Raw genomic sequence first — 144,179 nt, forward strand, 5'->3', positions numbered from 1 at the left:
CCAATAAAATTTTGCTTTACAAGAGTTCTGTGTCAGGGACTGTATGCTCTATGTTTAATTGCAGTTAAATGTTAATTTGTTCTCTGAAAGCCACCATCTGATGTTACTGACTACCCTAATAGCTACATCAAAAGGAATGAACTCAGAACAGAATCCCGTGGCACTTTCCCACTCTATACGACACCAGACACATTCAAACTTCAGCTCTGTTTTTGATACTGCAGGGCAACTTTCTGCTTCTTACTTTCCACATACAGAGTGAACTATTGTTCCGCTTCTTCCCTAATCCCTTAATGTACAATTGATGCAGGGCCACAGAGTCAGATGCTTTTGTTAAATCACAGAAAATATCTACTGTAATCAACGTACTGTTTAGCCCTGCTTTCAACTCACACATAAAAGAGAAACTGCATTTCTGTGAGTATTCCTTTCCTGCATGTGTGACATCAACTTATGTGTACTGTGTTGTTCTACTATTCTCTTATAAACTGTTTTAAAAACCTTTTGAAGACTGTGGTAGCAGTGAAACTTGATGGTAATTCCAAAATACTTTTAATTGTCTACATTATCTCTTTCCTTCTTTTCACAAAGTGTTTTCAATATGTATTTCAGTGTACCAGGAACCTCATCACACCTGAAATATCCATTGCACAGGTGACTAAATATGTAATGCATGGTGCAATGATCAAAATCCTACTTCACATTTCATCACACCCACGGGAGGCCTAACTCTTTAGTGGTTTACTAACATATTCAGTTCCAGCTTTACTTGTTTGCTATAGATGCACTGGCTATACCCGGTGAACTTTGTTCCATCTCTGAAAATCTTTATATGTTATACTGACCCGGCAAATGTTGTTTTGCCATATAAATTATCTCTAGTCTATAAGAATAATGTATATGTGTAACACAATGTATACGTGTAACACAATAGCTGTTGTTGGTGGGAGCTCGTGACACAAACAATAATAACGGCCGAAAACTATGTAGGGAGTGAGAAAAGGCTTAGGGGGAAGTCTGGCAGTATTGGCCACTATTAGTTCTAGCGTTTATATGATGGATCACGCGGATTTAACAATTGCAGCTGATACACGGCTCGTCCATGAGCATACAAATATAGCGGCAATTTTGTGTCGAAACGTGTTTGCCAGCATTATGAATAAGGCCAAGTGCAAACGCGTCGATTTTTATCATATGTAAAAATATTGTATGATTAAATTCTTTTAGAGGAACAAAGGAGAGCATAGGAACTTCTTTGTTCCACTAAAAGAATTTTATCGTACGATATATTTCCATACAATAAAAATCGACGCGTGTGTGCTAGGCCTAAATGTCAGTGTGGAGAATGATGTGTGCTACCTAGTTAAACTTCTCAGTCTAGTTACGTTGATTCAAAGAGGGATATTCGAGTCGTTGCTTTTGGTACGTTTTCTTCAATTACCTATCTATCGAATAGTGAAAGACTATCTCCGGTATCCTGGCGGGGATAACTGATCAAGTGATAATTGATCAGTTCTGGATCGGGGTTGAAAATTATTAAATTACTAAAATTGCTATTAAAAATAGGGGTTGGTGGTAGAAGGGTGAAAATTTAGGGTTGTGCGTATTTTTTAATGCCACATCATTAAAAAATAAAAATAAAAAGTTCTGTCCAAAAAATAAGAAAAATGTTTTGGGGTGGACCACCCTTATCACTTAGGGGTATGAAAAACAGCTTACGACTGATTCTCAGACCTACCAAAAATACATGTAAAATTTCATCAGAATTGATCAAGCCATTTCAGAGGAGTATGGCAACTAACACTGTGACACGAGAATTTTATATATAAAAGGATATGATATAATTATCTCAGAGCATCAGCTTTTAAGAGTTCTGCATATTTACCCACACCAATATAATATCAATTTAATTTGCTGTCTATTGAAAGGAAGTGATCATTAAATATTTTTCAAAATTCTGGTGGACCACTAACTGCTTAATCTTGCAAAGAGAAGTATAATATATTGAGCCCTCACATTCTGCACTGATACCATTTTCACAATTAGTCATATAGTTTTAATTTTGTTCTGAGTGCTTTCTATTCTCCTGGTGTAATGCATTGATTCAGCCCTTCTGATGACACTCTTCAGGACTGCAGCATTGTCTGTAGTGAAATTCTGTAACCAGGCTCTGACTGTCCACCATTTTATGATACAGTTCCCATTTCCTCCTACATTATATTCTAATGCCAATTTCAGTGGCGTTAACATTGGTACATGTATGGGTCATTGGCTGTGGAGGCCCATTGTTAGGAGTGTTTAATGCACTGTGTGTTCAGACACACTTTTACTCTTCCCAGCATTAACGTCTAATGTTAATTCCACCACAGTCTGCTGCCTGCCCTGTTTTACCATTCTGCTCAATCTACGATGTCCGACATCTGTAATGAAGTTTGGCTGCCCATCCTCATGACATCTTGACGTGGTTTCAACTTGGTTTCTCCCTTTGTTAAAGACAATCACCATGGCACTCTCAAACACCCAGCAAGTCATGCAGTGTATGAAATGCTGATTCTGAGTTTCCGGACCATCACAGTCTGCCTCGTTAAAAACTCAAATAGAGCACACACCTTCCCCATTCTACACATGGACATCACACTCATTGATACTATGTGTATTGTGTGTGTGACTGACTACCACTCATTCCTCACCAGGTGATACTACTATCACCTAGATGGGTTTGTATTGATAGTAGGTCAGTGGTCATAATGTTCTGGCTGATGACTGTACTACCAACAGTGGGTGGGAAGGGGGGAAGTTACTTCATGACCACCACAAAAAATAAAATAATATAAATGTCATTAATTGTTGTTGAGTGTTATTAACAATATATTTTTATGCTATTATTTGTTGAATAAGATATTCATTGTTAAAAAATCACATCTACTACTAGTAGGGGAGACTTATGTCTACACCAATTAGCTTTAACTATACGAGAGAAGGAAAGTTGCTACTCACCATATAGTGGAGATGCACAGTGATTGCAGCATTCTATGTTGGCATGACAACCAACAAGCTGTCTGTCCGCATGAATGGCCACCGACAAACTGTGGCCAAAAAACAAGTGAACCACGCTGTAGCTGAATATGCTGCCAAACATGATACCCCTCATCTCACTGACTGCTTCACAGCCTTTGACGTATGGATCCTTCCCACCAACACCAATTTTTCTGAATTGCGCAGGTGGGAACTTTCCCTGCAATACATCCTACATTCCCGTAACCGTCCTGGTCTCAACCTTCATTAGTCACTGTCCTCACCCATCCAGTCCCCTCCATGTTCCCGTTCCAGCACTACACAGCCGTCATTTCACTGCCACACCCAGTCTTTTAATTTCTTTCTTTTTATTTTTATTTCTCTCCTTTCCACTACTTACCCCCTCCCCCCTTTGCACCTTCTCTCCTGCCCTCCGTCTGAACTGCAACACTTCACTGTCCGCCACTACAACCATACTATACCTCCCCCTCATCACCCCAGCCTCCTCCTTACCCCCACCCAGTCGCCACTCCCATCATGCACTGGTGCTGCTGCTCGCAGTGTAGTGTCAGCTCTCTGAGACTGCAGACGTGTGCAAGTTGCACTCGCATGAGTGTGTGTGTGTGTGTGTGTGTGTGTGTGTGTGTGTGTGTATGTGTGTGTGTGTGTGTGTGTGTGTGTGTGTATCTACTGCTGACAAAGGCCTTAATGGCCGAAAGCTATGATTGTGTGAATTTTTTTATTGTGCCTATTGTGACTCAGCATCTCTGCTATATAGTGAGTAGCAACTTTCCTTCTCTCATATTGTTACATTCTGTCCTGGATTTTCCATCATCATCATCATTTAAGACTGATTATGCCTTTCAGCGTTCAGTCTGGAGCATAGCCCCCTTATAAAATTCCTCCATGATCCCCTATTCAGTGCTAACATTGGTGCCTCTTCTGATGTTAAACCTATTACTTCAAAATCATTCTTAACCGAATTCAGGTACCCTCTCCTTGGTCTGCCCCGACTCCTCCTACCCTCGACTGCTGAACCCATGAGTCTCTTGGGTAACCTTGCTTCTCCCATGTGTGTAACATGACCCCACCATCTAAGCCTGTTCGCCCTGCCTGCTACATCAATAGAGTTCATTCCCAGTTTTTCTTTGATTTCCTCATTGTGGACACCCTTCTGCCATTGTTCCCATCTACTAGTACCTGAAATCATCGAGTTACTTTCATATCTGTAACCTCAACCTTGTTGATAAGGTAACCAGAATCCACCCAGCTTTCGCTCCCATACAACAAAGTTGGTCGAAAGATTGAATGGTGCACAGATAACTTAGTCTTGGTACTGACTTCCTTCTTGCAGAAGAGAGTAGATCATAGCTGAGCGCTCACTGCATTAGCTTTGCTACACCTCGCTTTCAGTTCTTTCACTATGTTGCCAACCTGTGAGAATATGCATCCTAAGTACCTGAAACCGTCCACCTGTTTTAACTTTGTTCCTCCTATTTGGCACTCAATCCGTTTATATTTCTTTCCCACTGACATTACTTTCATTTTGGAGATGCTAATCTTCATCCCATAGTCATTACATTTCTGATCTAGCTCTGAAATATTACTTTGCAAACTTTCAATCGAATCTGCCATCACAACTAAGTCATCCGCATATGCAAGACCGCTTATTTTGTGTTCACATATCTTAATCTCACCCAGCCAGTCTATTGTTTTCAACATATGATCCATAAATAATATGAACAACAGTGGAGACAGGTTGCAGCCTTGTCTTACCCCTTAAACTACTCTGAACCATGAACTCAATTTACCGTCAACTCTAACTGCTGCCTGACTATCCACGTAAAGACCTTTAATTGCTTGCAAAAGTTTGCCTCCTATTCCATAATCTCATAGAACAGACAATAACTTCTTCCTAGGAACCCAGTCATATGCCTTTTCTAGATCTATAAAGCATAGACACAATTCCCTGTTCCACTCATAACACTTCTCCATTATTTGCCGTAAGCTAAAAATCTGGTCCTGACAACCTCTAAGAGGCCTAAACCCACACTGATTTTCGTCCAATTGGTCCTCAACTGATACTCGCACTTTCCTTTCAACAATACCTAAGAAGATTTTAGCCACAACGGTGATTAAAAAGATACCTCTGTAGTTGTTAAAATCTTTTCTGTTTCCATGTTTAAAGATTGGTGTGATTACTGCTTTTGTCCAGTCTGATGGAACCTGTCCCGACTCCCTGGCCATTTCAATTATCCTGTGCAGCCATTTAAGACCTGACATTCCACTGTATTTGATGAGTTACGACTTAATTTCATCCATCCCAGCTGCTTTATTGCATTGCAATCTATTGACCATTTTCTCCACTTCCTCAAATGTGATCCTATTTCCATCATCATTCCTATCCCATTCTACCTCGAAATCTGAAACATTACTGATCGTATTTTCACCTACATTGAGCAACTCTTCAAAATATTCCCTCCATCTGCCCAAGGCATCCAGAGGATTCACCAGCAGTTTTCCTGACCTGTCCAAAATACTTGTCATTTCCTTCCTACCTCCCTTTCGAAGACTGCTAATTACACTCCAGAATGGTTTTCCAGCAGCTTGACCCATAGTCTCCAACCTGTTTAAGTCTTCCCAAGATTTCTTCTTGAATGCTGCAATTATCTGTTTGGCTTTGTTTCTTTCTTCAACATAACTTTCTCTGTCTACCTGAGTTCCAGTATGTAGCCATTTTTGATACGCCTTCTTTTTCCTTTTACAGGCTGCCTTAACTGTGTCATTCCACCAAGCTGTTTGCTTCATCCTACTTTTACACACCACTGTTCCAAGACATTCTTTAGCCACTTCTAGTACTGTGTCCCTGTACCTTGTCCATTCCTTTTCCAATGACTGTAATTGACTACATTCAACTAACTGGTACCTTTCTGAGATCGCTGTTATGTACTTGTGCCTGATTTCCTTATCCTGAAGTTTCTCCACTCTTATCCTCCTACATGTGGACCTGACCTCCTGCACTTTCGGCCTCACAATCCCAATTTCACTGCAGATTAAATAATGATCAGTGTCATCAAAGAATCCCCTGAATACACGTGTGTCCCTCACAGCCTTCCTGAATTCCTGATCTGTTATTATATAGTCAATGACAGATCTGGTTCCCCTGCCTTCCCAAGTATACCGATGAATGTTCTTATGTTTAAAAAAGGAGTTTGTGATTACTAAGCCCATACTGGCACAGAAATCCAAGAGTTGTTTCCCGTTCCTGTTGGCCTCCATATCCTCTCCAAATTTACCCATAACCTTTTCATACCCTTCTGTTCGATTTCCAATCCTGGCGTTAGAATCACCCATGAGCAGAACACTGTCCTTGTCCTTTACTCTAACAAATACATCACTGTGTGCCTCATAAAAACTATCCATCTTATCTTGATCTGTCCCTTCACAATGCGAATATACTGACACAATCCTAATTTTCTTGCTAGACACTGTAAAATCTATCCATATCACTCATTCGTTTACATACCTTATTGCAACTACGCTGGGTTCCATTTCTATCCTGATGTAAAGCCCTACACCCCATTGTGCTATTCCTTCTTTGACTACTGACAAGTAGACCTTGTATTCTCCCACTTCCTCTTCTTTCTCACCCCTTACCCGAATGTCAATAACAGCTAAAATGTCCAGCCCCATCTTACTTGCAGCCTCTGCTAGCTCTACCTTCTTCCCAGAGTAGCCCCCATTGATATGAAAAGCTCCCCATGTCATTACCATTTGTTTGCCAAGTCGTATCTTAGGAGTCCCTGGTTTGTCAGTTAGAGGTGGGACTCCGTCACCTCCAAAGGTCCGAGGCATTTTGCTCTGATTGTTTTTCCAATTAGATTTAAATTGTTTGATTAAGTTTAACTAAAAAATTTAAAACAATTTAGAATTTGGGAGAATAATTCTTGAAAACAATAAATAGTTTTCCAAAATTTTATAATATAAAGTGTATAAAGTATAAAACTAGATTACAGTAGTTCCAACTTATGCAAGGTTCATGCAATAAAATGCTTTTATAAAGAAAATACCATTACTTCTCATCCTACTGTTTAGCTATACTAAAAATTCACACACAAGGGAATAATTACATATCTGTGGGTATTACTGTCCCAAAGCCAAACCATGAATCTGACACCAAATTATGTGTACTATGTTGTGCCACTAACCTCTTATACATTGCTTTCTCAAAAACTTTTGAAGATGCTGTTAGTAATGAAACTTGATGGTAATTCGGAAATAGTTTTAATTGTATGCCCCCTGTTGGTACTGCTAGGGTTGAATATCTCTGTTGCAAATGGACTCATACCTCCACTTCTTTTGGTTACTGCTTAGGGCAGGGTTTCCAGACTGTGTTGTGTGGAGCACTAGTGTTCCATGGGAAGTGAATAAGTGCTCCATGAAAAACTATTTTCGACATTTTGATAGAACCAATAATTTTTTAAAAAATTTATTATGATCTCTCTGTTATTAGTTATGATTTAAAATTGAAGTAATCTCTGGGCTATATGAGTTTTTCTGAGTTTTTAAACATTTTATTGACCTTCGAAATAAACAAAGTATTCTACCGAAGTATCCCGATTCTCATTGTCCCATCAGAGGAAATGTTTGGGAATCCTTGGCTTAGGGCTATGACTCTGCCTTCATTCCCTTCAGTATTATTAACAGCTGTTATTTAATGTAACTGAGGAAGCAGAAGAGTTTTCAAAGTAACTCTTCTTTGAAATTTACTAAGTTTCTTAACTGTGATATAGTTTGATGAGTGGTGCTGTGCTCAGTTATTACTGTATTATCACATATAAGCAAATCTGTTCAGCAGTGGTGTATAGTTTGTGGCTTAAAATTTTTATCAAGTATCATAAGGTGAAGTTTTGTTTTAAAAATTTTAAGTTTGTCCAATATCCTTGCATATCTTGTACATGTAGAATCTGATGGACTAATAAATAAATAAATTTCAATGGCATAAGCACAAACAGTACTAAGCAGTATAACCATATTTTATTGTTAATTGAGTGCACATATTAAGTTCCTATGACATCTGTGTTTAATTAATAAACTCTTGACAACTTGCATATCCCTGAAGATGTTCCTTCTTGACAGCATCTATTAGAGCACAATGAATGAATGAATGTTAGCAACATATGGTAGTCTTGATGAACAACTACATCTAAAACTAAACTCTGTGACCAGACCCAGAAATCTGTGCTATGCCAACTGATTGCCATTTCATTCTATATCAGATGGTATCATTTGGATGCAGTATGGGGAAGTATGAGGTCAGCGCATCCCTCTCGCAGCCATTGCTGGCTTTACAGACTTTTGAGCTGCTAGTTCTCATTCAAGTAGCTCCTCAATTGGCATCACAAAGTTGAGTGGACTCTATTCTAATTCTCCCACTAAGGAAAAATCCCTGACTGTATCAGGAATTGAACCTGCATCTGGGTGTTGTGTGATGTCCTTAGGTTAGTTAGGTTTAAGTAGTTCTAAGTTCTAGGGGATTGATGACCATAGAAGTTAAGTCCCATAGTGCTCAGAGCCATTTGAACCTGCATCCCCCACATGGCAGTCAGACATGCTGCCCACTTCCAGATGAATCACAAGATCAGAAATAGTAAAAAAAGTTTTCCTGTATGAATGCTAATTTGTGTTTTTTTTTTTTTTTTTTTTTTTTTTGTTTTCCAATTTGTTCTGTGTGCTAAGCTTTCTTTCAGTGTCACAGTACTCATTTATTCCCTATTTAATGGTCACAGGTTGATATCAATTCTTTAAGGCATAATTTCTGCGGTAGTGTCATTCGTGAATAAAATTGAGTAAAAAAATTACCTCTAATTACAGATCCATTTCAGCCCTCATATCTCTTGTTTTATTGAATATAACTTGCTCACTGCATCTCAATTTTCCTTTTATGAATTACACTCTACAGTAAAACTCATATATAATCTTACCAATGAAATTATGAAGCAGCTAAACAAAAAATAAAAATTCTGGTGCTTTATTCTGTGACCTGTAGAAGTCAACACAAAGTCAACACATATCGATTAGTTAATTCAACACTACCCTAAGCTGAACAGGACAGATGAACATACATGAAGAAAGAGGCTGCATTGGACCTTACTAAAAAATTAGTCATTCAAATGCAGTCCCTCTAACTGATGTGAAAAATCCACAAAGTTATTAATGTGATGTACGAACCATTCTACAAGTGGGCTCAACACAGACGTGCAGTGTTTCTCTACATGGCCTTGTGCATTTCTTATGTTGCTGACAGTAGGCCTAAGAGGAAACCCTTCCTTGTAGATCTTTGGAAGGCCATATAACCTAGGAGTGACAGGACAGTAAGAGTTCAGACTCTCGACAGTTTCTTTTGGCAAGGAGGCTGTCTCAACCCTATTTACCAGGTCAGCAGTCTGTGATATGCTGAATTAGATAATAAACACTGTATCTTTTGAATATAATCCTTCTTGTCCAGTACAACTGTAGCATACCCCTTGTCTGTGTGTAAGTTAGCAATGTCAGAATCCAGCCTGACTGAATGCAAAGCACCTCCTTCAGCTGTTGTAACATTACTCTTGGGTAAACATGCCCCAGTCAACGTACAATATGCGTCTCTCATAACCTTCTCAGTAGCACCTGGAGGTAGTTTAAAAACAATCTGTTTGACAGAACTTAGGAAATCAACAACCAGACAATGCTTGGGCATCAATGCAAAGTTCAAAGAGAAAAGAAATATGAAGTGTGTGAGACAAGTAATGAGATTGATAACATTGCAAGCAGTCTGGCACTATTGTGTTGTCCTATTTATGTAGACCAGTGTGTTCATCCAATCCAGATGCTCAGTCCAAGTTTCAGATCCAAACAGTGATGACGTGATTTTTGAGAGTGCTGTCAGTGAAGTTGTGTTTTTGTTGTGTGTTATGAAAATGGGTCATTGGAATTTAGAGCAACTTTGTGCCATGAAGTTTTGTGTTAAACTTGGGGAATCTGCAAGTGTGACCTTTGAAAAGTTGAAACAGGCCTATGGGGAACATACCTCATCAAGAGCACAAGTTTTTCACGGCTGCTAATCATTTTTGGAAGGCCAAGAACATGTTGAAGATGAAATTTGCTCAGGGAGACCTTCAACTTAAAAAACCATTGAAAATGTTGAACATGTGCTTGCTATTGTGATATCAGACCAACATTTAACTATAAGGATGATGAGAGACCTGTTAAACTTAACACTTTCATCGTACATCAAATTTTTACCAAAGTTTTGCACATGCGAAAGGTTTGTGCCAAAATGGTGCCAAAAACCTCACAGCTGAGCAGGAGGGCAATTGAAGAAACATGTTCATTGATCTCCTTCAGAGGATTGACAATGACCATGAATGGTTCAATCATATCATGCTGGCAAAGAGAGGTGTGACACACTGAGACATCTCAGCTGTAAAAAGCTTGGATGAGTAAACCAAAGATCAAGACAATGCTGATTTGCTTTTTTGTCAGCAGGGGTATTGTGCATAAAGAATCTGTCCCTCTACGACAAACTGTCAACCAAGTGTCTTACAAAGATGTCCCTGAAAGGCTTAGGAAAAGGGTGAATTGTGTAAGACTGGATGTTGCAAACAAGCGGATGCTACATTGTGACAATGGCCCATGACACATAGCCATTTCCATCATGCAATTTTTAACCTCAAGATGCATTTCTGTTATCCCACAGCCTCCAACCCCTGTTCATCTGATCTGAGTCCTTGTTACTTTTTTCTTTTCCTGAAATTGAAATATGTCTTAAAAGGATGTCATTTTTGGACTCCAGAGAACCTTCAGAAGAGTCTGACGAACATTTTAAAGGCTCTACCAGTTGAAGCCTTTCAGTGCTGTTACCAAGACTGGGAACAACAACACTGCCAGTGTGTAGCTGCTGAAGGGAACTACTTTGAAGGGGACACTGTTGTTGTTTGAAAAAAAATAAAAACTTACGGTGGATACAAAAAATCTGTCTCATTACTTTTCTCACACACTTTCTATATGGCAAAACTTAACTGAAAGAATGATACATTTATAAAATGTATACTGAGGCAGCAAGGAATTATCAATCTGCTTTTAGAAGGAAGTGTGTGTCTGTATGGAGGGGAGAGCTAAATATTATAGAGAGAGACTAAGGCTGGAATACAGTAGCAAGTTGAAGAGGATGTCAGTTGCAATAGTTATCCAGAACTGAAGAGACTTATACAGAATAGAATGGCATAGAAAGTTGCATCAAGATAGTCCTCAGGCTGAAGACCACAACAATAACAACAACAACGACAACAACAATCAGTTGGTTTTTATCTAGCATTTTCTATATTAACACATATTGATGATTAACTGTGCTTTATGTACTGTAAGAATGTGATTGTATTTTACCATTTACAATGGCTATCCAGGTATTAACCTCCTTTTTATGTGGTGTAGGAATTAAGTGGCAGAAGAGAACAGTTGTGATACTGGCTTATGCAGCAGATCAGTTCATTTAGAGCTGAGATAGTAAGAAAGCTACATTGCTTCTTGTTTGCATACAGCAGCTGTCAAAATGGATGTTGGAAGAAAAAAAATCTTGCCAAATGTAAGATCCATTCTGGAATGCAGTGTTCAGTGGCAAAAAATCTGAAAGCAGTTGGCATTCATCATGAAATTTACATTGTATAAGGAGCATTGGTTTAAGAACAGAAGCATGAATGTAGACGTGACTGTCCATCAATAATCAGAAACAAATTGATACAGAAAACAGATAAAAAAACTGAAAATGGTGTTTCAAGACATCTCAAGTGTCAGATTTCTTGGTGTGGTTTGCATGAGATTGTGACTAAACACTCAGGAAAGCATATGTTCTGTGCTTGTTATGTTCCAAAACTCTTGGACAGCAGGATTCTATGCAGAGGGAGTTTGTCATCTTGTTAAGAGAGATGATGAATGCCTAAATCTCAATAGTAATTATTTGGAGAAGTAATACAAAGGTGTGGTTTTAAGATTTTTCTGATAAATTTGCTTTAACTATTCAGATATTTTGTTTGTAATCTGCTAGAGGTTATTTTCTAGATATTTCTTGCACAGTATCCTTTAGAGTGTCATAGCATGTAGAATGCAAAAGCTTTAACCCTGAAAGGTTGCACAGCCCAGGATCAGTCCATGCACTGGATTAACAATTGTTCATCCAATACGACAGCCAAACTGAGTGATTTACAAAGCTGTTTATGTGAATTCAATCTAATATATCAAAATAAAATAAAATACGTTAAAATGAAGGTTCACAGATTTTATAAAGAGCAGATGGGTTGTATACATGACATTACACCACTTACATGAAGATGGAGCCAATAAAGACATTAAGCTACAACGTGCTAATGGAGACCTGTGGTCTGAGATTCTCATGCTCCAGTAATTTACAGGATTGCCTGCTAAATTAATATTTATGGCACTTGGGACACACACAGTTAAAAGTTTTCTGGTGAATGACTGGAGAAAATCTATTTATGTATAAAAGACAAGAAATGTTGCTACACTAATACAAAATTGATAGGAGAAAAGTAAGCTGTATCAGTTTGGGCAGCAGGAAAGTGGACAGATTTTTATTTTCCTGAAAATACTTTGCACAGTAGAACTATGAGATAGTGAAAAATACACTCCTGGAAATGGAAAAAAGAACACATTGACACCGGTGTGTCAGACCCACCATACTTGCTCCGGACACTGCGAGAGGGCTGTACAAGCAATGATCACACGCACGGCCCAGCGGACACACCAGGAACCGCGGTGTTGGCCGTCGAATGGCGCTAGCTGCACAGCATTTGTGCACCGCCTCCGTCAGTGTCAGCCAGTTTGCCGTGGCATACGGAGCTCCATCGCAGTCTTTAACACTGGTAGCATGCCGCGACAATGTGGACGTGAACCGTATGTGCAGTTGACGGACTTTGAGCGAGGGCGTATAGTGGGCATGCAGGAGGCCGGGTGGACGTACCGTCGAATTGCTCAACACGTGGGGCGTGAGGTCTCCACAGTACATCGATGTTGTCGCCAGTGGTCGGCGGAAGGTGCACGTGCCCGTCGACCTGGGACCGGACCGCAGCGACGCACGGATGCACGCCAAGACCGTAGGATCCTACGCAGTGCCGTAGGGGACCGCACCACCACTTCCCAGCAAATTAGGGACACTGTTGCTCCTGGGGTATCGGCGAGGACCATTCGCAACCGTCTCCATGAAGCTGGGCTACGGTCCCGCACACCGTTAGGCCGTCTTCCGCTGACGCCCCAACATCGTGCAGCCCGCCTCCAGTGGTGTCGCGACAGGTGTGAATGGAGGGACGAATGGAGACGTGTCGTCTTCAGCGATGAGAGTCGCTTCTGCCTTGGTGCCAATGATGGTCGTATGCGTGTTTGGCGCCGTGCAGGTGAGCGCCACAATCAGGACTGCATGTGACCGAGGCACACAGGGCCAACACCCGGCGTCATGGTGTGGGGAGCGATCTCCTACAATGGCCGCACACCACTGGTGATCGTCGAGGGGACACTGAATAGTGCACGGTACATCCAAACCGTCATCGAACCCATCGTTCTACCATTCCTAGACCGGCAAGGGAACTTGCTGTTCTAACAGGACAATGCACGTCCGCATGTATCCCGTGCCACCCAATGTGCTCTAGAAGGTCTAAGTCAACTACCCTGGCCAGCAAGATCTCCGGATCTGTCCCCCATTGAGCATGTTTGGAACTGGATGAAGCGTCGTCTCACGCGGTCTGCACGTCCAGCACGAACGCTGGTCCAGCTGAGGCGCCAGGTGGAAATGGCATGGGAAGCCGTTCCACAGGACTACATCCAGCATCTCTATGATCGTCTCCATGGGAGAATAGCAGCCTGCATTGCTGCGAAAGGTGGATATACACTGTACTAGTGCCGACATTGTGCATGCTCTGTTGCCTGTGTCTATGTGCCTGTGGTTCTGTCAGTGTGATCATGTGATGTATCTGACCCCAGGAATGTGTCAATAAAGTTTCCCCTTCCTGGGACAATGAATTCACGGTGTTCTTATTTCAATTTCCAGGAGTGTATTTAACTTCATTTGACAAATGCAGTTCAGACAGAAATTGACAGAGTGATGAGTACATATGAGAGGAGCAACTGGTAAATATTATACTGTGATAAAACATCAGCTGCAGTTTCATATGGACCTAATTCCATATGCCTATTTGAAAAGCACTTACAGTCACATCACAAAATAAATTTCTATGAATGGCAAGAGGTTCCTATGTAAAATCACAGCTGCCCCCTACTGGAACCAACATAGAATTTCATTTCATGTGATTTAATTGATGACAAAAGGAAGAAAAAAACTTTGTAACACTTTATTTTCACAAAGCAAAATGTGCTTGAAATTTATTGCTGTCACATTACTGCAATATCAGTCACTGGCAAAGACATGTAAATTATGAACTTATTAAATAATTTAATTGCTGTTTAGTATTGTAAATATTAACTCTACAGTGTAATGTAGTCCCTTTTAGTGTGGAAGAGCCAATTGAGTAAATAACTAATGAATTTGTTATTATAGTTTTAATGTAAATAAATGACAATGTATTCTAAAAATGAATTTATGAAGTGCGAGAAGTTATCACTGAATGTAAAGCTCTACATAACTGATAATATTACTGAGTTTTCTCCATAAAAACTTTTCACTTTTAAGAGCTGTTGTAAAGTCCAGTCAATGAGTCTGTCTACTACCACAATTTGTATCTGTAATGTGGATTGTTTAACCCTCTTCATAAACAACAAATCTGGGATGAATCCAGTAGAAAAATTTTACTAGTTGACTTACAGAGCTTATTTGTTACTGAAAAGCCTTATTCAGAATTCCATTATTTATCTATGTATTTCAAGTATAACAGTTTATAAAGTAAAGCTCCATCAATCCTAGGCCATAGTTCTAGTGGAGGTGTGATCTAGCTCTCCTCTAGGCTGAGAGAGTATGGCCACTCACACAGTTACAGAGTGAACTGTATTTCAATAAAAAATCCAACTTTATTTTTTTCACACTCTTAAAAGAATGACACACATAAAATCATGTTACATACCATAAAAAATATGCTAAACTCAGAATCACACTGTGTAAATTTGTTTTCTTGTTTAACACTTAACTGCACAGCCAGCATGGTTATCCCTTTCACAATTTAATATTTTGTGTATTTTGCATTATTAGGAGTAATGTATGCTGAAATATTGGGTGCACTATCCTGCCAAATTTATGACTCATGTAAATGTATGGTGAAATAAGATTATTCTCCTTTCTCCCACATTAGCTCTCTAGACAGTTTTATTTTATCTCCCATTCTCATTCCCTTATCTTTATATTTTTGTTCACTTCATTTGCCTCATTTTAGATGATATTGTATGTATGTACATCTTTCATGTTTATACTGTTAGTATTTTATTCTTCTCTCTCTCTCTCTCTCTCTCTCTCTCTCTCTCTCTCTCTCTCTCTCTCTTTCCACCCCCCCCCCCTGCCTTCTCCCCCCCCCACCCCACCCCTCAAATCTCTTGTGTTTTTACACGACTGTTCATTTTTTAAATTATCATTTGCATACTAATATTTCTTAGTTCTTCACTTGACTTGTTGACTGTTCATGTTTGATTTGTCCTACTTCTGAATTTTGTGTCAAATGTTCTTTTACCTGAATCTTCCCTACATTATTTTCCTTCTTTTCTTGTATTGACTTTTCTTTTGAAAGCTAGAATTATATCTGATTGCTTTTTGAATGTCTATTATAACTCTTCTAACAGTACCAGTAACAGTTAAGTGCACACCCAAATTGTGTTTAGAAAATGAGGTATGTGGCATCTGTCAATCAGCAGAATGTGAATGATTGCTTTCTTCAGTTTTGCTCCTTGTGTTCGTACTGGAATTCCAGTAATATTGTAGGTATTAAAATACTGCAGTAATGAAGATGTGTCTACAGAAAAAGCCCTGAGGACTAGTATTATATAAATGGATATGTCAATTAATGCTGTTAATTCTGTCCAAATGGACATTCTATCATAACACTGTCACCAGATTGTTAGAGTGTCATATTGCTTGTAGTGGAGTTTTTAGATCACATGACTGCTTTCACAGGTAGCGCTGCATTTGATGGGATAGGAGATGCTTGTGACCAGACTAAGTAGGTGGTGGTGGGGAGATGCATGAGACAGCTAATGACTAACAAGCCAACTTTCCATTGTTTGATTAGTTAATATCACATTTTAAATATAATTATTGATACATCCCCACTATTACTTTCATCATAGTTACTGTGATGAGATAAAGCTCTGTGCACAGCAGGATTCTGACTGAGGAGCTACTGTAGTAAATTGCTTGTTACTTTGCCAAGAAAACAACTGCCACTAATAAAAATGTGCTGCAAAGTTTTTGATAACAAGTTCATTAAATAATGAGATGTTGTGTTTTTGTTATATTGGTTATGTCAGTATTGTTCTCTCTTTATCTTACACAATAGCAGTCTTATTTCTGGGAAAAGTGGTTAATTAACGGCAATCCATTATGCCTTTCCACAACACTAATTCAGTGATTGAATGGTATCATATTCTAATGCTGAAATAACATTGTGAACCCATGTAAGCACTTCATAATTTTATCTGCAGTTGAACTTGCATTATAATTGAATGTATAATTTTATATTGTATGGATGAAGAGAAGTTTTGCATTTAGAACTAAATCTCATTAATTAGAGATGTTTTAGTATTGGTGAAGGCAATGGATAAACAACAATTTTTTTCCTTTATTCTACTTACTTACTTAATGAACTATTACTAGTTTTGAGACATTTAATGGACTATTGGATAGTTCTATTTATCCACTAGATCAATCAAGTATCTCTTTCACCAATCATATTCCATTTTCAGCCACCACCATTCCAAGAAATCAGTCTGTCATCAGACCATCATTTTTTGCATAAACAGGAAAATGCAGGCTATGGTTCATTAAATTAGCAGTAAATTAATTTAAAACTACAAAAGAGGTAACAGGTTGTTTTTTTTTATATTCTGGCTATATTTTTGCAATGTTTACTGTACCAGGTACATTCATGACAGTGCCAGGCAGTTACAAAGACTTAAGCAGAGCATTACATTGTATAGAATACTGCAATTGAGTAGGTACTAAATATTTACATCTTATCTAAAACATGTGCGACAAAGTCACAGCCAGTGCCCTGACAGTAATTTTAGAAATTATCATAGTAATACACTACCAGCTTATGGATTGAAAATACTGCTTTCAGAATTTTCTGAGCACAGTTGTGGATTCATCAGAGTGATAACACAAAAATAGCTGTCCCATTCTTCACTCCTACAAAGTTATCAGATTTAAATGATGTCCCACGTAGGCTTCAGCAAAATATGAGTGTATCAACTGAACACTTCCTAATAAAAATATACCTACCACTATTTTATTGCCTCCTAGATGTATTCCATTTCCACAGTTTTAAAAATTCTATTGAGAGCACCATTTCCTGTGGCCACTTACAATGGTACTTCATCATACAGCTATCACTGCTATTTGCCAACATTACACTAAATTCAAATTGTCCATTGTATGAGCCTTGAATCCAAAAAGAAAGTACTGTGCACCACCTATGAGTCCACTCAGATCCACTTATATTGGGTCCTATCCACTGACGGCTGGTCTAGGAGCAGGTGAGCCTGATGAGGTAGAGACGGCAGCTGCAGCAGCGGCAGCTGCTGCTGCTTGCCTCTGCAGTTTGTTGTCAGTGGGTGTTGTAGGGAATCCAGGAGGCAGCTCATACAGGCTCCCAGCCTGAGCCTGAAGCCATGCCACCAGCCGTCGAAGCTCATCAAGGGCATTTGCCTAAACACAAGAGGAGACACTTGATTACTCTACACTTTAGCTACTCTGAGTACTGTCCTTTCACTCTGTGTGTGTGTGTGTGTGTGTGTGTGTGTGTGTGAGAGAGAGAGAGAGAGAGAGAGAGAGAGAGGGAGGAATGGATGCAGATGTAAATGTTGTTATCATGTGCAGATGTAGAATGTATGCACTTGTGTAGCTTCAGACTGTACTGTGTATCTTCAGAACAACTATTTACATTTTTTGGTGCCAGTTCAGTAGTGAGACATTTGCAAGTAATATGTGCCGAATTTATGATTTCACATCCAACAATAATGTATGCAAAAAGCTATGACATCAAAAGTAAGCAGTAACTAATAGCTTAGGATTGTGAAAGTCTTACTCTTCTCTTGAAACTTCATTCACTCATTCATTCATTCAAGGAGAGGTATGCATTAACAAAAGACAAGGAAATCATAGAAACATAATCTTTCACCTTTGTTAACAATAAACTATCACTGAATTGCTCAATGTTATTTGTGGTTACACCAGCTAAATGTAAGTAAACGTTATAAATAAATCTGCTACTTTGGGGAAAAAACTGGTGCTTCCCCAGTTACATTACACAGCTGCTGTTTATCCCCAATTGGTACCTTTTGTATGTGCTTGATTACATTGATATTTTTCAAAGAAATACTTACATTCATAAATCCAGTGTCCAGTGTCCAGTGGCCTGTTCATAATATGTTACTTTACAATGAGTACTGCTACTTCCCATTTGGCTAACAGAACATTTCAGTCCTTGGATCAAGATAAACAAATAATTTGCAGAAGGGATGACTAATAAGGTATGTTTCTAGTTTTTAACTACGTGGGATTTCCAGTTTTTTGCTTTATGTTAGATGGAAGCCTGTTGAGTACCTTGCATCAGAGTACACAACACTACTCTGAACCCTCCACAAGGAAGCAAAGTCTACATTAAAATTACTTATGGTGTCTTTTACTGTGTTTGTGCTGATCCAGTTGAGCTGAAACTGATTTTCACTGACAATAACAAAAATTAGTAGCACATTTATCTACTTTACTGCTCACTTCTGCTGGATAAAATACTTTATTTACTTTAGATACACTGCCCCAGACTTCCTTGAGATAAGAGGATCTGAAAGTATTATTAATGAGTCAAGACTTTTGTGTTTAGGTCAGTACAATGAGAGATATTTCTACAGGCAATACTTCAGCAAATGAGATTAGTTTATCTATGTATTGGTTCCATTTTAATGTGTTGGCAATTACACCCCAAAAATTTTACTCATAGTATTCCATTTTATATGTGATCTTAAATGTCTACTTCTGCTATTAACAGCTCATTATTGCTTATATGAGTCCTTTGGAGATTAAGGCTTAAACTATTATCCTTGAACCACTTGTAGGCCCAGCCAACTACCATATGAGCAATGCCTTCTAAGTTTCAGTTTGGGACTATAATTAATATGTTTGTGTCACCAGCAAGAAAACAAATGTAGTTTTTTAATTGCTCTTTTAAGTTGTTGGAAAACATTTTTGTAAGTCAGGAATAAGAGTGGGTTCAGTACTGACCCTTTTGGCATCCCACACATTATGTTCCCCTTCCTGAGGTTAGTTTCGCACCTATGACATACGCTGTTCACATGATCCTTTACTTTCTTTTATGAAGGTAAGACTCCACCCATACAAGATACTATAAAACATTTTTTTTCTAAGCAGAATTTTGTGATTCACACACTCAAAGGCTTTAGAAAGGTCACAAAAAAAAAAAAAAAAAAAAAAAAAAAAAAAAAAAAAAAAAAAAAAAAAAAAAACACCCTGAGAGGCAATCAACAAAGTCTTCTCAGATTAATTAATCCATATGTAGCATGCTATATAGGTCACTTCTCAAAATCTTTTGAATAGACTGAGAGACTTGAAGGAATGCAAAGGTTTGTAATTAGAGGTGTACTATTTATAGGTAATTATTGCTATGGTATGCTGAAATCTTTTGGGATATATTCTTTGACCCATTGATTACACAAAGAGCAAGTGTGGTCTTATCAAGCCAGCACAATATTTTAATACTGTACTACAAACACAGTCATATGTAGCAGAATTACTACATTTTAGTGACCTTATGAATACTGTAATCTCCTTGAAGGTTATGTTTTTTGAAAATAATATATGTTGATAGTTCATGTAGTATCTGTGTAAATAAATTTAGTGCAGTTGTATTCTATTTATTAATGGGTTTAATGTTTGCTGCCACTGAATTTGTTTGACAGTGTTTTAAATGTATCAATACATAAAGTAAGGGAAAGGCCTTTTGCCTTTCTCCTATTTTATTTATTCTTCCATTCAGGAATCTCTATTATTGTTGCACATCGTCAATTTGTCTCTCTTCCATCCCATACTCTTTAACTTTTCTTTACCCATCTACAATCAATTTTTGCCTTTCCATTATTTTACATATTCTTCCACCCAGGAATTTCCATTATTTTTAAATGTGTCACCATTTCTGCAAGAGCTATACTGTGAGTGCTCAATTTCATTTGTACTGCTATTATAGGTTGTTTCTTTTTCAATAGTCTTCTGGTAGGTTTCTGTCTTACTTGTAGTGTTTTAATTTTTGACCGTATTACATGTATTTCACCTTTCTTCAATAACAGATTGGAGGATTTTAGAACAATAAGGTTCTCTGAATTGAACAAAACATGCTCATCCTAGGATTAGATACTATAATACTAGAAGTTGCGCATCCCTTATAATTGCTTCTATTCAATTTTACCCTTGTTTGTTTTAGGGGAACACAAGACAGTTCTCTAGAAACATGTCTAAGAAAGAGATAATTTTTCCATATACACTATCTGCTTTGTAAATCTCTTGCCAGCATTATTCTTGTTATTTCTCTCTAAATTCTGTGGTGGCATTATTATTTACACTTTTGGGATACAACACTTTTCTACTATGACCTGGGGTTAAAAGGTCATTAATTTTTATTGTTAACTTTTGACCATCATTGACTACGATTTGACATTTGAATTACTGAAAATTGTCAGGGGAGAAACAAATTGTCAAAGACTGTTGTACTATGTCTTTCAGTCCTTGTGGTGAATTTTATTGTGGTAAATAATACAAAACTAAATTTAACCAACTTGAAGTGCCCTCAATGAGTACTATCTGATAGAAAATTGACATTAAAGATTCAACAAACAATGATTTCTCAGTTTGATCTGCTTATGTCATTAAAATTACTTCTAATTCCTTTATGAAGGTTAAGATATTTCATGCTGGTGGCCTTCCAACTGTCTGATCTACAAGCATGTGTGTTTCATGAGCCAGTATTGTGTCACAGCATTCAAAGAGTTTTCAACACAATATTCATCGACCAGAAGGGTGTGAGACTTCACACAATTTTTTTTTGCATGTACAACCACTCATCTTTTCTTTTACTGGTACTATAGTAGTCCAATATTAGCTCATGGCCATTAAGTTGGATATGTTCAGTTTCAGTAATTTCTTCATCAAGCTCTGATATTCACTATGTATATACTGACTTTACATTTGTCCTTTCATTCTTCTGTGAAGATTATGAGAGTCGAACTTTTATATCAATGAACCTTCAAAAGTTGTAACTGAAGGCACCAAATATGTTTTCTTTAATATCTATGGTTTTGTCCAGGCAACAATAGTTTGTTTTGCAAGTATCTGTTTCAAGTGTACTGTATTTGTCGTGCAATTCTGTCTTAGAGGTAAATTTACCCACTGCTTTGGTTAGCCTGTTTCCTGCACCCCTACAATTGTTGCATGATCTTTTTTTTGAAGGGCCTTCCCCAAAGACCTAAATCACGGGTGACACTACTAAGCCCTCCACTTGGTTTAAAAATATTAGTTACCTGGTAATCATTTCCTAGAGAGTTTTGTAACAGTTCTGTCATTCCCCTCCAGTGATTCTGGCTACACAATAAGACAACCTTAAGACTTTGGTTTCTAGCCTTAACTTACACTTCGAGTCCTGTACTTGTCAGACTGCTTCTAAATTTTTGAGTGTCTGGATGTTTTTGTCCACAGTATCCAAATCATGGAAGCTATTAGTAATAGTAACCTATAACTATCAGACTTCTCAGTCCCCTGGAACACTTCACTGATTTAAAAGATTTTACTGTTATCCACACTTACGGTCTATCATTGACATTACTACTGCAACTTGCAGCTCACAGTCATGCTAATTCAACTTGTGCTACTGCCAAAGCAGTTCAAAGTTGCAAGATAAAGTGCTATTTTTCCTGTATTGCATAGCAGTAGTGATGGTCTCTGGGTCTCTATACGTTGCTAGCGTCATTACTCATATTGATTGTAATACAATACCCCATACAAATACTATGCTGCCATTCATCACACTGAATGTCATTTCTAATGATTCTGTGGTGGTTCCTTAAAGCACAACTATATCCTGCCTGTCAAATGTCTACTCTCAGATGTGTAAATTTGCAAGCTCTCTTTACCCTTACCTTTGCACTCCTAATCCCATGATGACCTCGTGCTATTAACGTCAAAAGTTTTAAGAGCACATTCTTTTCTTGCTTGGCTATGATTGGAACATATATCTTCTTCTCAGATATATAAATTGAAGTCACTTGCTCATGTTCATCCTTATATGATGCAGGCTAATTGGAGGAACTGTCATAGGGATTCCAATCCAGTTTTGACTAATAGATATGTTGACTCATGAGAAACATTTGTGTGTATAATGTATAAATATTTCACACAATTTGTCTGAATTATGATGGATTAAAGTGAAGTTGTTAAAATGACACCATTGCTACCATGTCGACAACCACCATAACTTGAGAGAGAAGCACTGCATTGAGAGAGCAGCAGGCATGGCCAAATTTTCATCTGGTGTTGTGGTCTAGTGGTGACTGGATCAAATCCCAGCTGGCTCCATTTTTTTACTCTGTCTTTTAACCTAGCATTTACCTCTCAGTGATATGGAGATATGCATTTCAAAATAAGATGACAATTTCAGACTGCCAATTTCTACTTCTGTCAAATTAGCAATAACAACTTGCACTCTCTTAATGCACTGCAAATTCTTTGTAACAGTGGGCAGTAAGTTACTCAACTTTGAAGTATCATAATAAAAATAACCAATAACAAAAAGGTAATCACCTCATCATCAGGCTATGATACGAGATTTACAGTTTGAAAGAACAAAATATTTTTAACTAATAGTTTTCCTGCAATCATTTTAGAGCAGTTGCATAGTGAAAAAAACATGTGAATCCAAAATATGTGATGTTTCGTTTTTTATGCTATAAACAAAAACATTTCAGCAACTTTACAAACTTTGCTTCATTTACATACAGTACATTCTTCTGGCAACAGCAGATGACTCAACATTCAGCTTTCTGCCTTCCTTGAATCAAACTTAGGTGTAGATATGGTTTTTTTGCATGGCACAGTGAAAACGTCTGCCATAAAGAGTCCTTGACAAAGAATTGTGACAATGAGTTTCAACAGTGCATCACAGTGTGTACTAAGCTTCATAAGTGGAATGGTGTAACATGAGCTAAACAAGTAATCATGCTTATTTTTTTCTTTTATCTCTGCCAGCTCTTCCAGCCTCTGATACATATCTCCTTCTCTATCTATATAAATTGAAGTCACTTGCTCACATCTATCTGTATATGGAGGCTAATCTCAGAAACAGCTGTAGGGATTTTGATCTTGTTTTTACTAAAAGGTAGACTGATTTACAAGGAAGGTTTTGTATGCTGATACCCATTCTCTGTATATATACATTGAAATTGCCTGCTCACTTCTGGCTGTAGATCTGGGCTAATCTCAGAAACGAATGAAGGAATTCTAATTTAGTTTTTACTGCTGGATTGATTCATGAGGAAAGTTCATGTATATGATTTACAAATACTTCGTGGAAATTTGATGAACTCTGATGAATAAAGCTCACCACTGCTGTGAAACTTTTGCTATGGCCATCTAGCGGTGAATGGTCAAACTTGGAAGTACAGCTCCATGTGCCTTGATGTAGCCACAGCCAAACAGCACCCATGAATGCTGCAGCTGCTTTGATGTACTGACAATAGGTGGTTCATGTTTGGCATGGTGCAGTACAGTCAGTGTGGATGTGACTTAATTGTTCACATAGTATATCTTTGGATACTTTGAAACTGTACATAAAACTGGTAAATGAATCTTCACAACTACAGGCTTATAAACATTGAGGGATTTGTGAGCTTCTTGAAGAAGGAAATAGACATTGGCCCGATCTTGACACCTTAAATTCATAGGATGAAATGGGATTCAGAAATCCTTGTAGATGAAAGCAGATGATTTTGAAAGACTTCTATGGATAGTTGGGGATGCATTTTGGAAAAAGATGACTATTTCATAATGTCAGTGTCAATTTACATTGTTGTTGTTGTTGTTGTTGTCTTCAGTCCTGAGACTGGTTTGATGCAGCTCTCCATGCTACTCTATCCTGTACAAGCTTCTTCATCTCCCAGTACTTACTGCAATCTACATCCTTCTGAATCTGCTTAGTGTATTCTGCATGCCCTCGGGAAAAATTACGGCTGTAGTTTCCCCTTGCTTTCAGCCGTTCACAGTACCAGCACATCAAGGCCGTTTTGGTTAGTGTTACAAGGCCAAATCAGTCAATCATCCAGACTGTTGCCCCTGCAACTACTGAAAAGGCTGCTGCTCCTCTTCAGGAACCACACGTTCGTCTGGCCTCTCAACAGATACCCCTCCGTTGTGGTTGCACCTACGGTACGGCCATCTGTATCGCTGAGGCACGCAAGCCTCCCCACCAACGGCAAGGTCCATGGTTCATGGGGGTAGGCAATTAGCAATCACAATTCACTCTCATAATTCACTGCACATCCTTCAAACAACAGGCAGTACCGTAACTTCGAAATGCTGCAAGCAATTCATTGTGAACAATTGCACAGCGAAAAAACTTGACATTTAGCAGCAGGGCATGGTGAAAAAGTCAGCCACTAAGAAGTAATTGTGACAATGAGTCTCAGAAATGAATCATTGTGCACTAAAGTTTACAAGAAGAGTGCTGTCATGGGCTATGTACCTAGATCAAGTGTGGTTTTTTTCTTTTCATTTTCATTTTTTTCCTTTGTGGCCTTCAGACATGATCACTCAGCCAGCCTCAGATATATGATACACTACAAATTAAAAGATGTATGCAATAACACATACACACACATACAGCCATGAGTCACACAGAAAACTTACGTTGCTTGTAATGTATTAATTTCATCACATTATGTGTAAACGGACTGAACTACGATGAACTGAAGTCCCCTGCCATGTATATGAAGTCTGGTCCCTACTGTAGGGATTTTGACATGGTTTCCATTAGTAGATAGACTGAGACGTGAGGAATGCTTCTGTACATCATTATTACCTCTACAATGGACAAGTCATCTGGCCATAGATACATAGTGTTACATGTGCAAAGCTGAGGTGGGTTGCTAGTATTCCATAAATTGGTGACCTAAATTGAAGCTTCACAGTTTCATATGCCACCACTTGACTTCATTGTAATTAGCACTGGTGAACCAGAACGAGCAGGAAATTGGTTGTGGTCTTTCCGAAGACACCACTTCTGTATTACCATAACATGACTTCAGAGGACCATGATAATCTTGATCAAGATAGTCACATGAAAATTGGAGCTCAACTCCTCTGAATACCAGTTGGTAAGGAAGATAAAGCAGGGATAGAAATTTGGAGAGGTCAAAGTTTTGGAGTAGGGTAGGGTTGGGCTGATATACTGTGAAGGAGTCAATGTGCTTTATGGACTAGTGAAGAAAAGTGAAGTGGAGTACTCCAGATTTTCGAAACAGAATTTTAAAAATACAGCATTTTTGAAACAGTTTAAGGAGATTGATTTTAAGCCATCATCATCATAATGTGACCCCCCCTCTCCCCCATCTGCCTGTGCTATTCCCTTTTGGCTGTGGCTCTGTTTCCATTTTCCCACTGGCTTATGAGTATACAAGCATACTCCACTAGAAAAAGTGTGATATATACCACAGTCTACCTGATAAAACTGGCATTTATTATTCTTCTTGCTTCTGATTCTTCAGATGTACTAAGAGAAAAAAGGTTGCTTTTAAAATTATTAATTTGCCTCAATCTCTCAAATCTTAGTGTTTTGATACCTAAATAACAGATAAAACAATGGGGAATAACATACGTTTTGAATATTCTGTGATACAGAATCGTCCGCAGCTCGTGGTCGTGTGATAGCGTTCTCGCTTCCCGCACCCGGGTTCCTGGGTTCAATTCCTGGCGGGGTCAGGGATTTTCTCTGCCTCGTGATGACTGGGTGTTGTGTGCTGTCCTTAGGTTAGTTAGGTTTAAGTAGTTCTAAGTTCTAGGGGACTGATGACCATAGATGTTAAGTCCCATAGTGCTCAGAGCCATTTGAACCATTTTTGATACAGAATCTGACTTTTAGTGCAGTCATTCACATAATCCAAAACACTTTAGTTGCATCAACTGCCAGTACCTTTTGATAAGCATTTCAACAGATTTTTCACCTTGAACAAATGATCATATGAACAGCCATTTCATTTCTTTGAACCTGATTTTGAAGCATCTTTCCAGCCTGTTTTGAATAATAGACCGAAAGCAATGGGTTACACATATTTTTTGCAGGCAAACTTTTTAATAGATTTATCTCATATTCTATTAACTCCATCAATGAATCAAATAAATGAATGAACTCTGGCATTTGGCTCATTTATTAAACTCTTTAGAAAATTTTGGTCTGTACTCCAACATATACACTGAATGGGCAAAATGAGCTTAATAGTGCATTGGTCGACAAAGAATGCAATACAGCAGCAGTTCTGCATGGTGTGGATTCAAAAAAACTTCGGAAAGTTTCTGGAGGTATATGCCACCACACATCTACGTGCAAAATCAGGAAATCAGTTTAAATTACAGACAAACAGTTTTTGTGTACAGAGGTGGTGCCTACTAACACCATACTAGATGTGTCATGTTGGGTTCAGATCAAGCGAATTTCATGGCCATGACAACCTCATAAGTTCACTATCAAGCTCCTCAAACTGGCCTTGTGACATGGATAGTTAGTGTTCTGAAATATGCCACTGCCATCAGGAAAGACATCAATTGTCAAGGGATGTAAGTGGTCTGCAATAATGTTTATGCAGTTCACAACTGTCAGTGTGCCTTCGGTACCTGTCACGGGTCCCATGAAAGCCTAGGTGAATTGGGCAGTCGTTTGCCTTGACAATAGTGTCTCTAGACACAACCACTGATCTTATGTAACAAGAAATGTGATACATTTGTGCATTCAACACATTTGCATTGATTCACCATCCTGTACCCATTGCAATAATTACTGATAATGTCATTAGGAGAACATAGGGATTTTATGCTGTGGACTACCATATTTAACAAGTGCACTGAATGATGTGCTCTGAAGCACTTATACTGGCAGCAGCACTATACTCTCTAGTCAGATCTGCCACAGATTATGGAACGGGAAGCCTCTGACCTCAATGTTCTTTGATAAGGCATGGACATCTACCACTACATCACCTACCTGGCCTTAACCACTTTCCCTTGATCCTCAAGACAACATAAAGTGAAAAGAAACTAGTTTCACCTTTTCTCAGACCCCTGTTCCAAGGTGCTGGGCCATAACAATCTGCTCTTTGTCAATGTCACTTATGTCAGTGTATTTCCCCATTTGCTAGAATGATTTCCCATTTGTCTCTGCTCTGTTTGTATACTTTCATTACTAAATCGCACGCCTGCAATGCCGCCAAACAACATTCAAACTCTTGGTGGGCTGTGGTCCTAACATTTTGACTCATTGATATGTGTTGCCTTGATTAGGCAAGTAAAGATACATGGCTAACGAGCAGCCTCAAGTAGTTTTTGATTTATGCTGTACTCAGTTAATATTAAGGCTTTTTCCTATTTATGTACATTATGTTGTATTGCACCAGTTTTTGTACTATTTTAGTTACAATGTTTTATTTATGTATGCTTCCTGGATGCATTTTTTATTACTAATATTTTGTTGTTTATACAACTCATCTTGCATTGAATTTCACATTTTTAATTATGTTTATCATATCCAAAAATGAGTCAGACAAATCAGTAACTAAAAACTATTCTCATGGAAAGAAAAAACAGTGTAAAGCAGTATGTGAAAATTTGTAAAAGGCTACTAAATATTTCAGTGCACAGTGCATTTGAAAAGGCAGAAGAAGATGCACATGTAAAATTGAGGCTGTGTATCATAACAGAAATCCTGGCAACTCATGGACAGAGCAGGACTTTGTTTCAAGATTTTCTCAAGGTATATTACACTGAAAGATAATTTTTACTGATCATTTATGTTTTAAACGTAATAAAGGTCTGTCATGAACAATTTCTAAAAATTCCCTAATTGTTGGCAAATAATTCCTGAACCAGTGCTAATTGAATAAAATGTTGCATTCACAAGTACCAGCAGTAGACTAAGCATGAACATGGAAACTACCAGTTTGAAGGGTTAAAACAGTGTACCAGACAGAGACACAAATTCTGAACCTTAGTTTTTGCAGACAAGTTTCTTACCAACTTAGCAGTCCAGTCACAGCTTAACACACACTCTCTTATTTTAAATTGTCCCATTCCCTCTCTCCAAACTTCACACAGGCTTTCCTGCATACACTGCTGTACAAGCAATGTCTTCTAGTCAACACACTGATAGGTACTTCAGTCTTTGTGGGACTCTATATTTTATATTCTCCTGTTTCCCTTTTATGAGTGGTTGCATCAACAAGGCATAGCCTTTTGAAGAAATGAATGTGTTTAGTTTTCTCCCATGGTGCAGTTTGTTAATATTGACCATGCTTTATTTTCAGCAGGTAATACTCCATCTATATAATGGAATATGGTTAATACTATTAACATTTTCTTTTTATGAGCAAAATTTTATAGTCCGCATAATCAAAGGCAATAGTGCATACAAACAAATATTTTTTGTGGCTTATCTCTGCCAGAACTTCACATGTGAGGCATTTAATGATTTTCTATATGAGATATCAGACTAGGAGATACAGTAGTCCTGCTCTGAAAAGTAAGACAGCATCATACTGAACCCAAAATTCTCAAGAATTTTTTATATAGCTGGATGGAGTCAGATGAGCCTGTAAGCGAAGATGAATTGCTGTATCTCAATTCTGATATATAATACCATGATAGCATATTCTCTCTCTCAGAAAGTGTGTTCTTAGACACTGACTGGTTACAAAGATTACTTTGTGATTGCCCTTTCAAGCAAGCACAAAGATTTTAAGGTCCTGATACAAACACTGACATAACCAGAAGTATTATCACTAGATAATCTCCTTATCTACAACTTCTGTCCCCTTGCATTCATCAGTAGCAGTGTCAGAAACTTCATCTGCTGATGACATTCCATCAGTGGCTCAAGACTTTTCATCAGTATTAGACCCTCCACAATCTTCAGCACTGCAAGCACCACCTGATGTGTCTTCACCATAATCAGTAGTAACAGAGGTATGCAGAAGAAGCACAAGAACCAGGAGACGCATAGCACTACAGGATTATTGGTACCCAGCCTCAATTACAGGACTAACTTAAGTCAGAAACCTGCAGGAAGACGTCCTATAATCTCTAATTGCAATTTACAACAATACAGTGGCATCAGAACAAAGAGTTTAGGACACGGAAAACTTTGTATTTTTCACCAAAACGTAATGGGCCTAAGAAACAAACTGAACCAGTTGTCTGTCTGCTTTAATTACCATGATACAATAGACAATGCCCATATATTATGTTTTGCTGAACACCATTTGAAGGAAGGGACTGAAATTATGTAACTATACAAGTACAGATTAGCAGCTTATTACACTAGGAATACAATCAATAAAGGTAGAGTAATAACGTGTGTTAAAAATAATATTGAAAAAAGTATTGTGTTGGTCAACCCTTTGAGGCTTGCTGCATTTAATTCTATGTTAATACCCTGGCTATTTATGTGATTACTGTTTACAGAGCTCCTTCAGAAAAACTTAGTATATTCATCAAGCAAGTAGAATCACTTATAACTCACGTGTTCTCAAAAACCAAGGAAATAATCATGCTTCATGACTTCAATGTAAATTTTTGTACTTTTAATAATGATAGAGCAGATTTTGAGAATGTAATGAGCTCTTTTAACATGAGGATTGTTGTTGACTTTTCCAAAAGAGTGACAAAGGACTGCACAGGTCTGATTGACAAGATTTTTGTAGCCAGTAACAAAACTGATAACATATGTGTTACAAAAATCTGAAATGGCCTTTCTGGCCATGGTGGGCAGCTGTTGAAAATTCAACATGTATGTCCTGCTAACAACAATAGTTTTTATTAATAAATCTTTTAGACTAATCAACAATGAGAATCTGGAAACCTTCAGCAGACATTTGCATCTGCTACAATGGGGCACAGCATATAAGGCTAAAAATGTCAACAACAAATTTAACCTATTCCTGAATGAATTTATTATCCTTTTTGAAGCTGTATTTCCTAAAAGAATGTCAAAAAATCCCAGCCTAAGTGATTACAGGAGACAATGGTTTACTAAGGGAATCAAAACAGACTGTAAAACAAAGAGAATGCTTTGTTTTTCACTCAGAAATTCTAACAAGCCTCAGGATACGGAGCACCGCAAATTATAGTGTCGTATCCTAAAGAATGTAATTTAAAAAAATCAAAGAGCATGTTTGTTAAATCTGAAACCGACAGTTCAAATGATAAATTAAAAACAGTATGGAAGGTGGTCGAAAGGGAGACAGGAAAAATGTCAGAAGATTCAGTGTTGAAATGTGTCATAATGGAAGTATGGTAGATGATGATGATATAACTGCCAATATCTTCAACAACCATTTTTTGATAGAGTGGATCAAACTGATTGTAAAGGGTCTATGCTTGAAGCCACTAACCTCCTACAAAAAGCAGTGCAGAATGAAATTAGTCAGATGTGTATACTCTATTTTACAATTAATGAGACTGAGAAGGTTGAAAGCCAAATGAAAAAAATTCCATTGGTGTGGATAATATGTCTATGAAATTACTGTAGCACTGCTGCAAATTTATTCTTAATGTTCTCTGTCACATAGATAATGAGTCTATAAATCAAAGTACTGATTCAAATATGCAATTGTTAAACCATTGTTCAAACAAGGTGATAAAGCTGAGGTTTCCAACTAACGGCCAATTTAAATGCTAACAAGTCTTTCCAAAATTCTAAAGAAATTTGTGTTCAAGAGAATCATAGATGATCTTAATAAACATAAAAACCTCAGTACAAATCAATTTGGATTCCAAAAGGGCATTTCACCCAAACTTGCCATTTTCTCACTTGTCAAACAACTCCTCAAATCCATAAAGGATGAAATTTCAGCAGATGGAATTTTTTGTGATCTGTCTAAAGTATTTGACATCATAGATCACAAAATTCTACTTACAAGGCTGAGCATTATGGCTTAAATGGTAAAGTAAGGATGTGGCTCAAGTCAAATCTAGAGGTCACAAGGCAGAAGGTAATATTGAATAGTTCTGCAGTGCCACCTGTCTGCTCTGATTCAGATACAGTGACATGTGGAGTACCACAGGGCTCAGTGCTTGGTCCTGTATTTTGCTAATCTTCATCAATGATTTGCGATAGTATTTGACACAAAAAGCACACTGCTCCTTATTTGCAGATGACACACCCAGTGTGATTGACAAAGCACCCAACTGCACAAGATAACTCTGTGACCACTACATTCAAAGAAGTTCTTCATTGGTTCATTTCAAATGATCTGTACCTCAATGTTAACAAGACTCAAACATTCAGATTCAAACAGCAAACAAAAAGTTAGAAAATACTGAAACAAAATGTGGTGACAAAGAAATGTTATGAGCTGATTCTTCCAAATTCCTGGGATACACACTAATATCAATCTAAACTGGTCAGTTCATATCACTGGCCTATGTAAAAGACGGAATTCAGCAGCATTTGCCATTTGCTCAGTTTAATCTGTTTGTGACTTGGAAAAAATCAAAGTTGCATACTTTGGATATTTCCATTCACTTATTGTGTTCTGGGGAAACCAATCATGAGCAAATAAAGTCTTTATTGCACAAAAGAGAGTCATCAGAGTACGGATAGAGTGCACTCTAGATGCTCTTGCAGAAAAACAGTTAGGGATCCTCCCCATGCCATGCTAGTACATTTTTTCACTAATGTGCTTTGTGAACAATAATCATACAATTTACAGAGCAAACACTGAATACTATGATCATGATACGAGAAGTAAACATGATCTTCACAAAGATATAAAAAAATCTCAGCATGTTAAAGAAAGCAGTACATTATTCATGTATAAAAGTATACAATAAATTTTGAGTTTGGTCTAACAGTCACTGGGGATAAGACTAAATACAAAAACAGCTAAAATGTTATCTTTTGAATAGTTCTTTCTATTCTTTACAGGAATTTTTGATAGTGTGTAATAACTAGTGGAATGTGTTTAATTTTAAGCATTCCTATAAGAAATGACTATTAGAAATTCCTATAAGAAATGTCACACTGGAATATCAATTGTTGAAAGAATGCTTTTTATATGAATACAGTGTAAGCCTATAATTTTTTTGTGTAACCATCTGTGTTCTTATTTGAACACTTGAACCTGATGTATCAATTTACATTTGATTTAGATTGTAAGCCTCATGACCATTTACATATGGTTATTACTGTAATAATGTGACAAAGTCTACATCCCAGTGATACAATCACATCAAGGATCCATGGAACTCATAAATAAATAATGAAATAAAAATAAATCCTTATTCCTCATATTTTTGTAAGTAATGTCTGCCTGTGGTGTAAACTGAATTTGTCAAAGTATGTTTGATACACTCCTACTTGGTTATTTATTAGCAAGGGCAATGTTTGCTGCTGCTCCTTTTCATGACTAATAACGTCCCCCTCCCCCTCCCCGTCCTTCTCTCTCAATACCTTTATCTTTCTTGTAACATCCTTTTCCTTTTTTATTTATCACTTATTTCCTCTTTGTGCCAGCAATAAGGAATAAAACTATGAGCGGGTGCAACACAAGAGAAGTTCTGGCCAAAACTTGTAGTGGTCTGGTTTGGCTGATGATTATAAACCAGCTGACACCAAATCTACAGAACAAGAGCTTCTTCTTCAATATTTTAAATGATAATGGTGAAAAGAAGACATAAAGCAGAAATTAAAACAGAAAGAGTATTGACACTGGGACAACAGAGCCTCAAAGTAGAGGAATCAAATAAAAATCATGCAATGAAGCAGAAAGAAAGAGAATGTAACAACGTAAACTCTTAAGTAGGAGGCTACCACTCATTAAAAAAATTAAGCATATAACAGTGGGCTAGATAAACATAATTTGGAACTAGTGACATGAAATGCAAGAATAATTATTAAAACAACAAATATAAGGAATGACAAAAAAATAAATCCATGATGAATGCATAAATAAGACGTTAGTAGCTGAAATAGTATTAGTACTCTATGATTTCCATGGACCTGAATGAATTCATCAAAGATGAGTGTTCATTAAGGATTTGAGGATATTCACCAAAATATACAAATTTAGGAGGCACTTTAAGAAAATACTGAACAGCATTTCTGGAAGAGCAGGAATTTTTCAGAACATTTACAGTTACTACCTCAAGCACATTGTCTTTGTTATTATTTGTATATCATTGACCATTTTTACCCTTTACAAACTTAATTATGTCCACAATGCATGAACTGTATACAATAACTGTGAATATCAGTTCAAGCTGATTTACAACTTTATCAGAACATGTAAGGTTTCTTGTTTCTTGTTTCAAACTAAAGACAATTTTGCAAAACTTTTTTATATTTAATCAGTTTCATTATTGTACATTGGATCCATAATTTTTAATGGTTACAAGTAAATAACAGGCATCAATATTTTTTGTTTTTCTGTGTAGTGATTCAGTAAAACTAAGAACATAAATCACCAAAAAAAAGACTAATTCTTCTTCGGAAAATAAGGCAACTCTCATGAATAACTGGTGTGAAAATGGGTTCTCAACTGCAAGAAGAGAACCTAAGTGTGTGAACAATAACCAGTTTATGGCCAAAAACCAATTTGAGATTCTTTCCCTGAGTGAAGCAAATGGAGTGGAAAGTAAAAACAAACCTTTAAAACAATTATAATGTAAGATCTCTAATAAACAAAGATTAAAACAACACTGGTTAGAAATTATGATGGGCAAGTACTTCATATGTCAAATGATAGAAACAGCATCAAAAACACAAGCGCCCCCCCCTCCCCCCCCCCTCCCCCCCCCCCCCAACAGCAAAAGCAGTAGTTTCATCAGAGGCAATACCATCAACAACAAACAATACAGACATGGAAGCTTCATTGGCAAATTCAGTATCAACACTAGCAGCAGCTTCATAGTCATCAATAGCAGCACAGCGTCACAAATTAATGGAGTAGCACACATGGGAAAAGAGTGCCCCTTCCCATCTGCTGAATTCCTTAAATGCAGGTGTGAGGAAAAAGAAGCCACCAAGATAAGTAGCAGTGACTAAAGGTCAAGACGGCAGGACACAAAGTAATACCAAAAATGTACAATCAATCGGGAAAGGGGGGGGGGGGGCGGGGGGGGGATGGAGGAAGAAATAAAGAAAATGAAATAGAATCAGAACTGAAACTAAATTTGATTTTTGGATATTTGATCAAAATGTTCAATATGCTAAAAAAGCAGAGGATGAAGAAGTCATATGTGCTGCTGAGGTAGAAAATATTTTCATAATGACAAAGCATGGACCGATTGAAAATGAAGTTGTTGTTGTTGTGGTCTTCAGTCCTGAGACTGGTTTGATGCAGCTCTCCATGCTACTCTATCCTGTGCAAGCTTCTTCATCTCCAAGTACCTACTGCAACCTACATCCTTCTGTATCTACACTCCTGGAAATGGAAAAAAGAACACATTGACACCGGTGTGTCAGACCCACCATACTTGCTCCGGACACTGCGAGAGGGCTGTACAAGCAATGATCACACGCACGGCACAGCGGACACACCAGGAACCGCGGTGTTGGCCGTCGAATGGCGCTAGCTGCGCAGCATTTGTGCACCGCCGCCGTCAGTGTCAGCCAGTTTGCCGTGGCATACGGAGCTCCATCGCAGTCTTTAACACTGGTAGCATGCCGCGACAGCTTGGACGTGAACCGTATGTGCAGTTGACGGACTTTGAGCGAGGGCGTATAGTGGACATGCGGGAGGCCGGGTGGACGTACCGCCGAATTGCTCAACACGTGGGGCGTGAGGTCTCCACAGTACATCGATGTTGTCGCCAGTGGTCGGCGGAAGGTGCACGTGCCCGTCGACCTGGGACCGGACCGCAGCGACGCACGGATGCACGCCAAGACCGTAGGATCCTACGCAGTGCCGTAGGGGACCGCACCGCCACTTCCCAGCAAATTAGGGACACTGTTGCTCCTGGGGTATCGGCGAGGACCATTCGCAACCGTCTCCATGTAGCTGGGCTACGGTCTCTCACACCGTTAGGCCGTCTTCCGCTCATGCCCCAACATCGTTCAGCCCGCCTCCAGTGGTGTCGCGACAGGCGTGAATGGAGGGACGAATGGAGACGTGTCGTCTTCAGCGATGAGAGTCGCTTCTGCCTTGGTGCCAATGATGGTCGTATGCGTGTTTGGCGCCGTGCAGGTGAGCACCACAATCAGGACTGCATACAACCGAGGCACACAGGGCCAACACCCGGCATCATGGTGTGGGGAGCGATCTCCTACACTGGCCGTACACCACTGGTGATCGTCGAGGGGACACTGAATAGTGCACGGTACATCCAAACCGTCATCGAACCCATCGTTCTACCATTCCTAGACCGGCAAGGGAACTTGCTGCTCCAACAGGACAATGCACGTCCGCATGTATCTCGTGCCACCCAACGTGCTCTAGAAGGTGTAAGTCAACTACCCTGGCCAGCAAGATCTCCGGATCTGTCCCCCCATTGAGCGTGTTTGGGACTGGATGAAGCGTCGTCTCACGCGGTCTGCACGTCCAGTACGAACGCTGGTCCAACTGAGGCGCCAGGTGGAAATGGCATGGCAAGCCGTCCCACAGGACTACATTCAGCATCTCTACGATCGTCTCCATGGGAGAATAGCAGCCTGCATTGCTGCGAAAGGTGGATATACACTGTACTAGTGCCGACATTGTGCATGCTCTGTTGCCTGTGTCTATGTGCCTGTGGTTCTGTCAGTGTGATCATGTGATGTATCTGACCCCAGGAATGTGTCAATAAAGTTTCCCCTTCCTGGGACAATGAATTCACGGTGTTCTTATTTCAATTTCCAGGAGTGTATTTGGTGTGTTCATCTCTTGGTCTCCCTCTATGATTTTTACCCTCCACGCTGCCCTCCAATACCAAATTGGTGATCCCTTGACGCCTCAGAAAATGTCCTACCAACCGATCCCTTCTTCTAGTCAAGTTGTGCCACAAACTTCTCTTCTCCCCAATCCTATTCAGTACTTCCTCATACTTCCTCATTAGTTATGTGATCTACCCATCTAATCTTCAGCATTCTTCTGTAGCACCACATTTCGAAAGCTTCTATTCTCTTCTTGTCCAAACTATTTATCGTCCATGTTTCACTTCCATACATGGCTACACTCCATACAAATACTTTCAGAAACGACTTCCTGACACTTAAATCTATACTCGATGTTAACAAATTTCTCTTCTTCAGAAATGCTTTCCTTGCCATTTCCAGTCTACATTTTATATCCTCTCTACTTCGACCATCATCAGTTATTTTGCTCCCCAAATAGCAAAACTCCTTTACTACTTTAAGTGTCTCATTTCCTAATCTAATTCCCTCAGCATCACCTGACTTAGTTCGACTACATTCCATTATCCTCATTTTGCTTTTGTTGATGTTCATCTTATACCCTCCTTTCAAGACACTGTCCATTCCGTTCAGCTGCTCTTCCAAGTTCTTTGCTGTCTCTGACAGAATTACAATGTCATCGGTGAACCTCAAAGTTTTTATTTCTTCTCCATGAATTTTAATACCTACTCCAAATTTTTCTTTTGATGCCTTCACTGTTTGCTCAATATAGAGATTGAATAACATCGGGGAGAAACTACAACCCTGTCTCACTCCCTTCCCAACCACTGCTTCCCTTTGATGTCCCTTGATTCTTATAACTGCCATCTGGTTTCTGTACAAATTCTAAATAGCTTTTCACTCCCTGTATTTTACCCCTGCCACCTTCAGAATTTGAAAGAGAGTATTCCAGTCACTATCGTCAAAAGATTTCTCTAAGTCTACAAATGCTAGAAACGTAGGTTTGCCTTTCCTTAATCTAGCTTCTAAGATAAATTGTAGGGTCAGTATTGCCTCACGTGTTATGATATTTCTATGGAATCCATACTGATCTTCCCCGAGGTCGGCTTCTGCTACTTTTTCCATTCGTCTGTAAAGAATTCGCGTTAGTATTTTGCAACTGTGACTTATTAAACTGATAGTACATTAATTTTCACATCTGTCAACATCTGCTTTCTTTGGGGTTGGAATTATTATACTCTTCTTGAAGTCTGAGGGTATTTCGCCTGTTTCATACATCTTGCTCACCAGATGGTAGAGTTTTGTCAGGGCTGGCTCTCCCAAGGCTGTCAGTAGTTCTAATGGAATGTTGTCTACTCCCGGGGCCTTGTTTCGACTCAGGTCTTTCAGTGCTCTGTCAAACTCTTCACGCAGTATCATATCTCCCATTTCATCTTCATCTACATGCTCTTCCATTTCCATAATATTGTCCTGAAGTACATCACCCTTGTATAGACCCTTTATATACTCCTTCCACCTTTCTGCTTTCCCTTCTTTGCTTAGAACTGGTTTTCCATCTGAGCTCTTGATATTCATACAAGTGGTTCTCTTTCCTCCAAAGGTCTCTTTAATTTTCCTGTAGGCAGTATCTATCTTACCTCTAGTGAGATAAGCCTCAACATCCTTACATTTGTCCTCTAGCCATCCCTGCTTAGCCATTTTACACTTCCTGTCGATCTCATTTTTGAGACGTTTGTATTCCTTTTTGCCTACTCCATTTACTGCATTTTTATATTTTCTACTTTCATAAATTGAATTCAATATTTCATCTGTTACCCAAGGATTTCTACTAGCCCCATTTCTTTTTACCTACTTGATCCTCTGCTGCCTTCATTACTTCATCCCTCAAAGCTACCCATTCTTCTACTGTATTTCTTTCCACCATTCTTGTCAATTGTTCCCTTATGCTCTCCCTGAAACTCTGTACAACCTCTGGTTTAGTCAGTTTATCCATGTCCCATCTCTTTAAATTACCACCTTTTTGTAGTTTTTTCAGTTTTAATCTACAGTTCATAACCAACAGATTGTGGTCAGAGCCCACATCTGCCTCTGGAAATGTCTTACAATTTAAAACCTGGTTCCTAAATCTATGTCTTACCATTATATAATCTGTCTGAAACCTGTCAGTATCTCCAGGCTTCTTCCATGTATACAACCTTCTTTCATGATTCTTGAACCAATCTATGATTAAGTTATGCTCTGTGCAAAATTCTACCAGGCGGCTTCCTCTTTCATTTCTTAGCCCCAATCCATATTCACCTACTACGTTTCCTTCTCTCCCTTTTCCTACTGACGAATTTCAGTCCCCCATGAGTATTAAATTTTCGTCTCCCTTCACTATCTGACTAATTTCTTTTATTTCATCATACATTTCTTCAATTTCTTCGTCATCTGCAGAGCTAGTTGGCATATAAACTTGTACTACTGTCATAGGCATGGGCTTTGTATCTATCTTGGCCACAATAATGTATTCACTATGCTGTTTGTAGTAGCTTACCCGCATTCCTATTTTCCTATTCATTATTAAACCTACTCCTTCTTTACCCCTATTTGATTTTGTGTTTATAACTCTGTAGTCACCTGACCAGAAGTCTTGTTCCTCCTGCCACCGAACTTCACTAATTTCCACTATATCTAATTTTAACCTATCCATTTCCCTTTTTAAATTTTCTAACCTACCTGCCCGATTAAGGGATCTGACATTCCACGCTCCGATCTGTAGAACGCCAGTTTTCTTTCATCTGATAATGACATCCTTTTGAGTAGTCCCCGCCCGGAGATCCGAACGGGGGACTATTTTACCTCTGGAATATTTTACTCAAGAGGATGCCATCATCATTTAACCATACAGTAAAGCTGCATGCCCTCGGAAAAAATTACGGCTGTAGTTTCCCCTTGCTTTCAGCCATTCGCAGTACCAGCACAGCAAGGCCGTTTTGGTTAGTGTTACAAGGCCAGATCAGTCAATCATCCAGACTGTTGCCCCTGCAACTACTTAAAAGGCTGCTGCCCCTCTTCAGGAACCACACGTTTGTCTGGCCTCTCAACAGATACCCCTCCGTTGTGGTTGCACCTACGGTACGGCTATCTGTATCACTGAGACATGCAAGCCTCCCCACCAATGGCAAGGTCCATGGTTCATGGGGGGGGGGGGGGGGGGAGGGAATGAAGTAAAGATGTACAATTTACTGGGTTAGAAAAGTGTCATACTTTTGCAGAACTGAACACAAAAGTGGTCCACCACTGTAACTGAGGGATTAGGTTGTCTGACTGTCATGTCGAGGACCTATGCTCAATTCTTGGTACTGCCATGGATTTTTCCATGATGGGAGGACTGGAACGATGGGCCCTCAGCATCATAATGCCAATTGATGAACTATGTGATTCAGAGGTTGTAGTTCCTGTGCCTGAAAGTTGACAACGGCTGAGAGAGCAGTGTGCTGACCCGTGTTCCTCCATACCACATCCATGTGATTCCACATGGCAGAGGGCAACAAGGTGGCCACCTAACATTATGTGGCCTTCAGGATTCGATCGTGGAGTTTAGTCTTTTTAGAACATAAAAGTGGTGAGTTAACATTTCATGGAGGTAGCGGCATTAAGTCAGTGTGTTCAATGGCTAATAAAAATTTGTAAAGAAATGTGTTGTTAGGTAGCAGTAATTCAAACAAATTTTCAGAAGGGAAGAGTCTAGTGTTTGGTATATTTTGCACTTGAAGATCTAGGATAAAAGATTTTGTTACAGAACTTGAGAGTATTACTTGATAAAACTATTATAGAATGTCCATACTTAATAGTAGCTGATAATGTAAACAAAAATACCTGTACATTGAAAAGGAGCAGTGGTACAATATGTTTTCATCATATTGTAAATACACATAGTATGAAGCTGCATATAAACAGCTCACAAGGTGCACTGAATCATCAGACACATTAATAGAGTGTGTTTTTTACAAAACTTATTCTTAAATAAATCAAAATGTAATTAACACACTCATTTCAGATCACTATGATCAGTTAATTGAGCTTCAGGGTAAGAACATAGAAATTGGTGAAGTAGTTGTAGAGTGTAGGCTCACCTATGCTAGAAGTCTCAACATACTGAATATGTTATTCACATCAGAACACTGGAAGATTGTCTACAAAAATAATATAGAAGAAATCAGAAAAACTTTCATTTCACCTTTAAATAACCTTATAATTATAACTTGTACAAAGGTCTAAAGAAACATAAATGTACGACTTAGTAAGATTTGGACAGAGAACATAGATTGGAACGGTAGAGAGACAGCTTGAAGGTGGTTCATTGAACCCTCTGTCAAGCACTTTATTGTGAATAACAGAGTAATCATTTAGATGTAGATGTAGAACATTTAAAAGATTTCTATGGAAGATATCTGGAATTTAACAGTCAAGCAAACTGTGTGATGTACAAATGTAGGAAGGAAGAAAGTATCAGGATAAGGCAAGTAAAATCCAGACATTATAAACATCAAATTGGAATCTCTTCAAATTTGTTTATAAGACAGTTGGGTCATAGATAAATACAAACAATAATTAGTCTCTTGTAATGCCTCCTGACATATCAGTGGATCAATCAATAAAAGTATGCATACGTCCAGTGGGGTCACCAATTGTGGCATGAAGTGATATATCAACTGGTGCCAGGTCTTGTTGGTAAAAAACAGAGACAGATTTAAGGACTTGTCAAGGATCATCTTGGCTTCACTTGTCTTAATTGCTGATGTGCACTACATGCTTTCTGGTGGCTTTATTTATGATGATCTTGTGATAATTGGTTATTTTCTGGAGACTGATTTTTCAGTGTCCAAGAGCGATTCCTATTCTCTACCAAGCCCTTCTATATACCATGGCTTGATACTTGCCACTCAATTTCTTGCTAGTCTTTGAGGATGACTTTAGTAACTTGCCATTGAACAGTAGAGCTTTGACCTTGTCTGACTTACTTTTGTGATTTGAATTGCTCCCTGGACTGCTGTACTCTAATATGCTTAAGATGACCCTATCAAGCTTCCCATTTTTAGAAAAATGGAAACAAGTACTTTCTCACACTGCATCTATTCCAGTAAAGCATGAATCATGAGTTTCTAAAATTGTGGTAACAGCAACAACAACTGCAGCCACAGCAACAGTTACAGAAACAGTGGGAACTCCAGCAACAGCAGCTGTATGAATAGTAGTGGGATTTCCACCAACAAAAGCAGGAATTCCTGTTACAACTGTAAGAAAACCAACAACAGGCTGCAGCTGCAGTTTCCTCACCCATTCATTTGCTTTGACACAGAAAAGGAGAGATAAAAGATATATTTATGTCATTTTGTTCTTCACTGCAAGGCAAGTCAAGTAACTGACTGGAATGCTTGTGTGCACTCTTACTGTTGTGTGGAAATGAACTGTATGAAGTGGTGCAAAAACTAGACTGACCCTTGAACCCCAGAGATTTGTGCTTTTCTGATGTTTATGGTTTCCTGTTTCTGATGTTTATGGTTTCCTGGCTGACTATTACGGTCACCAAATCCATGTAGTTATAACTAGGCTTAAGTTAATCAATGTGCTAAGCAATGTTTAAGTCATACACAGCATGAGCTGCTTACTTGCAAGGTTTAGCATGCAAGTGTTGTTTTCTCTGTAAACAGTGTGGCACATCATATGTGGAATCCTTAATGCCTGATATAATTATACATCTTGCTCCTGATAAAGAAGTTAGTGTGAAGGCTTTAGCATCATCTGATCCAATCATGAGTGATGTGCCAAAAATTTCCGGAGCTCATGAAGTAACTGCATCAGCACAAGCTATGTCTCATGGTTCCTCTGTGTCAGCATTTTTTGTAGTATTAGTTGCTGTTGTGCTCTATGATCCAGTCAACATCATCATCCAATTTCCTGAGCACATGTTTGTTGGGTAGTCTGATTTAACAGTCATTGCAGTAGTTAACTATCTAACATCCTTGTCATTGGTAAATGCACAAAAAACAGAAGTGTTATGTGCACTGTCAGTGTTCCCCAAAATGAGCAGAAGGTAATACACCAATTTTCTCCCTGTCATTGTTAGCGTGTCCCAGGAAAGTTCATGCTGTCAAATTGTGTCCAGATAGTGTTTCACAATATCAGTGGCATCACTGCCTTTCTGTGACACCATCTGTTTTGCTTGTCTCAGACCAGTCCATCTAGCAAGTGTCACCATCGGCTGGCATGTGTCAATAACATCAGTCACCAGTAGGCTGCACACTGTCTTCCTGGTGCCTGTAGCAACAGGAGATGGGATGAAGAAGCCCATGTTGCAACTAGGGTAACAACAGGTTTTTATTTGGACACAGGTGTTGCTGTGTCTCTGTTTTATGAGGACACATATGAGAACATTGGCTTACCACAGCTGAGGTTCCCTCAGTACAGAGTGATAACATACAATGACCAGTTGATTCTGCTGTGGGGTCAGATCATAGTCCGTGCTAAGTATAAAAAGGCAGCTTGGCAATTGACTCTGCTAGTAGTCAACTCTTGGATGACAACTAACATATTTGGCTAGACACTTGTGTGCTTTTTGGTTTTCAAACTAAGGGCCAAGTGAATACAGTTTCAATTGCAGTACCTTTCACAGAATTGATGTGTTATGTATGTGTGTTATGTATGCAATATAACCAACTGTTTGAACCTACATTAGGTTGTACAATAGGGTTCCAGGCCCATGTATCCTTAAAGCGACAGGCAGTCCCTGTGTTTTGTAGGGCTTTTCCAGTGTCTTTCACCATGCATGAGCAAGATAAAACAGAACCAGGTAAGTTGTGAAGTGTGGGAGTTATATTTCTAGTATTATCTAGCCAGTAGGCTATGCAGATAGTCATAGTTAAGAAACAAAGTGGGTCATTTAGAATTTGTGGTGATTTTAAGTCTACTGTTAATGCTAAAGCAAATGTTGATCTATGTCCAGTATCTTGGCTGGAGGAATTGTTGGCAAAATCGGCTGGGGGTCGTTATTTTTCAGAGAGAGTTCTCATTGATAGCTCCTTTCAATCAATATGTCAATTGGGATATATTGTTCGAGAAGGTTGGGGTTGCAAGAGCTCCCTTGATATTTCTGAGATATCTTGAGCAACTGATTCAAAGTATCCTAAACTGTGTTAGTTATTTAGATGACTTGCTAATTACTGGGACCTTACGAGAACAGCAACAGTGCAACATTCAGATGATGTTTGTATGGCTCCAGGCCCATGGTCTACATCGTCACCTCAATAATTTAGTTTCTTTGAGCTAAGTGTCAAGTATCTCGGAAACATATTAAGAAAAGATGGCTCATGTCCACATAGGATTAAGTGGACGCAATCACTAACTTACCAGCTCCTAAGAACCTCAAAGGACTAGTCGTTCCTTGACAAAGTAAATTTTTATGTAAAGTTCATTCCCAACATGGTCCAGATTTCCCAGCCACTTAATCAACTGTGTAAAAAAAGGTTTTAAATTTGCTTGATCAGAGGCATGCCAAAGGCTTTTGTTACATGTAAAATACATGTTTCGAGCTGATAAATAAATAAATTTAAAAAATGCCTTAGTTTGGCCCCTTGCTTAGCAACATTCCATCCTGGCAAATGTTTAATGCTTGCCACTGATGTGTCATATTATGATATCAGAGCCATGCTGTCCCACAAATACTCTGGCAGCACATAACTGCCCAATATATTTGCAACTAAAACATTAAATTTGGCACAGAGGAATTATTTGTAAATTGAGAAAAAGGTGATGCCTATCAATATGGTGTCAGGAAGTTTCAGAGGAATTATTTGTAAATTGAGAAAGAGGCAATGCCTATCAATATGTTGTAAGGAAGTTTTGTATGTATCTCTATGGTACCAAGTTCCACCTGATCATTGATCTCGAGCCCCTTATTTTACTGTTCAGTCCCCATTTGAAACTTCCCAATAAGAAAGTGCAGCAGCTGCAACACTGGGCATTATTCCTAAGTAACTATATCTAAAACATCCATTATCAGCCCACCATACAGCACGCAAATGTTGATGCACTTTCTGGTATGGTCCGGATGCAGAGTTTGACATCCATGAAGTGCTATGTTTTGCCTTAGATGCAAACCAGTGACACACTGTTGAAGAATTCCTGACTATGGCATGCAAAGTAGCAGCAGCAACATGCTGTGATCTGTTACTCTGCTGTATGGTGGGGTTGGTCAGAACACCAGCATAAGAGCAATAACCGGAAATGGTGTACCTATTTTTCCTTACTGCACAGGCTTAAGGCCACTGAGTGTATTATTTATTTAGCTAGATATGATTCTGAATGCTGGGTGGTAGTTTCTCCTGCCCTTTGGCTGCACATGCTGAAACTTCCCCACACTGACATTGGGGAACGTGCAGAATGAAGGCAATGGTGCGGCATCAAGTTTATTGGCATAGCCTTGATGCTGCCATGGAACCCAAAATCCAGAACTACCAGGCCTGCAGCCATAATCAGTCAGCCCCAATACAATGTTTTGACTCTAAGCAGTGCCTTGATTACTGCTGCCAAAAGGCGCATGTTGATTTCACTGGGCCATTCCAGGGAGCAATTTGGATGATGTGGCATGGATGGCTATCATTACCACAGAAGCTACCATCTGTGCCCTATCCATCATGTTTGCAATAGAGGGTGCACCTTCCAACATGATTTCTGACAATGGCTTTCAATTCACAACATCAGCATTTCAGGATTTTTGTAAATGCAACAACATTGAACATCTGAGCACCATTCATTTTCATCCTGCAACCAATTTAGAATCCTTGCCTATGGTCAGGCCTTCAAGACACAGACGCACAACATAAAGATGGCACCCAACCATGGGAAAGCATTCACCAGCTTCCTCTTCACCTACTGATCCACCCCTGTAAATCGATGTAGTCCAGTTGAAATGACACATGGATGCAGATCCTGCACATTCTTTGACCTGTTGTACCCAGCTCCATGACCCCACCACTTAAACACACAGCAGTATCATAGCATGGACCTCCATATCTGGCCTTGCACGTTCAGTGAGGATCCTGGATGGACCAAAGGCTTTTTCATCAACACTAGGGGGTGGCCAGTCAGGAGCTCTATCAGTCATCAAAATCTGCAACAAGGCATCCCCCTTCCCCTCAGCCAGTATCTGGGCATGACTTAAATGCAACCACGCCAAGGATAAGCCTGCCACCTACCACTATAATGTCTGCCCTCATGTTCAGTGTCAACAGGGTGTCAATAATGAGCAACAATGAAAGCCAACAGACATGGAGCCATGTCCACTCCCTAGGCCACTTTCAGCTCCCACCAATACCACTGACACACTCAGCACATAACCAACAGAGGTGGGTCCTTTTTACCTCAGGTGCCCATGGAGGCTGAATTGTTGTCTCCATCACCTCTGCAGTTGGAACCCATTCCCCTGCAGGCAATCCCAAGCTGCACTCTTGAACCCATTGATCAGTGATCCCACTGATTGCGCCAGCATCTGACGCAGTGAATCATGTCGACCTTTCATGAGAGCCTTTGCCAGGCTTCCAGCACCTCTCTCTCTCATCCTTCCTTGATGAAGGACTTTAATCTGGTTTAGTGCCCAGCAGAGATTTGGATTTCCTGCCCAGTATAAGTATGGATATGGAGAACAGGTCAGAGATACTCGGGCTATGTACTTGAGTCGCAGGTTGCTCCTATGTGAGGTACTGCCATGGCAAGCATGTCATGTGGGATCATCCACTGACATGAAATTGCCTGTAAATACCCTGGCCCAACACTTGTCAATTAGTCTCTTGCTAGTCTTTGAAGTCATTATTTATATACCATTGAACAGTACAGTTTTGACCTTACCAGATTTATTTTTGTGATTTGTATTGCTCCCTGGACTTTTGTATATGCTTAAAATGGCCTTGCTATGCTTTTGAAATGTTTAGAAATGTGGAAATGAGCACTTTCTCACTGCCCAACTATCCCTGTGAAGCATGGATCCTGAGTTTCTAAAATTGTGGCAACAGCAGTTGCAGATGCGACAGCAACAACGACTGCAGCAGCAGTAACAGCTATAAAAACAAAGGGAGCTCCAGCAGCAGCAACAGCAACAGCAGCTGTACGAACACCAGTGGGACTTCCACCAGTAACCTTTCAAAAATTTCTGGAACAAACTATTGCAAATATTCCACAGCACATCAATTACCTATATGATGTAGTGGTGACAAGAAGAACTTAGGGCAAGGATATACTGAATATCTGGCAAGTATTTTCAGTTCTTTTGAAAACCACTTACTGTTGAACTTGTCAAAAAGCTCCTATTTCATCCTACTATTAAGCATATACAACAGCCAGGATTGTGTTAAACTGGTGTCATAGAATGTGGCAGTCATTTCCCATATTCCAGTTCCAAAGAACATAAATGATTTGCAAATTTTTAAGGGAAAGGTTGCATATTATGACTGATATGCCTCAATTTGTGACAATAACCCATCCACTGAATTAACTGTGGAGAAAAGGAATCCCTTTCCATTGAGAAAAGGAATCCCTTTCCAGTGGTCTGAGGATTGTCACCATACATTTCTTATGATGAAACAATGCCTGCTCCATGCCTAGCCTTGTATCGGTCTTATTTACCACTTGTGTTAGCCACAGATATGTCACCGAGATGTCTAGGAATGGCCTATCATGTTTTCCTTTAAGATGCTGACTACAGTACAAGAAAATTATTCACAGTTAGAGAAGGAGGCACTGGAAATTATATTTGGTATCCAGATGTTCTGCAGTTTCCTCTATGACAACAAATTTCAGTGGGTTACATATCATAAGCTGTTGTTGTCCATATTTGGCTTAAGTCAAAGTTGACAGGACAGACATTTCTGAGGTTACGATACTGGGCTCTTTTCTTATCAAATTTTCCGATATTCTCTCTTGATTCCTCATCATATTTATAAGTTTGTTGGTCTCCTTGCGGAGAGTGGTTTCGATTCCTAGCACTTTGTAATTTTATTGACACTTGACTAGCTTCAATACTCCCAGTTACTTGGGTTCTTCCATCTTTCGTCCAGCAGTATAAAAGGGTGGTGTCTCATTCCCAGTGGGATTACGTTCCAAAATTTCATTAAAATATTCTTGCCATCCAGCCAGACTACCTTGTTTAACTGTCAGCAAATTTCTCTCTTTAGTCTTACACACTGTTATTTTAGGTCCATATTCATGAGTTTCTGCTTTAATTTTCTTATAAAATTTCCTGTTTCATTCCTACAGTAATGTTCTTCCATCTCTACCTTTCTCTCCTTATTATTCTCCTTTCATTGTGTATTAGTCTGCCTCCATAACTGAGTGGCCAGTGCACTGACTGCCATGCACCGGGCCCACATTTAACTCCCAGCCACGTCAGAGATTTTATATGCTCATGGATTGGGTGTTGTGGCATCTTCAAATATTATATAATCCTGACACAAGCCCTTTGATTGTGCAGGCAGTAAAATTCTCCTATGGAAACTAAAATTATATGATTTTAATGCTTTCTCCTCAAATGGATGGAGTCTTCTTTTCACAATAGAAAATAGAGAGTCGCACTAGCACATGATATGGCATGAACAAGATTAAGTTCAGAATGGGGAGACATTAAATACTGGATTCTGCAAGCCTACATAAATGATTTATCTGGGACATTAGAGGACTTTTAAAATATGAGACAAGTATGTTGATAAAGTGCTCAAACACACCCATACCAGACACAGCTATGACAATAATAAAACAAGCTTATGACTGGTTAACATCTACCAAACTAACTCACAATCTTATAAAAATCTTACCATGCAATTCCAAACAAATCAAAATGACCTACAGCTACCAGAAGTAGAGATCAGTGAGCATAGAACACTGGTGGTGCAGAAAAAAAGAGGAGAGGCGAAAATGGCCCAGAATTCTTCTGGTAAAGTAGGTTAAGTTTTCAAAATGAAGATTCAATTTATATGAAATGGAAAGTTTACAGCAATGTGTGTTTTCATTTGTGACAATGAGACATTCACTTCACGTGGAATTCATTCAAAACTTGTGGTTTTCTCAGAGGATAAAAGAACCTTTTTAGGAACCTTGGCATTATCACTTGAGTGTGCTGCAGTCAGGTGCAGTAATGACAGGTCTAGAACAGAAGCCTGTATTAAAGTGATGCTTTACAAGTCAGTGAAGAGATCCAGCAGATGTTACAAGTTCAATCACTTCAGTCTTGCTGACTCCTGTATTTTCACTCCTTTGGAGACTGAGTGATAGAGTATTCAGACAACCCAAGAAGTTCCAACTCAGTCTGACAGTACAGGGAATAAGGTGCAAGCTAAGTGTTTGGAAGAAAAATTTTAAAAACCAAAGAAGTAGCAGTGATAGGAAGAGTATGTCAGCATTGATTCAGAGCTCTTTGCGAACTGATCACCAGGTAAATATTATTTTTAAGCCAGGTTCAGGACTCAATGACATCATCTTTGACTTAGCCTCCTCGGCCAAGGATCTTGGAAAAAAAGATGATGTAATAATAGTAGGGGGGTGCAAGTAATGGTGTAACAGTTTAGACTAATTTATTACCCCACACATCACTCTTTTGTTTACAGTTCCGTTCTTATCGCAACATTGCCACTTTGGTTTTCTGTATTATTGGTACCGACTGTGCTTCTGCATTGTGCAAGCACATGCTAAGCAGCAACCATTATTTCCATAGGTACAATCCAGTTGAGGTTGAAATCTACCCTATGAAAATATAAATGATACTTTTCTTATTTGTCATCACAAAGTGGTTTTCTTTGTTTTAGACAGAATGGAGCAACATTTGAAGGATGATCAGATTTTGGAGTTATTGTTAGCTAGTGAAGATTCTGATTCATTGGATACACCAGATTCTTTTCAAGTTGTGGCCAAATCTAGTGACTACAAAACAGAAATATCTGATCACGAAACTGATGATGAAATACAGGACAATGAAGAGGCAGAGGAAGAGAATGTTCATTGAGAAAACCAAGAAATAGTAAGACAGTCTGGGTATCTTTATGGAAAAACCATTACAAATAAGAATAGCAAGATAGTGCATCAAGATGTATAAAAATTTTTGGCATAGCATTGACCAAAGCAAATATCAAAGAGAGGAAAATGAATTCCAAGATTTTTTCTAGGGACACACAGATGAAAAAGAATAATGGCCTTTGCAAAAAATTTGAAAATGACAGCAGAGTTGACATATCTGTGGTGCAAGTTGAGGCTGGACCGTGTCAGCTAAAAAGTCATAAATGTCATATGTATGTGCACACATTAAAGACACAACTGCTACCAGAACATGTTCTAAATGTCAAAAATATGTTTTCCATTGACAAAAATGTATGTCTTAAGGATACAGGGTACTTTTCCGGCTCAATATTATGTAAAAATCAACACTTATTTCTTTCAGGCACTGTTTATAATGTATGTGTTTTACAGGTTTTTTGTTGATATCAGGTACTGCAGCACACTTTTTAAACAAATTAGAAGTATTTTGAATATTTTGGAACCTGCTTAGGGTTATTACAAAAATTACAAAGAAATTGATGCAATTTTTTTCCCAAAATGCTTCCTCAAATTGAGGTACCATTTAAACAAATGTTATACATTTGAAGGAGACCAAATTTTTATCAGATATGCATGACATGATGGCTGAGGTACTAGACCTATTTAATTCCACATATTATGTGTATTACAAGAATAAAAAATATTGCATCTTACATGTTAATTTTTATAATTTATTTCCTAATAAAAACGTTATTTTTTCTATAATTTACTTGATTCTGCAGTAAAGATTAGGTCTACTACATAAGTATGGACTATTGCAAGTTACAGAAAAAAATAAGAGCAATGCTTTATAAACTTTAGGAAATATTTGTACCCTGAGGTTAGGTTACGTTGGGTTAGGTTTCGGAAAAATACAACTAGCAGGAAATTGCGAATGAAGATATGAGTCCAATTAAGCTGTGCCTCAGAACATTCCTAAAGCTTAGTCTTCATCTTGAAGCATTTCATCATCTTCAAGCTTCCTCTTGACATTCCTTTTAGCACATCTTGCTTCTTTTGTAACTTGAAGAGCGAATCTTTCAGCTTCATGCACCCGTTACTGAAACATATCACTGCACCTAGTACACAAACTTTAATTGCATTTAGTCCTACAAAAATGTTCTTGGGTAATCTTTCCCATATGCAATGGTTGAAACTTTCATTTGTATTCTGAGAGCCCCCATGAAGACACTTACTAAGAAAATTCATTCATAACAGGCTCAGGAAGAGAATGCTTATAATGGTATATTTGACCACTTTCTTTTGCTTTTTGGTAAACACACCAAAAATCTCCTCCTTTAGGGCCAAGTCCGTGAACAGGGTGGTCATCTGTGGACAACACATGAAAGTAGGTGGCCCATACAGATTTTCTCATTGCTGTAACATCATTCAGAGCTGCAGTTCATCTAATGGCCAGTCTGTAATAATGCTGAAGGAGGTCTATTTCAGTTTCTGTCAATCTGCCTCAGCCAGACAGAGATTTTCTATCAGATAGACCAATGTCCTTGGTGCCTCTAATATTTACAGTTTCTTCTACTGCACGTTTCATAGATGCTTTATACACAACCGTCAAGGCACCTAAAAGTATTTTTATGTTCTTACTGAACTACTGGGAGGAGGAGGAAGGTCCATCAAACAACAAAACCTTTGAGCAGCCCCTTTTCCTTTTCCTATTGCATGCACTGCATAGACTAACTTCAAATTCACATCATATGAATTATGCACAATGTTCAAAGTCATTTTTGAGGTAGATTTATTGCAGGATCTACACAGAACAAATCCACTACAAACAGTGTCACTGTTAGCACAAAAATTGAATAACCAGGTGGCGTGCCATGTGGGAGTTTCTTCCCAGAAGAACTGATACATAGGTTACTTTCAACAGTGTGGCTTGCTTGATTTGTGAACTGGTGACCATGGAATTTACTTTTATTGAATTTCTTGGTGAGTGGCATACTTCATATTTATTGCACACTAAAGGATGCGTACTTCCACAAATATATGTAACACTTGGGCAACAAACATTCAGTAACATGTGAACAAACTGCTTCAGTGAAACAAAAGTAAATACAAGCAAAGATAAACATTTACAGACTCTAAAAACCTGCACTGTTACCAACATATACAATGTATCATATGTATAATTGCTGGAAACACAAAGTTCACAGTTCTTTTCGAAATAATACTGGTTTTTGTAACAGAAATAAAGGGGACATGGCGGCATACATGACCGTAACTTTAAAATCTGGCATATATAGGTCATTTTTCATTTGAAACCCTATAATATATATATCAATGTAATCAGGAAAGACTATAGAATTTAATAAAGTCATAAAAAATTTTCGATTTTTCAACCATTTATAAGTACCCTGTATCCTTAACTGTGATGAATGAAAATAAGTGCTTGGATGATTTGTCATTTTTACTGAAAGTCATTGTTTAGTTTTTCTTTATAGTTTACTTAACTGATCACTATCTGATCTCAAAACATGCTTCTGAACATTGTTGAAGAAGATTTTCATACTTCAGTTAGTTCCAAAAACCCCGTTTAAGAAGCCAATATTAATGTAAGAGCCTTAATTGTTGGTAAGATCATATCTCCTTTTCTTCATAAAGAGTGATTCTTCATAAATAGAAGCTTTTCTTTTATTGATCCCTTAACCAGCAGTTTATGGAAAAGCAGAAGTTAATAAGTTGGTTGGTGACTTTAATTTTTTTTTTTTGGTCAGGAACTTCACCATGACCTTAATAACGTCAGTCTAAATAGTGAGAGTAGTTAAGGGTTAATTATATAGTTGAGGATTGCATGAGGCACATGAGGCAGATGAAAATACTCCTCACATTAAAATGAACATTGTCAGTTTTGAATGGAATGATAAGATTTGGGTGGTGCATGGGATGTGTTAATTCAGAACTTGGATTAAGCTTTATTTTTAATTTACTCAATCAAATTTAGACAGCATAAGTGTGAATAGCACCAAGCAATATAGGGATAATGCATTGCTAATACAGTATATAGATTAGGTTTCTAAGATTTCTTTGTCTTTTGCTAATGTATACCTTGACTTATTCCACGCCCCCTAAAGTTCTCATGGTTGATGTGATCTACAGAGCATGATGAATGAATGAATTGGGATTATTACACTTATTACACATTTACTCTCTAGTGATATTTTTAGTTAACAATAAGAGTGAATTTAGGATGAACTGTGAAACTCAAAATCACAGCAATAGAAGTAAAAATAGTTCCCATCTAGATTGCATATGGTTCTGAATGGATTTTTATATTCTGCTACAGAAGTTGATTGCCAGTTGCCGACAGGCATCTGATAGCAAGTTGTTAACCCCCAGATATTCAAAAACAAAGCACAAGAGTACTCTATCGCTCAGTCATTCTATAATTTATCACAGTATTTAGGTGTTACACCCATGCGTGGGTCTTAGCCTCTTCAACAAGTTTCCTCCATTCTGCCCCCTCCAGCACAGTTCTCTATCGTTCTCAAACTCTGAGAGATTTTATATCTTCTTCCACATTGTCTATCCCCTTCTTTCGTGGCCTTTCACTCTGTCTTCTTCCAGTTGGCTTCTATTCAAAAACCTATTTAGTTGTTTATCCAGCACCCACCCTAAGGACTTATTCAAGCCAAGCTGTTCTCTTATTTCTTATCATTCTTACAATGTCAGCTCCTTGTATGAGGTGATCCACCTCAGTGTTCATTCTCGATCTCCAGAAACCATTGTTATCCAGAACTGTACCATAGATCTTGTGCAGAACCCTGCATTCAGGTATCTTGAGGTGCTGCTGATCAGCATGTTTCATATCTGTAGGTTACAACTGGCCTGACCATGAGCTCATAAATTTGAAGTTTCTGCTAGCTATTAATATTAGATCCCATGTAGTCAAAGTTCCGCACACGTTCAAGACTGAAACCAGCTGCTTATAGTTTATCCAAGTTATTATTTTCCTTCCTGGTGATATTCACACTTTTAGTCCTCTTCTCATTGATAGCAAGGCCTCTAGGTAGGATGGCTTCTTTCAACTCACCTATTTTCTCTCTAGGGAAACTTTTCTTCTACTACAAGTTACTGCATCATCAGCATATGCACATATCTGGGCTGATTTTGCATGTATGTAACCAGATATTTGAAGCTTTTGATGGCTGCTTCAAGAGTTAGACTAAAAAACATTGTAAAGAGGGCTGTCTTGACTTCTTTACTAATGCTAATTTACTGAGTTCTCCATCCATTTGCACTGCAGCCTTGCAGCCAGCCGATGTTGCTCAGTTAAGTGAAACATACTTGGATGGTATACCAAGCAGTAGCAAATCATCCAGCATTTCTTCCAAATCAAGACTATCTATAGCCTGGTTGAAGTCTACATAGAGGTTATGAAGCTTAATATTATGCTCAAATGCCTTTTCATGTATTTGCCTCAGCACAAATATCTGATCTGTTGTTGACCTATTAGGCCTTTCAGAAGCATGTTTGATAAGGCTACGTGATGAAACAAACGTAATAAAAGTATGAGGGTTGCACAGTTTGCTTCTGTGAATAAGTTAAAAGACAGTAAGCACCTGTTTCCCAAGGAAAATATCTACAAAGGAACTGGAAAAAAGCAGGAACAAATGAAGCAAACCAAACAGACCATATTCTGTTAATGAAGACGTGGGCATCTGGTATGTAAAATGTCCACATTTTTGGTTTGCTCCTTAGAAAAGGAGCTTGCTGCAATTCTGACCATTATCTAGTAGGAGCCAAAATGAGGCAGAAACTTGCTATGGCTGCCAAAGGGAGTACTACCAGAATAAAGACATGGAATTGTAGAACAACTGAAAGATAGGTCTACTGTTCAAAGACTGTTAGAACTGATCGTGACTGGAGTTACAAATGAAAGACGGTGAACTATTAAAATTACCATTCTGACAATAGCATATGAAATACTGGGGAAAACAAGCAGATTAAGATACAAAGGCTAGTATGATGATTAATGCAGACAGGCAGTGGAAGAGAAAAAATGGAAGCAAGACTGGAATGCTTAAACTGAAAGACTAGATCAAATCAGGCATTATACAGGGTGAGTCACTAACTATTGCCACCAAGAATAAATCCAAAAGTATGATAGGAGCTGAAAAGTTTGTGGGACAAAAGGTGCATGGGACAATGGGGGCCATAGTATGATGTTGGTTTTTTGTTGCTAGGTGGGGTCGCTTCAGACATATGAAGGTCAACTTTTTTTTTAATGAGATGCTATAGTTTGGTATTTATTTTTTGATAGCAGCTATCGAGACAAATCCAATGATGTGTACCAGTAAGGTCTTTGGAGGTCAACAAAGGTCAAAAAGGTGGCATGAATGTCCATTTACAGAAGGTGTTCGAAGTGATGACCATTGGTATCAACGCAGTGCTGCAATCTTTTTATAATGGATTGAGTTGTATTCCTTATCACATTGACACTTATCGAAGCACATGCTCTGACAATTTTCTCTTCATATCTTCAGGTGTAGTTGCAACGTCTTTATAAACAATGTCTTTTACGAATCCCCACAAGAAAAAAATCCAGAAGCATCAAGTGTGGTGAACAAGCCGGCCATGACACATCTCCTCTGTGTCCAATCCAATGATTTGGGAATTGTCTCTACAACTAATTTCTAGCCATCACGAAAAATGTGCTGGATACCCATCGTGTTGATACCACATTCTGTTCCTTGTTCATACAGGTATTTCTTCCAATAACAGACCTAATGCTTCTTGCAGGAATGTGGTGTACTTCTTACCATTAAGATTTCCTTCAATGAAATAGGGGTCTATTATTCTGTCCTCCAGAATCCCACACCATACATTCACCGACCATGGTTTTTGGTGTGCAACTTGCCACAGCCAACATGGATTTTCAGTTGCCCAATAATGCATGCTATGCAAATTAACATTTCCCTGGTTCATGAATGTAGCCTCGTCAGTAAATAAAATCAAATTAACAAATGTGTCATTCCTCTGAATCTTAAGTTGAGCCCATCAGCAGAATTCAATGTGATGCATACAATCTGTACCAATTAATTCTTGGTGGAGACTGATATGGTAAGGATGATATCTATGGTGATGCAGAACATAAACAACACTGCTCTGGTTCATGCCAGATTCCCTTGCGATTTGACGTGAACGAACACAAGGAGCTCGAACCACAGTGGCAAGAGTACCAACTTCTATTTCCTCATTAGTAACTTTCCTTTGCCGGATATGTTAAAGCTCCAATTGTTCTCAATTTATCATACACATATTTAAATGTATGACATGTAGAGTGAGTACATTGAGGATATCTTTCAGCGTATATGAGAAGGATATTGACTTGTTCTTTGAAAGAATACTTCGTGCACATTTTCTTGATTCAATGATACTAGTCTTACCATTCCTATTAGTGTTGTATTGCAAAACCATTGAATGACGTTTACATGTCAATGGCATGTGAGATGGATATGCTGTATTCAGCGAATATTTACTATTTGCACAATATATTTACTATATTTACTATTTGCACTATATACGAGAGAGAGCTGTCAGAGCATGTGCTTCGATAAGTGCTGAAGTGATAAGATTGCCACTCAATCCATGAAAGAAGATTGCAGCACTGCATTGATAACAATGGTCATCACTTTGAACACTTTCTGTAAATGGATGTTCATCCCACCTTTTTGACCTTTGTTGACTTTCAAAGACCTTACACATAATTGGATTTGTCTCGATATCCGCTATCAGAAAATAAGTACCAAACTATAGCATCCCATTTAAAAAACAAAGCCGACCTTCATATCTCTGACATGACCTCACCTAGCAACAAAAAAACCAATGTCATATTGTGGCCCCCCATTGTCCCACACAACATTTGTCCCACAAACTTTTCAACAACTATCATACTTCCAGTGTTATTCTAGATAGCAATAGGTAGTGACTCACCTTGTATAATGAAAAGAGTACAGAGGCAGCAAGGATATGCAGGAGAAAAAAAGGGAAGCATACGGATAAAGATAGAGGAGCTGAAAGATCACTATCAAAGGAATGAGAGCAGAATGTTTTATAAGAAAGTTAAAGAAGGAACTCAAGAATACAGACTGAAAATAAAAGCATATAAGGACAAAGAGTAGAATTTTCTGACAATAAGCAAGATGTTCTGGATAGGTGGAGAGCATAATTCAAGGGGATTCTGGAAGGGAATTCTACCAGGTGTGTGCAGCCACTCTGCTGCACTGCAGATCCAAAGATAGAAGAGTCCATATTAGAGGAGATACAGAAAGTAGTGCGCTGTCTAAAAAACTATAAAGCACCAGAAATGATGGACTAACAGCAGAATTGTTGAAAAATGAGTGAATTGGTCTCCATAAGTGAATACACAAATTTATCAAATTAATATGGGATCAGAGATGAATCCCAGACCTTAGGGGTAATCCAACTGATCCATAAGAAATGAGACAACACTTCTTGCTGAATTACCAAGGAATTAACCTGTTGAATCTAACTTATAAGATTTTCTCTAGTATTATCAATAATAGGCTAGTTCCACGTGCAGGAGAGATTCTGGGGGAATATCAGCATGGATTTTGGCCTAGTAGATCAACATTATTCAAAACTCATCAGTGGAAATTCTGGTTACAACTAATGTTCTAATTAAACAGGTTTCTAGCTTTTCCATTATTAGCTATAGTTGTCTTTGCAGTCAGTGGTTTCATGAATGCTTTACATGAATGTGACACATGAAGTAATAGATAAAAATGGCAGCTGTGTAGTTTTGGAGGAGGAACAGTGTCTCTTGTCTGAAGTAACTGATTTACAGAAGTAGACTACAGTGGCAGCTTCTCCCTGTTCTGCAGACTTGACTCATTGTACAGCCTTGAATAATCTCTTTCATAATGGAATTAATACAATGTGATGTGAATAAATGAATGACTGAGATGTAGGTATGGAATTACTAGGCAAGTCAGGAAAACAAACAAGAGAGCAAGAGATAATTGCAATGAAAATGAAGTACAAGCAGGCAGGATAACTAAACAGGAAAGTAGATGGAAGATGGACCTAGAACGTTTGAGAAGGTGACCTAGTGGAAAGATGAAGATGACATTAAGCAGCATGCAGCAGCAGCATGAATGCATACTGATGAAAACCTTTATCTAGGGAAAAACCTAGAGGAAGCCTTTACACAGAAGTGGATGTCAAATGGCATATAACCAACATAGAGACAGATTGAGAGGCCAGCACTTACCTCCAGGAGACGAAAATTCTGCTACTGGTGATAAAAATTTTCAAAATAGAAAATAGTAATTCTATATGCATGTCTTTTCAGCTATAGTAAGATTTTATCCTCCTAAAAGTAAGTACCATACAACTCAGCCCCCTTATTATTTTAGCTATACAGCATCACAACCAAGCACATAGATCACACAAAACATATCACTGAAAGCATGAGAAATTTCTCTAAGATGTGAATAAAAAACAAATAAGAATAATGTTGTAGAAAGTTGTCAGAAGGGCAATGGAGACTTTTAATCACATTTTGTCTGCTATGTACTGGTTACTTAAGCAAACACGGAATATGAAAATTACATTATGAGATGAAGAATGAAATACATAACACATGTTGTGCATGAGAATATCCTAGGATTAGCAGGAAGAACAAAATAAAATATCACAGATAAGCAATTCTCGTGACTTAAATACATTATCATGTGAGTGGATTCTTTCAAATTTCAAATAAAATCAGGGTGTTTCTAAAAATATATTGGATTAAAATTAGACAAAATGTTTCATAGGGCATATGTCCTGCAGTGTGTCAGTAATTGTGAGGTATGGGTGCCGTAAAAATGTGGCACAGATATCCCTATTGCAACATACTGCAGTGACAGATTTTCTGTAACAACACCTGTACAACCTCATATGAAGTACAAAAAATGTGCCCCTGCAGTGTACCTCATCATTTGGTTCACAGCTGATGAGATCTTAGTCAACTTCAGTTTGAGTGTAATTTGCTTTTTTTAACTACACCTATCAAAGACAATACTGGTTCCCATGAGCTCACTGAAGTTAAGCACTGGCAGGCTTGGCTAGCACTCGGATGGGTCACCATCTGGGTCTGCTGAGTGCTGTTGGCAAGCAGTGTGTACTCAGCCCTTGTGAAACCTACTGAGGGGCTACTTGATTGAGAACTACTGGTGCCAGTCACGAAAACTGACAACGGCTGGGAGAGTGGTGTGCTGACCACATTCCCCTCTGTATCTGCATCTGGTGATGCCTAAGGGTTGAGGGTGACATGGTGGCCATTCAGTATCATTGGGCGTGCAAGGCCTTTTCAGACAGTGCTTGTTTGTTTTTATACAAGACAATGGGACCAAGAACTGAAATCTCATGCATTTATGTGTTTAGTCTCCTTATATTAACCTACAGGGTGTCTGGTTATGGAGTCACACAAAAAAATTAATGACATGAATGATCTGAAAAAGTTATGTTAATACCTGTAGAGCTGTTCAAGTGGATATGGGTATCATCAACCTGCACCAATTATAAAAGCATGTTTTAATGCAGAGTGAAGATTTTGTGATTTTGTTTATTAATATGGAATTAAAGCAAAGATCAATATTGAGGTTAACTTTGTAGCTATTATGCGTCATAGTTCCGGTCAAAGAAAACCATCATAATGACCAGGAGAGCGGTGTGCTGACCACACGTCCCTCCTATCTGCATCCTCATCTGAGGATGATACGGAGGTCGGATGGTCCCGTTGGACCACTTGTGGCCTGAAGACGGAGTGAGTGCTATTAGTCATAGTTTCATTGAAGTTGCTTTTGCCCTCCATTATTAAAATAAGCCAGTTCCAAAAGGACTAGTCTGATAAAGAATCTGCACAGTGGTGATTCTTGGCAATACTTCGCATACATGAAACATTGCCAACACTCACATCAAGCATAAAAATGTTAGGACTGACTGTGACTTTGAGCAGAGCCCTTTGACTCTGTATGCCACATATGAAAATACCAAACAGGTAATTATATTGAAGAGAAAAAACTTCCATGAACACATACAAGAGTTGTGTAAATATTTTTCCCAGAAACTAAGGTGTGGGGTTTTGTGTATGTGCTTGTGGGAACACTGTATACCAACACAGATGAAAGTTTCAGATTTACAAATTGCACCAGCCATCCAAAAAATTATGAGACAGATTTTATTCCTTGTGTATAAATGATGTCACCATAGTAACTGTGGTGGCAGCTCTAACTAACTGTAAATAACAGATGTGCATTTGACTATTCAGTTTTTAAGTACATGTTGTGTGTTCATATTATGTCAACATTGCTGTATCACAAATCACAATGGAATAACACATCTAAATCAAGTGTTCAAGGCATTCTCCAGAATGTTTTGAAATAGAAGAAAGTGTGTGTACAAAGTTTGTCCTGCACTCCTTGACTCCTGAACAAAAACAGTGATGCATTGACACCTGCTGTGACTGACTGCAATGCAAAAAGCAGACAATTTTTTCTATAAAAATCATCATGGGTGATGAGATGTGGTGCTATAAACACGAACTTACCATAAAAACATGAAGTGCAGAAATTCACATGGAGGATCAACACTTTGACAGCTTAAGAGACATTCAAGCCAGTGAGATGTGTAAGTTGAGCAATATGCCAAAGAAAGACTTTTCTCACATTTTCACATTGTACAAATTTCCTACACATTATAGTCACGTAGAGGGAGACTATGTTGAACACTTGAAGCATTAAAGTTACCATCTTAACTTTTCTCTATTTTTTATTAATCCAATCTGAAAACTTTTTAGACTTACAGGGTAGATCATAAATTATCGTATTATAAGCACAGTGCTGCCAGCAACATAGAATAACTAGGTACAGATCTTAGGCTATTAGGACTGAGGGCTTTTTTTAATTATAAATCTGAGAAGAACTTTTTTTTTTATATTTCTGGTCTCATCACAACCACTCATTTTATCATGGGAACAAGGGTTTTTAATTTATGGGGTAGGGTGCTTAATGAGACAGAACAAATTCTACTATCAAGAACAAAAAGAAATAACAAAAGTTATCTTGTTAATTTGTGCACACTAAAGCTATTGTTAGCATTGCTTATTGTTCTTCTACATGTGGAATGAATTCAAATCTGTGTGTAAACTGAATTGCTACATGTCTAATTGTTTGCAAGACATCATTTGACCATTCATAAAAATGTTTTTGGTTGACTATGAAAACAGTTTTATTATGTCTGCAAGTCATGAATTATGGCTATGTACCACTAGGTATCTAAAGGCCTTATTTACAAGTCAATTAAACTTCTAATCACAGACCTGCATTAGTATATAGTTTTTAGCCAATAGTAGAGTGGCTATCTTGGACAGCTTCCGGACTGATGGTGAATGTGCATAGGGGATGACACTACGAAGTTCATCCAAGGCATCATTAAGATCATGCATCCGCCGTCGCTCACGTGCATTGATGTTCAGCCGCACCAGCTTTCCCTGGCGGGCTTTGGCTTTGTTGGCAGCCCCAGAGGAGACACCTACACCATTATTGGGGATCCCTGGAATGTTCCCACGTTGTTGCTGTTGATTTTGGTGTTGCTGATGGTGATGTGACCTACAAACATACAAATTTTAATGAAATAGTATATTATTGAATTATCTTTGTGTTTCTAAACAGTGAACACTAAAATAGCTTAAAACTATGGAAGTGAAGTTTTCATTCTAAAGGAAGTCTATACTTCATGGAAACTTTTATTTCATTTATGAGCTCTTTATAACAAGTTCACATGTTTCAAAGATAAAAATTAGTATGATATCCCACAGCTCACATTTATATGTAAGATAAAATCACCAGATGTCAGTTCAGAGAAAATCAGCAGATGTCTCCTCAGGTTTAAATATTCACTGAAAACAGTATGATGCAAGAATATATGGCACTTATGCTGATTATATTCTAAGAACTTCTTTAAATAGTATAACAATGGAAATATTGGGGGTAATCACTCATTGTATAGTTCTGGGACTGAATGGCAGACATGCCCATGAATGAGACTGAGCTCACTGCAAAGTTTTCAGGCCAAGTCCTCCATCATAGTTAAAAGACCAATAGTCACAAATACTCAGACACACACACAGACACTGAAGGGAGAAGAGAGTGATTTCTTAATATAGGATACTAGGATACTAGGTATCTTCTAGATGGAGATGTCATAACTCCTGCATTGATTTTTTAAAAAAGCAACAGTACACTTTTTTAACAAAATTTGAAAGGTCTTGAAACAAAGAGTATAGTGATACAAGCCTTCAAACTTTTTCAAAATATCAGGGAAATTGTAAGGCAAGGTGGCTGGAAGGAACTATTATGGTACAAACATCAACAAGTGGGGCACTGATGCTATAATCTGTCATTTTACCAAGCTTTTTGACTGCTATTTCCTTCCACAAAAGCTGCTCCCTAAAACATAAGGATGTACATACATTTGAAAGAGTTTTCCTAAACCCCTTCTAATCCTCAAGAAATTAGTTATAACTCCATTTACAATAATCTTAGCTGAATCTGTATTTAAATTGTATGAAGTAAGGCCAAGAGGAAATATGTGTTACCTTAGTAGTGTAACTCTATCTTGTTGCTGGCAGTAGCTGATGCTAGCTGCTGTGACTTTTAGTTGTAGAACACCATCTGAGTCTTTTTGTGAAAGGATTAAATCCCAGATATAACAAGCACTGTAATGCTGTACCCATATTTTAAACAGCGTTTGAATGCCATTAAAAAGTATACCATTACATTTTAAAAAAACCCTACTTATATAAATATTTCTGTTGCTAAGAAAATTACATAACCTGTGTGTACTATCATTTCTGAAAAACCTCATTTTGTTATCTGGCAATGGTAATGAAATAAAGGGTTGCTGCACCTGTTGCAACAACATGTGTTATTTCATATGTTGCACTGCCTTTCATGTTGCAGAATTTACCACCAGAGGAGCTGGAGTGGGTGGCAAAAAGACAAAAACCAAGAACAATGGAGGAAAAAAATCAAAATTTCATGAACAAAGCAAGGATTATTTGGAAAATTATTAGGTATTGAAGCAATAAGCTCAATAATGATATTCATTTCCATGATGACAATAGCTGCAAGAGAGATTGTGTGTAATAAAAATCATTGGCTGCTAAATTCAGTGAATTATTCCTAACAGTACTTGAAAACCCAGGAACAAGAAAGCACCTATCAAAGGCACATCTGCTAAACTTGCTTTGTCAAGCATGCATACTCCACCACAGCAGATGCCAAATCCTCTGTCAGAGAGATGACAAAAATCAAGTCACTACAAAATAGTAGCTCTCTGGCAGACAAGATATTAAGATCATCCGATGACTTGGTAGTGCCATTAGCAAGTTATCTATGAAAAACGGCGAGTGAAGACTGTAAGTCTGAAATATGAAGTAGTAACACCAATTTATAAATGTGGAGCTAAGCAACTGATCTCTGATTATAAACCCATCTCCTTCCTCCCGTGTTCTCAAAAAGTGTCAATAAGGAAATTTACAGAAGAATACTGAACCATCTTTCTGAAAATAGTTTTCAACAATAACTCAGGTTGGCTACCATAAAGATTTCTCTACTGAGAAAAACAATATACAGGGTGAATCATCTAAAACCTGCACCACAAATATTGTGGAAATTGGAAGTGCTATTGATGTACGGTTTTCACAGAATGAATTGGTAGCCAGGGGCTCATATTGTCAGCCAATAAACAGATAGCAATTATACTTAGACAGTATTTTTTGTCCAGACATATACTTTTTTAAATGGAACTATGCCTATTGATTTAAAAAACTAAAAATTAGGCAAATTAAAATGTCAGTGGTGTTTGTCACAGGATTCTAGTACAATTCATTTTTGAGATATCATAGTTTGAAAAGTTTCCACAATGATACTTGTTTGTGCCATTCAACTGGCATAGCTGCTAAGTATGATGTTGTTATGTTTGCTTACAGCGTTCTTATGTGTTCCTTGAGAGCACTGCAACTTGCCAGTCAGTTACGGTGTGGTAGTCCAACCAGTACTTCATGAGTGGACGATGGGATTTACCAATGCAGAGAAAGCTGACATGCTCATGGTGTATGGGGAATGTAGGAAGAATGCAGTTCATTTTTGTACAGTGTATGTGGCAAGATATCCCAGTACATGTCAGCCATCTTGGCAATTATTTATCAGCCTCTTAAACAAGTTATGTGAAAGCGATAGTGTAACACCTAGACAATAAAACAGAAGGGGGGAAAAAAAATGTCGTGTGACTAGGGCCTCCCGTCGGGTAGACCGTTTGCCGGGTGCAAGTCTTTCGATTTGATGCCACTTCAGTGACTTGCGTGTTGATGGGGATGAAATGAATAACAGAAGGAAACAAGTGACAACAGAAGAAGGAGGCAATGAATGTTCTTGCTGCTGTAGCAGTTGATCCAGATGTTATCTCCTGTGCAATCGCACAAGGAAGTGGCATGAGTCAGGCAAGTGTTCTGTGCATTCTCCATTGACAAAGGTTGCATCTCTCTCACATCTCTCTCTATCAAGAGCTGCATGCAAATGACTGTGAGAATCATGGAAACTTCTGTGTATTGGCTTTAAGACAGGATACTTGAGATATATCATGTATCTAGTTTAGCGATGAAGCCACATTTGTCAATCATGAACAGGTAAACCATAGAAACATGCATTATTGGCCCATTAAACTTCATCAAGTGGAAAGTCAGTGTCCATGGAATGTAAATGTGTGGTGTGGGATAGTGAACCATCAACTCATAGGCCCATTTTTCATACACACAACACTGAACACACGTAAGTATCGCAGCCTCCTAACAGATCATCTTCTACAGTTACTAGAAGACATTTCTCTGCAGACTAGGAGGAACCTCTGGTACAAACATGATGGCTGTGCACCCCATAGTGCACAAAGTACTGCAGAATGTCTTCACAGATTGTTTCCAAATTGTTAGATTGGATGCAGAGGACCTGTAACTTGACTGGTACGTTCCCCAAATTTGACACCTGTAGACTTTTTTCTGTGAAGAAAGCTGAAAGACATTGTTTAGAAGGACATATATACTACACCTTATGATATACAATGACATATTACTGCAGCCTGCTTGGACATGACCGCTGAAATGCTAGCACGTGTGCAACAATGTTCCATACCAGAATGTTCAAATGTGTGTGAATTCCTAAGGGACCAAACTGCTCAGGTCATCGGGCCCTAGACTTACACACTACTTAAACTAACATATACTAAGAACAACACACACACACCCATGCCTGAGGGAGGACTCGAACCTCCAGCGGGAGGGGCCGCATACCAGAATGGAAGCGTGTATTGCTGCTGCTGGTGGTCAGTTTGAAAACAACCTGTAATGGTCAATTGACTCATTATTGGTCAGAATCCACATAACATTCTATGCACTTGTGGTTTTCTTTAGTGTGAGCTACCATGGGTATTGTACAAGTGTTGGTGTGACAATTTTTCAAAATAGTATATCTCCTAAATTACTTGCACTTGGGTCCTGCAACCAACACCTCTAACGTTCTAATTTACCCTACATTCAGTTTGTTAATGCCAATAGGTATTGTTCCATTTAAAAAGTGTATGTTTTCTCAAAAAATGCACTTCCTAAGTGTTATTACAATCTGTTGATTGGTTAACAATATGAGCCCCTGACTACCAATCCATTCTGTGAAAACCGCACATTAACAGCACTTTCCATTTCCGCACTATTTTTGGTGGAAGTTTTACATGATTCACCCTGTACAATCTCATGAAGTAAATTCTAACAGAACTAAAATAAACTGTTGGCATTTTCTGAGGCCATACCAAGGCCTTTGATTGGGCAGGTATGGCTAAAATGGTATGGCTAATGTGGTATTCTTTTATTTTGTTTTTGAATATTTTTGGATTTTCAGTTTCCTGCAAAATGTCTCCTGGCAACCTGTTATAATATTTTGCAGCAGAGTATAAAATTCTTATCTTATTAATAGAAAACAGAGGGTCACATTAACAAATGACACAACATGAATAAGATTAAATTCAGAGTGGAGCATTGCAACATGACTTCGAAGGGGTGACAAACTGTTCCTGCATTGAACAGCAGATTGACATCATAGAGAGGGAAGTGGTTGTCAGCCTGAAGTTCAGGTACCGTAGAGCAAGAAGACATATTCCAAGTTCAAAACCACTTATTTAACATGCTGGCAAAGAGGAACATTCCAGCCGGCACTCCTGAAACCCAAAGTTGTCAAATCAGGTCTTCTGAAGAACCTTGTTAAACAAGAAAATTGGGACAAATGAAGTCTTTATCGCTCATTGGTGACACCCTGCCATTCCATTCTGCTGTGAGTTCTGGGATGAGAGTGCTTCTTTTGGAGAAATACTAACCAGCCAGCTCACATATATACTCACCTCTCCACCCCCTCCCCCAAGTCAGATTCTCATTTTCAGATGTTAATTGTATACAACAGTATCTAGGTGCAGTCTGTGCCAGCTGATGACCACGAGATAAAGACCACTTGCAGTACAATATGACACAACTATTCGCCATCCTCAGACTTTGCTGCCAGTAGCTACAGGCCCCCACCTGAGCTGAAGTCTGCATGGCCTCTGCATCACTGGATCACATGCTGGGTGACTACCTTCTGTTGTCAGCCCCCTTTCTTGTGGACAGTGCATTCAAGCCTAGGCCAACTTGCTACTCAGCTACATGGTTGCTATCATCCAACCTGTAGGGGCCTCTGTTGGTGCAGATCACCACCTGGACGGACACACACCATCATATTCTGCCATGCTGGGCACCAAAGTTTAAACACTGTCTATCTTGTTGTGTTGTTGCTGTGGCCATGGAGCAGCCAAGCTACAAGAAACTGCCATTGTCAACCCTCACTGATGGCACGGTGCTTCTGTCAAGCCTCTATGAATGTGCAGATGTCAGGAGCTGCAGCTTCCCATACATGTCACCTGACAGGTAGGCAAATCACTGATGCTGGCATGCTGCACACCTGTGGCCTCCTATGTCATGAGGTGAACTACCTTCTCTTCAGCTGTGGCTCCATCCTTGTAATTGACATGAATAAAAAACTATTATAAACAGGGATGTTTTGCTGGTGGTTCACCATATGATTCCAGTCACCACCATACCCGCAGCCAACATCCGGGCAGGGAATGGCACTCTATCCTGATTTGCCATAAGCTGATTAACTTTTTACTTCAGGGTCATGTCCCAACCCCTGCATTTTGGCATCAGAAGTGGCTACCAACTGTGGAGGAAAAATTGGGTTCTGAGAGCTCTACATTTGGATGTCAGAAGTATTTCGATGTCGGCAGCTGCCATTCATTGTGAGAATTCTCCAGCTATGACATCACCTCAGCTCTGAGTTGCATCTTTGACAGTACTAATATGTTGACGGAACTTGTTATTTTTATAGCCTCTTATATTCCTGTGCTAAGACGTAGGAATCTGGAGGTACAGTTTTGAAAGCAAAAGGATGTGCGGATATGCCTCAGTTCAAGAGTAACACTAGAGAAGACTATTTATGGCCAGTGGGATGCAAGCAGTGTAATTTGTCAGGCCAATAATTGCCATATTCTCGGTCAGTACCTGTGACATGTAGTATGTGCTGCTGTTATGGGCTTGAGACACACCAGCGTTCAGAGGTGAAATGGTTGCTCATTCATCATTTGAATTATTTCTATTCTTTTGTGTGTTCTTTGTTGTATCTTTTTTTTATGGATAAAGTTTTCACTGATGGCATGTGTCTAATTGTATTCGTATGTGCAGTGTGAAGAAAGATAGTGTTCTGAAAAGCATAAAAATGTGGGTTAGTTTAGAATGGGCAATGTATAACACAGTGAACAAGGAGTATGGCTCATCATTGTGAAGCTTGTAAAGTAGTAAGTGAGCAGCCATTAAGGTGGAAAGATACCACAGGGGGCTACTCTGGATGAAATGTTACAAATTTTAGTGGCCCAAGTACCATGGTTACAAGCAGAAAGTGCAAGTATGTTTAGGAAAGTAAAGGCTGTGGGAGCAGACCAGGCAGCTATAAAAGAGAAAGTAAAAGTTGAGGAAAGGAACATAGTTTGCACAGTAGAATTACTCCAGAGTATGGGGAGAAAATGCAGCAGGAGTGGGACATTTGGTTGGTTGAAAACAGGCACATGTATGGTTTAAGATGGCTCAGGGCCAATGCCTACTGCGCAGTTTCTCTTAACTCAAGTGTCATTAAAATGTCAAGAAGTGTGTATGCCTTGACTAGTATCAATAATGCAGATAATAAGATTAAAACTATATGGGATGTTGTCAAATGGGAGACAGGACAGGTAGCTGCTGTAGAAGATACCACAACAATTCAACTAAATGACTAATGTTGTGACTGATAATTCACAAGTTGTGAGCACTTTTAACCATCACTTTCTAAATGTAGCAGCAAAAATGTGATTAAATAGTTCAGTTGAAGAAGCAAGGGAATATATTAAAAAAAGTCATTCTACAAAACTTTAAGCAACTACAAGTAGTGATAAAAATTCTAAAAAAAAACAAAAGCTCATATGATGTTGATGGAATTTCAAATGAATTATTAAAAGTTGTTCTAACTTAATAAGTAATGTCCTTAGTGACAGGGTCAGTAATAGAACGTTTCTGCACACAAGCAAGTTATCATTTGGCACCCCACCCTCCTTCCCTATTTTCCCTTGTGCACTTTCACTCATGTCAGTTTCCACCACCAATTGTGATATGCACTGTATACAAATCTTGCATTTCAGCACTGCTGATGCTCCTCTCAATTGGATGCCCCACATGGCTGTTACTAATTGTGATACATCCTGTACAGAAATCTTACAGTAACAGCACCTCTGACACTCCTCTTGGCTTGGCACCCCAAGCAGTGGCTTGTGTCACATGTGCCTTAAAACAGCCCTGCTTAGTGATAGACACAATGAATCACTGGCATAGGGACATTTTTCACACAGGTTAAAATATGCAGTTGTTAAATCTCTTCATAAGAAAGGTGGCAAGAAAGACTTAAATAATTGTCATTCAATCTCCTTATTTACATACTTTTCCAAAATCTTCAGAAAAGTAATGTACACAAGAGAAGTTGCACATTCAGGTTGAAACAATTTACTTAGAATATCACACTTCGATTCTAGAAGGTTTGCTCATCTGAGAATGCTATTTATACATTCACTCATCAAAAATTACACGCATTATATAATAAAATATCAACATTTGGAATTTTTTTGTTATCTTTCCAAGAGATCTAATTGGGTAGATCATGTTACACTCCTATAAAAACTCAAGTTTTATGGAATTGATGGCTGTATGCACAGGTGGTTTTGAATCATACTTAACAAACGGAAAGCAAAATGTTGTGCTTAATAATTCAAATGAAGTTGGAAGTGTAATAATATTTAGTGTGAAGGGAGACACTACAAAGGGAGTTCCTTAGAATTCAATTTTAAGTCCACTCCTGTTTCTTATATAGTGTGTGGAGAAACAATGTAACCAAAAGTTTAGGGCAGAAAGGCAGCATCAAATGAAGGGATTTGAGTGTAGGAACTAGAGGTCACAGCTGCATATTTACAGCACTACATGCATCAACATCAGTTTCAGCTTTGTGACAGTCTTCAAGTCAGAAACTTGTTTGTTTGCCAGATGTAAACAAACTGCACTCTAAACACTGTCGCCAGGTGGAACTGATGTACAATGCAGAACACTGGTTTTAAGTACCCTTTCAACATATTCATTTCATACAGTGGACCAAGTAGAGTAAGTGTTGTGAAGCAGGAACATGAAATATGGTTTCAAATGGAATAGCTAAGTGACATGCACTAAGCATATGGCACTGCTTATTGCAATGCAATGGCGGCTCATAGGATTTACCAGGAATGTTATACCCATCACAGAGTGCCTCAGAATCATAATTTTTTGTCAGTGGACAGATGTATGAGAGAGATCTTTGTAGGCTAATAAGTATGATACAGGCAGGAGATGCACTATTTGTACAACTGAGTTTGACAAAAATGTGTTCCATTGCATACAGCAAGACCAAATGGCAAGAACCAGATGAATCGCTCATGAACTTGACATGGACTATCGTCATGTATGGCATGTCTTTCCTGAGACTGGTCTACATCCTTTCCAGTGACAAAAGGTACAAGCCGTAGGTCCAGGTGACTTCCCTAGGTGTCTGGAATTTGTTGATTTGTCCCTACAATGAGTAGCATGACAGTCACATGTGATGTTTACTGACAAGGCCTGCTTCACCCATGAAGGCATTTACAATTCACAACAGCCACATCTGAGCACTGCAGAATCCTTATGCAACATATATCCTTGGTCACCAAGAGCAATTAACTGTAAACATGCAAGTGGGAATTGCGGATGACTTGCTCATTAGCTCCCACATGCTACCTCAAAGACTGAATGCTCACACACATCTACAGTCTGCTTCTTTGAGAAAAATGGTACGGTGTAGTACAGCCTTTAAACACAAAGATGTACATAAAATGACATGAACATCTCCAGATGGAAATACTTTTAAGCAAACTGATCATTCCTTAATACATTTAAGACATACATCCAACATAACTGGTGTTAGAAGCTATAGGGTCACTAATGTTCTCTCTGATCATTGCCTTGTTATAACAGCAATAAGAAGCTGAATATCTAATGCAAGGAAGATCTCTTTCAAGAAAATTTCATGTTGATAAGCTCAAGGAGTTCAAGATCATTCAAATATTTTCTGACCTTCTCAAGGAGAACATGGCATACATTCCTGACAGTGAGAGAATTGAGAAAATATGGAAGAACCTAGAAGACACTCTTACAAAATCTGCTGATGAGGGTATAGAGGAATAGATCAAGCCATACACAATGGCTGGTCTGATGAAAACTAGACACAAGTAACAGCAATTAAAAATGAGATCTACAGGAGAATGCAAATGGTAAACCAAACCGGAAGATATGTAGAAGATTATAGAACTGCAAGAAGAGGAGAAAAGAGGTTACTCAAAAACAGAAAGACAGAGAATGACAGGAAAGAACTGAAAGAAATGCAACAGCTATAAAGGATGACTGAGGTGAGAGCTTTTTATCAAAAGTCATATAAGAGCTGATAGGATTTCCAGTCTAGGACAAATTTATGTAGCACTTTAGGTGTGCAGTGAAGAAGAAATATTTATATAGCACTTCAGGAGTGTAGTGATGAAGAAATATATGAAAGATGAGCTCATCGTTTTGATGAACGGCTGAATGAGGGTTTAGCTGAGAACCAAGGAACCTTACCCTATGTAAATACAAGGAACTCAGAAACAGAGAAACCAGCACAAACTGCTGAGAAAGTGGAGGCTGCCATCAGCAAGATACAGATCGTAAGACCCTGGGAATGGACCTAACACAAGCAGAACTCCTAAAAAATTCTGTAAAGGAATTTTTTAAACTTTTTCATGAGCTTGTAATTAAAATTTATATAGATGAAAGTATTGCTGATAAATGGAACAAGAGTATCATATTCACAAGTCATAAGAAAGGCCACACCATGGAGTGTTCTAACAATAGGGAATTTGCTATTACCTATTGCATATAAAATATCCTCGAGCATTCTCTTTTGTAGGCTTGCACCCAATGTTGAAAATAATGTTAGCGACTGTCAAGGAAGATCTACTGTTGATCAGGTTTCACGATATGGCTGATACTAGAAAAGTGTAAAGAATTAGGGACAGATACACATCAACTCTTTATAGACTTCAGATTAGCCTATGGTAGTATTGACAGAAAGGAGCTGTATATAACAATGGAAGAGCGAGAGATTTCTAATAAATTTATTTCCTTAGTAAAAATCAACTATGGAAAACACTTGGTGGACTCAGATTTAAATACATAATATGTTACAAAGTCCTGTGATCACAAAAAATGGAGTAAAGCAAAGAGGTACATTACCCTAGTTTCTATTTAATATAGCTTAAAAATGTTGCAAGAGATGCAGGCATCAGTACAAGACAGAGTGTTCTCTATAAATCCAATCAGGTGGTGGCATATGCAACTGATATTGATATAATTGTACGAATGCATAGGACAGTGAAAGAAGACTTAACAAGCCTACTGGGATGATAAATCTATAGGCACATGAAGTGAAAACTAAATATAAGGCCATAACTAAGAAAGATTATCATAATGAACATCATTCGTAAAACTGGTTCATGTAAGTTTAATTTTGTGTGTGGTAAACTATAAAAATGATATCAGCTGCAAAATCCAAAAATTAATATTGTCCATTGACAAGCACTACCATGCCCTCATAAATAAAAAAGAACCTAAGGTTATAAAGTATTAAGCTTTATTGTTAGTGAGGCCAGTGGTAACGTACAGTGCTCAAGTATGGACATTAACAGAATTTGATGAAAAGCAACTTCACATATCTGAAAGAAAGATCTTGAGAAAAATTCATGGGCTAGTGGAAGAAAATGATTTCTGGAGTAGGAGATTCAGTTATGAATTATATAAGGTATATAATGATACAGACATTTTCAGCTATGTTAAGATTAAAAGGCTGGAATGGGCAGGGTACGTACTAGGAGCTAATGACAGACTGATTAAAAAGATACTCAACCCAGAGCTTGAAGGAAATGGGAGAGTTGATAGACCAAAGCTAAGGTGGGAGGAATGTGTCAGAGATGAGATAAGTAAAACTGGGATTCACAATTGGAAGTATTTGGCACTGAATAGGAAAGAATGCAATAATCTTCTACAGAAGGCCAAGGCTCACAAATGGTTGTCATGCCAATGATGATGATGATGATGATGATGGTGGTGGTGGAGGTGGTGGTGGTGATGGTGGTTGTGATGATGATGCTGGGTATGAACTAGACCACATGCTCATTTTCATTTTGTAGCTTTTAGAGTTGTGACATTAGAAGACCTAAAAGACTGTATATCAGGTCAGTAGGAAGGCAGTGGGGTTTCAGAACCAAAAAAATATGCATACCGACCATTCATTGGACTGTGGCAGATGGAGGTCTAGAATGTGAAAATGGGGGCCATGTCCCCTCACATCCTCTTCCCTTGTCTATACTGCTTTTATGTTTCCTATATTTAATTTCATGTCACACAAAAGAGAAAGTTATTAGCTAATAGGCAATAAAGAGTACAAATTTTCTGAAGAGTTCTTACTTTCCCGGTCTCAAATAATCCCACACACCATTAATTGTGAGTTCTTTTAAAAGGGGTTGGATGTCAAACCGGCCAAATGGGTGCAGAAGAGGCACCACAGAATATTTTAATTCCCACTGTCCTGAATATAGGTTTGTCGGCTTCCCCTACAAAATATGCATGTCTGAATTGTGAAATACAGTGTCGTGCGATAGAAGAATGCTGTGTGAAGAGGCGTGGCACTGCACTTTGGCACACTTAAGACCAAATAACATGACTTACTTTCCTCGAACATATATTTCTTATAGGCCTATATCAAACTCTTCCGAAAAATAGACGCTACAAAATGAACACATTTTTGAAAAATCGATGTTTTTAAAATGTTTGACATCCTATCTCAAGCACTTGAGGGGGAAGGGCGGGACGCCACTATCAAGTTTTTGTCCTGGTTTGGAAACATCGTAGATGCCGGACTGCTTAAGGGTAGGCCCTACTCACCCATAAAAGTCTCACGGAGGAGTCTGGGAATTAATTACATTAACATACTTTAATGGACTTGTGAAAATTATCAGTATTGAGGTAGGAGTTTATAATAAATAAATGAAGGAAAATCCACCACAAAAATTCCCTCTTATCACTTTGAAACTGCAGACCACATGTGCGATTCTTTGTCTCTGTGTACAAATTGGAAAAAAATCACTGGTTGGACTGCACATGTTTTACGTTCGTCACCAGAAGAATAATGCGTGGTGGCGTAGGTATGGCATGAAAGGAGGGAAGAGGAGGGAGTGTCAGAATACTGCCTCTTCTCACATTAAGTTTATCACACTGTCTTCACATTCTTTAAATGTTGGATTTTTGTTACTATGGGTCAGAACGAAAGTTCGTCCATTGCTGTAGCACTAAGCCAGATCAGTCATGCCGGGAACTGTTGGGCATTGTGGGCCAGTGTGGGTGTATGTCATTGTCCAATGGACCGCATGTGGCTTGTGCTTACATACCCACGAGACTAAACTGCTCACAGAAAGATTTGCATCACCTGCTTATTGAAAAAAAAATTATTGATAAAAAAAATTATTCAGATAGTTAAAGGAGATGAAACTTAATTTTGATGATGGACTGGAACTTGATGGTAGGAAAAGGAAGAGAAGGAAAAATAGTAGGTGAATATGGACTGGGGGAAAGGAATGAAAGAGGAAGCTGTCCGGTAGAATTTTGCACAGAGCATAACATTTAATCATCGCTAACACTTGATTTAAGAACCATAAAAGAAGGCTGTATATGTAGAAGAGACCTGGAGGTAGTGGAAGGTTTCATATTAATTATTTAATGGTTAGAAAGAGATTTAGGAACCATATTTTAAGTTGTAAGACATTTGCTGGGGCAGATGTGGACTCTGACCCCAATTTATTGGTTATGAACTGTAGATTAAAACTGAAGAAATTACAAAAAGGTAGGAAATTAAGGAGATGGGACCTGGATAATTTGAAAGGACCAGAGATTGCTCATAGTTTTAGAGGGGATTAAAACTGAAGAAATTGCAAAAAGGTAGGAAATTAAGGAGATGGGACCTGGATAATTTGAAAGGAACAGAGGTTGCTAAGAGTTTCAGAGGGACCAGGTTGACTAGAACAGTGGAAAGGAATACAATAGAAGAATAATGGGTAGCTGTAAGAGATGAAATAGGGAAGGCAGCAGAGGATTACATAGGTAAAAAGACAAGGCCTAGAAGAAACCCTTGGCTAATGCAAGATATTTTGAATTCAATTGATGAAATAAGAAAATTTAAAAATGCAGCAAATATAGCATGTGAAAGGGAATACACATGTTTTAAAAATGAGACTGAGAGGAAGTGAAAAATGGCTAAGCACAAATGTCTAAAGGACAAATGTAAGGATGTAGAAGTATATTTCACAAGGGAAAAGTTAGATACCACCTACAGGAAAATTAAAGTGGCCTCTGAGGAAAAGACAGGCAGCTGTATGAATATCAACAGCTCAGATGGAAAACCATTCTTAAGGAAAAATCGAAATTTTTTATGACTTTATTAAATTCCATAGTATTTGCTGATTATATATATATATATATGGTAACAGTGCAGGTTTAAAGTGTCTGTAAATGATTATCTTTGCTAGTATTTACTTTTGTTTCACTGATGCACTTTTTCCAGGTGTTAGTAAATGTTTGTTGCCCAAGGGCTACATACATTTGTGGATGTGTATATCCTTTAGTATGCAATAAATACGAACTTTGCCACGCATCTAGAAATTCAGTAAAAGGAAATTCAGTGGTAACCAGTTCACAAACAAAGCAAGCTACACAGTTGAAAGTAACCTATGTATTAGTTCTTCAGTGAAGAAACTCCCATGTGGCATGCTGCCTGGTGATTCAAATTTTTGTGCTAACAATAACGCTGTTTGTGGTGGATTTGTTATTGCTGATGTGGGCATCGTATCTTATTTGATAAAGGAAGTGGGGAAACGTAATCAATGTGACGGTGTAGGCTGTCTGTAAATAACTGAACAACAAAGTAGCAGAAAGGGTTTAGTGTCAAAATTAATTGTTCTGTTCAGATCCTGCAATAAATCTACCTTGAAATTAACTTTGAACATTGTGCATAATTCATATGATGTGAATTTGAAGTTAGTGTATGCAGTGAGTGCAATAAGAAAAGGATAAAAGGCTGTTCAAACATTTTGTGGTTTGATGGACCTTCCTCCTCCTCCCAGTAGGTACAGCAAGTACATAAAAATACTTTTAGGTGGCTTGACAGTTGTGTCTAAATCATCTATGAAACGTGCATTAGAAGAAACTGTAAATATTAGTGGAACCAGGGGCATTGCTATTGCACTTGATGGGACATGGCAACGTCGAGGACATTGTTTGTTGAATGGTGTTGTAAGTGCTACTTCTCTGAAGAATGGAAAAGTTGTTGATGTTGAGTGTTTATCTAAGTATTGCCACATCTGCCATGGTAACACTGAAGGAAATATTGAACATCGGTGTTCTAAGAATTATGATGGTTACAGTGGAGGTATGTAGTGTGATGGAGCTCTAAAAATATTTCAGAGGTCGGTGCCCGTTTATAACATTAGATATACGAAGTACCTAGGTGATGGGGACTCTAAGGCTTTCAATAAAATTAATGAGTTCAATTTTTATGGTGATACCTTGGTAACAAAACTGGAGTGTTGTGGACATGTGCAAAAGAGGATGGGTGCTAGACTGAGGAAGCTATGAAGAGAAATGAAAGAAAAGTTGTTATCTGATGGAAAGTCTCTGTCTGACTGAGGCAGATTGACAGAAATTGAAATAGACATTTTTCAGACTTATTATGGGCTGGCCATTAGACGAACTGCACCTCTGAATGATGTTACAGCAATGAGAAAAGCTGTATGGGCCACCTACCTTCATAAGTTGTCCACAGATGACCACCCTGTTCACAGACTTTGCTCTAAAGGAGCAGCTTCTTGGTGTGGTTACCAAAAGCAAAAGAAAGTGGTCAAATTTACTATCATAAGCATTATCTTCCTGAGCCTGTTATGAATGAAATTTTTAGAGACCTGAGTGACCCTGTTTTGCTTAGTAAATGTCTTCATGGGGGCACTCAGAATACAAATGAAAGTTTCAACCACTTCATATGGGAAAGATTACCCAAGAATGTTTTTGTTGGACTAAATACATTAAAAGTTGGTGTACTAGATACAGTGATATTTGTTCAATGATGGAGTGACAGGAAGGTTGTAAGTCCTGACAAATTTAGGCATAGAATGTGGCTCTAATATGGGTAATCAATTGCATGTGTGTGACAGACAACGGGTGCATGAAGCTGAAAGATTCGCTCTTCAAGTTACCAAAGGAGCAAGAAGTGCTAAAAGAAATGCCAAGAGAAAGCTTGAAGATGAAGAAATGCTGCAGGATGAAAACTATGCTACAGGGATGTTCTGAGGTGCAGTTTAATTGGACTCATATCTTCATTCGCAATTTCCCGCAAGTTTTACTTTCCAGAAGTCAGGTACAAGTATTTCGTAAAGTTTATAAATCATTGCTCTAATTTTTTTCTATAACTTGCAATAGTCCATACTTAAATAGTAGACCTAAGCTTAATTGCAGAATCAACTAAATTATAGAAAAATAACATTTTATTAGGAAAAAAATTATAAAAATTATAATGTAAATTGTGATTATTTTTATCTTTGTAACATACATAATAGGTGGAATTAAATAGGTCTAGTACATCAGCCATCAAGTCATGCATATCTGGTAAAAATTTGGTCTCCTTCTAACGTATAACATTGGATTAAATGGTACCTCAATGTGAGGAACCATTTTGGTGAAAAAATGCATCAATTTCTTTGTCATTTTTTTAAATAACCCTAAGCAGTTTCAGAAATATTCAAAATACTTCTAATTTGATTAGAAAGTGTTCTGCTTTATCTGATATCAACAAAACATCTGTAAGATATATCTAAAAACACAGATGATGTGACTTACCGAACGAAAGTGCTGGCAGGTCGATAGACACACAAATTTCTTGTAGGACAGTAAATCTTTGACAAGGGCTATTTGGTTGAATCTGGGAGTGGGGCTGAAGGTGAGGCCTTTGGATAGGACAGAGGTTTCGGATTGGGAGAGAGGTTTGGAGGAAAGGTTAACTACTGAATTAGGGTGTTGTGGTTCCAGATTGTGTTGATTGGAATTTTGAAGTTTTGGGGGGAGTGGAGCTGGAAGTGGGAGATTGAGTAGATGGGAGAGACTGGGTCTGTGTGCAATGAGAGGAGGTTGAGGTTTGCTGGAAAGGTTGTGAAGGGTGAGTGAGTTGCCTTCCCGGAGGTGGGAAACCAGGAGATTGGATAGTTTTTTGAGGTGGAGGGTGGTATGCTGTTCTAATTTGCGATTGGCCTGTAGGAGGATGCTCTGAACAGCCGGTGTGGATGTGGGAGAAGAAAGATTGAGGACTTTTAATAAGGATAGGAGTTGACGGGTGTGTTCATTGGCTGAGTTGATGTGTAGGTGAAGGATTAGGTGGGTGAGGGCAATGGATTGTTCAGTTTGGAACTGGTATAGGGACTGATGGAAAGAAGGATTACAGCCAGAGATGGGAACTTTAAGTGTGAGGCCTCTTGGGGTAATGCCAAATGTCAGACAAGCCTGAGAAAATAAAATATGGGAGTGTAATCTGGCTAGGGCGAAGGCATGTTTGCGGAGGGAATGTAAATAAAACTTAACGGGGTTGTTGTGGGGATGTTGTGAGGGTGACATGGTATTAGAAGGTGGAAAGTGTAACATGAGGCTGAAACGAAAATGAAAATAAAAATATATGGTGAGAGATAAGGTGAACTAGAAAGCAACTGGAAATCTGGTGTGAAAAAAGGCGAAAAGGTGTTGGTTATAGCTGGGCTATGTTGATCCTGTGGTGAACTTGGGTTGGTAGACAACGATGTGCACAAAGGTTATGTGGTTGTGTTGCCGCCAAAACACGTTAAAGGGTGGAGGAATTCGGGAAAATTTCGAAAAAACTGCGTGTAAATGTATTAAAAGGAGTGGTTTTGTGGTGGCAGATTGTGAAAATGAGGCTAACAATTGTCTGACGAAGAAATAATAACGTTAAGACCTGTGGGAAGCGGCTAAAAAAGATCAGTGATGTGGGGAAAACGGAAATGGAAAAAAAGCGAAAGTTATTGGAACTAGCCGAAATGGCTGTTTAATAGCTGAAAGGAACTGTTTGTGAACTGGAAACGGTGGATTTTGTAGCAGCAGTATTGTTGAAAGCGGAAGAAAAAAAATTTTTTGGTTATGGTTTGGAAGTGGGTTACGTATTATTGAGTATATATAGGCGGGGTAAAATTGTATGGTAGATTCGGTAAAGAGGAGAAGGTGAAAACAAAGTGAAACTACTTGCAAAAACAGAAAGAGAAAATAAGATGACAGGAAACATTTCGAAATGCAACAGTGACAATAACAAACGTAATTGTTGGGTTCAAATTAATGATATGAATATAATAGAGTGAAACATTCCACGTGGGAAAAATGTGTGTCTATCGACCTGCCAGCACTTTCGTTCGGTAAGTCACATCATCTGTGTTTTTAGATATATTTTTCCCACGTGGAATGTTTCCCTCTATTGTATAAACATCTGTAAGACATATATAAACATATTATAAACAGTTCCTGAAAGAAATAGGTGTTGATTTTTACATAATATTGAACTGGAAAAGTACCCTGTATCCTTAAGCAAAGAAGGGAAAGAAGAAAAGTGGAAGGGTATATACAAGGGATATGAACTTAAAGCCAATATGATACAAAAGAAAGTGGATGTAGACGACATGAGATTGGAGCTATGATACTGTGACAAAAATTTGACACAGCTGTGAAAGATCTAAGTCAAAACAAGTCCCCGTCAGTAGATGATATTCCATCAGAATTACTGATAGCCATGACAAAACTCTTCTTCCATCTGGTGTGCAATATGTATAGGACAAGCGAAATACCCTCGTACTTCAAGAAGAATATAGTAATTTCAGTTCCAAAGAAATCAACTGCTGATAGTTGTGAAAATTACCGAACTATTAGTTTAATAAGTCATGGTTGCAAAATACTAAGACAAATTCTTGATAGAAGAATGGAGAAAATGGCAGAAGCCAACCTCGGGGAAGATTAGATTGGTTTCCGGAGAAATGTAGGGACATGTGAGGCAACACCGATATTACGACTTATCTTAGAAAATAGGTTAAGGAAAGACAAAACTACATTTATATCATTTGTAGTCTTAGAGAAAGGTGTTGACAATGTTGACTGGAACACTCTCTTTGAAATTCTGAAGGTAACAGGGGTAAAATACAGGGAACGAAGGGCTATTTACAACTTGTACAGAAACCAGACGGCAGTTGTAGAGTTGAGGGGCATGAAAGGGGAACACTGACTAAGAAGGCAGTGAGACAGGGTTGTGGCCTATCCCCGATGGTACTCAATCTGTACATTGAAGAAGCAGTAAAGGAAACCAAAGAAAAATGTGGAGTAGGACTTAAAGTTCAGGGAAAATAAATAATAACTTTTGAGATTTGCCAATGACATTGTAATTCTGTTAGAGGCTGTCAAGGACTTGGAAAAGCGGTTGAACAGAATGGGCAGTGTCTTGAAAGGAGGATAAAGGATGAACATCAACAAAAGCAAAACAAGGATAATGGAATGTAGTCGAATTAAATTAGGTGATGCTAAGGGACTTAGATTAATAAACAAGACACTTAAAGCAGTAGATGAATTTTGCTATTTAGGCAGCAAAATAACTGATGATGGGTGAAATAGAGAGAATATAAAATGTAGATTGGCAACTGCAAGAAAAACGTTTCTGAAGAAGAGACATTTGTTAACATAGAATATAGATTTAAATGTTAGGAAGTGTTTTCTGAAGGTATTTGTCTGGAGTGTAGTAGTCATGTATGGAAGTGAAACATGGACGATAAACAGTTTCGACAAAAAGACAATAGAATCTTTCGAAACGTGGTGCTACAGAAGAATATTGAAGATTGGGTGAGTCGTTCAGATAACTAATGAGGAGGTACTGAATAGGACGGGGGGTATTGGTCGATAGGACACAGACTTCAACGGACCACCAATTTAGTGGCTACTGAAGGGGAGTTAAAAATCGTAGATGGGACCAAGAGATGAATATAGTAAGCAGGCGGAGAAAGAGCTGCATCAAACCAGTCTTCAACAACTGTAATAAACATTCCGACGGACATAGCTATTTTTTTTAACTGCAATCTGTAGGTTTTCTGCTAAAACTGACTGCTGCGAAAAAGAAAATGCTACGCTACACTGTGAAAATGTGCGGTTCCGTTTTCTGTGTCGCTGCCACTTTTAATTACTGGGTAAATTGTTTCTCCTACACATACTGTTTCTCCTTATACATATATATTTTTTTAATGTATACACAACTATATGCTATTCTGTTTACTTCCTCACAGTTGCTTTTAACATAAAACAGAAAGTTGCATTTATGGCTTACCGGCTTATGATTATAATACTACTACGAAATCTGAATCGTCTGAAACTTTGTGATCCTACCCCTTCTTAGATTAAAACTATGCTAAATACTGTCCTCAAAGAACCAGCAGTAAGAAAGGTCTCTCTCATATCCAGTACACCAATGATCCCATCCGATGTACACATTCATGTTAAGTGGTTTCAGTTCCGAATAAAAGTTCATTTGTAATAACAATAAACAAGGCTGAAGCTCAGAGGGAGAAAGGTGAAAAGCAGATTGACAAAGAGGGGCGAGAGAGGAAATGGACTTAGAGAGGGGGAGGAGGGGAGTATCAGAGGAAGGGGGAGGAAGAGGTGGTGAGAAATTGAGGGTGTGGAGAGGAAGGAGATGGACAGAGAAATGGAGGAGGGGGATGTGGACAAAAAGAGAGGAGGGTGGAGGAGATGTGCAGAGGAAGGAGAGAGAAGGAGATTAGCATGTATGTCCAATTCCCATAAATATTCAGCAATTGTTAAGTGTTGCCGGGTTCGCTAGTGTAATTATAATCACACGGTTATTCAACAACACCTAGACAAAATCGTTACACTTCTTCGAAACACTAGAACTAATGCGTTTATTTCGTTACAGTACTGATTGCACAGTGTGAGCCGAGCCGCTGCAATGTCGGTGTAGCTTAGCTGAACACATAGAAATAATAAGCGCATTATGTTCATCTACATCTACCTGATTATTCTGCTATTCACAATAAAGTGCGTGGCAGAGGGTTCAATGAACCACCTTCAAGCTGTCTCTCTACCGTCCCATTCTCGAACGGCGCGCGGGAAGAACGAGCACTTAAATTTTTCTGTGCGAGCCCTGATTTCTCTTAGTTTATCGTGATGATCATGTCTCCCTATGTAGGTGGGTGCCAACAGAATGTTTCCGCAATCGGAGGAGAAAATTGGTGATAGAAATTTTATGAGAAGATCCCGTCGCAACGAAAATCGCCTTTGTTTTAATAATTGCCACTTCAATTCACGTATCATGTATGTGGCACTATCTTCCCTATTTCGCGACAATACAATACAGGCTGGCCTTCTTTGAACTTTTTCGATGTCATCCGTCAGTCCCACTTGATGCGGATCCCAACCGCACAGCAATACTCCAGAATATGGCGGGCAAGCATGGTGTAAGCAGTCTCTTTAGTAGACCTGTTGCACCTTCTAAGTGTTCTTACAATGAATCGCAGTCTTTGGTTTGCTCTATCCACAACATTATAGATGTGATCGTTCCAATGTAGGTTATTTGTAATTGTAATACTTAAATATTTAGTTGAATTTACAGCCTTCAGATTTGTGTGACTTATCGCTTAATCGAAATTTAGCGGATTTCTTTTAGTACTCATGTGAACAACTTCACACTTTTCTTTCTTTAAGGTTCATTGCCACTTTTCGCACCATACAGATATCTTATCTAAGTCATTTTGCAATTCGTTTTGGTCGTCTGACGACTTTACAAGACGGTAAACGATAGTATCATCTGCAAACAATCTAAGGGGGCTACTCAGATTGTCTCCTATGTCGTTAATATAGATCAGGAACAAAAGAGGACCTATAACACTTCCTTGGGGATACGCCGGATATTACTTCTCTTTTACTCGATGACTATCCGTCTATTACAACGAACTGTGAGCTTTCTGACAGCAAAGCACGAATCCAGTCGCAGTCTATGAGCGAGCGGTTGTATGTAATTGCTAAATATGGAGATATTGCATCAACATACTCCAAAAGAAACCTGACTGGTATACAATCTGGACCGGAGGCCTTGCCTTATTTAAGTGATTTAAGCTGCTTTGGTATACCGAGGATATCTTCTTCTATGTTTCGCATCTTGGCAGTTGTTTTTGATTGAAATTTAGGAACATTTACGTCGTCTTCTTTGGTGCAGGAGTTTCGGAAAACCGTGTTTAATAACTCTGCTTTAGTGGCACTGTCATCAGTGTCTTCACCGTTGTTATCGCGCAGTGAAGATATTTATTGCGTCTTGCCACTATTGTGCTTTATGTTTCACAAGAATCTCTTTGGGTTTCTGCCAGATTCCGAGACTCAGTTTAGTTGTGGAAATTATTAAAGCATCTCCCATTGAAGTACGCGCTATATTTCTAACGTATGCTAAACTTTGCCAATCTTGGAGATTTTGCGTTCTGTTAAATTTGGGATGCTTCTGTCGTTGCTTCTGCAACAGCGATCTGACCCGTTTTGCGCACCATGGGGGATCAGTACCATCACTTATTAATTTATGTGGTATATGTCTCTCGATTGCCGACAATACTGTCTCTCTGAAATTTAATCGGGCATTGTGAGCCCATCCGAACCAATGTGCGTGTAGCTTAGCTGAGCATAGAGGGACTTGAGCGTGCGCGGCTGTTGGTCACGGGTCGTGTGCGTGTTTTTTCTGCCACAACAGATATAAAGTAGCCTCGGAGGGGTATGTAATAACAGAGAGTAACGGGGTGTATCAATAATAGTACGTTATTGTTTTACTCACTCTACGGGAGTAGAAAGTGCGTGAAGTTTCCAGGTAGTATCTAAGTATAGTCATATAATATAGAGCTTTGTCTAGACGTTCCATAAAAGAGCTACTGTCCAAGCCGTTTTCTGCGAGTCATTTCTTAGAAAAAAAAGGAGATAATGAAAAATGGACGGCCAGCTTGAGAACTACCGTCATGGTTCCCGCGCGGGATAGGCGTGCAGTCTGGGGCGTCTTGTCACGGTTCGCGCGGCTCCCGCCGTCGGAGGTTCGAGTCCTCCCTCGGGCATAGGTATGTGTGTTGTCCTTAGCTTAAGTTAGTTTAAGTTTGATTACTTAGTGCGTAAGCCTAGGGACCAATGACCTCAACAGTTTGGTCCCATAGTCCTTACCACAAATTTCCAAATTTTTTTCTGTCATGGTTGACGAAACGTCAACTGTGGCAAATGGAACACAGTTTTCTGTTGTCCGGCGTTAGATATATGAAGGAGGGATAAACAAAAGATTCTTTGACTTCTGTGATGTAAGTACTGAGGAACACACTAACGTTTCTGGAGAACTTACCCGGCACTTCTTATCAGAATTCGGATGTAATGAAAAACTGACTGCACAAACGTTTGACAGTGCGGCGGCTTTGGTGGGAAATCTAAAGGTGGTGAAGCAACAATCAGTCACACATGCTGAAGCCATACTTTTTCATTGTTACGCCCACGTACTAAACCTCTTTTCGTCTCAAACCGTCAGCAAAAAACCGGAGTGTGGAATATTTTCTAGTTCACTTAATGAATATGCAGCTTGTAACTCTTCAGGCTTTCCCGACGATCTAATGACATCTTGGGTTGTCGGGTGTTCTGCCGGATATCAGCGTCGTACTTGCACGATATTTCGGTCACTTAGCTCGTAACCTTCATCAGGTGCGACCTGAGACTGCTCCTCGAGTGGACCTGGTCCAGTATTTATGCCTATGGCCTTCCCCCTCCACCAACGGCTGCAGGCGCTTCCTCTGTGGTCCGCGCCCATTCCCTACGACCTGCTGGAGCGTTGCTGCTCCGTTTTCCGTCCGCTGCGGTTCTAGGTGTTCCCTCTGCGGTCCGCCCCCACCAAACCCGCTCCTGGGGGTTTCATCCACGGTCTGGGGTACCCGTTCACCACGTCGTGGTGAGCGGGCGCGGACCGCAGGGGGAACGCCCGACTCCCACGACTACTTAACACACACACAGTAGAGACGGAAAACGAAAACTCCCTAACTAAACCGATAACTGACAAAGAAATAATGGACGCGATACTAACGGGACGGAACTCAGCGCCAGGCCTAAACGACATGCGACGAATTCACCTACAAAAGGCACCTCTCCTTACACTCATCCCTATCCTATCCCTCATATTCAATTACTGCATCAGTACAGAGACCATCCCAACTGCCTGGAAAACAAGCAAGACGATCATGATCCCTAAACCAGACAAACTAAGAACAGACCCAGGATCTACAGACCCATCTCTCCTTTAGATGTACTGGGAAAAACCTATGAAAGAATCATCACAGACAGACTCAAGACATACGTAGAACAGAAAGAACTCCTTCCCCTGATCCAAGATGGCTTCCGCAGTAAGCACTCCACGAATGATCCACTGTTCAAACTTGTGAACGGAGTCACACAGGGCTTTAACAATGGACACTGCACCCTCGCAGTATTCCTGGATATTGAAAGGGCGTTCGACAAGCTATGGCATGACGGACTCCTCTACAAGCTGTGCGAGATAGGGATCCCTGTCAAAACGGTCCGGCTCATAAAAGCATACCTCACCGACAGAGTATGCAGAATACACGTACACAACACCTCTTTCCAACCTTTCACCCCACAAGCAGGAGTGCCGCAGGGCGGCATCCTGTCTCCGCTGCTGTACGCGCTGTACACAGCAGATATACCGACCACACAGTCCCCAGACGAAACAATAGCCCTATACGCAGACGACACAGCTTACTGGTGTACATCACTCAGGACAACAACTATATAGAGAAAGACGGACGCATACCTAAAACGACTCGAAGACTGGATGGAAAAGTGGAGAATCAGACCAAACCCAGCAAAGACACAAACAGTACTCTTTCGACACAGAAACCTGACCAAAAAGAGACAGCAAAACGACGACGACATACAATTAACACTCTGGAACACGCCACTCAGACTTGTCAACACGGCCAGGTACCTTGGCGTATTCCTAGACAAACACATGAACTGGATGACTCACCTGAACTACCTTCTCGATAAGACTAGAAAACGCCAAAGACTGATACGACAAGTACAAGGACACCTCCGTGGCTGCAGTATGGAAACTGCCATACATACTTACAAAACTTTTATCAGACCTGTCCTCGAATACACCAGCGCCCCGCTGGGAGGAATTCCGCACACGGTAGCAGACAGACTTTACAGTACAGAACGACGAGTGCTCCGCAACCTTGTGAGACTCCCGGCAAGGACGCCCAGCAACGACGTATACGAAATAGTTAACGTGGAACCACCCCAGACACGACTGACAAAACTGCGCGCGAACTACGGACAACGAATACTAACGCAAAGACCTGTCATGGAAAACCTAATTACAACAAGACCTCGTACTCAACGACTCCCCAAACACAAGTATATCTGCCCAGCGCGTACGGTGGCACAAAACACATCACACCACTTCCCAGACTTAGCCCCAACTATGGAACCGCTGACAACCCATACCACTACCCCTCCACACCTAGACGTCAGACAATAAAACACAGACAGACATATACCCTCTCTCCCTCTTCTCTCTCTCTCTCTCTCTCTCTCTCTCTCTCTCTCTCCCTCTCTCTCCCTCTCTCTCTCTCTCACTCTCTCTCTCTCTCTCTCTCTCTCTCTCTCTCTCTCTCTCTCTCACACACACACACACACACACAAACAACAAAACGACAATACTTGCACAATTAAACAAGCCGGCACACTCTTCAACTACTCAATCCTGTTCTGCCACTGAAAAATATGAAAATAGAAAATAGCCATAATTGTACAACAAAAGCAAGTAACAATAGTAACATCATTATATGCTACTCACAGACTAACTTCAAAAACCTCTTCTCATATGCTCTCCTCCCCTCTGCTCCACGATCGAACACAAACGTAATTTAGGAAACACTACACACAAATCACACACAGAAACACTACACACTCCAACGTAAATAACCACAATTATATATCACCATATGTCAATGTTTACACCTACAAACCTCACCAAATGCCAATGCTTAAATCTTTATCTCTTACTGTCACACCCCCAAATCTCTCCCTTAACCTCTCCCCTTCCATATTCTATTATTATAAACATTGTTAATTCTAGTACTATATACATTGAGAAACTAGAATATAACCATGTAAATCATATCTTGTTGTTAAATTCTACTACTATATTCTTTGTTAAACCAATATACAACCTTGTTAAATTTACTATAACCTTGTTAATTATATAAACTTGTTAATCATATATTGTAATACTAAATGTTAATTGTTAATGACCACATCTAAGTGCAAAAAATCTGTAAAGCACCTTTCTGCAAGCACTTTAAATTATATAAAAAAAGAAAATAAATTGTAAACCTCGCCTAAGGCTAAAAAGTGCAATGCAAGCACTAGAATAGCCCGCCCTCCTCCCTAAGGGAAGGGAATGAAATGTGCTAAAAAAAAAAAAAAAAAAAACTCGAGGAGCAGTCTCAGGTCGCACCTGATGAAGGTTACGAGCTACGTGACCGAAATATCGTGCAAGTACGACGCTGATATCCGGCAGAACACCCGACAACCCAAGATGTCAATATGCAGCTTGCTTTTCAAGATTAAATTTTGGAAATTCCTTCGACGCCATTTGATTGAAAAATTAGCTGACTAGCGTACAGTACAGAAGAGTTCAGAAATAAAACCATGAGCAAACTGGCAAAACTACTGAGCACTAATACCATGCTAAACAAAAGTTTTCAGCATCTTAATATGTTATAACCGCTGTGAGTATGTCTTCAGTAGAAAGGTCGTTTCAGCGCTGAAGGGAATCAAAAGCTGCTGTAGAAATTCTGTTGATGATGCGAGATTGTCCCATTTTGGAATTATTTCAAAAATGGCACTGAGCACTATGGGACTTAACATCTGTGGTCATCAGTCCCCTAAAACTTAGAACTACTTAAACCTAACTAACCTAAGGACATGACACACATCCATGCCCGAGGCAGGATTCGAACCTGCGACCGTAGCAGTCCCGCGGTTCCGGACTGAGCGCCTGAACCGCTAGACCACCGCGGCCGGCTTGGAATTATTTCAGTCGAAGCTCGCCTACCAGGAGAACTCAGAAGGTTCAAATGGTTCAAATGGCTCTGAGCACTATGGGACTTAACATCTGAGGTCATCAGTCCCCTAGAACTTAGAACTACTTAAATCTAACTAACCTAAGGACATCACAGACATCCATGCCCGAGGCAGGATTCGAACCTGCGACCGTAGCGGTTGCGCTGTTCCAGACCGAAGCGCCTACAACCGCTAGGCCACTTCGGCCGGCAACCCAGAAGGAATATTTCTTTGAGGAGGTAGTTACCAAATTTGCTTCCCAGGAGAGAAGAATGGAATTTCAATTTTGTTGATCTTGCAGAGGTGATCTACCGAAGTGTTACGGGTGAGTTTAAAGCCACACACTACCTATTTTCTATTAAAGTTTGCTTATAGTAATATAATTTGATATTATGTCTAATGGTTCAAATGGCTCTGAGCACTATGGGACTTAACTGTTGTGGCCATCAGCCCCCTAGAACTAAGAACTACTTAAACCTAACTAACCTAAGGACATCACACACATCCATGCCCGAGGTAGGATTCGAACCGTAGCGGTCGCGCGGTTCCAGACTGTAGCGCCTAGAACCCCTCGGCCACTCCGGCCGGCTATGTCTAATAATTTATATGTATATATATATATATATATATATATATATATATATATATATATATATATATATATATATATATACTCCTGGAAATGAAAAAAAGAACACATTGACACCGGTGTGTCAGACCCACCATACTTTCTCCGGACACTGCGAGAGGGCTGTACAAGCAATGATCACACGCACGGCACAGCGGACACACCAGGAACCGCGGTGTTGGCCGTCGAATGGCGCTAGCTGCGCAGCATTTGTGCACCGCTGCCGTGTGTCAGCCAGTTTGCCGTGGCATACGGAGCTCCATCGCAGTCTTTAACACTGGTAGCATGCCGCGACAGCGTGGACGTGAACCGTATGTGCAGTTGACGGACTTTGAGCGAGGGCGTATAGTGGGCATGCGGGAGGCCGGGTGGACGTACCGCCGAATTGCTCAACACGTGGGACGTGAGGTCTCCACAGTACATCGATGTTGTCGCCAGTGGTCGGCGGAAGGTGCACGTGCCCGTCGACCTGGGACCGGACCGCAGCGACACACGGATGCACGCCAAGACCGTAGGATCCTACGCGGTGCCGTAGGGGACCGCACCGCCACTTCCCAGCAAATTAGGGACACTGTTGCTCCTGGGGTATCGGCAAGGACCATTCGCAACCGTCTCCATGAAGCTGGGCTACGGTCCCGCACACCGTTAGGCTGTCTTCCGCTCACGCCCCAACATCGTGCAGCCCGCCTCCAGTGGTGTCGCGACAGGCGTGAATGGAGGGACGAATGGAGACGTGTCGTCTTCAGCGATGAGAGTCGCTTCTGCCTTGGTGCCAATGATGGTCGTATGCGTGTTTGGCGCCGTGCAGGTGAGCGCCACAATCAGGACTGCATACGACCGAGGCACACAGGGCCAACACCTGGCATCATGGTGTGGGGAGCGATCTCCTACACTGGCCGTACACCACTGGTGATCGTCGAGGGGACACTGAATAGTGCACGGTACATCCAAACCGTCATCGAACCCATCGTTCTACCATTCCTAGACCGGCAAGGGAACTTGCTGTTCCAACAGGACAATGCACGTCCGCATGTATCCTGTGCCACCCAACGTGCTCTAGAAGGTGTAAGTCAACTACCCTGGCCAGCAAGATCTCCGGATCTGTCCCCCATTGAGCATGTTTGGGACTGGATGAAGCGTCGTCTCACGCGGTCTGCACGTCCAGCACGAACGCTGGTCCAACTGAGGCGCCAGGTGGAAATGGCATGGCAAGCCGTTCCACAGGACTACATCCAGCATCTCTATGATCGTCTCCATGGGAGAATAGCAGCCTGCATTGCTGCGAAAGGTGGATATACACTGTACTAGTGCCGACATTGTGCATGCTCTGTTGCCTGTGTCTATGTGCCTGTGGTTCTGTCAGTGTGATCATGTGATGTATCTGACCCCAGGAATGTGTCAATAAAGTTTCCCCTTCCTGGGACAATGAATTCACGGTGTTCTTATTTCAATTTCCAGGAGTGTATATACAGGGTGTTACAAAAAGGTACGGCCAAACTTTCAGGAGACATTCCTCACACACAAAGAAAGAAAATATGTTATGTGGGCATGTGTCCGGAAACGCTTACTTTCCATGTTAGAGCTCATTTTATTACTTCTCTTCAAATCACGTTAATCATGGAATGGAAACACACAGCAACAGAACGTACCAGCGTGACTTCAAACACTTTGTTACGGGAAATGTTCAAAATGTCCTCCGTTAGCGAGGATACATGCATCCACCCTCCGTCGCATGGAATTCCTGATGCGCTGATGCAGCCCTGGAGAATGGCGTATTGCATCACAGCCGTCCACAATACGAGCACGAAGAGTCTCTACATTTGGTACCGGGGTTGCGTAGACAAGAGCTTTCAAATGCCCTTATAAATGAAAGTCAAGAGGGTTGAGGTCAGGAGAGCGTGGAGGCCACAGAATTGGTCCGCCTCTACCAATCCATCGGTCACCGAATCTGTCGTTGAGAAGCGTACGAACATTTCGACTGAAATGTGCAGGAGCTCCATCGTGCATGAACCACATGTTGAGGCGTACTTGTAAAGGCACATGTTCTAGCAACACAGGTAGAGTATCCCGTATGAAATAATGGCGGTGATTCGAGTAAGTACAGTACATACTGACGAAACTAAAATGAGCTCTAACATGGAAATTAAGCGTTTCCGGACACATGTCCACATAACATCTTTTCTTTATTTGTGTGTGAGGAATGCTTCCTTAAAGTTTGGCCGTACCTTTTTGTAACACCCTGTATAATGATATTATATAATATGTAATATAACATTATATACACTGCTTCGGCTATCTGATGGCCACCGCACGCCACTGACTAACCGCATACTTGCTGACGTGAAGCATAACTTTTATCGCTCTCTTAACTGTAGATCATGTACATTCTTAATTTGGGGGCAAGGGGAAGGCACGAACCATTGTGCGTAGTGGTGGAAATTTAAAGCACTGTTGAAATTATTACAGAAATGCGTCATAACTGGTAGACAAAATACTACAAATAAGTACACATTATACCTGAATTCAAAATCAGTGTAAGGAACAGAAAATGGGACTGCACAAGCATATTAAATTAATTAGATTACAATATCACTAACTTTAATCTGAAGCGATCAGTGTCTGGGACAAGATATACCAAAAAATGACTTTTTGAAGCGTTTTGTTAATAAATTGGCGCAAATAATCTCACACTATAGTACTGGGGAATAATTTCGTATTAATGAGTTGCAGACCAAATTGGAACGGAGTGTGTAAGTAAAAGTCTTTTGTCAGTTTAGTGGATTTAGTAAATTAGAGTTATGTCGAATGTATTCCTCAAACATTCGAAAATACACACAATTTTATGCCAGTGATTATTCTTTCCAGTGTTTTAAAAACACTCCACAATCTTGCGCACATAATCCTTAACACTGTTAGCACTTTCATTTCGCATAAAAACTGGCAGTGCAAGGTGGGGCTTTTGGTAATGTGGGGACCATAGCATGTGTTACATGTGCTGATAGATAAACCGCATATGATGCCAGTGCTTGACTTGAGAATGTCAGTGCCATGATGGAGTGGTGTATTGTGGCTTTCGAGGCCTTTGTGATTTTGGGGACAAGTGTGGATAGGTGCTCCTAAGGTTTTTAGAAGTGGGAGCTGCATAGTTTTTAGAAGTTGGAGCTGCGTAAGTCAGAGACTAAGAGGCTGAGCCTCTAAGGCGGACTGTGGAGTGTTCACGCACCTCTGGACAAAAGGCGAATGCAGGAATAAATGTGCAATTCTTCTCTCCTGAACTTGTAACACATATGAACCAGCACGGTATGCTCGTCTGTTGGGCCAGTGGCTGATTTTCCTCTAAAGTCCGGAAAAGCACAGAGGGTAGCTATGTTAGTTTTTAGAAGCTCCAACGGTAGGCGGGTGTTGGGGCTTCTCTGGGTAATAGCAGGCGGATCAGGAAAGAAGGCCTACGTTCACTCAGTGTGCTTTCCAAGAGATCTCGTCAGAGATGTGGAGGAGGATCTGCTGGCGGCTATAGAATGTACTGAGTGTAACCGGCTGCAAATCGTATCTCATGTCAGCACGAACGTCGCTTACCGCCAAGCTTGTTTCCTTTAGACCAGTTGCTCCCAATCTTTGTGAGAACATTACCGCTGAGCGTCATCAGATATTAGCTGTTACCCCCTTCAGCCCTTCCCCCTTCATCGACAACATTAGTGCCTAACTAAACTTTGGTATGAAAAATAATTTTCTTTGAATACTTTTTTTAATGACGAAATATTAATGATTTTCTTGTGTTCGTGTAAGTTTTATTAAACCACAAGCTTATGAATCAATGAGGCAATTGGTACTGTTTATTCATAACAACCTTTGCGATTGATAATTACAATTCCTTCTCCGGAAAGAAGGCTAACTTTCCACACTGATCGCAGGCGCTTGTTACGAAACACGCTTCCTCTGCATTACTCTCCCTAACGACATTTGTTTCACTCACACCCTAAACCATTATCTAAAATCAAGTTAAAGTGTATGCTGTATATATTCAAAATCAAGTTAAAATGTGTACACTATACTTATTGTTTGTAAATCACTTGGTTGCTAGACTCCCAATTTCTATTAGTCAGAAGTAACAAGACTTCAGGCTGCTAGTGTTTGCGTCCTACCGCTGCCACTAAATAACAACAACAATAATAATAATGTGTTGGGCTCACACCAATTTAGTCGCTATTGCATAGTTATTTTTGTGTTGTGCTGTCAGTCAGTTTACGTATTCATTGTGAAATGAATAATGAAGCAATTCCTGATCCATTGTGAGATATTTAAGCACATGTGACGCATATGTTTCGATTTTACTGTCATAAGTGCATGGCATGAAGTACAAAGTATGTGTGATGGGTTGACTATGTGAGGAAGACGTTGATCAAACGTTTCTTTCACAAGCTTCTGTTTCACAAGATACTGTTAGTATTTCGGGAAATCGGGGGGGGGGGGGGGGAGGGGGGGGGACAGGGGGGGCGGGACAGTGGACAAGTATGGGTAGGATTCGCATTCTGAGGGTTCCGTTCAAACTTAATTATGTATACAGATAATAATAATAATTTCGTGTGGGCCAATAGCCTGGCGCAAGTCTTTCTGTTGGATGCCACTTTGGCGATTTGCGTGTCCCTAAAATCCCCCGTGCTCCAACCAGGGAAAGGGGACCTACAGTTTAACGTGGAATCCGAACAACGCATTTTTTTTTTTTTTGTGACTTCTCACAATGGTGAGAGCTGCGGTTAGATTAAGACCGAAAAACTTTTGATCCGACCGACATTCGATGCCAGGACGTTCCGATTTCCAGGCATACGCTTTAACACTTTTGTTTCTCCAACGTGCAATTTTAAATTTACAGTGCACGAAGCACACCACTTTTTTTTTTTTTTTAAAAAGGCGCAACCGTCCTTTTTCCTCTAGTCCTGTTCCACTTCAGGCCTTGGCCTCCAACACCCATACTACCCCAAAATTTATCTAACCTACAAACAAAAACAGTATCTAATGACCGAGCGTGATAGAGCAGTGGTTAAGAAATGGTTCAAATGGCTCTGAGCACTATGGGACTTAACATCTGTGGTCATCACTCCCCTAGAACTTAGAACTACTTAAACCTAACCAACCTAGGGACATCACACACATCCATGCCCGAGGTAGGATTCGAACCTGCGACCGTAGCAGTCCCGCGGTTCTGGACTGCACGGCCACCACGGCCGGCAGTGGTTATCACACTGGACCCGTATTCAGGAGGACGACGGTTCAAACCCGCGTCCGACCATCCTGATTTAGGTTTTCCATGATTTCCCTAATCGCTTCAGGCAAATGCCGGAGGGAAACTTTGAAGCACGACCGACTTCCTTCCCCATCCTTACCTAATTTCGATGGAACCGATGACCTCTCTTTTTGGTCCCCTCCCACAAACCAACCAATCATCAACCAGCCAGTATCTAATGCCACTGCCACTTTCAGCCTAAAAGCTGTAACGGTCAAATTGGTGTCTGTTCCTTCAGACATGCAAGCATATAACGCGAAGATACAGACACTGTATAAACACAGACGGTGTAACCATCAATGACGTATCCATGCCTCGACCTGCTAAAATAACGATAAAATATTTGTCTCCCCCTATGCGGGAGTCATGAAATGTGAGAGAGTAATAGTTGTGAACTCCGCGAAATACGGCAGTTTGGATATATCCTGGAGGTGTGCTCGGGTAGCCGTAGTTGTTAAAGCGACCGCTTGTGATAAATGGAAAATGTGGGTTCGAGTTCTGGGCCGATATAGACGTGCTTGTGTCGCAGACATCTGACGTCAATCCAGATTCGCAAAATGTGAATCCATTTCGTTAGATGATGTGAACGGGGGATGTTGCACTGTTAGTATTATTGACAATTCATGTGCGTGCGCGACGCGTACCGATACGCTACAATGGTATAAATCTTGAGGCGGAAGCAACATAGATTCCTGAATGTACATTACAGGAACGGTCATCGTCAAATATAGTGCACATTTGTTGCAAGGAATATGAAATTTAATTAAGTCTGTTGTAAAAAAACGTAATGATCTTCAAAACATTTAGTAAAAGTTCCTGATCGTGTCTCATTTTCGATTTAAATACAAATGCAAATACTGTTCTTAATCAAATAATCACACTTCGTCGGGCAATTACAGTGTTATACTATTGAGGTTGCTGAGGGTGGCAGCACTTTGAAACAGAGAACGGGAGAAAAGGAATATTCTGAATGGTGCCAGCTTTTAACTATCAGTACTTGGGGGTAGTCAGCCAACTTACACGCCCTTGCTATAGCTACTAGCCTACTGTGGGGCTCGTAACACCCTGCTTGATGTAGGTTACCAATTAATAATAAGATCGGTACGTATGTGGCTCGAGGTGCCGCCACACAGTGTAAGTATTGGCTCTGGAGCAAAAAGGTTAGACGACCACTAACCTGTAACCTTAAATTATTTACACCGTCAAGGGACCGTAGACCATAGTATGTGACATAAATTCCACTTGATACCTATACCAGTTCCTGAGAAAAAGGGTCTTAACAGTCGGACAGATAGAGAGACAGACGGACGACAAAGTGATCCTATAAGGGGTTTGTTTAAACCATAATAAACGTAACTGTTTGTAATCTATGTAATCAGTAGCGCAGTCTCATGATGTAGTGATAATAGCAATGGTACTTCAAAAATAATTTGGTTTCGTGGCCGAAACACAATCGAACACTTTCATTTTTATCTTTTATAAAATTTCATCCTACCCCTCTGGGAGTAAATTAACCGTGGGTTTGGAACCACTGATTTAGTAAGTGTTAGGTGAACTGATGATGTCAGCTAGCCTTGCACGAGTGGGAGCACGATCCACCATTTGCAGCATTATACACAAAATTGATCGCAGCCCTATGGTCTGGAGACAGTGGCGGATACATGTGTGGGGCGGGGGGCGGGGTGCACGCCTCACCCTTGCGGGGCCGGCCGCATTGCCACCCGCGCCGGGTTGAGCGACATGATGCTGTTATTCAATTCGCAGCTGATATCGGAACAGTTTGCAAAGTTCTTAAAGAAATACAGTGTTGGAGGGATAGAACAACGGCTGCCAGAGCCAATATTCTCCTCCTTCGAGCTCTCTCTAATTGAGAGTTTATTATCACTCTGTTTACACTGAGTGAAATTATGAGCACAACATATCCAGTCAGCAAAATCTTACAAGACACTAGCTAGCTTGGACGTCGCGATGGCAAAAACAAAATTAAATTCGACGCTGAAGGTGTACGACGGCATGAGAGCTAATGCTGATAGCCACTTTGCTCGTATTGTTGAAGAGGCGAAGGCAGTTATGGAAGAGTTGAACGTGGAGGTGAGTGTTCTTCGTCTTACAGGCAGACAAAGACACAGGGAAAACTGCGATCATATTGGGAAAGAATTATTTTTATTCCAACACTGGACCGTGTTACGACTGGCATGAGAGAACGTTTTGCTGAAGAAAATATTTATCATTTAAAATTCAACATACTTTTGCCGTCACAACTACTGAAACATGACGGTAATGATCTGGCACATAAATTCAATCAGTGCTTAACTGAAATACCGTTCTTTGAAGAAGAATCAATCTTTGTGATTAAAAAGAGACTAATGGGAGAGATTCTTCAATACAAGCAAACGAGCATAGACGCCCAAGATCGTGGTTCTGTTATGCAAGCGTTGTCTGTTTGTCCTACATCTGACTGTCCTACTTTACACACGCTGAACAAAATATTTGCTTGTCTACCTGCGTCTGTTGCTACAGTAGAAAGAAGTTTTCCCAACATTGCGGCGTTCAAAGACATGGCTGAGGTCGACAATGAAGGAGGATCGACTTAATGGTTTAGCTCTGTTGAACACTCACCCTGACACTGATTGCCCTATTGACGATGCAATTAACCAATTTGCCAGGAAGAATAGGCACATATAATTCATCATTTACGGAAGAGAACCACAATTGTAACTTTTTTATATCATAAGATGGCATTTTCTTGTATATGTGTATAACCAGTTTAAATAAAACTTTCTTAAACTTTGCACGTGACTAGATTATTTTTTTATTACGGTAAAAGTAAAGGTAGCTCAACATATGTTTAGCGCCCCCTTGAGGTTTTTCTGTATCCGCCACTGTCTGGAGATGAGTGGAAGGCCTAAACCACAAGCCCAAGAGATTTGTAAGCTGCTACACGGGTAGCAAAGTACATGTTGCGTGAATTGTTTTAAAAACTTCTTCATACTGTTAATGGTGTATCACCTGCCGTAATCGGAGAAATTCATCCGCGCTTACACTAAAAAGAGAACTTTCGTCCTTGTAGATAGGAATGAGAAAAATTAATGTGATACTGCTGCAGCAATCAGGTCACCAAATTAGTTTCGCTTATTAAAACTGATAACGCCACAATAAATTACGAACAGACAGCCGGCTCTAGCGGGAAGCGAACACCAGCGAAAGCCAAAGATAAGCTACACGCCAATGGTGGCGGCACATTTTTTTGCCGTAAATTACCCGAGTATGTCCAAGGAGGTTCCTAATTTGAAATAACATAGGTGAAGGTAAGCTCAAATGTGGGTCAAATATGGTAAGTGGACAGATACTTTTACAGATTATCTGGCTATGGAGCCTTAGGGAACAGAGCTTCAGAGAAAAACGTCGCGAATAAGTTTTCTGATCCTGCTATTGTAACTGGAAGAGATTTCAATTTTGCAATTAAAACTGGCTGCAGAGACAGGGCTTTTGTGAGAGTGTCGAAAATGTCTTATCTGAAAATTACTTCGAGTAGTTAGAAAAACGACTCGGGAGGACAAAGTGTTCGATTTCCGAGTAACAGATCTGAACCTATGGAAAAATTTAACACAGAAGTGGGCTTCAGCTATATAAGACTCTTACAGCATCAATTGGTTAAGTGTTGCAATAAATTTTAGGAAAGGTAAAAAAAAACCACAGTAATCAATTTCAAGATTATGAATTTTCAGCTATGGGGACAGCGACTTGGAACATAAATTGATTAAAAAAACATTGTACAACATATCGTAGACTTGCTATACCAAGCAAGGTTTGGTGGCTCCGAAAGACCCGTCTTGGTTCGACAGCTAAGTTATTAAGTTGCTGCGAAAGTTAACAGACCTCGATCACAGCTTTAACCGAAATCAGAACTTTGTTGACGAACAAAGGTTGAACGAAGCAAAAATGAGCGTACGGAGAGCAATGCGAGAAGCGTTCAATCAATTAGAAAGTAAATTTTGGTATTGCGTAAAATCAGTCAAATATTGTCAGTTCAGTCACTCAATGACCGCAATGACACTGAAACGGAAGACCTACATCTACAACTACATGGATACTCTGAATATCACATTTAAGTGCCTGGTAGAGAGCTTATCGAACCACTTTCACAATTCTCTATTATTCCAATCCCCTATAGCGCGCGTAAAGAAAGAAAACGTACATCTTTCCGTACGACCTCTGATTTCCATTATTTTATCGTGATGATTGTTTCTCCCTATGTAAGTCGGCGTCAAAAAAAAATTTTCACATTCAGAGGAGAAAGGAGAGAATTTAGTGAGAAGATTCCTCCGCAACAAAATATGCCTTTGTTTTAGTAATGTCCGTCCCAAATCCTGTATCATTTCAGTGACACTTTCTCCCATGTTTCTCGATAATACAAAACGTGCTGCTCTTCTCTGGACTTTCTCGATGTGCTCCGTCAATCCTATCTGGTAAGGATCCCACACTGCGCAGCAGTATTCTGAAAGAGGACAGACAAGCGTGGTGTAGGCAGTCTCCTTAGTAGACCTGTTACATTTTCTAAGAGTCCTGCCAATAAAACGCAATCTTTGGTTAGTCTTCTCCTCAGAATTTTCTATGTGTTCTTTCCAGTTAACATTGTTCATAATTGTAATTCCTATGTATTTAATTGAATTTACGGCCTTTAGATTTGACTGATTTATCGTGTAACCGAAGTTAACGGATTCCTTTTAGCACTCATGTGGATGACCTCGCACTTTTCGTTATTTAGAGTCAATTGCCAACCTTCGCACCATACAGATATCTTTTCTAAATCGTTTTGCAATTTGTTTTGATCTTCTGATGACTTTATTAGTCGATAAACGAGAGCGCCATCTGTAAACAACGTAAGACGGCTGCTCAGATTGTTTCCCAAATCGTTTATATAGATACGGAGCAGAAAAAGGGCTTATAATACTACCTTGGGGAACGCTAGAAATCACTTTCGTTTTACTCAATGACTTTCAGTCAATTACTACTATCTGTGACCTCTCTGACAAGAAATCACGAATCCAGTCACATAACTGAGACGATATTCCATAAGCACGCAATTTCACTACAAACCGCTTGTGTGGCACAGAGTCAAAAGCCTTCCAGAAAACCAGAAATACGGAATCAATCTGAAATCCCTTGTCAATAGGACTCAACACATCGTGCGAGTAAAGAGCTAGTTGTGCTTCACAAGAACGATGTTTTCTAAATCGGTGTTGACAGTTTGTCAATAGACCGTTTTCTTCGAGGTAATTCACAATGTTCGAAAACTATATACGTTCCAAAATCCTGCTGCATATCGACGATAATGATATGGGCCTGTAACTAGTGGATTACCTTTCATGAATATTGGTGTGACCTGTGCAACTTTTCAGTCGTTGGGTACGAATCTTTCGTCGAGCGAATGGTTGTATATGATTGTTAAGTATGGAGCTATTGCATCAGCATACTCTCAATAGAACCTACTTGATATACAGTCTGGTCAAGAAGACTTGCTTGTGTTAAGTGATTTAAGTTGCGTCACTACACCCAGAATATCTGCTTCTACGTTACTCATGTTGGCAGCTGTTGTTGATTCGAATTCTGGAATATTTACTTCGTCTTCTTTGGTGAAGGGATTTCGGAAGGCTGTGTTTAGTAACTATGCTTTGGCAGCACTGTCTTCATAGTATCTCCGCTGCTATCGCACAGGGAAGGCATTGGTTGTGTCTTACTGCTAGCACACAAGCAGAATCTCTTTGGATTTTTTACCAGGTTTCGTTGTGAAAACTGTTATAAGCGTCTCGCCTTGAAGTCCGCACTAAATTTCGAGCTTCTGTAAAAGATCGCCAATCTTGGAGATTTTTCGTCTGTTCAAATTTGACATGTTTTTTTCGTTGTTTCTGACAAAGAGGAGGTCGAAATATTGAATTCAGTTTTCAGAAATTGTTTCGTTGTGGAAGATCTCAGTAGTGTTCCTATTTTCAGTCACCGGATAAATGCAGCAATAGCATATACTGAGATAAGCGATCACGCAATAGAAAATGAACTAAAATCGCTGAACAAAAGGAAGGAATATTGGTGTTTAACGTTATGTCTACATCGAGGTCATTAGAGACGGAGCACAAGCTCGAAGTGAGAAAGGGTTGGGAAGGAAACTGGCTATGCCCTTTCAAGGCTTTTGCCGTAAGCCATAAGCAATTTAGGGAAATCATGGAAAACCTTAATATGGATGGCCAGGAATCGCTGTACAGTGAAAACGCATGACTATGCATCACTATTTCCAGTTCAGAACGGAGCTTTATATTCTGATACAAAAATCTATAAAAGGTTAACAGTAGGTATCAGACATTAATCTAAAAACCTAGAGATATCAAACAACAACGTTAGACAATACTACTACCTCATTACCCACTCTTACAATTTATCTAAAGATTTGGATTGAGGTACAGTCTTTGTCTTCTAGGGGTGTACTATAGCTCCCTATATATCGCTCCCGTAGGGACAGCAAAGCACAGATTACACTAATTACAGTGCAGACAGAAGGATTTATTTAGTCGTTTCTCCCCTGTTCCTCTTTGCGAATGGAACGAAAAAAATCCTAATATGTGGTTGAATGGAAATTATTCTCTGCCATGCAGTTCAAAATGGTTAGCAGAATATGGATGTAGAATTAATTGACCGTGTTATTGACAGCGCTCTCATGATTAGGGAATGGTAAGGACTATAACGCACTAGGGAGCCTTGCTGCAGTAGCCTGGCTAAGGCAGCCAAAATGTTGAGCAACCGGGTTAGTCAGCCAGCTTTAGCAGCCAGCTGACGGTCAGTCGTGAAAAGACATGACTGTGTATCACTATTCCCAGTCCAAACTAGAGCTTTATATTCTGTTGCAAAAATGCTTCATATTCTGATACAAAAATCTGCCTTGGTTGATGGTGTGCGGGCAAGCTTTGAGAGACTGCGAGAAACTTTAAGATAGTATCAACTGAACTGTTGGAAATTAAACTTTCGTGTGAAATGCAAATAATTGGTTGCCCCAGTCGTTTCGGTCTCGCCGGTTTTTGTGTGCTGCTCGCATTCAAAATTCCCGTAGCGCTTGGAGCATTAAAAGTTTTCACCTTTAGGAGAGCAAACTGTCTTTTGAGTTATCCGAGCAGTGTGCGACACAGCCGAACCTGCAGGTTGCGTTGTTGTATTCGACCACGAACGGCACCTGTGCAGTGCCCCCAGTACTTTGTGTCAGTCGTGATTCTAACAGCTTTCTGTGTAGCTGTGGGTGCATTATGTCAACATGAAGTGAATTAAAACGTGGGCAAATTGTTGGGGTTCGTATGGTGGGTGTTCCCGTAACCAAGGTTGCCGAAGTGTTTGGTGCTTCAAAAGGCACCACACTGAAGATTTATACCGCATGCAGGGAAATCGAGGAAACATCACCTGGTAATTCACAAAGCGGACTAAAGTGTGTGTTGAGTGATTGTGACAGACGGCCATTGAGGACGATTGAGACAGAAAATAAAGGACGAAAGCTGCAAAAGTCACTGCAGAACTGAATGTCGCGCTCGCAGACCCTCTTAGCACCAAAACAGCACGAAAGGAGCTCCATAAGCAGAAAATTGCAGGGCCAGCTGGAAATCCAAAACAACTGATCAGTGATGCAAATTCCAATAACAGGAAAAGGTAGTGCCGAAGCCATAAAACCTGGACTATGAAGCAATGGAAGAAAGTCATTTGGTCGGATGAGTCTTGTTTCGCACTTTTCCAACTTCTGGCCGAGTTCACGTCCCAAGAGTGAAACGTGGTGTGGTTTTGGTGATGATTTGGGCAGCCATATCGTGGTATTCGATGGGACCCATGGGTTCTATGCAGGGTAGCAACACTGCCAAGGATTATGTAACCATTTTGGCTGGCTGATCACGCCCATCACATTAAAAACCTTTGTTCCCTAACGGTGACGCTGTGTTTCAAGGTGACAGCGTACAGGTTCAGACAGCTAGCATTGTCGCATTTTGCCTGGTCACGAGTCACCAGATCTCAGTATTATTCAGTCTTTGTGATCTACTTCGGAAAGAAGGGTGATTGTTGCTATCCACTTCCATCATCGTGACGTTATGCCATTATTTTGCAGGAAAAATGAGATAAGATTCCCTTGAAAACAATACAGAACCTGTCTTTATCCATTCCGAGACGTCTGTAAGGTGCTTTGACTGCCAGCGGTTTTCCTATATTAGGCATAGTGATGTGTTTCTGGTGTTTCGATATTTCTGTTCACCCCAGGGTGACTTCCACAAACGTTCAGACAACCCCGAAGCGACATTTATGATGCTGAGACAACTAATTTAATACGGTATATGACACCGTATGAGGAAGTATTGAATAGAATTGGGGAGAAGAGGAGTTTGTGGCACAACTTGAGAAAAAGAAGGGACCGGTTGGAAGAATATGTTCTGAGGCATCAAGAGATCACAAATTTAGCATTGGAGGGCAGCGTGGAGGGTAAAAATCGTAGATGAAGACCAAGAGATGAATACACTAAGCAGATTCAGAAGGATGTAGGTTGCAGTAAGTACTGGGAGATGATGAAGCTTGCACAAGATAGTTTAGCATGGAGAGCTGCATCAAACCAGTCTCAGGACTGAAGACCACAACAATCATACATAGGGGCGGAAGTGTGAAATACCCCAAAAACTGATGACAAGTGTTGAACATGTGACATCACCAGATGAAGTAAATCGCGGCACGTGATGCGATTGGTCTTGTCGATCCTGCCATTGTCGAGAGGAGGCAGTGCTACATATCACTCCACTACGCTACTCTGTTTTTCGAGCACCTTTTGTAAACGTTGGCTGTTGTAAACGTAGAAGTTACAATATTACTACCCTTGCTGTAACCAAGTAAAATCTGTTATTATTTTGTATTTCTCTCCTTTTGTCCCTTCTTTTTTATTTACAGACTTTATTTCGTAAAGAAAACGTAGGTCATTTATTGGTGGCGGTGTAGTTCGGAAGCTTATACTTGTTTACTTACGACGCAATACAGTATGTTTTCGTTTACTGTACTCTGCAATTAACCAGCGGAGACCGCGAGACAGGTACGCAAAATAATAAATCTTACATCAATATAAACACTTAATTGTGTAACACTATACAAAAGAACACTGCCTGACAGACGCAAGTTTCGAAACCGGTGTCCCGGAGACACACCAACTTGAATATTTGACTTCAGTTGGGGTGATCAGGTGCGACAGATCGATAGGTTGCACCGCTTCACCTTCGGGGAGGTACGTCATCTGGTGACATGAGGTCTCGAGCATTTGGCATCCACTTTTGCGGTATTTCCCGACCTTTGCGACCCCACGTCTCTATGGTAAATACTTGTCTCAGTGTCACCTACGTCGCTTCGGGGGTTTTCAAACATTAATAAGGATCGAGTGCATATAAAAACTGCTAGGTAAAAACTGAATACACCCTTTTAGAGGTTTACAATTGGCTCAAAATTTATTGCTGCAACAGTGCTCATGAAGTTCATTAGATAGTTACATTTACAGATCAACAGCACAAGTGGTTCTGAGGTACCGGGTATCGACCCATGCTGAAACACCCATATTAGTACGTGGTGTAGCCTCCATGGGCGGCAGCGCAAGTGCTGACTCTGGCGTCCAGTCGATCGTACAGATGGCGAATACTGCCCTGGGTTACGTTGTGCCACGCCTGCTACAACTGCTCACGTATGTCTTTGTTGGTTGATGAGTCACAGGAGCAACCTCTCGTGCCATCTTATCCCACACTTGCTCCATTTGAGACAAGTCCGGAGATCGTGTTGGCCAGGCAAGTTGTTGCACGTCTTGCAGAGCATGTTGTTACCGAGCAGTATGTGGGCGAACATTATCCTGTTGGAACAACACATCACCTTTCTGTTGCAAGAACAGAAAAAGAACAGGCCTAACAAAATTATGCACGTTCTTAGCGCTGGTTAACGTCCCTTCCAGAAACACCAAAGGTGAACGAGCGTTGTAAATTACCGCACCCCAGACCACAAGGCCTGGGATAGGGCTAGTGTATTTTGGACGAATGCAGTCTATGAGACAGCACTGACCAGGTACACGTCGTATCCGCTAACGACCGTCACTTGCGTTAGGCAGAAGCTGCTTTCTTCGCTGAAGATCACGGCGCGGCATTCCACATCTTCCAAGTGTTCCTCTGACGGCACCAGTCGAAGCGTGCACGTCGGTGCTGTGGCGTAGTGGGAGAAGGGCTAGAGGTGTTTGTGACCTAGTCCTACTGCTAATAACCGGCTCGCCACAGTTCGTGTTGACACGTCTGGGCTCACAAGCTCTCTTATCTGTGCTGTGGTAGCTGTACGATCTGCCATTACTGTACTTACAATACCACGATCCTGGCGGGCGTCTGTGCTGCGTGGACGTCCAGAACCTTGTCTACGGGTGTGAGAATGTTCACGTGACCACTGATACCAGCATCATTACACAACTGACGCAGCATGTCCAACTCGCGTGACAATTCTCCGAAAAGATCATCCTGACACTAGGAAGGCCACAGTCTGGCCCTTTCGTAGCTGTAGGAATCGCGAGTGCGTCTCTGTGGCATGGTTGTCTGCTTGCTTCACACGTTTGCACAACACTGAGCCTTCTGGCTGTGAGAGCATTGGTTATCAAAGGGTAGACACATATGGCGATCTGGTACATAATCATTACATCTACTGCCCCACAGATGGCATATGCCGTCATCGGCTCAAAATCGACGTCGTTTTTCCAGACGTATTATTTTTTCCGGCAGTGTATACGTAATAAACAGTGGATTATCAGTACACATACTACCCCCAGGTGGCATATGCCGTTATCGGCTCACAGTCGATGTAGTCTTTCCAGATGTACTATTTTTTCCGGCCGCGTATATACTCGTATAATAAACAGTGAAATTTTAATTTTCGCCGTACTCATTCGCTTCCTTAAAGTAGAAAGAGTTTAATTTTCAGCGACCACGAGTTGAAAAAGAACTGCAAATTGGTATGTCGGTTAAAACTACTTCCAGGTGGCTCATATCGTAATTGATAGGCCTTGACAACACCACTGTAGGAGCAATAAACCCCTGCCACCCCACAAGCCAAATGATTTCCAAATGAATATTATCCTTCACGACAATTGCGCGACGCCAAATTACGAATCGAACGAAGGAAAACTCAGTGTTTTCGGCTGGTAGATATTTCAACATCCAAACTGCCTACAGTCCGGACTTTGCACTAAGCAACTCTCGTCTCTTCTCCAAGGTGAAGGCCTGGCTGCCTACTCAGCATTTCATGACTGACGATGAGCTCAAGGATGCTGTTAACAACTGGCTGGAGCACTAGGTGATACTATTCTTTGATGAAGAGATAAGGAAGCTGATGTCACGTATGACAAATATTTGTACTTGGGTTGCGATTATGTGGAGAGCTAATGTCAATATGTAGGCACGAATTCTATATAAAAATTATCTTTTTTAAAATAGCCAACTGGAAGTTAATTTATAAATAGCTCTGGTAATACTCCTCCCGCAACACCCTGTACAGTGATGGCTAGCTGTTGGGTACTACCCGCTCCTGTCTGGCTGTATCGTACCTGCGCGCCGCGGCGGGGCTGTTCTCGTCGGGCGCGCCGTGGTGAGAGGCGAGCAGCCCGTGCGCCAGCGGATGCTGCTGTGCTGGCGGCGGGTGGTGGGGCGGCACCGCCGACGGCTGCGGCTGCGGGGGTGGCGGGGGCGGGAAGTAGAATCCGGGCACCGCGCCCAGCGGCGTGCGCCGGCCCGCCACCGCCCCCGCCACCGACACCGCGTCGCCGCCCTCGCCGCCGAAGCCGAACACGCCCGTCGCCTCCATGGACGCCTCGGCTCCCCTGGCCTGTCTGAAACAAGACGCCTTCTGTAACTGGCAGCCTGCCCGTAAAGCGCAACCGTGCTGCGAGTCACATCTCTACATCTATATTCTCTGTATAAACTTTGTCCCAAGGGCACTTTTTTTGTATCTCATACATGCAGGTTTTTTTCACGTAACGGTTCACGAATGGAGCCCGGGAACCGTGACTGCTTATACGCCTATATGGGTGCATTAGTATGTGATTACAGATGTAGTATTCTTTGGTTTCCGAAAGATGTTTTACTTAGTACCGAAAATAGTCATCTTATTATTACCGAAAATAGTCATATGAGGTATCAAGCGATTCGATGAAGAGACATCGATAAATGAAGTAACTTCAGGTGTGCATTGGAACCCTTGCTATTCATGTTGTATATTAACGAACTCGCAGACAACACTGATAATAACCTCAGATTTTCCTCAGGTGATGTAGTTACCTATGAGGGCGTCCTGAAAAGTAACGCCTCAGAATTTTTAATGTGAAAACACTTTAGGGTTTTTAAATAAAACAAACGCTATTAACATTCTACATCTTTATTCTTCATGTCCATATATCTGCAGCCCTCTGCCGCGTGAGGCTTCGACTTGCAGCGTGCAACATGCCGATGTGTAACGCAACTGTGTCGTTGTGTGAGAAACAGCCTCCTGTAATAGAGTTCCGAATTCGAAGATTTCGTCCGCATATGGAGCACCCTCTCCTTCAGCATAACAATGGCAGACCATATACGAGCGCTGCTACATCTGCAACAATCCGACACCTTGGGTTCGCTGCCGCCGAACATCCTCCATAAAGTCCTGACTTGGCCCCATCCGATTTTCATGTTTCCAAAATTTCTAGAGCACCTCAGAGGGCTCCACAATGTGATGAACAGGCGCAAGTAGACGTGAGGTTGTGGCTCCGCCAACAAAGTCAAACATTCCACAGTGACGGTATCAAAAAACTGGTCTCAAGATTGGAGAAATGTCTTCGTCGACAGGGTGAATATGTTAAGAAATAAATATGTAGGCACGAAGGATAAAGATATAGAATTATAATAACGTTGTGTATTTAAAAAGCTTTAATAGTTTACACACAAAAATTAGGAGTCATTACTTTTCAGCAGACTCAAATGTAATGGGCATTGTATGAAAAAACTGCACAGATATTCGGTCGAATCTTGATAAGATTTCAAAGTGGTGTAAAGATTAGCAACTTACTTTCAATGTTCAGAAACTTAAAATCGCGCACTTCACAAAAATGTAAATTATAATAAAAAAAAAGCGGACAAGTGCGAGTAGGAACCGCGCTTTGAGGGTCGCATAAAAACTTATGTTTATAGATAGTTCATCTACAGGTTCTGATGAGTGAGTTCGCGAGTATCAAAACCTGTCACATAAATGGCCTTTTCTTTTGATTGCGCAGGCATAGAAGCTTAAATCTTTTACACTGGCAGGGACCGCAGACCTTACCATTTGACATAAATTTCAACTTGATATCTATACGAGTTTCTGAGAAAAAGCTCTTAACAGACGGACAGAGAGACGATCAACAAAGTGGCCATATAAGACTTGTGTTTTTACCAACTAATGTACGCAATCCAAAAAACGTAATACTCTATGATTACAATATCAACGAGTAACAATAAATTGGAATCGGCCAACTCATACAAATACCTGCGTGTTAACAATTTGTAGGGATATGGAATGGAACTATAACAAAGACTTAGTCGTAGTTAAGCAGGTGATACTCTTCGGTTCATCGGTAGAGTTCTAGGGACATGCAGTAAGGCTACAAAGGAAACTGCTAATAAAACACTCCTGCGCCCCACCGTAGCATATTGCTTTACTGCATGAGACTCGTACCAGATAGAACTAACAGGGGGTAATGAACGTATACGAAGAAGGTCAGCACGAATGGTCACAGGTTTGTTTGGATCATGGGACAGCATCACGGAGAAGCTGAAGAAACTGGCAGGCGCTTGAAAATCAGCACAAATTATCCTGAGAAGGCTTACTAACAAAATTTTCTGTGATCAGTTTAGCTGATGAATACCCTACTTCAAGCGCGCACAAAGGCGTTTAAAGAACAGCTTTTTCCGAGGTGTTTAAACAACAACTTTTGCCGCTCTCCATTCTTGAATGGAACGGGAAGAAATCCTGCTAACTGGAACAATGTGGAGTAACCTCTTCCATGCGCTTCACAGTGATTTACATGGCTTGGTATTTGGTCCTATACTCTTTTCATTGTGTGTCAATAATGTGTCACCTAGTGCAGATATCTCATGCAGGCTGATTAACTTCAGCTGTATGTAAGTGCAAAACCAATAAACCTGAAGACAGCTACCGAGAATTTCTATACCGACCTGTTTGCACTATCAAAATGGGTGCAGGATAGCCATACCAAACCCATTCTCGTTATTCTAGGCTCATTAGCCCGAAATATAGAGAATCCTTACCATCTTTAACCATAAATGGGACAAATATCAACTTCTCTCCCTCAGCAAAGAGTGTAGGAGTAATAATAGATGAAAATATGAATTGAACTGAAAACGTAACTGAAATGTGCAAGAAGATAGCACCTCTCCATGCTCCAGAATAATAGCTGTTCCCTCTTGACCTGAAAAGAAACCTTGCTCAAATACTTATACTTCCAATTATTGATTACAGCGATGTTATCGTGCAAGGTCCTTCTGAGGAAAGCTCAAGGTGCCCGAAACTGGTTATGAATGCCTGTATCCGTAATATCTGTGATGTTCAATCTCTGATTATGTTTCACCGTCGTATGCACAGCTATCCTGGCTGGGTGCATACAGTAGCACAGACTCCGGTACCCTCTGTGTCCTCTACCGTCTTATCAAATTCCATCATGTCTCTCCTCGACCTTCACGTCCTTGTCTGAACAACACGGCAGAAACACCCGTTCCCATCAGAGCAAAATCCTTTCAATTCCACTGCATCGCACAGCCACTTCCTTGAAGTCATTCTATCGAGAAGCAACCCGACTCTGCTATAACCACCGCATTATACTGGAGAACTCAATAATATCTCAAGCTTCAGAAGACGATGTAAGACGCAGAATTCTAGAAGCGATACAAAATAGGAGAATCACTTAAAATGAGCGAAGATGTATGGAAGACTTAACAGATTTTTCTAAGAAGGCTGTGCGGCCATTATGCAGCCACCATCGTATGTCTCACGGTGAGATCATGAGAGTAAGGTTGGAGAGATTAGGGCAAGTACAAAGTCATTTTCTTCTCACTCAATACGCAAATGGAATAGGGAAGAAAATCGATAACATGTACCGTGCGCTACGCACTTTCGGTGACTTGTGGAGTACATTTATACATTGCCGGAAAAAAATACAACACACTTTGTCAGCAACAGTGTTCTGTTGCACCAGGACAGAATGTGTGTATACTGAGGAGTTGTAGCTGGAGTGGGTATGGATGTATTGCCCAGCTGTAACGTATGAAAAAATTTGGCTGAAATGGTTAATAAGCGGGCAATCCGGATTGGGTCCGGTCTGGCACAAATTTTCATATGCCAGTTGCGTAATACATCTATATCCAGTGCAGCTGATGTCATGGAATTCGCATGGATAATTTGGAGTATTATTTCATACAGCTGCTGATCGTCAGATGCTATGTATGTTGTAGGGTTAGTAATTCATTTGTCACGGTCAAAGACGATCAGATGGCGCTCAGTAGGCCTGTCTGTCCATCCTCTGTTTTGACTCTTCAGGCAATAACTGTGCTGAGTTTAGAGGTGAACAGTGTTTGCAATATTCATTTTAGGGTGCAGTCATGCCCCACGGAGGAGTACGTACTACTGTTGAATAGCTTCAGCCATTTGAACGGAGTCGGATTGTGGGCTTGCAGGACGTATTGACGGATTGCTTCTCATGTTGACTACAATGTATCGGCGTGTGTCGCTGCCTTCAACAGCAGTCTGTGGAGCATGCCTACACCTGTAGACCGGGTTCTGCACGTCCGAATAGTACAGATGCACGTCAAGATCGACGCACTGAGCAGCAGTGGCCGACCGAACATCATCCGGGGACGAAGTCCGTACACACGTTGTACCAGCTGTGCCATCATCTCTGTGTCATCAGTGGTATTTGTTTATTGAACAGCCACATGTTTGGTTCGCAGATGACAGACTAACAGTACAGACACCATACAGATGGTTCTGCGAAAATACATAATGTATACTCAGGGTAAACGAACAAAAACTAACTTTAGGCCTCATTTTGTTCGATCAGTTACAAGCTAAAATGTGTTCTTTTTTACAGTTTCAATTCAAAAAACCCACTGGTGATGTACAGAGGTGCCGAAACATGTTTGGGTAACAAGAAAATGTTTTGCATAAAAGGCGGAACCTATATCCAACAGTTTAAACTGCAAACACGGAAAAACATACAAGAGCTGTAAATTCAAAAGATGAATAGTGCTATGCTGGATAATACTTGTAGATTCCCGCTGAAACCCGGTTTTTGCAAATTCCTAAGCAGAGCAGGTTTTTAAGAAATGTGATGTCTTTCTTAGAGGGTCTGCTTTTTGAAGATAACAGTCTCTTTCAATTAAATAAACCTGCGACCAACTGTGCCGCTCTTTCCTGTGGACCTGTGTCCCCTGCTATATAGCCCACGCAATTGTGCAGTATTCCAGCATCGGGCCAACATGTGTTCTGCAAGCAGTCTCTTTTGCAGGTCAACTGCAATTTCCTGAGATCGCACCGATCAACTGAGAGCCACAATTTCTCTTCCTACAGCTGAACTTATGTGATCGTCGCGCTTCTTATCTATGCACGTTTTACTTCCACATATTCGTAAAACATTATTAACTTATGACTCACTAGATTTATAATCAAAGGGCTATTGAGTCTCGAGAAGTGCACAATGTAACATTTCTCTGTATCGCAGCTGGCTGATGTCTTGCCAAGATCTCACTTGATATTACTACAAATTCTATCACGTGAACCTTCCTCACAAAATACAGTACCTATCTGCGATAAAACTTTATTTACAAGTAACAGTCCTACCATCTGTTGCTAGAGGAGTAAAACTTTATGTTATACTGTGCTATGATCTCAGTTCCTCTGGACGTGTTCGTATCTAGCAGTCGGCAAAAGGAAGTGACGAAAAAAAAATGACGTAGCCGAGCGATCGCGTCAAAATATGTGTGCAGAGTTATGTCGTATACATCAGAATTCACTGTAAAATGTAGGCTGTCGTTTTAGGTTCCTGCCTATCCAGCACGTCGGAAATCGGGTCTTTTTGAGAGCATGGCAAAATATTTTTGAAACCGTCATTTTAAAAGGCATTGCCGTGAGTGAACGAGCGCTCGGCTACGTCAATTTTTAATCACTTCCTATGGCCATTCGGGTGGAAACAAGGTCTCCCCACCATTTTCCCAGCGGAATAAACATACAAGCTATAAATGTCGTACACATACTAGTGATATAGGTAGATTCAACGAAAAAAACTGGAACACAGCTTCTGCTATAAAACATGAAATAATCACTATTACAACATACTTTAATTTCTTCTACAACCCGTCTTACAGTTTAGTTATTGCTGGTTCAGCTGTGCCACTTGCATTTTTGCTATACGTTATATTACAAAACTAAGTATGGCAAGTCAATCAATTCTCTCTGCGGGGTGCATCCTTCTCTTCGTTAAGTAAAAAAGACAAAATTCGCTAAAAATAACGTCTTTTTGGCGGCGATATCTGTTTTCTGTCCGAGTTGTGCAACTCCTATACATAACATCAGAGAAGAGAGGAGATTCTAATCAACAGTTATTATCGTACTGCAACCAAAACAATACTAACATAATAGATTAAAGAGTTTTTGTTATAAAAAAGAAAGCCGATGCCAGTGGAAGCAGACTGCCATTTGTACAGATATGGAAAAAAGACATAAAACTGTCTGAAAACGGTACACTATCGAAACATGTGTACTGAGGTGGGAAAAAAGCGAAGAATCCGTTTTTCTCAAGACAGTAACCTCAAAATAAAAATACCAAATAAGTTCGTTATTAAGAAAATTATGGCACAAAATATTGAACTTTAATCTTCCAAGAGGGTCGTCAAAGAAAAAAATTTTTAGTTATCTTATTTAAATGTTGGAATTTGTATAAAAATATTATCTTCAATTGTTATACGATTTCGTCCATTCCTGCTCAAGTAAGTGTCAGTTAAGAAAAAGACCTTCACGAGAAACTGAATAGTATCTAAGCATAAAATGCGGCATTTGTTGCAGACTGTACAAGATGTTTACATAGCAGAACACAGGCTACTGCTTGTTTTGAAAATGACACGCATCATTTCAGATGAAAACAAACAGCGAAACGTTTCATAACGTATTATAAAACAGGTAAAACTCAGGATCTGTCACATGTCTACTTTACAGCAATATAAAGGAAGAAACAGAGCCCAATGTAGACGGAAAGCGCAACCTGCAGATACCTCTTGCATCACATGAATGAATATATCATAAGTAAATTGCTAACTTTTTCACCAATATGCGTTCCACAGCAAGTAATAGCACATTTTCATTAACGCTAAGTTTTACCTAAAGACAAATTTGCCGTATACGCACAGCTATGTTTTTAACTCTTACCAAAAAACAAAGAGCTGTGACAGATGTGCTGTAGAGGTTGTAGAAGCACGACAGCCCTCAGAAAGCTCTGGCGCCGGTGAGTCACGTGCGTCCCCCAAAAGCAGCCAGCTGCGCTTCTCGTTCGAGATCGATGGATGCCGAACTCTTTGTTTGCATCATATGTTTTTCGTTCCATCTCTCTCTGCTTTAATGGTGTCTTAACCCACGGCGCACTTCCAAAAAAACTAACTTATTGATAGTGCCCAATCATTTTTCGGCAAGACAAAAAAATATTCATATGTAAACAGCAGGGCTAATTTACCACACAGTTATTTTTATTATTTTGCATATAACTTAGTGACAGTACTCACTTCGTATGTAGACTGATGCGTCACGTAGTCTGCTGTTTATTGACGTTAAGAGATAGCAGTGGTCGTTATTCACTGCATCATTTCAACAATGATACAACAATAACAACTATGGCTGACAGCACTAACTGATGTTATGCTCAGAAGTTGTCACGCTGAATTTTCAACTCACAGACAGCACACCTTCCACCCGATACAGTGCAGTAGTAGCATTTGCCGAAACAGAATGAGAAACAGTGCAAAATTCCGTATTTATAAAAATCGCGCACTTTCGACTTGTTGTCGGAACAGAATTTTTGCCACTCACCGATGCGGACGCGTCGAAGCGATCCTGCTAGACGCGTGCTGCAGCGTCACCTTCTTTGGTCCAAGCGCCCTCCGCGAGATTGTTCATGCACCCTCCGCCAGATGTCATGCAAGTGGCATTAGGAATTGGTCGCCGGATACCAAGGGCTTTTATGGTAATTTGTCGCTTTATAATTTTCACATACTACATACCATCTAGGAAGGTATGTGAGAAATTGTTTTGGCTGCTCGTTATTTGAAAAAAATATGACTCTGTTAGGAAATAGGCTGTTGCGTTACAGTGTATACGCTAGATAGCAGCACCGTCGTTAATAGCGAGAACTCCCGATAGATGGCGACTGTCGTGGACGCCGCGGCGCTTGCGGAGGAAGAGAGGTCAAGGGTCGGGTTCTGGTAGCTGGGCGACACAATAGCAGCATTATCACTGGCACGGCGACGGCGGCCGCACAAAAGAGAGCGACGGGGAACAAAGGACCACCGACGGGTTGGGGGGAGGGCGGTTGCCACGGTGACGCAGCTTCCCGCAGCGTGCTGCCCTCTGCCAGTAGGGTGGTGGCTCCAGCGCTCTTCCAGTATTTATGCGCCTTATCTGTCTACTTCGTTCTGCGTCGCCAGACGAAACCGAAGCACAGAACGCAGGTTACGGAGAAAAATGTGTGTTGGGGGAATACTAAAGCGACGCCAGCAGGCTCGTAGGAGAGAAGTCCTAACATGTCATCCCGTAAACAGACGCCTCTTCTTCCACCATTTGTATGCTGAATGGGCAATCTGTCATGTTCTCTTTCCCTCGTAGAGAAAGCGCGCGGCGCGCCGCATCCTCAATGATTCTTGTTTTAGCAAGGTACTTTGGTACTGACATGCAGTCTAGCTTATGAATTTATGAAAGGAAATTGGTTCAATTTTTTTCTTTTTCGACGTGTGTTTTCGGACATAAGATTCTTCCGTCGTAGCAATGAATCCAGCGAGAAGCAGCATCCTACTCCATAAAATACCATTCAGAAAGGTGTAACAAAGAAAATCGATACCAATCTATGGGTCCTACCATGTCTCGATCGCAACTGGTAGTTTTATAAAATAGCTAACCTGCATTCAATTAGTTCTTTTTTACATGGCCACTAATAACTGTAACACAGAATAGATACGTGAACAACAGCTGTGAATATAAATTTCAGAAGCTTTTCTATTGCGCAAGAAATGAAAATACACATGTCAAAAAAGTTTTGCGTCACCTCGGTTCCGAGAGTTCCGGAACCTGTACAGACAATTGGAATACAGATTAACATAAACAACATTTCCGCCCTTTTTATTGCTTATGAAAACCACACACTGCACGTTGTACCACCAGAAGTGAGACCTTCAGAAGTGGTGGTCCATATTGCTACACACACCGGTACCTCAGATACCCAATAACACGTCCTCTTGCATTGATGCATGCCTGTATTCGTCGTGGCATACTATCCGCATGTTCATCAAGGCACTGTTGATCTAGATTGTCCCACTCCTCAACGGTAATTCGGCGTAGATCCCTCAGAGAGATTGGTGGGTCCCGTCGTTCATAAACCGCCCTTTTCAATCTATCCCAGGCATGTTCGATAGGGTTCATGTCTGGGAAATTGCTGGCCACTCTAGTGTAGCGATGTCGTTATCCTGAAGGAAGTCATTCACAAGATGTACACGATGGGAGCGCAAATTGTCGTCCATGAAGACGATTGCCTCGCCAATATGCTGTAGATATGGTTGCACTACCGGTCGGAGGATGGCATTCATGTATCGTACAGCGCCTTCCATGACCACCAGTGGCGTACGTCGGCCCCACATAATGCCACTCCAAAACAGTAGGGAACCTCCACTGCTGCAATCGTTGGACAGTGTGTCTATGGCGTTCAGTCTGACCGGTTTGCCTCGAAACACGCCTTCGACGATTGTCTGGTTGAGGCATACGCGACACTCATCGGTGAAGAAAACGTGATGCCAATCCTGAACAGTCCATTTGGCATGTTGTTGGGCCCAACTGTACCGCGCTGTACGGTGTCGTGATTGCAAAGATGGGCCTCGCCATGGGCGTCGGGAGTGGAGTTGCGCACCATGCAGCCTATTGCGCACTGTTTCAGTCGTAACACGACGTCCTCTGGCTGCACGAAAAGCATTATTCAACATGGTGGTGCTGCTGTCAGGGTTCCTCCGAGCCATAATCCTTAGGTAGCGGTCATCCACTGCAGTAGTAGCCCTTGTGCGGCCTGAGCGACAGTTCCCGTCTCTCTGTATCTTCTCCATGTCCGAACAAAGTCGCTTTGGTTCTCTCCGAGACGTCTGGACACTTCCCTTTTTGAGAGCCCTTCCTGGCACAAAGTAACAGTGCGGACGCGATCGAACCGCGGTATTGACCGTCTAGGCATTTCTGAACTACAGAAAACGCGAGCCGTGTACTTCCTTCCTGGTGGAATGACTGGAACTGATCGGTTGTCGGACCCCCTCTGTCTAGTAGGCGCTGCACGTGCATGGTTGTTTACATCTTTGGGCGAGTTGACATCTCTGAACTGTCAAATGGACTGTGTCTGTGATACAATATCCACAGTCAACGTCTATCTTCAGGAGTTCTGTGTAAATATGATGTCATGAATAGCAGTACAGTTAATCCCTTGTGAGAGACATCGAAGTACCCCATTGTTAAGTGCATTGGACCAGCAGCTCATGATCACAGCGATTTTCGTGGATACAGTTTTTGTATCACTCTATCTCAAGTTCACCCACTTGTGCTAAGGTCGTTCGTACGTGTTTTTGCACTTTTGTACCCTTAATCAGCGGCTAGAATCGTATTAATGCAATTATCAAAATGGTTCAAATGGTTCTGAGCACTATGGGACTCAACTGCTGAGGTCATTAGTCCCCTAGAACTTAGAACTAGTTAAACCTAACTAACCTAAGGACATCACAAACATCCATGCCCGAGGCAGGATCCGAACCTGTGACCGTAGCGGTATTGCGGTTCCAGACTGCAGCGCCTTTAACCGCACGGCCACTTCGGCCGGTTGCAATTATCAATTAATTGAATAGTTATAATGACATTTAGTTTCATTTAATATTTTGATGGAAACCTTTGTCAGTACACCTATGTGAGTTCCGGTACCCATATTTCATCTTTAATTGGGTCACTCCTGTCTAAGTCAGATATTTGATTAGTTATCCGTTGCGCGACTTTGCTCTCCGTGGCATCACATGAAATGGAAAACAATCTATTCACTGTACACATCATGCTGAACAGACACCTCACAAAATGTCAATAAAAGTACTTAAAAGCTTGGTTTGGACAACACGTTCAATGAGGAGCTGCAAGTATATTTACGTAAATAGTTGGAAAGTCATCGCAATTTGAAATAATATCGATGCATGAGAATACGGATTCATTAGTACGTTTGATTAAGGAGTCGAATACGCGGAAGTACCCAGGTCAAAACTGTAGGGCAATGCCCTTAATCAGTAGTGATGAAAATGTTTGTGGATAATGTGGTAATCGCTAATGTTTCTAAACGGACAAACTACGGCTTCAAGGTGTGTACTGGTAAGCTATTCTTCTGACAAACGAGCTGACTTGTCATCGTCTTGCATGCTTTGTAAAAGTCATCGGCACGTGGCTGGAAGCATACGATGTCGTACATCTACGCACGGTCTATCAACTTCTGTAAATTTCGAGGAGATTTGTGATGTGGCTAACCATGACATGTGCTCGATAGCGTTGGTACCTGGAGGCCATGACGCTCGATGCTCATTATTATGTTCGTCAAAAGCAGTACAGGAGAATGAGTGCGTCAGGAGAGATCAGTGTCTTTGAACGTGGACAAGTCGTTGGAAGTCACCTGAGTAACAAATCCACGGGGACATTTCATCCATTCCAAAGCTGCCCGAATCTGCTGTTGGTGATGTGATTGTGAAGTGGAAACGGGAAGGAACAACCAGAGCTAAACCAAGTCCAGGGAGACCTCATGTACTGACGAACAGGGACCGCCGAGCATTACAGAGGCTGTTTGTAAAGAATAACTTGTGAATTCCACAGTGCTACCAGCAGTCTAGCTAGCGCAATGACTGTACGCAGGGGATTAAAAAGAATGGGGTGTAATGGTCCAGCAGCTGCTCAGAAACCCACATGTTTCTGCAGTCAGTGTTAAGTGATTTCTGAGGTGGTGTTTAGGAGCGAAGCCACTGGACAGTGGATGAGAAGGAACGAGTAGTTCACAGTGACGAATCGAGCTATGCCCTGTAGTAATCCGATGGAAGGGGGTGAGTTTGGCGAGTGCCTGGAGAAGATGATGGTGATGTTTGGTTTGTGGGGCGTTCAACTGCGCTGTCATTAGCGCCCATACAAAGTCCCAATTTTTTCACAGTCCAATTTTTTTCACAGTCCAATTTAGCCACTGTCACGAATGATGAGGATGATGATGAAATGATAAGGACAACACAAACAACCAGTCCCCGGGCGTGCTTGGAGAACGTTACCTGCCATCATGTGTACGGCCCACACTGAAGCACGGAAGAGCTAGTATTACAGTATGGCGGTGATTTTTGTGGTTACAGTATGATTCTCTTATTGCGCTTAAGCAAAGGTTAATGCGGAAGGATATGGACAGATTTTACAGCATTATGTACTGCGTACAGTAGCGGAACAGTTCAGAGAGGATGAATGTTTGGATCAGCATTACACGGCACCCTGAATACGGTCTGCTTGAAGTAGGCGTACATACTTTACAACATTAATGCAAAGCTGGAAATAGCACTAATTAGAATTCAAGAAGCTTGCGAGACCGAAACTAATTCCGATTGACAAGTCCATTACGCCCTACCGAATTAGCTACTCGCACATATAACGACAGTCACTACGCTGCTCTCCCATGCAGGATTAGACACGAACCGCCAGGATAGTTTTGGATCTGCCGGAAATAAGTCACACGATTTCTGCAAGACAAAAATAAGGCTAATATCACAGTCACGACCAGTTGACCATAAGCGACAATTTATCGCAACACTGAGACAGTACACAACTATATAATCAACATCATCAACTTACCGACGTTTGGTTGAATGATGGCGTATGACGCCCCATAAGCTTTGTGCAACTCACTCATCTTTGTCTAAGTCTGTAGACATTGTCACCATCAAAATATGCTTTGAAGCACCAATTAAAAGCACTGCTTACGCGACTGTACGTATTCAGAATGAGTCAACATCAAATGAACAAATACACTGCTTATGATGTAACTAAGATGGACATACATTCTACCACGATCAAGGCCCGATGCGTTCTCTTCTACACATTGGTCTATCGGCCCTGTTTATAACTTCTGGACTTCTGTGACGTCAGAGAACCAACTTTACTAATAATTTTCCTATAAAAATTGTAGTGGCCTACATCGATTTCTCCAGAGAAAAATCGACCGGAACACTATCTGAAATAAATCTTCCTTAATTCATACTATTTTGTGTTTTTCAGGTGAACTAACTTTATTTTCCCAGCTACCCATACCTTGAACTCATCCATGTGTTTGTTGCCAAGAGGTTTCCGCTCCCGCAAATTGCGTCAACCATTTAGCTTTTCCCCTTCGTATTCTTACGCCGGTTTCCCGAAAACTTTCCGAAGCTGCGCTCTAAATCCACCATGATGACTTGGCGTCCTTGGGCACTCATTCGGCTCACCACGCGACAATGGATGTCTCCGGTCTCCACGCACTACCACCAATTCTGATTTCAGTATGTAAAACTGAAATATCTCGTGATCCACAAATCTGTTCACCGTGCGGTTTTCACCAACCGCTCTTAAATAATCGACCGCATCCATTACGCCTCCTGTTATAACCTCTACTCCTATTGCTAAATTCTTATGCTTCCAGAACCAAGTATGTTGGGAATGAGTGAGGTCAGTAATTGCACCCATCACTGCCGCACCTCAACCTTGTCATAAAGTATGGTCTGTGAGGCAATGGTTGTGGAGAATAACATTCCTGAAATGGACTGGCCTGCGCAGATTTCTGACCTGATTCCAATGGACCGAACACCTTTGGGATGAATTAAAACGTCCATTTCGCTCCAGACCCCACGGTACAACATCAATACTTTCCCTGATTTCGGATCTTGAGAAAGAGTACGCTGCAATTCTTCCACAGACATTCAGAGGTCTCATTGATAGTGTACCCAGTAGAGCTCAAGCTGTCATAAAGGTGAAGCACGTACATGCCTCATATTAATGTCTGTTAATAAGTTCCAGATAATTGTCGTCAGACTGTGTACATCATTGTCATATGCCTCAATATTGTCACATCTGGTGCTGTTCGCTGTTTCTGAGTACTCATTCCTAGCCAGTTTCATTCCTTTATCTTTGCTGCTGTATCAGCAGTTCCCCCTATTAGCAGCTCCTGTTGTCAACAAATTACTTATCTACTTTTTCCCTTATTTGTGTTTCATTCCATTTACCTCGCATGGGCAGGGAGAGGCCTTCATTCAGCGAGGTTTAAAATACGTACAGCTATTAAAAAAATTAAAAGGAATCAACCTGGGACGAGTCGTTGTCGCTCAGAGCTATTTGGAGTGTAAGGGGCCATTGCTAACCATCTGCAACATTAATATATTTGTTTCGGGAAGAGAATCTAACCAGTCTCATTCACTTCAACTTCAGAAGGTAGTCTACAAAAGGTACCCCTTTCAAGCCACGCAACTCAGTGGAAGGCAGGGTAACCAATCCCAGTGGAAGTTGGGTCAATCTGTGCCGGGGGCTCTAAGGATTACGAGCTTGGCAGTATCTTTGTCAGTGTGAAACATCACGGACCCAATACAGCAATGTTTCAACTGGGGGACATGGAGGAAAGTTCAGCAAATGCTATTACTGCAGGAGGTAATCAAACTACCACCGCTTTCAACGATGCAAGGAGGATCTTGGATTCTGGGGACCCCGAACAAACATGCTTGGAGATATTGGAGACTCCCAGATAAAAGATCGACCACAAACAGGAGTACTTTCAACGTGAACGGCTCCTGAAAGTTTCCATACTGACACGCCTCACCGAAATACTTTCAGAACATCTGATCACATTATCAGCTGTTCGGGAAAGAAGATTAACTGATGGATACGCTTGTGAGTCTCAGAATTACAGGATCGTCAAAGGTAAACTTGGCAAGCGTGTAGTGAGAACTACCCATTATCTCGGTACTAGGTTTGTTGTCGACAAAATATTCCTAGATTACGTCATAAAATTTTCCTCCCCTAACTGCCGAATCTCAACCCTCGCTTTCCGAAGTATGAACCAAATTTACACCATCGTAAATTTGCGTGTTCCAGTCAATGAGACATACAAGAAAGACCCAGACGGAACAAATTAATTCTGGGAGGAACTGGAAAACCTCATATGTAAGACTCCTGAGAAGCATACTGTCATCTTGCTCGGTGATTTAGGGGCACAAAACTCTACAGAAAGAAAATTCAAAAACATTGTTGGGGAATAGAAAGACTCATAGAACTTTTCAAGGCATTCAATACAGACCTGAAACCAACGGCCTTCAAGCACTTGCTCAGTAAATAAAAAAAAGTGGGCGTCCCCAAACCACAACACTTTGTTGAGTACAAAATAGATAATGTGTCTGTCGCAAAGAAAGCACAAAGGGAGATTCAGAACATCAAAGTTTTGAGACGTGCAAACCTCGAATCAGATCATTAACTCTCAAAGACCAAGGTTATGCTTCACCCAACTAACACTAAGAGAGCCAATCAGCCAATTCGACACAGAGAAATTCAGATATAACAACGAGGTCGCTCAAAAGCAGCAGTTCCAAGAGCCAGATAACGCAGCAATACGCAAGAAGCACCAGTGAAGACAACTAACAAAACAGCTCCACGAACAATACCGAAGAAACATCCGGGGGTGGACCTGCGCATGTGATGTGGTTTTGAGACAAATGCAGCTTGCATGGCAAAAATAGGAGTCACAGAAAAACGAAGAAAAATGGACGAAATTCCTGGATGCGAGAAAACACGCTGCTAAAACTGTCCGCAGGGTAAAACGTATTTCCGACAAGAACCACCTAGTGCAGATTGAGAGATGACTTTTAGAAGGGCAACATCTGAGGCTCCTACAAGACTTCCAAACGACATCTCAGTGAATGCAACAGCCTAAGTCTATGCCTCAAAGGCCCCGTTGGTGAAGTTGCCTCCAGAATCAAGTTTCAAGTACGAAAACAGCACACACATCTATCCTGATTCATCACCTCCTACGAGAGAAAAATTAAACAGACCATATTTTCATTCGAGAACAACAAGGCATTAAGCGAAGACTCGATAATTGCCGAAACGAGGAAGAACGCATGAAACAAGACTACAGATAAACCAGCTGAGAGAATCCGCAACATCTGGGAAACTGAGGGACTTACATGTGGTTTATCCATTTCGCGTAGATAATTACCATGGCATCGCTCTTCTCTTAATAACTTACAAGATTCTTGCGAAATAACTTTCGACAAGGGCAGAAAGAAGTTGCACTTACAACTTGGTGAATACCAAGGAGAGTAGCAAGGAAGATTCACGAAAGGACGTTCATGTACGGAACAGATCATGTATTTTAAATGTGTTCTTCTTAATGAAAATATTTTAATGCCATTCTTGTAACTACAAGAAAGTGCGTGTCTTTGTCACCAAACGCGTTTCGTTGCAAAGACGGTATTAAAGTACCTTCAATAATCAAAAAGCCACTACGGACAATATAGTCTCCATAAACGAAATGTTCTTTATTATTTGAAACGTAGAAGTAAGAACTTCGTAATTATCTACTTATATTTCAGAAAGGCATTGGATTCGACTGATCGAATAACTCTTCTCGAAGTCGTCAAAGAATTTGGCTTAGATGACAAAACAAGGGCTGTCATCCAAAGTCCCTTATTGTCACCACCTCCAATGTCTATAGTTGAAGTTTCAGATACTTTTGAAGTCAGGTCGAGAATGAAGAGCAAGAGGTGAAATATACCTCTAATTTTCAACTGAGTACCTGAAAAAGTGATTCGTGAGTGGAGAAAAGGATTGAGTGGCAAAGGTGTTGAAAACGAAGTCAATCTAGGCTATAGAAACTTGAATTTTACAGTTGACTTTCTACCTTTCTAGATGACCTAGTAATTTCTTTCTGATTTGCTGGACACAGCTGCAGAACAAACCAATGAACCGGAGACACAAGTAGCAAAGGCTGGACTCCAGATCCTCTTAGAGCAAAGTGAATTTATTACAAATCACAAATTACCACCTGGAGTACTAGGTGTAGAAAAATGGGGAAATTTAAACATCTCTGGCAGTGGACGGAGCCAAACACCTCTGAGAAAGAAGCCTTTGTATCACGGATGAGAGCAATGGAAATAACGCATCAACTAATCAAATATGTCTACAAGAAAAATTAATATCGACTGACGCCAATATAAGACATTACAGTAAAATAGTAAGACCGAAGGCCCTATTTGCCGCAGATTCCATGTTATGAGCAAAAAGGGTCTGATAGAGAAATTGCAAATAAGAAAATGGTAGATCTTGAGGAAAATCCTAAGCTCGATCAAAGGAAGTGTTGATTTCAGGAGATGGCACAACCAAGAACTCTACAAACATGTAAAAAAGATCACAGACCCATTCGCAGGAGGAGGATTGTTTTCAATGACGACGTTGCACTTATGAATCCTACGAGGTTGAGCAGCCGGATATTCCATTACTTTCTCAACAAGAAAACCAAGGAGGCGAGGTTCACCGAGATGGAAAAAGACTTGGGGATAAGACTGGAGGATATCCATAAACGCATTCCGCACGAGAGTAAAATCCAAGAGCACTTTGGTTTCCAAGAAAAGCCAAAACTAAAGCTTAGTATCATCACCGAATGCGCACGTCGATATCGGGATGAACGCTCCAGTTTTGGCTGTTCAGAGCTGTTTGGTTTTACGGCCGAGCTGTGAGCGACGAGGACTCCGCATCAGTTGGCAAGACCGTCTGGTGGCCCAAGCTAGGAGGACAGTGCATGCGGTTTCCCCGTACAGTTGTGGTGACGTAGACGAAGCTGTCCGGTGGCCTGCGTTACTATTCGCACATAGTTACTCGCTTTCTCTTGGTTCTTTCCATCGATTTACTATTGTGGTGTTGTTTGTACGTTGTTGACGATTTTTACCTTTCAAGTTTGGAGTCTTCTACATTTGTCATTTCGGGTTTGTGTACGGTTGGCTGTTGTCGACTCGGCCCGATCGGCCACTCGCCGTTTTCTCAGAATCCACCTCGTGGCACTCTTACACCAGGGTAGTGCGTTACAAAGTAAAAATTGGCTAGAAATGGATTGACGCGAGGAATGAATACTGGGCTAAATTCGAAGCCCAGGTGCAAGTAAAAGGAAACGTGCAGTTGAAATAGAATGGTCCTGAGAGAGCCAATACCAAAAGAAAAAGAAAAAGTGTTAAATACATGTGATTTGTAAGCTAAATTAATCCTGAATTTCTTGGGGTTTTTCTTAAAGTATGAGAATCATTTTTTGATTAGTGCATAAATAAAATTGCTATAGCATCTCCCACTGATCATTGGCGTTATTGATGGTGCTAGCACGCCACGGGGCTCTTAGAAAGTAGGAACGGATTAGCAACGGGATGTGCTGATTTGAGAAAGAAGTGAGTAATGAGTGATTAGTATTACCATGGGAGATTGTTTTCGGCAAGATGTGGGGGGCAGAGGGGGAAATGATAGATAAGAGAACCCCTAACCAAGCTGTTGGAAAGGGAGGGAGCAGAGTGTCGAGAAGAGGAGCACTGTCATGGAGACGACAACAAGTATTCTTCTCAATCTGGAAGAAAAGATGGATCTCTGGCCGGATTACATGGTCAGGTACGGGATGGTAGTTAAAATTTTATTGGGATAAGATGCAGGGAGCATATAAGGCTAAGGTTGAGAGGGAACTGCTTTTACACGGGGCTTGCAAGACTGGATTTCGTAAACCAATTTCCCCCAATTTCCCAGTACCGCTTCAGGGTGGTGATATAAATACTTCAAAATCGATTCCGGAAACCCGCTTCTAGTTGCCGGTTTCCAAATTCCGCAGTCGATTTTCTCTTCCACATAAACGCAACCTGTTTTGGAATGTGCTTGGGTTGTTAAGTAACCTCTTGTTTTCAGAATATTCAGTTAATATGTGCAGTGACAGAGAAGCAGAAATATCAGACTAAGCTTGAAGCTGTCTAAGTGCAATATTTAAGCGAAGAGAAATAACGGTTGTGTTGACTGAAACATGATCTGGATGAGGTGTTTTTCAACTGGGCTAACAAATCCGCTCCAAACTTTAACATGTAGATACGACAGTGAAAAACGGTTTCCGAAATTCGGTTTTCGTCTTTCGGGGGATGTGTCGTACGTAAACGTAGTGAATGTCGCGTCCAGCAGTAGTGAAATGGTGGCAGTAATTTGACGAAGGCCTCGCAGATATGCGAGATGCTGACCAGGAAGTCCAGATCTTGTACCATGCAATTTTCATCTTGTCGGTAAGCTGGAAGAACATCTGGGAGAAATAGATATTCCCACGATTAAAACGTTCAGACAGCGGTTCTCAAATGATCCCGTGACCAAGGAGCGGATTTCTATCGTTGATGAACAGAACGATGGGCACAACGCCTCGGCCTTTGTTTATTAATGACTATGCTGAAAAATAGTGTCGTGTAGCTGAGTCACCATGAAGTGTTGTGCAGCGGTCAATAGAACTTACTTGGCACGGCATCATGTATGTAACTTACTTTTTGAAGTACCTTCGTGTATCAAGTTTATGAACCAACGTCCAAGTAAAGCTATGAGGTAGTTATAGTGGATGGAGAGAATGGAAAGTTCAGAACTGCAAAAAGGATCAAGCAAGGAGAATCCATTTTTACAACACTAATTTCTGCAGCCTTGGAAGAGGTTTTCGTTTTAAGAATGGAATGGTTAAAATAATTACACATCAACGGATGTTATCTGAATTACCTTCAATTCACGGATAGTATGGCTTCATGTAGACAGGAACAAAGAAGGAATGAAACCTTAACCTCGTGTCGACGGCAAGGTCATTACAGACTAGCACATCCTCGGACTGGGAAAGGCTGGTGAAGAAATTACCGTGTACTTGTGAGGATCCTGTGTTGCTACATGTCAAGTTATTTTTCATTGTGTGCAACATTCAAGAGTAAACTAATCGATCGGTTTCGTCACAGTGACTGTGTTGCAGCTAGCTCTGGTTTAGTCGGCCAGAATTCCAAAGTAATGGCTGCCCGCTGACAATGTTTTGAATAATGTCTGATTGTTGTTGATGGGTGAGAGCCCTTAGAGCGGCAGTCGAGCAAGGATTTAGTCTAAGGGTCCGAGGCTAGCGGGTGAGTTGATACGATGAGCGGGCTGGCACTGTGCGTATGAAATTGGTAATTCGTTTGGAATATGATTAGCCGCGCCGCGTTTGTTCACTTTAGACTTTCAGTGTGAGAAAATTGATGTATGCTGGCATGTGGATTGCTGCTAAACTGCGCATATTTAAAAGTTTTTTGCTTCCGTGGGGATCCACAGCCTCTACGTGTTTAATAAAAGTATACGTTGTCCTTTGTAGGCAGTATTGAGCGATACTAAAATCGTGTTATTTGCTAATTTCGTCCGTGAGCCATTATGAAGCACCTGAAATAAACGAACGTGGAAGAGCGTCATATGTCTGCATAGATCGTCATGTGTAAATAAAGCGTTCTGTAGCTCTTATTAACGAAGCCAGATTTACAGTGCAATAACGTTACTTACATTTGTTATGTCATGTATTACATACCGTGCTCATCACATTCTTTTATGTTGCATACGTGAAACCAGAAGTCAAAGTCCATCGTAACATACTCTAAGTGCTGCAGCATGACAACCCAAACAGTTGTCAAAAATGCACTTATTTCCAAACATTGTAAACCTGTTGACAGCCATGTGCAATTATATTACATTTACTGCTGCGTGGCAGACTTTGTTGAAGTGTTGTGTACTCGGTAATCAGCTGCCAAAGGTCACTTAAGGCATGTACATTCTTTACAGTACATTAAAATCACGTATGAAAGTATTAATATCATGAAATACGTTGCAAAAATATTGTAAAGTAAGTCATCAGTTACTTAAGGTTACCTACAGATATACAGAGACCAGCTTATTGTACAGACGGATCAGATAGATGATTCATATATACAAGGTGTCTCACCTAACTCTGCCACCTCAAATATCTCTGGAACAACAATAGATGTACACTGAAGGTAGAGCGTGCTGTGGTGATATTGGTATGTTTACGGCAGGATACAGGCGCCAGTGCAGGAAACCCCTACTCTGGGCACAGTACTACATGCGATGCATTACGTCAGAAACTGTGACGCCGTTGCTATCTTTTACAAGCCACATACTTCAGAACTTATGAGGTTTATGAACGTGAAACCAAGTGTGAGGAGAGTTTGCTACTCGGCAAATAACGCCTGTCTTGGAATCAACAAAACTACAATCAACTGTGGTACAGTGACATGCGAAGAGATGAACACTCGCGAAATTATGTGAGCGATGATGATCCGTTTCGAAATGACGAAAGGAACGAATATGATTTTGGTAGACAGAACCAACAGGTAGTAGACGATAGAATAGCTCGGTATCGTCAACCGCTCTGAGATATGGACAGCAGACACCGACACAAGAGCGATTACAGGTAAACTAAAATTAATTTCGATGGGATCCTCTCCGGAACACTCGAATAGTGTAGAGGGTCAAATGTGAGAGTACAAATGATTAGATGCGAAACTGAAGACATTAAAGCTGAACTACTAAGAGAAGATGCGCAAATTATAGATGAGGCTTTGAATCCAATGACTGAACTCACTGTAAATAGTCGGAAAATTACAGCAGTTTTAGATTCTGCCATCTCCTGCCTTACCAACATTAATAAAGAATAGCTCAGTTTGGTCAAGGGGAACCGATCAACAAGAAGCGTTTGATGTGTGCGGACAGACCATAAGGCACCGTCTTTTCTTCTTCTTTTTCACTGTAAACTATTGCATAATCATTATGATAGATAGGCTCTCACCCTTCAGGAATTCAATTTTTAGATACAATACATTCCAGGGAAACAAAAGTAATAGCTGATGCTTTGTCACGTCTTTGCAACATTTGAAATATATTCATACCGAAACACAATGTGAAAAGGAACTCGAGATTAATTTCATAAGAGGAGTAGAGGGAGACTAAAAAGTTCGTAAGTTTTTACGTAATATCAGAGCAGAGCAAGAAGCACATGAGATATTAAAAATGATAAAGACAATATATAAAGATGAAGTGGAGATTAAAATTCGACAATATTACTTAACTGATAATGATGTCGTTTATCAAAGAACAAACTCAGATTCATGGAGGCATTCCATACCAGAATATGTTGTCGATGATCTGTTCAAATATATTCATAACAGTTTCGCACAGTTTCATCCAAGGAAATGTATACAATAACTTCAAAAACAAGTGATTTTTGATAACATGTATTGATGAGTGCAAAGAACTATTAAACAATGTGAGTTATGTCAGCGTACCAAATGTTCTCAATATTTTCCCTCAGATGATGTCATTGGTTTTGATCCTTTTGATCCCTTCCAACGTATCATAGGATTTCTCGCTAATCTTCGTTGTGTTGGAATTATTTTTAAAATCTGTTCGCTTCTTTTCATTGTGAAAAGCTAACAGGAAGGTCATAGTTAAAAAATCAAAGGAGACTACGCTGACGAAAAATAAATCGCAAAACCAAGAGGGAGTTGTGCAACATAAACTAAAGTTGGTAGGCGTGTTTCTACATCTAAAATATGATGTCTATTCAAATTTCGCTCCTCTCGCATAAGAGTGGCGCTAATAGAGCTACTATGAGGATCCAAATCATGTTTGCTTTAAATACAGTCACTATCCGACGGGGGCGTTAGTTACCTTTAAGATTGGACGTTGTGGGTTGATGTTAGTCAAGAATGCCTTTAAGGCGACGAAGATGCCATTTAAACACTTCACTGAGTTTCAACGACTTCATGTAATATGGCTACGAGAAGCTGGATGTTGCTTCTGCGATACTGCAGAAAGACTTGCCAGGAATATAGCCACTATACATGACTGCTGGCAGCGGCGGTCACAAGAATGTACGGTCGCAAGAAGGCCGGGCTCCGGATGTGCACAAGGCACTGCCGAGAGGGAAGATGCCCATCTTGTTTGGCGTAGGGCTTTGGAACATCGTACTGCATCTGCAGCAGCAATTTGAGCAGTACTTGACAACACAGTGATACAACGAACTGTTACGAATCGGTTACTATCGTTTACTTCAAGGATAGCTCCGAGCCAGAAGCCCTGTAGCGTGCATTTCATTGACCCCAAACCACCACCATTTGCGACTTCAGTGGTGTCAAGTGAGAGCTCATTGGAGGGCAGGGTGGAGGTCTGTTGTGTTTTCTTAGGAAAGCTGGTTCTGTTCGGTGCCAGTGATAGCTGTGGGCTGGTTACAAGGAGGCCAACTGAGGGCCCACAGCCAACCAGTCTGCGTTCTAGACACATTGGAGTTATGGTCTGGGATGCGATTTAGTATAACAGCTGGAGCACTCTCGTGGTTATCCCAGGCCCCTGACTGCAAATTTGTACGTCAGTCTCGTGATTGTGCTGCCATTTATGAACGGCATTCCAGGATAACTCTTGCTCACATACGGCTGCTGTAACCCAACATGCCCTACAGAGTGTCGATATGTTGCCTTGGGCTGCTTGATCACCATATCTATCTCCAGTGGAGCACATGTGGAACGTCGTCGGACGACAGTTCCAATGTCATCCACAAACAGCATTAATCGTCCCTATATTGACCGACCAAGTGCAACAGTCATGGAGGTCTATCCCACAAATAGAGATCAAATGGTGCAAATGACTGTAAGCACTACGGGACTTAACACCTGAGGTCATCAGTCCCCTAGACTTAGAACTACTTAAACCTAACTAACTTAAGGACAACACACACATCGATGCCCAAGGCAGGATTCGAACCTGCGACCGTAGCAGCAGCGCGGTTACGAACTGAAGCGCCTAGAACCGCTCGGCCACGGCGTCTGCAAATTGAGATCAGGCGCGTGTACAACACAATGAACGCACGGTTGCATGCTTACATTCAACATTCTAGTGGTTACGACGTTACGAGGGCTGTTCGGAAAGTAAGGTCCGATCAAACGCTGAATACAAACCACAGTGAAAATCCGATGAAGCTTTGCATAGATGTGTTGGGCAGTGTCTCTAGTATGACCGTCGATGGCATCACGTCGTTCTTGTCACTTCCGAGCTCACCGCGAGCACGTAAAGTTGCCTATAGAACAATGTCTTCCACCAAATATGAAGACCTCGTGAGAGATTTCGCCTGGTGTTATGCAACGCACATAACATAATAGTCATGTGTTTCCATGTTCATGACGACTCTCGACCGCACACTGCAGGGGCAGTGAAGATGCTCCTGCAGCGTTTTCGATGAGAAGTGTTTGATCATCCATGATACAGCTTGTAATTCGCTCCGCCCTGAGATTCACCTCTGTTCTCAAGAACAGCTGGCTTTGAAGACAATATTTTCGCACAGTCAACGAGTTGTAGACCAGCGTAGAGGATTGGCGGAAAGCACAGGCGGTTGCCTTCTGTGACAAGGGTATTGGAAAGGTGGTACAAAGTTACGACACATGTCCTAAGTTGGAGCGGCGACTATGTAGAGAAGTATCTGGAGGGTGTAGGTAACTGTTGCAAATAAAACCTTTTTGATTTTCACTGTGGTTTCCATTTCGCGACCGATAGGACCTTACTTTCGAATACCGCTCGTATTAATGTACCAGCATCCCATATTTGCAGTGGCTTGCCTCGTACTTACATTAACCTTGTCAAGTCTTCGATCGAAGCACTCGAATAATAAGTTCACGGCATCCAATACTAATGGCGCCAGTATGCTAGTATCGGTACATCTGGTTATTTACACATGAAGTGGATATGGGGCCTGAAGTCGGCATTTTGAAATGGCGAAACTGGTAGTCAAAATGATATAAGTAGCTACTCGAAACGTTTGCTGTTTGGCGATTTTCCTTGGTAAATACTCGACCAGCCGCTATCCTATATCCACGATGGATCAACAGAGGGGGAAAGCTACCGTTAGTGAAAGGCCTTCAGTGAAGTTAAAACATGTTAAAACCAAAAGCAACATATATTGAGGTAGTCCTGTCGCACAATTACATTTTCCCACTCATAATTACTGGCGATTTGACAAGCGGACTTCCTGCTGTAGGCCATGTGTGACACATGAAAACCACATCAAGAAGTTCAATAAAGACAACGAAATCGAAAACTAGAGAGGCAGGGGGAAGGGGAGGGGGCTGGGTGGAGCTAACTGCGATAGCTGAACTTCGACAATGTGAGATGCAGGTCACGGGAATCGAAATGCATTAGCAGAGACAGGCGCAGGATGTTGAAGCTTACTGCATTACTGCAGATAGACTTACACTGCTGAATGTGAGCGCAGTTGTTGGTGTGACTGCATAAGAGCAACCATTCTATTTGCTACAATTGACTGAGTTAATTAAGGAACTTTTTAATTACGCAGTTGATAGGTTTGTGCTTGATACCAATAAATTCGTCGTCTCATAAACAACATGAGTCTGTAATCGGGTTTTATGGATTAATTTTATTTCATTCTGTCTGTTTGTTTTCTGGTACAGAGAAGGGAACTGGTGGTGGCTTCGTTATGTGCTGTGTATGCCAACGAAAAATTTATGTGGCTTACAGCTGCCCACTCCATGGTACCAGCTGCGGTTCTGTCCTTTTCGGGAATCAGAACTCCTTGCTAACCAGTGCATACATCAGTACTGACCAAATATCAAATATGTACACTCACAAACGAAAAATAACTAAGACAAGGAAAATGAAGTAATCTTCATATAATTAAAAGCAACAGTTACTCAGGGACTAATTCATTACAGTTCGCACTTAACAAGAAGAAAAAATTATTTCTATTACAAAGCTGGAACGACATTCCCCTGGCGGCTCTTGATACTCAGGGAGAATTTTATTTACAGGTGAAATTTGACTTTGACCAAATAAATACCAGTATGAAGTTTTACAGAATTCGTGTGATTTTAATTAACTCACTATTTTTTTTGTACTATTCTTTGTAGACAGTTTGTCCCAGGAGGGACGCTTATTCCAAAAACTGATGCTACGCTTATCTTATTACTCACTGAGCACTAAACTTATCAGACCCCATGGACAATTTGTACTCCAGAATATGAATGTCCCATACCAGGTATGTTTGCTTAGTAACAGTTTTGGTGGACTTTCAATTCCTGAGGTGCGCTTTTTAGTCATATCAGTTCCCTCAAGCAGACTGGGGTGGGGGAGGGGAAGGGGCTAGCTACCTGGAATGGTCAGTTGTGCGGCCTTAGCACAGTTTGGGAGGGGTGTCATCAGGTATCAAGCACAGCCCGGCCCATTGACTAGGGAAGGCCATGGCCATTGACCTTCCAGAGGGGTCTGAACGACGGCAACCAGTTCCAGCGGACGGCAATTGTCTGTCGTCTCGCTGGGCATTGTTGCCAGTGTGACAGGCAGTGTAATATAACCCCTCATGCTTCAACGAGCTGTCTGCACTTTCCCTGTGGCCTGAGGCGCCCGCTCACCCCCAGCTGCCGTCATCTGAACTGACCAGTTCTTATCACTGCCTCAGTCCAGCAGATGACTGACTGGCTGGGCATCTCAGAAGGAAACACCTGCGACGCACTACCGTGATGGTTCAGTTGAAGGTTAATCTTGCTCAAGCTCCAGGATCATTTACACAGTAACACAGCTTATATTAAAAAGTGCTCGACACAAAATAATTGTAATGAAGTAATTAGGAATTACGTTTTTCTTTTTCCAGCGATCTCCTTCTTCCTCACATAGGTGCAGCCTCAGTTAGTGAATGGTTTTTGTACTCTTGCCTTTACCTGAAACAGTATGCATCTCAGGATTATCATTAAAAAAAAATCAATGTTACGTATTTCACTGGTCAACCGTCGTGAGTGTTCATGTCTGGGAGTGTGAGTTAGTGGGCGTGTCAACAGTGTACTAGCTTTGTGGCCAATGGGACTGCTTATCAAGTTGCGAGGGTGCGAGGGCGTCATGTTTGCAGATCGATCCGCAAATCCAATCTGTCTATGGCAAGTATTAGTGTGTGTATGTGTGTGTGTGTGGGGGGGGGGGAGGGGGGGGGAAGCAGGGGCGGGGAGGGGAGAGGGTTATCTGAGCACCAGTCAAAGTAGACAGCATGACAGGCACTTGTCAAGGTGCTCCTGTCACAGGGGGAACAGGCTTGCACTGTTACTACCTTTGTGATATTCTAATCCACTATGGTAGAAGTCCACATGCTGTACTGAATCACTCCTCAGCTACTTCAGAAATCTGTCTTCTACCGAGGCCTTACTTCCTTTACACTTTGTCTTCTTCTACTAACTTCCAATGCTGGACAATTCTTTACCCAACTACAGGATTGTACATGAGTGACAACAAGAAAAATAAGTATATAATCCTAAACAGACACATAATCAAGAACACAAACGAATACTTAATTTTAAAAATCTGAGAAGGTGAAGAAAATTGCTGGCCATGTGAGAATATAATAACAATAACACCCGAAAATGAGAATAGGACATAAATCTAAAAGCGTGAAGGTTCTAGCTGATAAGCAGCTTATCATTACTGATTGTCTGTATACCTTTTCGTGCCCCAGTATCCGGGGCAGCGGCTAAGTAGGAGTGGTAGACCTGTACCTCTTTGACTCTAAAGGGACCATCCTATAACAGTTAGAATTTGGCAGTTTCCTTTCCAGTCAGGTGCGATTTATGATGGTTTCTTACCATCACTGCATGTCCTTCCTCGATGGTAGGTTTCTTGGCAGTTCTATGGTATCTTGCCTCCCTCAAAGCCCTCACTGGCCTACTCTGTCTTAAAAACATTGCTAGTTTGGTTTGAATATCTTGCCATTGCTCTTGTAGGAATAACTAACGACACTTAGGCTGGGGTAAGGCCGGTACAGCTGTGAATTAAGTTATTTACAATTTCCTCAAATTGAGGGATTTATTCAACCCATCACCAGTGTTAAGTAGAACATTGTATTTGGATCGGCTTCGCAATTTCCTTGAGGAAACATGCAACGTGGTTTGCTGCCTCATTGTATACACTCATCCGGTGTGTTGTTATAGCCCGCTGACCTGTCTCAGTGACCCAGATGTGAGTAGTGAACTGGTTTGTGTCAGTTAGTTTTCTGGAATGATCTCAGTGGAGGAAGTGGGCCGGCCGCTGTGGCCGAGCGGTTCTAGGCGCTTCAGTCCGGAACCGCGCTGCTGCTCCGGTCGCAGGTTCGAGTCCTGCCTCGGGCATGGTTGTGTGTGATATGCTTAGGTTAGTTAGGTCTAAGTAGTTTTTAGTTAGGGGACTGATGACCTCAGGTGTTAAATCCCATAGTGCTTAGAGCCATTTTTTTGAAGGAAGCGACCATCACTGGTGGCGCTCTTACGCTGATATTCTGCAGGGGTGCATACCACATCGTTAAATCTGTGCTTCTGTCCTCTATTACACGCAAATTGTACTGACAAGACACTCCTGTCGTTCTGTTTCGGCTGCTGGCGGTTACTATTTTGTTTCCATTCCGACTGTTCATTTGCTCGACGGGATTTGTTCTGGTTTTGACCATAACTAGTTGGTGACCAATTATTTATTTAATCCCTCATGAGTAGGTATTCGATGATCCCTTTCTTCTTGAAAATCATCTAAAGTCCTCAAAATTTCGAGGAACTGCTAGATGCTGATAACGGAAATAGTTCACAGTTGACGCCCTGCCCTTTTCATTCACTGGTTCAAATGGCTCTAAGCATTATGGGACTTAACATCTGAGGTCATCAGTCCCCTAGATTTATAACTACTTAAACCTAACTAATCTAAGGACATCACACACATCCATGCCCGAGGCAGGATTCGAACTTGCGACTGTAGCGGTCGCGCGGTTCCAGACTGAAGCGACGAGAACCGCTCGGTCACAGCGGCCGGCCCATTCACTGGTACATTAATGAAATCATCTCCTCGGGTCCATGGAGACACCAGGTGTCACACTGTTGACACCTCGCACTGGAAGATTTCGCTGCGCCTCTTGCCATTACAACTGTATCTCAGGTGTGTCATTAAAGAGTGTGTAAGATTTTTGCTGATTTTCCCAGTTTCAGTAGTGCGCCAAAGACTCCCTACTCACTTGTGTGAAGCCCACACAGTAGCGTCACGCTATTTGCCACTATAAACTATCCTGAGAGATGAGATGCTGTCCAAATGCTTGCATGAATTGTCGGTTACTGTTATTTACAGATTCGTACCAATCACAAAAATTCTAATAAGAATCAACAGTGTGAATTGAGACTACTAAACTGTTCCCAGTTTGGAGGTGAAATTTGGACTGGAGGGTGCCAAGACTGTAAATGGTCGGTATGCTGGATTTAGTGGCTCTGCCCTGCCTAAGTTTTGTGAGGAAACTCCCACAGGAACTGTTGTTGCCCTGTCTGATGTGCTGCACGACTCTACTTCACTCGCTTCCCTCACTCCTGGAACGACTACGGCAATGGAAACAAGATTTAACAGTGCTGCCGTTGGATGCGGGCTGAAACTGACCTGCTCACTTGCGTGGGTGTATTAATGAAGCCGATTTTAGTGCCACCAGTTCCATTCCACCCCTGATGTTGCTACGTGATGCGAGGGTGGGATACAACCATAGAACTTAGTAACAATGACGTTCCTGTTCCAGAAACGGAATTCTGCCAATCAACCATTCCGCATTGCAAATTATCAGTAATCTTATTAGCCTTATCTCTAGTTTGGCATACTGCGCCGCAGTCCTTTCGGCAATTTCCGATTGAAACTGCTCTAATTTTCCATTTCGTAACTCTATCCATGTCTCTACAAGCTGAAAACAATTTGGTGTACCACGAAAGAACAGTGCTCATCCCTCCCACTCTTTCTCTCAGCGACTCGAGTGTACTTTTCTGCCCATCTATTTGGTTAGCAGTGTTAGTCAAGTGTTCATCAATTCGCGGAAATTTCTCGTGTACAGAACTTAATTTTGTTTCCAAATTTTGCCATACTTCCTCATTTTGTGTTCAGATGTGTGTGAAATAGTATGGAACTTAACTGCTAAGGTCATCAGTCCCTAAGCTTACACACTACTTAACCTAAATTATCCTAGGACAAACACACACACCCATGCCCGAGGGAGGACTCGAACCTCCGGAGGGACCAGCCGCACAGTCCACAACTGCAGCGCCTTAGACCGCTCGGCTAATCCCGCGCGGCTTCCTCATTTTCCTCAAGGTTTTTATCCTGCACCTCTCCCTGCTTCTGAAGATCAGAGGCTGAGTATCTAGACGGCAAGTAAATTCCTAAATTCCTCATTATGTATCTGAAGGACTTCAGCGAAAGAATAGTTCACAGATTCAAGAGCTCGTGGCAACGGATATAGCTCGGTATTTATTTCTGAACTTAATTTTCTGCTTTTGGCTTCTAATGATGCTCGTAACTCTGCAACCAGAGAATCTAATTTTGCATCTAATTTGCACTCTGGGAATCTAATTTGGCCCTCTGGGAATTAATTTTCCATTTTGTGCTGTCATGGCGGCCGGCAGCGGACCCAACATAGCTTGCATGTCATTACTGACATCAGTCAGTTTCAGAGCGGTACTTGCCTTGCATGTTGGTGTCTCTGCAACTGGCAGTGTCGACTGCCGTGCGTCAGTTCCCTTGACGTGTGTGTGATGTGGGGCAACTGCATCAGCGTTGGAAGCTGAGAGGCCGGCAGTGCTCGGTTCGGGCGATGCAGCGTGCCGTCGATAGCCGTGAATTGCGCAAGAAAAGCACTCTGTCTTACTGGGACGTTGGTGATGCTCACCCCACCACTCCGTTGGTCGTTAACCTAACACAGGTAGCTGTACCAACCTCTACAAAAATGTCGGATTCTCCGAAGGCCAAGAGTTGGGCCAAATTGCCATGTGGGACATCCTAACAGTCTTCTTCGTCGTCAGCCAAACCGTCTGCCCAGCTTCACAACTTCTCCTTCTTTGCTGCTCGTTTGCGAATAAGCACGAAAGAAAAGAAAAGTCTCTCCAGAAAACTCCAGGTTAATCAGAAAAATGCGGTCGATACCTACAGTGCGGCTAGTGGCAAACCGATTGTTCTCCTGTTACCGCTACTGGCTCAGCCGAATACGACCAACAACTAACTTGACTGAAACTTTCTGGCAGATTAAAACTGTGTGCCGGACCGAGACTCGAACTCGGGATCTTTGCCTTTCGCGGACAAGTGATCTACCAACTGAGCTACCCGAGCACGACTCACGCCTCGTCCTCACAGCTTTACTTCTGCCAGAACCTCGTCTCCTACCTTCCAAACTTTGCAGAAGCTCTCCTGCGAATCCTGCAGAACTAGCACTCCTGAAAGAAAGGATATTGCGGAGATATGGCTTAGCCACAGCTTGGGGGATGTTTCCAGAATGAGAATTTCACTCTGCAGCGGAGTGTGCGCTGATATGAAACTTTCTGGCAGATTAAAACTGTGTGCCAGACCAAGACTCGAACTCGGGACCTTTGCCTTTCGCGGACAAGTGCTCTGCCAACTGAGCTACCCGAGCACGACTCACGCCCCGTCCTCACAGCTTTACTTCTGGCAGAACCTCGTCTCCTACCTTCCAAACTTTACAGAAGCTCTCCTGCGAATCCTGCAGAACTAGCACTCCTGAAAGAAAGGATATTGCGGAGATATGGCTTAGCCACAGCTTGGGGGATGTTTCCAGAATGAGAATTTCACTCTGCTGCGGAGTGTGCGCTGATATGAGGACGGGGAGTAGGTCGTGCTTAGGTAACTCAGTTGGTAGAGCACTTGCCTGCGAAGGCAAAGGTCCCGACTTCGAGTCTCGGTCCGGCACACAGTTTTAATCTGCCAGAAAGTTTCATATCAGCGCCCACTCCGCTGCAGAGTGAAATTCTCATTCTGGAAACATCCCCCAGGCTGTGGCTAAGCCATATCTCCGCAATATCCTTTCTTTCGGGAGTGCTAGTTCTGCAGGGTTCGCAGGAGAGCTTCTGTAAAGTTTGGAAGGTAGGAGACGAGGTTCTGGCAAAAGTAAAGCTGTGAGGACGGGGCGTGGGTCATGCTTGGGTAGCTCAGTTGGCAGTCTGCCTTCGGCAGTGACACAGTGCGGACCGTGTTGCCTGCCGGCCGCGCTGTGGTGCGCGCGCCTGTTTGTTTACGCCGGAGCAGCTTCGCGTGTGCGGTGTTGTGAGTCTAGAACGAGATGGCACACTCGTACAGAAAAACGCTTTGAAGTTCAGTTTTGCGAACGACTATACACGACCAAAGGCACACGAGATTGAACGTTTCTTCAGAGAAGAGGTAAAAATCGATCCACAGGAAATCGTGGGAATCAATTTATCGCTCGTTTCAAGCGTCGTCTATGTCAAGCTTGTTGACGAAGCTGCTTGCGAAAGACTTCTACAACGATCACCGAACGGGTATAGTTTCTGTCATGCCGACGGGAATGTTGATGCGGTTACAGTCGATCACGCGGGAATGGGGATCCGCACTATACGAGTCTTCGAACTTCCGTTTGAGGTCCCGTCTGAACTTGTTACCGACGCCTTTCGACCATATGGTACAGTTCTATCTCATGTGGCCGAAAAATGGACGAGTTTTACCACGTACCCCGTTTTAAATGGGGTGAGACAAATACGGATAGAACTGCGAAAGCACGTCCCCTCTTATTTGTACATAGGAGGTTGTCGAGCGATTATAATCTATGATGGGCAACCTCGCACTTGCTCGGTGTGCGGGAAAGAAGGTCACATCCGCTCGGAATGCCTCCAGCGACGTTTAGTGCAAACTCCATGGGATGACGTTCAGGCGCCACAACAGACGACTGTCTTACCGTTGACCTTTGTGGAAGCCCTGAGAGGCGACGTGAGGGAGATTTCCGATGGGCACCAGCAGCTGCCCCCTATAGAGAACATGGACACCAACTGACTGGAACTCCGACCACCGGTTCCACCACAGCAGACACAGGACACCACACAAGAGATGCAGCTGACGGCCGCTCCAGGCTCATCCGTGGTGGCTGCCAGTGCTTCCACCGAGAGCGTGATAGGCCAGGCCCAAGACGGAGGATACGCAACCCAGACAGCCGATGCGGAAGCAAGGCAACGGAAACAGCGTTCGCCGAAGAGAAGAAAGAAGCGTCGACTGACTTCTGCTGACGATAGCCATAGTCCCGAGGGGACAGTGGACGACAACGACAGTATCGACATGAGACCAGTGGATTCAACAGATACCGAGATGGCGATGCAGGAACTACACAGCGACGATAACTTGAACTCTCCTTCTGGTGACCGGAAGGCGGAAGTGGAGATGACAACTGTCCAACATCAGAGCGATGTCAACGTTGCCTCCCATCCTTCGACCAGTTCCGGAAATATGCTGGGGGACTGGGCGCAAGAAATGGACCAACAGGAACAGGATGAAAATACGAACGCGACGATTGAGGATAGTCCTGGCCAGAGGCCGGGAGGGGTCGGGAAATATTAAACAACTTAGTGTGTTGAGGAGCGCCGGGGGTGCAGATAGACGCTTAATGACACCGCCCTACAACTGATGAACACAAGCCAGGCGTACCGCATCGCCACGATAAACATTAATGGCATACGGACACCGCTTAAAATTCAAATGCTGAAAGTTATGTTACGCGCTGCGGACGTGGATATTGTACTCCTACAAGAAGTGCGTTTCACATCGCCGCCAGAGTTCTACGGTTACGAGGCACATTATTCAGTGCACGATGAAAGTGGATGCGGTGTGGCGATTCTCACCAGGGAAGGAATAGGGGTGGAGGACGTCAGGTCTCTCCCTTCGGCACGTGGCATAGCGATCACTGTCGACGGCGTTCGTTTCATCAATTTATACGCACCATCTGGCTCCACAAAACGAAGAGAAAGGGCGACTTTTTACACCGTTGTTCGCTGGACGCTATGATAACCATATAGTGGGCGGCGACTTTAATTGTGTCGTCGACAAAAAGGACCAAGTACCTCATTACGTGCCACACATGGAACTGCGTGCGTTGATTACCGAAATGGCGCTTCTGGATACCTGGGAACTGCAGCATGGTGACAGACCGGGTTATACGTTTGTCACGGGACACTCGGCGAGTAGACTTGATAGAGTGTATGTGACATGAGCTCTACGGACGGCGATACTGGATGCCGAAATCTGGCCAGCGGCTTTTACGGATCATATGGCGTACGTCTGTACGATTTCGCTAACGCGTCAGAAGATATGGCGGAGTAAGGGTCACTGGAAAATGAATTGTGCACTTTTACGTGACACTGAATGTCACCGGTCGATAGAGGCGGCCTGGGAGACCTGCGTTCGCCGCCAACGAGCATACACCTCGGTTCTCCAGTGGTGGATTAAATGCGCAAAACCAACGTTACGGAGAACGTTGATACGATACGGGCAGGACAAATCGCAGTGGAACCGCACGACGGCTGATTTTTATTTTACAGCCCTGCGGGAGCTGATGACCCAACAAACATCGCCGGAAAGGCATACGGCCATGCGCAGGATAAAAGCCAAGTTATTACAGCTGACGAGACTAAGAATGGAAGGTATAATGGTCCGGGCGAGATTGGCGGACACAGTTGCTGCCGAAACCCCCTCCATGCACCACGTGGTACGTGAACGCCAACGACGACGCAGGACATTGATCAGGGAACTAATCTCTGAAACTGGCCAGCAAGTTGTGCACCAGCGTGATATTGCGCATGTGTTTACCGACTATTTCCACCAGTTATATGGACCTGTACATGTGAACCACGAGACACTACATGATGTCATCTCGGAAATGCCATATAGAGGACCACCACTGGATGCAGAGACTTTCAACACAGCGATAACAGAGGACGAGCTGACAGACGCAATTGCCAGGGGGGCTCCGAACAAGTCCCCAGGACAGGACGGCTTCCCAATTGAATTTTACCGCGCCTTTGCATACCTCATGGGACGGACCTGGATTCAGATGTACAACGAACTCCTGTTACCGCAGACTGAGATACCTGCCGAATTCACGGAGGGTATCATCATCCCAATACCCAAACCACGCGGTGGCAGAAATCCAGGAGATTATAGACCACTCACTCTCTTGAACTGCGACTATAAGATTTTCGCGCGCATCCTTGGGGCTCGCCTGCGGTCTTCACTTTCTGATAGACTCCTCATAGATCAAACTTGCCTCGGCGGTAAGAGTAAAGTACATACGGCGCTCGGTGACTACCGAGATATCATCGCATTAGCAGCGGCATGCCGAGTGCGTGGGGCACTCGTCGCTATTGACTTCGATCATGCGTTCGACAGAGTGGATCATACCTTTTTGCATGCGGTGATGGGCAGATTGGGAATCCCACACGCCTTCATCCTAGTGATCATGCGACTGTTACACGGCGTACGATCAAAGGTCTCGGTGAATGGGCGGGGCACTGACTACATTGTTATTTCAAGGTCAGTTCGTCAAGGTTGCCCCCTTTCGATATTTTTGTATGCAATGGCTTTGGAACCCTGTCTATATGGTCTCCGAAGACGGTTGGAGGGAGTGCCGTTGCCACAACTGACCTTTCATTGCCGCGCTTATGCTGACGATGTGATGCTGGTGGCACGGGCAGGCGAAGAAGTACGTACGGCGTTGGCATGGATACAGCGATACGGGATGGCGGCAGGAAGCGTGCTTAATCTACAAAAATCACGCTGCATGAATGTCGGTCGAGGATTACAACCGGGGGAGGAAGGCCCGTTCATCTTAGTTAAGACCATAAAATGCCTAGGTATTACGTTCCACACGGATGTGCAGCGGACAGCAGCGGATAACTGCCGACGCATATTGAAGCTGATGCGGACAATGGTGCTGTTACAGAAATTAAGAGCGTTGGATATGATTCAGAGGGTGACCTATGTTAACCTATACCTAGCACCGAGACTCACTCACGTAGCGCATGTCCTGCCTTTAACGCGCACAATGGCATCACGGATACAAGCAACTTTCGGAACCTACGTGAGTGTGGGACACCTGTTTAAGATCCGATACACAATGCTTACGCTACTACCTGGAGAGGGTGGACTTGGTCTAGTGAACGTATATGAAGAGGCACGGGCGTTATTCGCCAGTACGATTTTCCGACAGTGGCGCGGTCAATTTCGCAATATCTCGGGTGCGTTGGCCGATGTACTAGCGCCCACTTCAATGCTGCCCCCAGTCAATATGGGCCATATTTCACCGAAGCTGTCACATTTCAAGTCTTTTTTTTTTTTGGAGCTTAGCTATGTCAGAGATTCCTTCCCAACAACACGACTACCGATGACGCGAGACGTATACCAACTCTTACTGCGCCGGTGCCCCAGGAATACCCTGGAAAAGAAGTACCCAGACAAGAACTGGCGACAAATATGGCGCGTTATACGGAACGTTTACCTCCCAACGTCGGTACGCTCAACATGGTATGTGGTGATAAATAGGAAGTTCGCAACGAATCAACGGCGGCACGCGATTCATTTGGCAGACACTCCACTATGTTTAGGCTGCGCAACAGTGGACACTGATGAACATCGTTTAGCATGTAGTGGGACGGCTCCAGTGTGGCACTTGGCACAACAGATATTGGCGTTCCTGTTACGCTCCGCCCCTCACACAATTTCATCAGACACACTTTTTTTCCCCCAAGAATCTTATTTCCCGGTCCAAAAAACCAATGCAGTGACATGGGTGCGGGGAATGGTGGTGGACTACGTGTACAACGAATCGGAAAAGGACAAAATTGATTTTTGGCATTTTCTCCTGGATGGACACACGAAGCTGCAACAGCATAAGAAATATAGGCAAGACTTCGCTAATTACTTGCGACTTACATTTACCGACCCGCCGGCCAGATGGGATGTGACGGGTGAGAGATGAGATAGACGAAGAAGCCGAGATAGACATCGATCACACTTACGGACCCTTAGTTAATTTCGAGAAGACGACCCAGTCTTACATCAACGTCTGGAGAACGAGTCGATAGATGGCTCTCTTGCTCTATCGAACGTCGGGTCGTGAGCAGGTGTCGCCCCCGACACGAATTTCATTTCATTGCTACAGGAGCATGTTTCTTTTGTATTTGTACTATCCGCAATGTCTTCATGTCTTTCATTTGGGCATTTTCAGTTTTATTCATTTCCTTAATTAATTAATTTTTAATTAGCCACTATTTGTCAACATATGGACTTTGTAGACACTATTTATGCGATAGTACAACAAAATGTATGTCAGCAAAGGTGGTAAGCCTGACATTGGATACAAAAAAAAATAAATAAATAAAAAAAATAAGTGGTTCTCTTGGAAAAAAAAGTTGGTAGAGCATTTGCCCGTGAAGGTAAAGGTCCCGAGTTCGAGTCTCGGTCCGGCACACAGTTTTAATCTGCCAGAAAGTTTTATATCAGCGCACACTCCGCTGCAGAGTGAAATTCTCATTCTGTCAACTAACTTGACTGCCTGTAAACGTGGCGGACAGTTCATGAATAGGTCAGGCTAGTTATTTCTGCAATAGTAAACATAGACAGCAACAGTCCTTCCGTGTCCGACACATTCTGTAGTACGGGAAATGTATTCGCAGTAGCGGATACGGGCAACCTTCAACTATGGAATATGATGACGACATTGAACATTTGTACCGGACTGGTACTCGAACCCGAATTTCTCGTTTCTGGCTTAAGGGGGTAGAGCAGGGTGAAGCTCGATTTTGGAACCGATATTCAAGATTTTGTTTTTAAATTAAAAAAAAAAAAACAAATTACAAAACTGACTTTAGACCTTTACTGATCACCCTTAATATCGTATTAAGCATTTTTTCAAAATAAAAAATCTTTCACCCAGAGGACGCTACACGACACCGATGAAACGCCTTTGCGGAGTGCGAGGGCGGTTGGTGGGAGCTCTGAACGCCACAATTATCGACCTATAACAAAATTTTAAAAAACTGCTTTGAAACTAACGAAATTGGCTACCATAGTACGTAACGTTACTTAAAAAAAAATGTTTTTGACAAAATGGCGGCACTCTGAAATTAAGGTCAGTTTTTTTCGACAAAAAGGTTGTTATAAAAACGAACACCAGAAATCGAAATTATAATACATCGCAAAAATTCTACGTGGAAGAAACGCTACTCACAAGTTACAAAAATGTGTAATGTAGGTGCATATGTATTCATGAGTTATAGCTCCCGACAACTTGGCAAACGTTGTTTTGAAAATATAAGCGTTTAAAGTTTCAATTTATGTTTTTTTAATACCGAAGTTGAACAAACGTTTAATCGCCAGTGCCAGCACCATACAGTTGGCCTTCTTTCCGCCGGTGTCGAAACACACTCATTTTGACGAAATTGTATCGATTAACTGGCTTCCGCTTGCGAATTTAAGCGTTTTTTGCACGACTGGGAGTACTTTTCGAACCTATTCTATCCGTGTAAGTACGTTTGCTTGTCATTTTAAAGCACTCCCGTTTTACTTCGTATAAGACGCAAGCGAAATGACGAAATATGCAGAAGCGAGACAAGCATTTGCTTTCAGCCGTTTACTTTAAACGAATCATGTTACGAAGAGAAATCTTGAGAGCAGTATTTTAGTTGATGCTACTGCATCTCCGAAACCAACAGGTTGCAGAGGAGCACTCGGTTGCGCCAGACTCCCATGCAGTAATTCGCAGTTTTAACATTCTTTAACATCGGCGGAAAAATGCTACCGTCGGAGCACAAAAAAGGCGAATCTGCTCGTCTTTATTAAAAGACTCTGACTGAAAAGTGGTTTACCAGCTGCCTCATCCTACCTTCCTCAGCACTTTACAATTTTTTTTGCAAGATATTGGTATGCGAACATATTCGCGCTCTTTTTAAAATTCAACTCACCTCTCACTCCCACAGGCTGCCCTAACTGTAACTCGCTCACACCCATTATTCATTGCCGTGAGTCTCTCATGACCATCCGGTAATTTCCAAGAATGATTGCCTATCGAAGTAGGAGGGGCCCAAACGATACATATCGAACGTGAGATAGTAAATCGATTATGAAAGTCTCGTAGCGCGCCATATGATCAATTATTTGTGATCTACATTTTTTATCAGTTTTCCGTCGTTTATTCAGTTCGTGTGCATTACAATCCCCCCCCGCCCCCCCACCTCCGCCTAATTATTTGTGATTTGATTGGGAAACCTACACGATTTCTGTTGGTAGCGCGTGTAATGTCTTCTGTTTCTCACGTTTCTTCTGCGGATTGTCTGACATGGATAACTCTAATTCCATGCATATCCAGCATAGACAAATGGTTGACTTTTTGCCGCAAATATGGACTTCTGCCAGACGAGGAAAGGAGGGACTGTGTTGACTGTGGTGCTGCGAAATCTGTAAAACTTCGTAAGACGA

At 41.0% G+C, this 144,179-nt stretch overlaps 1 protein-coding gene across 1 annotated transcript; it reads right to left on the reverse strand.

Moving 5' to 3' along the window:
- Nucleotides 1–17,110: 17,110 nt before the first annotated feature.
- Nucleotides 17,111–105,206, reverse strand: LOC124798980 (class E basic helix-loop-helix protein 22; the record flags this gene model as incomplete). The annotated part of the gene is made up of 4 exons (XM_047262516.1): nt 17,111–17,926; nt 60,805–61,093; nt 105,049–105,156; nt 105,190–105,206. Coding segments are annotated over 4 exons (615 nt in total), but the record flags the coding sequence as incomplete, so codon positions are not given.
- Between the last annotated feature and the right edge of the window lie 38,973 nt (nt 105,207–144,179).

The sequence above is a fragment of the Schistocerca piceifrons genome, chromosome 5, assembly GCF_021461385.2.
Source record: "Schistocerca piceifrons isolate TAMUIC-IGC-003096 chromosome 5, iqSchPice1.1, whole genome shotgun sequence".
Classification (NCBI taxonomy): Eukaryota; Metazoa; Arthropoda; class Insecta; order Orthoptera; family Acrididae; genus Schistocerca; species Schistocerca piceifrons.